We start from the raw sequence: 121,896 nt of genomic DNA, 5'->3' as shown, positions 1-121,896 counted from the left end.
GGGGCTCATTATTCGAGACGAGCACTCGAGCATCTGGAAAAGTTCGTCTCGAATAACGAGCACCCGAGCATTTTAGTGCTCGCTCATCTCTAGTTTCCAGCACTCAGCGAAATCCTTGAAATAGTTGAAGATAAAAGCAACTTTTATTTCATTTGAGTTAAAAAGATATTCCTATTGCCAAGACAAGAAAGTCACAAAACTGACTGTTTCGAATCTGAACGATACTTAATTGTAGTCCAAAAAAACGTATAGCTTATACAAGTGCACCACTGTGCTCTTAGTTCTTTGCATTGAGCTGCTCCGTATCCCATCCTTCTGCTTTAGCTGTTACATCTAACCAGGAACCTACTACAGCATGTTCACAGTCTCTTTTGGAAGAGTCTGTGGACCCTCTGGACCACCGGGGGAGATGATGGAGTTAGCTGCAGCCCAGGACCAGAATCTAAGTGGCACTTGGTCTCCGCCAGAGTCTGCTCTAAAGCGGGATAGTCGTTCCACGGGTGCGACTAGGCCTGCGGTGGCAGCCAAGGTGGTTCGGCAGGAAATGCTGGAAACAGTCCAAACCTTAGAAGACACACAGAGGAATATTGTTAACGCTGGCACACGGAGGAACACTGGTGATGCTGGCACGGACTGAAGATTCCGCTGGACAGGAACCCTGGAAGGCACAGCAGGACGGGAACCCTGGAAGGTACAGCAGGTCACAGGAATAGCAGGGACACGGAGGAACTCTGGTAACTCAGGAACACGGAGGTACACTGGAAACACAAGGAACGCAGGAGGGCTTTCACTTAGCAGGAAAAGATGCTGAAGATCTGCAAGGCAGGAAGGGAGGTGTGGCATTATAAGGGCGAGCCGGATAAATGAGCTCCAATCAGGTGGACACTGTCCCTTTAAGTCCAGGAGAGCCGGCATAGTTGGATCAGGAGAAAAGCCGGACCTAGGAACAGAACGGTCGGGACACAGCGGAGAGGGGAACGGGTGGATCTGTGACACAGCTTTTACTCAGAGCACACAATGTTCATATTCATACATCAACAAATATGTCGAAAATAGTCAAGAACTGAAACATCACAAAAATTAGAAAGTTGCCAAACTTTTATTTTTACAGCGCTTAACTTTTAATTATAAAGCATAAAAACACCCCTTTAAGGATACTTGGGCCTCTAAATGGTGTCTCCTGTGGTTTTATATAAGAAATGACATTTACTTTTACAATTTAATAAAGAAATAGCAATAAGATATCGTGACTGACGGCTTGAAAAACTCAGCCGGGGACTTTCACTTCCAGCTCAATTCATTGGATTTCTTGCGTTTAGTTCTGTATGATTCACATCTGAAGGACTCTCCACATCAGCATCTACTTTAATCCTGTCTTCAGCAGCATCTTATACCGAAAAAGGATTTTTAGATCTTTGATATAACCATTTAAATGGGCCGGTGGAGGGGAAGAACTGATTGATCCCTGAACTATTGTGCTGATCCGTTAATGTGCCATATAATGTCTGCGAGCAAAACCTGTGAATTTAGCAGATCAATAAACAGGCTGTAACGATGCAACGTGCTCCGGGCTCCACTTAAACTTATTCCAACACCTAAAGAAAGCCCTCCATGTGGTCCTTATCGCCTTCTTCCTTATCAACGCAGAAATGTGTCCTCCAGGGCTTTAAAAGCCTAATCCCGTTTTACAAGGCACAGAACGCACACAGGGAGGGCGAAATTATAGCCAGGCAACGATATTCTGTATGTCGACTGATATTTAAGCGACGCAAATCTTATAATAGATGAAGTGGCCGCCACTCGTTTCTAGCTGAGACACTTAGTCACAGTGTGAGAAAGATACATTGTAAATATAATGGAATCATATTCAGAGCTGTAACCAGGCCCTAATGCAAAAATCTAAAACAGGACCCCCGACTAGCAATCTTTATGCATAGTATTGATCAGAGAGTGACTTCTGCACCCCCATAGCTACAAAGCACTGCACCTGCTGGGAGGCATTGATAAAAGCTATGAAATTGGCCACTGCCATTCCCTGGCCACAGAAATTTACCTTTCCCCATTCCTGTACTCCTCTTTCCTAGGTAGCACTGTGGACAAAATCTGTCATAAGGACAAAACATCAACTGCAGGTTACCTGTCAAGATAAAGAAAGATTTACAGGCCCTAAGCTAGTCCGTAAGCCCTGTCCCTGCCTACTTGCCCTCAACTGGACAACAGTCCCAACTCTAGAGTATGTGCTCAGAACAGATGGTAAACAAACGAGAGAGAGAGACAAAAGGGAAATCAGGATAATTAAGTCGAAACCAAAATGGCAGCGAGGTACAGAATCGAGAGCCAAAGAGTGGTCAATAAAAATAGCAGGGATATAATAGAAGCAATAGCACGATAGAGGTGGTAGAACAAGAGACCAGGTTAACCAGAGTGAAGGGAAGGGGAAATATATGCAGAGTTCATGGATGCCGCCCCAGCTGCTGATTGGTTCTGCATCCATTACCCAAACCACACCTGACATACACACACTTGGCTCAGAAACAAGATGAAATCGCCCAGATTTTCTTTGTACATACACCCAGCTCAGCCAAAGGAATTAGCAATGCAGAGAAAGTTGTCAAAGCCTCAAGAATTTGGTTGTGGATCACAAGCTAAAAGCACTGCAGCAAGAACCCATTTAGAAAGTTCAGATTCTACAAGGAGAGAAAATGTTGGCAGTGGGGCTGTCTCTGTGATGGCAGGTGAAGGCTCTGACTCACTTCTACCCCTTCCTTTCCCGTAGACTTCTACATAATTTGACATCTCATTAAACTTCTGTCCTATTGCTAGCAAGACGGATTTCAGCATAGAATTCAATAGAAAAATAGATTAGAAAGGAAGGAAGGAGGGAGGAGGAGAAATGATATTTTTGCATTCAAGATAAGATATTTATTGACCATTTAAAGAAAAGTTCCTCCGGAATGATCATGGATTTATAGAACCAGACATGTGCGGAGCCATGATTGGACATCAACAAACTTTCTTCCATTAGCCAAGATACAGAATTATGAATGCAGCTCAGGACTGTATAAAGGGCTGTATAGGACTATATATACTGTGACTCTATATCAAGACATAATCCTGCAACTATACAGGTCTAAAATAGATTGAAAATCCCCCATATTCTGCATTTTTATACATCACATTGAAGGTTTTCTGTGAATTCTCTTCACCCTGCAGTGACCCCCTAAGCAATCATCACTAATATAAGATTCATGGACTGTCTAACACTGCTGCTTGTCATGCTTCCATTTCTTAGTCAATACTTTTTCACCCTTTACCTTCCTGGCTGCTCAGTGACCGGGCCATGAATTCATTATTCCCAGTATTTTATAGTTCACATTGAATAAACAAGTGGAGAGAGAAGCGAGAGAGAAGGGTCATGGATGAGTCACAGATTATATGATTATTACGTTCTGCATGGTCTGTATTTAATAATATTGTAATGTAGAAGCGCGGAGGAGGGGGGGGAGTTCAGTATAATATGAGATATGATAGATAGATAGGAGATAGATAGATAGATAGATAGATAGATAGATAGATAGATAGATAGGAGATAGATAGATAGATAGATAGATAGGAGATAGATAGGAGATAGATAGATAGATAGATAGATAGATAGATAGATAGGAGATAGATAGATAGATAGGAGATAGATAGATAGATAGGAGATAGATAGATAGGAGATAGATAGATAGATAGATAGGAGATAGATAGGAGATAGATAGATAGATAGATAGATAGATAGATAGATAGATAGATAGATAGATAGATAGGAGATAGATAGATAGATAGATAGGAGATAGATAGATAGATAGATAGATAGATAGATAGATAGATAGATAGGAGATAGATAGGAGATAGATAGATAGATAGATAGATAGATAGATAGATAGGAGATAGATAGATAGGAGATAGATAGATAGGAGATAGATAGATAGATAGATAGATAGATAGATAGATAGATAGATAGATAGATAGATAGGAGATAGATAGATAGATAGATAGATAGGAGATAGATAGGAGATAGATAGGAGATAGATAGATAGATAGATAGATAGATAGATAGATAGATAGATAGATAGATAGATAGATAGATAGATAGGAGATAGATAGATAGATAGGAGATAGATAGGAGATAGATAGATAGATAGATAGATAGATAGATAGATAGATAGATAGGAGATAGATAGATAGATAGATAGATAGATAGATAGATAGATAGAAGATAGATAGATAGATAGATAGATAGATAGAAGATAGATAGATAGATAGATAGATAGATAGAAGATAGATAGATAGATAGATAGATAGATAGATAGATAGATAGATAGGAGATAGATAAGAGACAGATAGATAGTTGGAGAGGAGATAGATAGATAGATAGATAGATAGATAGATAGATAGATAGATAGGAGATAGATAGATAGATAGATAGATAGATAGATAGATAGATAGGAGATAGATAAGAGACAGATAGATAGTTAGAGAGGAGATAGATAGATAGATAGATAGATAGATAGATAGATAGATAGATAGGAGATAGATAGATAGATAGATAGATAGATAGATAGATAGGAGATAGATAGATAGATAGATAGATAGATAGATAGATAGATAGATAGGAGATAGATAAGAGACAGATAGATAGATAGATAGATAGATAGATACAATATGAAGAAAGCGGGCAGCACTCCGTTGTAGGTAAAAATTACAAAAGTGTCTTTATTCCATAGTGAGTGACAATGACAGCGACGTTTCGGCTCTGCAAGAGCCTTTTTCAAGCCATTCAAACAGTGAAATGGTGGCCATATATATATACAACAAGTGATCACATGACTGATTGGGATACTCCCACCATTTTTGTAAAACTGTGATATAATACATATTACATAATAAAAATGTATACAGTGAATAGCAGGTATAGTGCACATTATACAATACATTTATGCATGTGTTATTGATTTTAAAAATGTGACATTTGTAGCAATTCTCTTTGTTAGTAACACAGAGCGATCTGTCCACTGACCTCATCTGTGTAAAAGTGCTCAAGTGCTTCTGTGCTAAAAGGTTAGATTTCTGACAATGCTTCCCAGTTGTTTCCACGTGTCCACCGTCCCTGATCGGTTCAAATTAACTCCGATATCAATTAAAAGAAAACGCTATAATGGAACGCACGGTGGAACGCACGCTCTGCGCCTAATTGTGCGTTATGCGCCTAATTGTGCGCATGCGCCTGATTGTGCGCACGCGCGGTCTAAACCGGCAACCACGTCTGATGCTATGGCAACCAAGGACAAATACAGAACAACCATTGGCAATGGAACATTGGTGAGTATCATTCCAATATATATAGAGGATCCACGGGGTGTCAGCCATAAATCAGGACCAATTGGCTGTGATGACAGCCATATTCCACATAGGGTGATTTCAAATACACCACTAGATAGATAGATAGATAGATAGATAGATAGATAGATAGAAGATAGATAGATAGATAGATAGATAGATAGATAGAAGATAGATAGATAGATAGGAGATAGATAGATAGATAGGAGATAGATAAATAAATAGGAGATAGATAGATAGATAGATAGATAGATAGATAGATAGATAGATAGATAGGAGATAGATAGATAGATAGATAGATAGATAGATAGATGATAGATAGATAGATAGATAGGAGATAGATAGATAGGAGATAGATAGATAGATAGATAGATAGATAGATAGATAGATAGGAGATAGATAGATAGATAGATAGATAGATGATAGATAGATAGATAGGAGATAGATAGATAGATAGGAGATAGATAGATAGATAGATAGATAGATAGATAGATAGACAGATAGATAGATAGATAGATAGATAGATAGATAGATAGATAGGAGATAGATAGATAGATAGATAGATAGATAGATAGATAGGAGATAGATAGATAGATAGATAGATAGATAGAAGATAGATAGAAGATAGATAGATAGATAAATAGGAGATAGATAGATAGATAGATAGATAGATAGATAGATAGATAGATAGATAGATAGGAGATAGATAGATAGGAGATAGATAGCTAGATAGATAGATAGATAGGAGATAGATAGATAGATAGATAGATAGGAGATGGATAGATAGATAGATAGATAGATAGATAGAAGATAGATAGATAGATAGATAGATAGATAGATAGATAGATAGATAGGAGATAGATAGATAGATAGATAGATAGATAGATAGGAGATAGATAGATAGATAGATAGATAGAAGATAGATAGATAGATAAATAGGAGATAGATAGATAGATAGATAGATAGGAGATAGATAGATAGGAGATAGATAGATAGATAGATAGATAGATAGATAGATAGGAGATAGATAGATAGATAGATAGATAGATAGATAGGAGATGGATAGATAGATAGATAGATAGATAGATAGATAGATAGATAGATAGAAGATAGATAGATAGATAGATAGATAGATAGATAGATAGATAGATAGGAGATAGATAGGAGATCAATAGGAGATAGATAGATAGATAGATAGATGGATAGATAGATAGATAGATAGATAGATAGATAGATAGATAGGAGATAGATAGATAGGAGATAGATAGATAGATAGATAGATAGATAGATAGATAGATAGATAGATAGATATAGATAGATAGAAATGAGATAGATGGAATATATTTTCGGATACATATGAGATAGATTCCTCAGTGTTTGTAAATTTACATTCTAAATTGTGAATATCCCTTCATCTCCAGTGGATCCTGCTGGTTAGTTACTTCCTCCACTACTCCCGCTGTATTTTAGATTCTAAAGATTTCTTGTAAATTTCCCCATGAAGTATGTGAGCTGAATCCTGGCCGTAGAACTGCTACATGAAATGGAACAAGGGGAAGCAACTCTACAGTCTGGACAATGACAAATTCTTCTGTCTGTAAATATATTGTGGCATTGATCTCTTCATTAGTCCGGGGTTGGAAAGTGAAGAGCTAGCGCCCCCTGCCTGCAGGACCAAAACTCGCTCTTCTGTCCCAGACTGTCCCATAGGTCAGCGGAGGAATCCCCAGCACTGGCCCAGTGTAACAGACCTGCAGCTCTGCACTGATCACTTATCTGAACATTGATCAGGCAGCAGTGTTCTCCTTGTAGGTAATGAATGACCTATTATGGAGGGATTAGCATACACATGGTCAATCTAGGGTGGGGATCATGTGTATACAGAATGTATGTTACATTATTCATTGCTTGTGCAGAGAAATGACCCGACACCTTCTCTAGAGACATGTAAGCCCTTGCACAGAACCCAACTTCCCTCTATGTGCTCAATCAGAGCCACCAATCCTGTATTGCAATGAGGCATAACTTGAAACTGACGATCCGCTGTGCAAAATCTATAACAGGATGCGTATGCTCAGCACTGGTGTCTTACATGGCAATAGTCCACAGGTATCGTAACCTCAGGCTCCTATCACAATAGGAGCTGACTGTGCACCTGTGTGACATCACATGACCCGGATATAATGAGCCGTACACCTGTGTGACATCACATGACTGGGGATTAAAAGAGCTGTGCACCTGTGTGACATCACATGACCATGGATATAACAAGACGTGCACCTGTGTGACATCACATGACCAGGGATATAATGAGGGGATATAATGAGCCATGCACCTGTGTGACATCACATGACCAGGGATATAACGAGCCGTGCACCTGTGTGACATCACACGACCGGGGATATAACGAGCCGTGCACCTGTGTGACATCACATGACCAGGGATATAATGAGCCATGCACCTGTGTGACATCACATGACCAGGGATATAACGAGCCGTGCACCTGTGTGACATCACATGACCAGACCCTGTGTGACATCACACACCACACATACAGAAGGCCAACTTGGTTCCTTGACGCTCAGTGACTTACACTACAAATGCTGAGAGTTGTCATACACCAGAAGGTTAGTCAGTGATTATAGTACATCAGACAGGGGCAGAAGTTGGATTTAGTACCTTACAGGTGACATTTCCTATCCTGTGGGTCGAAAAGTACTTGACGACTTCTCTTGTCCATCACTGCAGAATTTTCTACCAGATGTCTTCATCTACTGGCTGGTCATCTCCACACTGCGTCTCTAAAAATACCATAGTCACTTACAGTATAATGTCACCTGGATAACAGATGTGCCCTAAATTATATTTAATCACCGCAACACAATTGTGTCCCCACCAATAGCCTCACAACACAACCCACTTATATAGCTGTGCTCCCCACATATAAGAAATGTACCCCCTATGTTGTATATATGCATATATATGTAACCCCTCAAAATATTAGAATATGTAGCCCGTGCATAAATAATACTGTACCCCTAATAAATTATATGTATGGGCTCTACCAATTAATTATTTTATAATTATGCATCTCTAATTAATTACTTATATTACTTTATTACTTATTTATATAAGTATAATATGTTATTATTATTTTTTATTGCCCCTACTGGTCAATTATGTTTTATAAAAAAACCTTCTCTAACCAGTTTAATTTATATGTAGTGCCACTATAATAAATTATGTAAAATGTCTCAAATTTTATACATGATGCCTTGCTAACAATTAATTTACATATTGTGCCCCTGCTCTCTGTAGCAGGACTCAGGCTGGATGCTGACAGGAAGTGTGATGACATCATCACTCTGCCATGCTCCCTGCGTCAGAGTGTGACCCGGCCTTGTTGTAATGGCATCTGCGTCTTAAACTGTTCTAGCTATAGAAATAGTACTAAAGCGGCTGGTTCAGGCAATGTCGAATACTATTACAGGCTGAGACCTTCAATTAGGGCCCGAGCCATAGCGCAAAGGAGTCAAGGCTCACCGATGGTCCTGTCTGACCCTTATTAATCATATATATGTGACCTCCTAACACTAACACCTAGCCCGTTCATTCTCAACAATTATTAAGATCCCCTTGTTTGTAAGTCAGTGCTGGTCTGGCCCTCCAAAACACCAGAGGATCCTCGTGGGAGGGGCTTAGCTCTTTCCCAGAGGTCAAGCAGAAGACAACCAATATGAAAGGCTACTAAGCTTTAGGTGGGCCCCAGGATAACGTTAGGAATCCCAGTCCAACATGAGGCTTAGTGCCAAAGGTAATGTGAGCAGCAGATAGGGACCTAGTAGCTATAATATGGGAATCTAATGGCAGTGTCATTGTAATTCTGGTGCTTTTAATGACTGATACAAGATAATAATAATTTCCACAAAAAATATTCTAAAATTTTTTACTGTTTTTCTTTATTTTCAGAAACTGAAAAAAAAAATCCTGTGGATTATGATAAGAGAACAGTAAGAGGAATTCCTACTCGTGAGTTAAATATCTACATAACTCTTAACAATATAATCTCATTAAACTGTCAATTCCTCCGCAGCTCGGCCCCGGGAAATCAATTCCCATGAATTTCAGATGTTCAGGGGTTGATGCATGGACCTTAATAAATATCCTTCTAATGACATATTAAAGTAAACTCGCCACCCGCTTCTCCCGCTCGGAGGAGGAGGACGAGGAGGAGGAGGACGAGGAGGAGGAGGACGAGAGCATAAATAAAGCTCCAGAGCAAAGGTTAATAAACAGCATTTCACTGGAAGGAAAAAAAATCACTGGTAAAAAATTCTCGGAACTGTCCACAAACGTGGCCTAAATATATGGCCTCTTCAGGGTTGTCATTGGGTCCTTATGTCGTATCAAACCCCAATGGTTGGGGACCCCTAAACCTTTTTACCCAAAGTTTATGTATGAGTGACATTTTCTTAGCAGAGATAAGTGCCAAAGCTTATTAAAATCTCTTTATCTCAACCTCTTGTATGAGTGGATTAGGAGCGTACTCTTTATATCAGGGGCGGGCAATTAATTTCTTATGGGGCCACATGAGAAATTAGAATAGTTTTAAAGACTAATAAACTTACCTCAGTTCTACCCAATACCTAATTCCCTTCTCCTCACGCCCCTCTCATAAAACCCCCTCATTATGCCCCCTCTCATAATACCCCTCTTATTAAGCCCCATTCATAATGTCCCTCTCATGACCACATTTATAATGTCCCCTCTTCTTAATCCACCATTTATAACGCTCCCTCATTTACGCCCCTTTTATAATGTCCCCTCTCCTTATACCTCCTTGTATTATGTCCTCTTCTATAATGCTCCCTGTCACGTGGGCTGGTCAAATATACTTAGTGGGGCAGATGTGGCCCGCGGGTTGCATCATACCCGGCTCTGCATTAGATGATCGGTATTGAGAGCCTGCTGACTACATGATCAGTATTTCCCTACTCACACGATCTGGACTGAGAGTCTGATCTGCTGTATATTGTTGTCTATAGGATTAGACTGATGGTACTTATATGCTTGTCGTCTGTAAAGGGTCCTGGAAGTGTTCTTATTACGTGCGTAATATTCAAGAAAAAGTTTTTAAAAATATGCAGATTAGCTGGCACCACCGTATTTTAATTTATGCGCGACCACACTGTCATAGTCCCACCTGCTCCCGACCGAATAGCTTGGATAGACATCAGAGAAGATGGGGCACGGAGAGAGTCCTCTGCAAGGTCTTTGTGTGGGAGCAGGTGGGACTATGACGGACTATGAAGCACTATGACTAAGGACTTGGTTGGACTATGACGGACTATGAAGCACTATGACTAAGGACTAGGTGGGACTATGACGGACTATGAACACAGCGGTGCCAAGAGGAGCTCGGGTAATGTAAGCCTGAGCGCCAATCTGAAGATTTTTAAAAACTCCTTATTTTGAATATTGCGCCGTTCCTGAACAAAATAAAAACAGTTCCAGGACCTGCTAAAGAGGACGAGCATGTAAGTTCTACACATCTACCATTAGACAAAATGATGGTGGATGCCCTTTAAAGGACATCTACCAGAGGATTACTGGTGGAAGAGTGTCCTATTTAGAGTGCTCGTTCAGTCTAGGGGATGCGGGGACCATTTTTAACATGTTTTATGCCATCTCTATTAATGAAATAAAAACTTTGTAAAACAGCCTGAGGCACTCAGGCAGATGGCGCCCGAGCGCCTCTTGGCTAAACGGACTTTAATTTATACACGCCTCCTTTGCAAGCCGCCTCCTGCTCCCGGCCTGTGAGGTCAGAGCCGGGAGGCGGCTTGCAGTGGGGGGTGTGCATAAATTAAAAGCCAGGAAAGCCAAGAGGCGCTTGAGTACCATGAGCCTGAGCGCCTCCAAATGTTTTACAAAGTTATTATTTAATTAATAAAGGTGACAGCAAACGTGTTAAAAACGGTGGCTCCATCCCCTACACTGAACGAGCAGTCTAATGGGAGGCACGGTGGCTGAGTGCGTTGCACTTCTGTCTTGCAGCGCTGGGGTCCTGGGTCAACATCTGCAAAGTGTTTGTATGTTCTCTCCATGTTTGCGTGGGTTTCCTCCAGGTCCTCCGGTTTCCTCCCACACTCCAAAACATACTGGTAGGTTGTTTAGATTGTGAGCCCCATGGGGACAGGGACCGATTTGGCAAGCTCTGTACAGCGCTGCGTAATCTGTGTGCGCTATATAAATAAAGAATTATTATTATAAGGACACTCTACCACCTAATCTATCTCTACCTACTCTACCACTAGTTATCTGCAGGTAGATGTCCTTTAAGGAACTAGTTCATTATCTAAAGTGCCTGGAGGTTTCCAAACTCATACCCCAACAGAAAGAAGGATTGGACACATTGGGGCAGATTTACTTACCCGGTCCCTTCGCGATCCAGCGGTGCGTTCTCTGCGGTGGATTCGGGTCTGGCCGGGATTCACTAAGGTAGTTCCTCCGACGTCCACCAGGTGTTGCTGCTACACTGAGGTCCGCCGGAGTTCACGATCCTATAGTTGGTGAAGGTAAGCGCGAGTCCCGCAACCCTTTTTTTTTTTAATGCGGCGGTTTCTCCGAATCCGTCGGGTTTTCGTTCGGCCGCGCCCCCCGATTTCCGGCGCGTGCATGCCAGCGCCGATGCGCCACAATCCGGTCGCGTGCGCCAAAATCCCGGGGCAATAAAGGGAAAATCGTCACAAATCGGAAACACGTCGGGAAAACGTGAATCGGGCCCTTAGTAAATGACCCCCAATGTCTTTACTTTAAGATAACGGTGTCAGGCAGCCCCTTAATCCCTTCTCCTCCTTGAAAACACATCCATGGTCAGCTGAACCAAGCATGCATATATATGCAGAAGAGCTGTCATCCATCTGAGATGTATATGTAAGACTTTGAAGAACCCCCCCCCCCCCCTCCTGAGGTCGTCTCATTTACAGGCAATTTACAACCAACTGAAATTGATGTTTTCAGACAGAAAAACATCAATATTAAATAAATTGCACGATCTACTGTATGTGAAGTGCGTCCGGTGGTGACGGATCTATAAGAAATGGTGAAGTTCTGAGAAATGTTTGGACTCAAAGTACAAGTTACATGAGATACAGAAGAGTCAACTATAGAAGCTACTTGTAACTAAAGTATCTACAGTAACTAATTCCTAATGCAAATGTCATCTCTGAAATGATGTGGAAATTCTCTGCAATTTATCTGTTTGTACAAATTCTCTTTCCCAGATCGATCAAACTGAGATTTCCTATTGACTTCTCTGGGTGAGATCTGCCCCTTTAATAGATGAAGCAGCAGACAGGAGGCCAAAATGACGAAGGTGTCAATAGTAAAATGTGATCAGTCACGAAACAATTGATCGTTGTCATTAACTTGTGAAGAATCGGCGCAGAGATCTATGTGCCCCCTGTGAAATATATTTGGTTTCTGAGAAATAGTGAAGCGTAGATCAAGCCTTTCTTACCTGTGACTGATAATTAATCAATAGAAAGCATGAAATTAAAGGCGCGAGTGTGTGTGTAGGGGGCGTCATACAAAAAACTATGTTGAATATAAATTGAACATTTACCTTTAACAACAGGTCATTTTAGGTCAGACGTTGTGTGCGGAATAATTGCATAATATATCTTTATTAGAGATCAGAGCTGCCGTTACTGTCACACAGCTCCGAATCTTCTGCATAAGAAAATTCTAGCTCCCAGCCACCACCACTAGATGGCACTAAGAAGCTTATTACATTCTTATATGTTAAATATGAAACAGTATGCAGTAAATTCCCTCTATGGCTGGTTGCATGCAGTGGACTTAAAGGAAACCTAGCACTTCGGATAGGGCTTATAAGCAGCACATGCCGTGCACCAGCTCAGGGTGAGCTGGTGCCGGCGCTTATCTTCGTTATGTTTTTAAACTGTTTTAAATCGTTTTAACACTTTATTAATCTCTATATCCGAACTAGCTTCTCCGCAACGAGGTCCGCGCTCGGCGCACCATGCGCGCTACCACTTCCTATTCAGTTGCACACATGGCCGCGCGCATGGTGCGCCGAGCGCAGACCTCGGACCAATTTAAGGAAAGGACATAGCTTGAGGGGTCACAGCGCCACAAGGCACAACCTTTATAGTGTCTCCTCCACATATATGGTGAGTAGTACTTTAAATAATTAATTATACATTCAAAATTTCCATTGGGCTACAGCAGATTCAAGATACGATACCTTGTTTAACCTCACAATTTACCTCTCTTAAAGGGCATCTACCATCAGAATGAAGGACTGTATGCAAATGAGTCCTAGGGGCTCCAGGGTCCATTGGTGTTAATGGAGTCTTGAGCCCCTTAGGGTAATTTGCATACAGTCTTTCATCCTGGTGGTAATTGTCCTTTAAAGGGTCAGGAGCAGCTCTCCAGTCTCTTCAGTCTTGGGCGGAAAGTGATTACCTAATTCTTTATGTGATTTCTGGTCTTAAATTATGGAGCAGCAGCAAGTAGATATTATAGAACAGAACTGAACAGTATTAATGGAAATATCTCAGAATCTAATTTTGGGTTGAGAATGTTTCTTTGCTTATTTAGCTCCTTGGGCAGATTCAACAGAGATTTATTTCAAAGTTAAGCTGTTTAGGGGGGAAGAGAGGATGTTCACCAGTCTTGTTGGTCTAAGTCAAGTCAAGTTGGTCAACATCTGGAAATTATTTGTATGTTCTCTCCATGTTTACATGGGTTTCCTCCGGGTCCTCCGGTTTCCTCCCACACTCCAAAACATACTGGTAGGTTGATTAGATTCCATGGGCCAGGGACTGATTTGGCAAACTGTGCAGCGCTGCAGAATCTGTGTGCACTATATAAATATAGAATTATTATTATTATAAGACTTCTCACTGCTTATAACTACAATATAAATCATATTATAAAGCTACCTAATACAGTAGAGCTGCGTCATGTAAAGAAACATTGCAAAGACTATAGTCCTGTAAAAGATGTTACGGACAATCTTATTGGCTATGGAGTAGAGCTCACACCTGACCGCTCAGATATTTGCTATGATGACTTGTTCACTCTGTAGCACCCAGATATGACAATCCCGAGGCTTCTGATGATGATGTATCCAGATTCTCACTATACATGATGACATACACAAGAGAGATTTAGTCTGGAAAAGATATGACCATGATTAGTTCATGTAAATTTATGAATGGTCCATACAAAAAATAAGGTAGAAAGTTGTTTCAGATTAAATCAAATCAAAAGACAAGGGGGCACTGTCTCCGTCTGGAGAAAACAAGGTTTAATCACCGACAAGGCTTGTTTACTGTGAGAACTGTCAATCTGTGGAATAGCTGTGCTCAAGAGCAGAGCACAGCAGGGACAGCAGAGAGCTTCAAGAAGGGTCTAGATACCTATAAATCTATAAATCTAAATAACATTGACAGTTATTTTAAATATAATTGTTTCTCCTAAATCCTTTCCTAATCCAATCTCCTTCTTTCCTTGGTTAAACTTGATGGACATGTGTCTTTTTTCAACCGTGTAGACTATGTAACCCACAAAGTTCGGTATGAACCTGCATTTTGCTGTTTGGGTCCAATCAATACTATTTATATTGCATTAATATTACAAATAAGCTAAATACAATGTTATAATCCTAATGTCTCTGATTTGTACTGTGTGATTTGCTTTCCTGCTAATTCTTATTAGATATAAGAGAACTGAGCCTCCAGACCTGAGTAATGGCCCCTATAATATTATATTCCTCATCCTCCCCCTCCATATTAAGAACATATATAATTGTTAAATCCATTCTCTTAAATATTGCTCTTCATTTGTCTATTTTTGTTGCTCTCAATTAGCACGAGCTCCATGCAGTGAAATATGGCAGCCACTTTGGAAGCCAAATGACTTTCCCAGTCCTTCGAGAGACATATATATTGCAAGATCAACATTCAGCGGCGTAAACAATTTCTGATAATGCGTTTCAGCGTTCGCGGCCGCCAGCAAGCCTCCGAAAATGCAAAATCTCAACATTTACAATTTGATTCTGCTTAATGATATAAGATGATCCCTTCACGGCAATGACTGTTCTTCTTATCTAATTGCTGTCTCTTGGTGAAATGTACATAGCTTTAAATAAGTAACATGGAATTATTGATGTAATTAGCTCTGCCTTTTACAGAACTTCAACTGGAAAAAGCTGTGGTTTAGGAAACAGTACTGCACAAAATACCTCTCCAGATACTCCAAATACTACAGTACTGCACAAAATACCTCTCCAGATACTCCAAACACTACAGTACTGCTCAAAATACCTCCCCATATTCTCCAAATACTAAAGTGCTGCACAAAATACCTCCCCGTATTCTCCAAAAACTACAGTACTGCACAAAATACCTCCCCATATTCTCCAAATACTACAGTGCTGCACAAAATACCTCCCCATATTCTCCAAATACTACAGTACTGCACAAAATACCTCCCCATATTCTCCAAATGCAACAGTGCTGCACAAAATACCTCCCCATATTCTCCAAAAACTACAGTACTGCACAAAATACCTCCCCGTATTCTCCAAATACTACAGTACTGCACAAAATACCTCCCCCTATTCTCCAAATGCAACAGTGCTGCACAAAATACCTTCCCATATTCTCCAAATACTACAGTACTGCACAATATACCTCCCCCTATTCTCCAAATACTACAGTACTGTACAAAATACCTCCCCATATTCTCCAAATACTACAGTACTGCACAAAATGCCTCCCCATATTCTCCAAATAATACAGTACTGCACAAAATCCCTCCCCATATTCTCCAAATAATACAGTACTGCACAAAATACCTCCCCATATTCTCCAAATACTACAGTGCTGCACAAAATACCTCCCCATGTTCTCCAAATACTACAGTACTGCACAAAATACCTCCCCATATTCTCCAAATACTACAGTGCTGCACAAAATACCTCCCCATATTCTCCAAATACTACAGTGCTGCACAATATACCCCCCCCATTCTCCAAATACTACAGTACTGCACAAAATACCTCCCCATATTCTCCAAATGCTACAGTGCTGCACAAAATACCTCCCCATATTCTCCAAATACTACAGTACTGCACAAAATACCTCCCCCTATTCTCCAAATGCAACAGTACTGCACAAAATACCTTCCCATATTCTCCAAATACTACAGTGCTGCACAAAATACCTCCTCATATTCTCCAAATACTACAGTACTGCTCAAAATACCTCCCCATATTCTCCAAATACTAAAGTGCTGCACAAAATACCTCCCCGTATTCTCCAAAAACTACAGTACTGCACAAAATACCTCCCCATATTCTCCAAATACTACAGTGCTGCACAAAATACCTCCCCCTATTCTCCAAATGCAACAGTGCTGCACAAAATACCTCCCCATATTCTCCAAATGCAACAGTGCTGCACAAAATACCTCCCCATATTCTCCAAAAACTACTGTACTGCACAAAATACCTCCCCATATTCTCCAAATACTACAGTACTGCACAAAATACCTCCCCCTATTCTCCAAATGCAACAGTGCTGCACAAAATACCTTCCCATATTCTCCAAATACTACAGTACTGCACAAAATGCCTCCCCATATTCTCCAAATAATACAGTACTGCACAAAATACCTCCCCATATTCTCCAAATAATACAGTACTGCAAAAAATACCTCCCCATATTCTCCAAATACTACAGTGCTGCACAAAATACCTCCCCATGTTCTCCAAATACTACAGTACTGCACAAAATACCTCCCCATATTCTCCAAATACTACAGTGCTGCACAAAATACCTCCCCATATTCTCCAAATACTACAGTGCTGCACAATATACCCCCCCCCCTATTCTCCAAATACTACAGTACTGCACAAAATACCTCCCCATATTCTCCAAATGCTACAGTGCTGCACAAAATACCTCCCCATATTCTCCAAATACTACAGTACTGCACAAAATACCTCCCCCTATTCTCCAAATGCAACAGTGCTGCACAAAATACCTTCCCATATTCTCCAAATACTACAGTGCTGCACAAAATACCTCCTCATATTCTCCAAATACTACAGTACTGCACAAAATACCTCCCCATATTCTCCAAATGCAACAGTGCTGCACAAAATACCTCCCCATATTCTCCAAAAACTACAGTACTGCACAAAATACCTCCCCATATTCTCCAAATACTACAGTACTGCACAAAATACCTCCCCCTATTCTCCAAATGCAACAGTGCTGCACAAAATACCTTCCCATATTCTCCAAATACTACAGTGCTGCACAATATACCTCCCCCTATTCTCCAAATACTACAGTACTGTACAAAATACCTCCCCATATTCTCCAAATACTACAGTACTGCACAAAATGCCTCCCCATATTCTCCAAATAATACAGTACTGCACAAAATACCTCCCCATATTCTCCAAATAATACAGTACTGCACAAAATACCTCCCCATATTCTCCAAATACTACAGTGCTGCACAAAATACCTCCCCATGTTCTCCAAATACTACAGTACTGCACAAAATACCTCCCCATATTCTCCAAATACTACAGTGCTACACAAAATACCTCCCCCTATTCTCCAAATACTACAGTACTGCACAAAATACCTCCCCCTATTCTCCAAATGCAACAGTGCTGCACAAAATACCTCCCCCTAATCTCCAAATGCAACAGTGCTGCACAAAATACCTTCCCATATTCTCTAAATACTACAGTGCTGCACAATATACCTCCCCATATTCTCCAAATACTACAGTACTGCAAAAAATACCTCCCCATATTCTCCAAATACTACAGTACTGCACAAAATACCTCCCCATATTCTCCAAATACTACAGTACTGCAAAAAATACCTCCCCATATTCTCCAAATAATACAGTACTGCAAAAAATGCCTCCCCATATTCTCCAAATAATACAGTACTGCAAAAAATACCTCCCCAAATTCTCCAAATACTACAGTGCTGCACAAAATACCTCCCCATATTCTCCAAATGCAACAGTGCTGCACAAAATACCTTCCCATCTTCTCCAAATACTACTGTACTGCACAATATACCTCCCCCTATTCTCCAAATACTACAGTACTGCACAAAATACCTCCCCATATTCTACAAATACTACAGTACTGCACAAAATACCTCCCCATATTCTCCAAATACTACAGTACTGCAAAAAATACCTCCCCATATTCTCCAAATACTACAGTGCTGCACAAAATACCTCCCCCTATTCTCCAAATGCAACAGTGCTGCACAAAATACCTTCCCCTATTCTCCAAATACTACAGTGCTGCACAATATACCTCCCCCTATTCTCCAAATACTACAGTACTGCACAAAATACCTCCCCATATTCTCCAAATACTACAGTACTGCACAAAATACCTCCCCATATTCTCCAAATACTACAGTACTGCACAAAATGCCTCCCCATATTCTCCAAATAATACAGTACTGCAAAAAATACCTCCCCATATTCTCCAAATACTACAGTGCTGCACAAAATACCTCCCCATATTCTCCAAATACTACAGTACTGCACAAAATACCTCCCCATATTCTCCAAATACTACAGTGCTACACAAAATACCTCCCCATATTCTCCAAATACTACAGTGCTGCACAAAATACCTCCCCATATTCTCCAAATACTACAGTACTGCACAAAATACCTCCCCATATTCTCCAAATACTACAGTGCTGCACAAAATACCTCCCCATATTCTCCAAATGCAACAGTGCTGCACAAAATACCTCCCCATATTCTCCAAATACTGCAGTGCTACACAAAATACCTCCCCATATTCTCCAAAAACTACAGTACTGCACAAAATACCTCCCCATATTCTCCAAATACTACAGTACTGTACAAAATACCTCCCCCTATTCTCCAAATACTACAGTACTGCACAAAATACCTCCCCATATTCTCCAAATACTACAGTGCTACACAAAATACCTCCCCATATTCTCCAAATACTACAGTGCTGCACAATATACCCCCCCTATTCTCCAAATACTACAGTGCTGAACAAAATACCTCCCCATATTCTCCAAATACTACAGTACTGCACAAAATACCTCCCCATATTCTCCAAATACTACAGTACTGCACAAAATACCTCCCCATATTCTCCAAATACTACAGTGCTGAACAAAATACCTCCCTGGAAGCTCCAAATACTACAGTGCTGCACAAAATACCTCCCTGGAAGCTCCAAATACTACAGTGCTGCACAAAATACCTCCCCATATTCTCTAGTGCAAGATACTTCCAAAGATGCTCCAAATACCATATCACTTCAAAAAATACCCCCCAAGAAGATTCAAATATGGTTCTTCACTAAATACCTTGCCAGAGACAGAACCGGCTGTTCTGAAAAGTTTGAGGGGTGCAGTTTTAAAAATGGGGTGATGTGTGGGGAGTTTCTAATGAATAGAACTTTGAAAACCCTTACGAAGATGAATCGTCCTCTAAAAAACTTGAATCTGAAATGTACTTAAATATTCGAAAAATCGCAGTTTGAACTGTAAACGTCATAACGTCCTAATAAATAAATTAACATGTAAAAAAATATGTCAACATAAAGCAGACGTATGGTTAATGTTAGTTAGACTAACTGTATGGTGCCTTAGTGGTCCGGGAAGGGAGTGGGCAGGAAAGGGGGGTAAAATTAGGTACATTGTATGCTGCACTAATTTGTCTATGTTTATTATGATAATGTATGTAACTTTAGAAATTAATTAATAATTTTTTTTTTTTAAAAAGACTAACTATATGATGAGCATAACATTTAGGAAACCGAAAATCTGAAATTTTTCCAAATTTTTACCAAATTTCCATTTTTTTTAATAAGTGCAAAACATTTTAAACTAAAATCTAGCATTGATGTGAAGTACAACACGTCATGCAAAAAACGTCTGAAAATAAACTCGGTAAGATGAAGCAAAGTTATAACTGTTTGAGATTTGAGAAATCGGGCGTTGCCCTAAAGGTGAAAATGAGCCATGTCCTCAAAGGAAATCTACCATATGATATGAAGCATTATGAAGCAAACCTACCTTGAGACTGCTGTAGCTACACTGATGCAGGATCAGATCTTGGTTAATTCCTGAGTGATTTTGCTGAAAAAATAATTATACCATTCAGGACCTTGGGAAAGCTGGGTCAGACTGGCTTACATATTACACAGGAGCTTGGAATTACAAATGGCTGCTAGGTAAAGCATGACTAGTCAAGTACTAATCAACCTGAGCTGAATGACTCATACACAGCAGCTGAGGGATGGTGCAGCAATTGATTATTCTGTCTGGCAGGGAGAAGAGTGATTCCATAATCATCCTCTGCAGAGAGAAACTCTCCTGCTATGAGAAGCAACAAAGCAAGTGCCAGAGCAGACATAGAAGCCCCAGAGCTCCATTATCATAATGTTATAATTGTTTTATCAGCAAAACCCCTCAGCTCAGGGATTACCCAAGATATGATCCTGCATCAGTGTAGCTACAGCATTCTCAGGGTATGTTTGCTTCATAATGCATCAAAGCAAATGGTAGGTTTCCTTTAAGGGGTTAATGGCTCTACCTACCTCACAACGAACAATCCTGAAGATCTAAATGATTGGATCACTATAGAACGGGAGACGGGAGGGGAATTTTATTTATGATGTAATAATCAGATGCATACGAGTCCTTTGTTGCAGTTTGCGGTGACAAACAATTGTATAAAGATGAAGAATTATGTCTGGGAACTTTATTTTACTAAATAAGACATGAATATAGATGAAAAGACGAGCCGAGACCTCATTTTTCTTGCCAATTTTAATATTGGAACGCAGAATGGAGCCAGAAGAGGAATCACTTGTTTTCGGGAATTTATCCGGGAGACATCAAACAAAAAAAAAAAGAATGTTGTGTGTCACATAAAAAAGAAGTCAGTAATTGGATCCAGTGCGACGCCGCGAGAACATTACAGAGCCTTCTATATTCCGGTCTCTATAAAATTACCCACATCTGAGAAACACTCACAGTTCTGCAGCTAATGGCGCTCCAACACTTATTTATGGCTCAAGACTCAAGTCGCTCTTAAGTCAATTGTTTCCCTAATCAGATTCCAACAAGTCTTCACATTCTGCACCAATTCCATGTATTAGCAGTGTAACAGGGGATCCCGCATGGGATGAAGGGCATCTGTGCTCCCAATACTATATATATACTAATTCTATGCAGAATGCAAAGAACCAGGACAGTGTGGGCAGCACGGTGGCTCAGTGGTTAGCACTACAGCCTTGCAGGACGGTGGCTCAGTGGTTAGCACTACAGCCTTGAAGAATGGTGGCTCAGTGGTTAGTACTACAGCTTTGCAGAACGGTGGATCAGTGGTTAGCACTACAGCCTTGAAGCACGGTGACTCAGTGGTTAGCACTACAGCCTTGCAGCGCGGTGACTCAGTGGTTAGCACTACAGCCTTGCAGCATGGTAGTTCAGTGGTTAGCACTACAGCCTTGCAGTATGGTGGTCAGTGGTTAGGAATACAGCCTTGCAGTATGGTGGCTCAGTGGTTAGCACTACAGCCTTGCAGCACGGTGGCTCAGTGGTTAGTACTACAGCCTTAAAGCATTGGGGTCCTGGGATAAAGTCTCATTCAGGTCAACATCATTTGTATGTTCTCTACGTGTTTGGGTGTGTTTCCTCCGGGTCCTCCGCTTTCCTCCCACACTCCAAAACATACTGGTTGATTAGATTGTGAGCCCCATAAGGACAGGGACTGATCTATGCAGCCCAGCAGAGTCTGTGCACACTATATAAATAAAGGAATTATTATTATTAGAGCAGTTTTTACAGTAACATTTTTGTGCTCCAAAAGCCATAACATTTAGATTTTTCCATTTACATGCCCATTTGCTGAAAAAAACAATATCTTATATCTGCAAGTCAGTACAATATAATAATAATTCCTTTATTTATAATATAGCGCCTACAGATTACGCAGCGCTGCACAGAGAGGTCCCTGTCCCCAATGGGGCTCACAATCTAATTAATATAGTTTTTGTCACCTATTACCATAATAGCTCCAGAAATGAAGATATGCAAATCTTTCCGTAAAAAACATTTTGTTTGACTCTCCATATTTTGACACCACTGATGAATAGTTGATCTGCGAGGGCCGACAACCAGCTGCTTTATAAAGAACTTTTTGGTGCCATAGAATTACTGGAACACAGAGCCAGAAGTAGCTTATTCCATGTCGCTTTGGTGGCCAGAACTGTAACTGCAACTGAAAGTAAAGTGGAGCCACACCTATAGTTACAGTTTACAATTGTATTATGTATGACAAGGGATATAATGAGCTGGGCACTAGAGATGAGCGAGTATACTCTCGTTCGAGTATTAAGGTACTCGAAACGGCTCGTTGCTCGGACGAGTATTTCCCCTGCTCGAGATCGAGCATTTAATTAAAAAAACACAGTGAAGAACAATGAAGAATAGAATAAAAACAGTGAACACAGTGAACACAGGATCATTTAAGTGAAAAACACAGTGAAGAATAGATCACAGATGTTCGGCACATCTGCTTACATGTCGGAAGGGCGCGGAACGGTGCGAACAAAATGTGAAGAACAATATATAGCTCCTGGGCAGCTGCGGAGAGTAAAGGGAAGCAGAAATCTGGGGAGACCGAGGCTGCAGGAAGAGGGGTGTCCCGCTCCCCTGCAACCCTCCCCCAAGACGTGCACCCTGCATGGGCTCGACATGCGGCAGACAGCCCCGCGCCCCGCGCCCCGCACACGCCGCCACTGATGACTGAGCCGCTGCATGTAGCTGAATCTTCCTGCTCGCTGTGTTGTATGTGTCGGACTGGCGCTGACTGTTGGATGTGTACCGGTACCTTGTCATGCCCGGCGGAAGAAGGGGTCCAAGCCGGCAGCAACTGAGCCGATCCGCTTTGCCCTCACCGCAGACTCTGATTGGCGGGACGTGTAGCAATGGCACTGGGTTAAGAAACAGGAATGGCAGCGTTGTTGGCCTCTCCGCCCCTCCGATAACCGCACTGATCACCCCCGAGCCGGTACGTCACTGCCGCATCCCTGACCTGCCGCTGGACGGGAGTCTTCTTTTCAAGTTCCTCTTCTTCAACTATCTTCTGGTGTCGCTTTTCATCCAGTACATAAACATCTATAAGACGGCATCGGGGAGACTTCAGTGGAAGCAGAGCAGCGGATCCCGGGACAGCGTATCTCCCGACAAGTAAGCGGATGTGCCGAACATCTGCAATCTATTCTTCACTGCGTTTTTCACTTAAATGATCCTGTGTTCACTGTGTTCACTGTTTTTATTCTATTCTTCACTGTTCTTCACATCTGCTAACTTGTCGGGAGATAATATACGCGCGGAACAGTAATGAATAGATTGCAGATGTTTGCATACATCTGCTAACTTATCACAAGACATTCTTTTTCAATTAAATAACACATTTTATTCCTGAACCATGGTCCCTTTGAAAAATGCTCGAGTCTCCCGTAGACTTCAATGGGGCTCGTTATTCGAGACGAGCACTCGAGCATCTGGAAAAGTTCGTCTCGAATAACGAGCACCCGAGCATTTTAGTGCTCACTCAATCTCTACTGGGCACCTGTGTGACATCACATGACCAGGGATATAACGAGCCGTGCACCTGTGTGACATCACATGACCAGGGATATAACGAGCCGTGCACCTGTGTGACATCACATGACCAGGGATATAACGAGCCGTGCACCTGTGTGACATCACATGACCAGGAATATAACGAGCTGTGCGCCTGCGTGACATCACATGACCAGGGATATAACGAACCATGCACTTACTAACATATTCTAACATATATGTTACATTAAACCCAAAACTCTACTCACTATCCTCAGCCCTGCTCAGGATCAGGGATTATAATATTTTACTCATTTTTCATATTTTTGTTTCCCTTTTGCTGCATTTTGTTCTTCACAGATTATTAATAAAATTGCCACAAATCCAATATCACAAAAAGCTTCTATTATTGTTTTACTTGTTACTTGTTTCCTCTGGATGGAAAATGCGGGGACTTATAATTAAACAGGAATATATTTTACTCACGGATGTTGCTCCGATTTGCTGGCGCGCTGAGGGTTTCCCGTTGGTTTCTTATTGTGTTATGTCATCGAGTTGTCACCGGGAGACGTCTTGGCAAGAAGAAAGTAACCAGAATGGAAAAGGTTTAATTGATGTTTACAAGAAAGATGAATTAAACATACAATGTGATTTTATTACATAATGGCAGCGCACAAGGATCTATAGACACACAGGGACATATGGATGGATATAAGGGGTAAGTTCATGAGACAATGTTACTCCAGTTTATTTAGTAGATACATTACAATATACCTGCACATGTACATATAAGCTCCCTCTTGCTTGGTTTTTGCCCAACTAGATCCACAGAGCAATGGTCATGGATGAGTGATGTTGCTCCATTCAAATTCTATATGACTGAGCCCTATAGCTGTGGGATCCAGGGCCGATTCTAGCCTTTTTACTGCCCCAATCAAAAGTTTAAATACCGGGATAGATCGGGAATTTTCGGACGCGTCGATACCTAATGTGTTTATGATTTTTACTGTTTATTTATATTTATGTCAGTTCTAGGGAAAGGGGGCGATTTGAAATTTTAGGTTTTTTTATTATACTTTTTTTTTTTAACTTTTTTTTATTTCTATTTATACTATTTTTCAGACTCCCTAGGGTACTTTAACCCTAGGTTGTCTGATCGATCCTATCATATACTGCCATACTACAGTATGGCAATATATGGGGATTTTCCTCATTCATTAAAATGTGCTATCAGCACATTGTAATGAAGGGGTTAAAACGAAATGGCCTCGGGTCTTCGGAAGACCCGAGGCTACCATGGAGACGGATCGCCGCCCCCGATGACGTCACGGGGAGCGGCGATCCCAGGTAAGATGGTGGCGCCCATGCGCCGCTATCCTTTTGAGGCTGCCGGCAGCTTTGCCGGCAGCCATCGCTGTGAAAACACCCGCGATCGGTACTAGCACCGATCGCGGGTGTTACCGGTAAGCCTTTGCTGCAATATGCAGCAAAGACTTACCGGCTATGGAGAGGGCTCAGCCCGTGAGTCCTCTCCATGCAGCGCGACCCGACCGCCGCCGTGAATACACGGCGGGCGGTCGGGATTACCGGCGTATAAGATGACCCCAGAGAAGACAGAAGATTTTTCTGTCTTTAAAAGTCGTCTTATACGCCAGAATATACGGTAATAGTCAGTCAGGAAGAGGACTTCATTACGATTTCTTCAGACCACGACTTATCATTGCTTAGTTCACCACCAAATGTCTTAAACTCTGTGCAGCAATTCTCCCACACTGTGCACCTAAAAATACCACAGTCACTTACAGTATAATGTCACTTGGATAACAGTGATCCTAAATAATTTGTAGCCCCAACACCACAGCTAAAAGCGCAAATAAAACATCCTTAGTGTAGTTCTATGAATAAATTAAAGTACATACACCATCCACAATTTATTATATGGACCAGGCCCCACCTAATTGATATACAGACAGTATATACAGTAGGGACCCCCCCATGGACATTATATACAGGCAGACCATCCCATAGATAGTGTATACCCCTCTCATGGATAGTATATATAGCCAGACCCCTATTGACAGTTTATACAGGCAGGACGCCATAGACAGTATATAAAGGCAGGACCCCCCTTGATAGTATATACAGGCAGCCCCCAAACCCCATAGATAGGTATAAACAGGTGGAACACCATAGCTATTACATACTGGCCCTTTGTAAAAAAATAAATAAAGCTAATACTAACCTGCAGTCTCCAGGCCCAATGCTCCGTGGCTGCTGCTCTTGTCTCGTCCTCGTCAGACACACAAGTCTGTGCCGCACTGCTCTGCCTATCAATTACATTGGTGTCTTAAAGAGGCAGATGTCATAGATTTTTCTGATAGTACAGATTTGCCAGCATTTGGAAAGTCCACATTACCAATGATCCACTGCCCCCTTGGTAGGGTCCACAATCTAAAGCCTGAGGGTGATGCCACACTTGGCGTTTTTGAAAACACATCAGTTTTTGTCCGTTTTGGACCGTTTACCATGCGTTTGGCTGCTTACAACCAGTTTATCTATTAAGATAATTAGGAAAAACTGACAAAAAATGGTCAAAAATGGATGCGTTTTTAAACGGACTGAAAACGCATGCTTAAAAATGGACCAAAAAGATGCAGATGCAGATGCAGCCCTGGTGTGATCATTACACAACCAGGTGACCACAGTCATACACTCATAGCAAGCAGAGGTCCTAGGAGAAATTAGAATCCACATCCAACTTTTTTTTGACAATACACAATACATCCGAAGGCCCGATGTTGCCATCATCCTATTGACCAGCTTGGAAGAATTCCTCTAATCCTTATCTAGTTTCCTGAAGGTCACGTAAATTGCTCACCCTAAAAGCAAACTCCAGTCATTAACATTCAGAGCAGACAATGGCGATGTAATTAAATCAGGTAGACTGACATCTTACCAAAGTGGAAGCACAAGGTCAGGGCCGCGCTCACCCCTTCTCTTGAACATCCAGTAGGCTTCTGCCTTAACTACCAGCAGTAAATCTAAGAAGTTACTTGTTATCACTGACTTGTTCAGCAAATTACACAGACTCCATTATAACTTGCTGCTTGTTATTTGCAATGATTATGATATTGCCCGGCATTAAAAACCAGCCGAGTGTTTTTCCGAGAGCTGAATAAACAATAGTGAAGCCTTCTGCAAACACATCATTACGGGATCATCATCCTCTTCCTCACAGCCGCTATGGCGCAGCATCATAAACCTACTGTTCTAGTGCCGCCGCAGGTTGCGCTTTTTTTTTTTATATTTTATGTTTATTGAATTATTTTGTTGGACCGTGTAATTTTAAATGCCTGCAAAAATTGTATGACATTGTTATATTTATAGGTCCCCGAGAACCACATTTGATGACATAGACTCCGGGAGAGAATGTTGAACTCCTCGCTAAAGGCGATGCACAACATTTTTAGACACCACTTTAAAAGAGTCTTCAGGGAGGAAAAATAGATGTAAAAAAAATTATGAACATAAGGAAAAAAGTGGAAAATGCAAAAAAATTGATTTCTTCCTCAAGGCCAAACTTGTTCCTGTGCCTTAAGGAGAAACATTTTACAGTTAAAGAATTTACTTTATCAATTCATTTCAAAATGTCTTTTTTTTATTAATTTGTAACTTATTGCATCAGAATATCTAAGTGTCTTCCAACGCCCCAGGAAATGAAAGGAGAGGTCACTCAGCCAATCACTTCATGGTTCAGTGACCAACCTCAGCGAGTGATTAGTTGTGCCGTCTTGGTTTGTCAAGAAACGGGGACTGTAGCATCTCTAAAGGAAACCTACCGTCAGGAGTCGACCTATTAAGGTAGATCCAATTGTAGGTTCCTCTTAAAGGGAACCTACCACCCCGATTCTACCTATAAAGGTAGAATGGGTGGTAGGAGGATGAATGGGACGTGAGGATAGCCCGTTTTAGAACTTATCCTCACGTCCCGGCTATCTTTTAGAAAACTTTGTAGCACTGATATGTAAATTTTGCTAAGCCGCTACTGGGGCATGGAGTAGCTGGACAGGAGCCTATTTTCTCCTCCTACCATTTCATCTTCGGCGCGCAGCCTCGTCCGTGTAACCAGCGTTCTGTGCATGTGCAGAACGAAGGCCTGCGTATGCGTGGCCATAGCTCTGAGGCCGGAGCTACTGCGCATGCGCAGAACGCTACAGAACGCCGATTACTCGGACAAGGGCGCGCAGCTACGAGGAGCTGCGCGCGGAATATGAAATGGTAGGAGGAGAAAATAGGCTACTGGGGCATGGAGTAGCCACGACGTGTAGCCTCATGTCCGGCTACTCCACGCCCCAGTAGCCGCTTAGCAAAATTTACATATCAGCGCTAAAAAGTTTTCTAAAAGATAGCCGGGACGTGAGGATAAGCTCTAAAAACAGCTATCCTCACGTCCCTTACATCCACCTACCACCTGTTCTACCTTTATAGGTAGAATCGTGGTGGTAGGTTCCCTTTAATATTCTAAACCCTAAACTATTTTCCCCTAATCCTTTAATACTTCCTAACCTGATCTAAACTTTATCTTACTAATATGCACATTTTAAACAAGGGCTACTGGGGCTTGGAGTTGCCTCTCCGGGCGGTGGGAGCAAAGGCTACACCACACCCCATTAGGCTCTGCTGTCGCACCTCCTTTCAAATCCTCTGTGTGCTGCTGATATTCACTCTGCACATGCGCAGTAACCCCTTCAGTGCCGGTGGCTGCCACGATACATGCGCGTGCTCTGCTGCCGGCTCTGAGTGCCAGCTATTACAGCAGGGCATGATGAAGTCGGCAGCGTGAAGGTGAGTGTTGAGGATATGGCAGGAGACGGGACAGCATGGCCTGTAGCAGCCTATGCACCCACAGCCGGAAGAGGCAACCCCACACCCCAGTAGCCCCTGTTGAAAATTTGCAGGTAAGATATTATTAAAGGATTAGGGAACGATAGCCAAAGATGTTAGGAGCAACCTACTATCAGACCTACCTTAAAAAACCACTAAATTAATATTTGAACCTTTTAGAGCCCCTTTACCTATAATCCTGTTTAGCTACACAGACACTTTATGGGCTTCACAAGTTTCTATTTTTTTTCATATTGCATTCTGACATAGTCCTTTTTAATTTTATTATTTTATTTATTATAGTTAATGAGTGGTGCCGATCCTCCCTTCTGTAAATGCTCTCGGAGTGTTGATACAAGGTATCAGCATCACCACACTCCATCTATAGTCAGCATCAGGTCTTCTAAGGCTTAGTGAATTCTTTATACATTCCCTAAAACCTAGAGCAAGTTCATTCCTTCATACAATTATAGCACAAACATTTATTAGTAAATTCTGGGTATTTTACTTGGAATAGTTGCTTACCCCTATCACTGCAATGGGGGTACTCATCTCTCCGCTTTCACAGACTAAGAAGACATCTAAGGGCTATCAATATATGTCTTAGACCCCCGAGTCTAGATACATTGTATCCTTGTCCAGCTGATCCATTCTTAGACCTGATCTACTACTACTACTACCACCACTACTACTACTACCCCACCACCACCACCACCACTACTACTACTACTACTACTACTACTACTACTAATAGCCATAAAGTTTACATGCAAGTTACAAAACTTTCTGGCCAGGATCCATAAAGTATCCAAAGATGAGGGTCTACCAGTAACTTATAGGAAATTATGTCTCCAAAATCCCTTATCGGAAGATCCTGAATTATTCCCTTGTAGTCTTTCTCATACTCCCGACTGTAAATATATAATAAGTGAATGTTGTTGCATGCAAAAAGCGAGAATCTGAGTTTCTCATGTGGAAAACATGTTTGATAAATGCGACTTACACGTGGAAGCGACATCTTTTCATGGTCAGTTTGATCCAGGCGTTAGGAGATGACCTTGATACAAAGTGCTCGCAGCAGAGATGGATTCCAGTTTACAAAAACCATTTAGCTTTGTAAGTAACGCTCATTACTCAAAATATGCAAATGTCTTCACTTAAAAATGTGATTATAAGGAGACTTTTACGAGCAATTTTCTATCTAAAACTTAATTAATTTCTGATGAAGACAATGATGATAATGAGCATGGAGCCATTTGCTAATCTCGGCATAGCCAAATGGGATGATATTTGCAGTATGAAAAAGCAATTCATAAATTGTTTCCAGTAATTATAATGTATATTTCCCCTTCTTCTTGATTGATCATTTCCAAATCCAACCATCAGAAGATCACCAGTGAGTCAGATGTACACACATACAAGGGACCTGTGACTTCACCCATTGGCCTTGAAGGACATTTATAGTAATTCTATTCTGATGATAGATCCTAAGCCCTAAACTATCTTCTTTAATATCATTTAATACTTCCTAACCTGATCTAAACTTTATCTAACTAATATGTAAATTTTCGACAGAGGCTATTGGGGCTTGGGTGCAGTCATATTGGCTTTGGGTTTTGCGCCCCGTGACATCATCATCTCGATAACAGCTTCGGGTCTATGTAAGATCCAAGGTTGTTTGTTTTTCTTGCCATTTGTTACAATGGGGGTCATTTACTAGGGACCCGAATCGCATTTTTCCGTTGCGTTACCTGAATATTACCCGTTTTTCCCTGAATTGCCCAGGGATTTTGGCACACGCGATCGGATTGTGCCGCATCGAGGGGTGTGGTCGTAAGAAAACCCGACGGATTTGGAAAAACCGCAGCATTTAAAAAAAAAAAAAAAAGGGTTGCTTGACACGCTCTTACCTGCACCCAGGGTAGGACGGTGAACTTCAGTGAACTCCGACGGAATTCAGCCCAGCAGCGCCACCTGGTGGACATCGCGCGCACTACCATAGTGAATCGCTGGAAGACCCGAATCCTCCAATGAGAACGCGCCGCTGGATCGCAACAGGACCGGGTAAGTAAATCTACCCCAATGTATCAGTGGCTCATTGCAATTAAATGATTAGTAAAATTCCCATATACTACCCTACTGTAGTAAGGCAGCATATGGTAGGATCAATCAGACAACGTATGGTTAAAGGCAGAATTTTATTGGTGACAGTCTGATTAGGCCTTGCAGATTACATTATATGACACCCGGATTGATAGTTCTGCTCGCCTCCGATCCCGTAATACATCCCCTGATAAAGATTACCTGCCTCCCTTGCCAAGTCCTGGGGCTATGCCTCTTTTCATAGGGGGTCTGAAAAATAGAAAAAAAAATTAACAGTTAAAATAAATAAAAACTAAAAAATGTAATCACTCCCCCCCCCCCAGAACTGATATAAAAATATATAAAGACTGTAAAAATTGTAAGCATGTTAGATATCGCAGCATCCCAAAATGTCACAACTATCAAAATATAATAACGATTATTCCCAACATTTAACTGAAAATAGCGCCCAAATGTCTGAAATGCCACATTTTTGCCATTTTGCAATTGGGGGGGGCATGGTCGAACAAAAACCCGACGGATTCAGAGAAACCGCCGCATTTAAAAAAAAAAAAATGTTGCGGGACACGCGCTTACCTTCACCAGGTATAGGCTCGTGCATTCCGGTGGACCTCGGGGAACTTCAGCGCAGCAGCGACACCTGGTGGACGTCGGAGGAACTACCTTAGTGAATCGCCGGAAGACCCGAATCCACCGCAGAGAACGCGCCGCTGGTTCGCGAATGGACCGGGTAAGTAAATCTGCCCCTATATGTCACATTGCTCCGTAGACCAAAGTATCAAAAAGTTATCAGCACCAGAAGATGAGAAGATGGCAAAATGAAGGGGGTTTTCTTGTACATAAAATTTTTATTTTTTTAAAATGTGTTAAACCAATATTTATTTAGTTTCCCCGTAACTGCACCGACCCAAAGTACACAGTAGACATGTCACTTGGGGTGCACAGTGAAAGCCAAAAAAACCAAGGCCACAAAAAAATTGTGCAAATGCATTTTTTTCCCGCTTCCTATTACACGGCATGGAATATTAGATATTGTCGCTATAAAGTACAATTTGTTACACAAAAAACAAGCCCTCGTACATGGAAAATATAAAAAAGTTATAGAGTGAAACATGAAATTGCTAAATCGAAAAAAGGGCCTGGTCGTTAAGGGGTTAAAGTGGTGGAGAATACGGTCAACAATTGAACGTGTCCTTTAAAAAGGTTTTGTGATTTAGAGAACCCAAGTTTTATTGAGTAATTCGAAGTTTATCAAGGACAGTCCTTTATTACCCCGCGAGACCTTCGTGTTTGTATTGGTTTCTCTGCGCGGAGGACCCGGCATCTCCTCGTCTTACACAGACAGGTCATTGATTTCAATAGGCTGCGCTGTATTTAATGCTTCATTATCTCCGCGCTGCTGCTGTGGGAAAACTCAACACTTGCTTCAGGGTTACATATTACGGCATAACACTAAGGGCCTTGCAGTATTATATCCTGCAAATTTATTGTCAGAAGGCAGTTATTACTGAGGAAATAATGTACATAGTGAAATACCTGCAATCAACATGTTATAGAGCAGGAGCGCAAATATTGTCCTATCTTCAGGCAATAAGTCATAGAGCAAGAGCAGCTACTAAAATTGCATGCAGTGTCCTATCTGCAGGCAGCATGCTGTAGAGCAGGAGGAGCTGAGAAGATTGTACATAGTGTCCTATCTGCAGGCAGCATGTTATAGAGCAAAAGGAGCTGAGCATATTGTACATAGTGTCCGATCTGCAGGCAGCATGTTATGGAGCAGGATAGCTGAGCAGATTGTACATAGTGTCCTATCTGCAGGCAGCATGTTATAGAGCAGGAGGAGATGAGCAGATTGTACATAGTGTCCTATCTGCAGGCAGCATGTTATAGAGCAGGAAGAGCTGAGAATATTGTACATAGTGTCCTATCTGCAGGCAGCATGTTATAGAGTAGGAGGAGATGAGCAGATTGTACATAGTGTCCTATCTGCAGGCAGCATGTTATAGAGCAGGAGGAGATGAGCAGATTGTACATAGTGTCCTATCTGCAGGCAGCATGTTATAGAGCAAAAGGAGCTGAGCATATTGTACATAGTGTCCGATCTGCAGGCAGCATGTTATGGAGCAGGATAGCTGAGCAGATTGTACATAGTGTCCTATCTGCAGGCAGCATGTTATAGAGCAGGAGGAGATGAGCAGATTGTACATAGTGTCCTATCTGCAGGCAGCATGTTATAGAGCAGGAAGAGCTGAGAATATTGTACATAGTGTCCTATCTGCAGGCAGCATGTTATAGAGTAGGAGGAGATGAGCAGATTGTACATAGTGTCCTATCTGCAGGCAGCATGTTATAGAGCAGGAGGAGATGAGCAGATTGTACATAGTGTCCTATCTGCAGGCAGCATGTTATAGAGCAGGAGGAGCTGAGCAGAATGCACATAGTGTCCTATCTGCAGGCAGCATGTTATAGAGTAGGAGGAGCTGAGCAGATTGTACATAGTATCCTATCTGCAGGCAGCATGTTATAGAGCAGGTGGAGCTGAGTACATTGTACATAGTGTCCTATCTGCAGGCAGCATGTTATAGAGCAGGAAGAGCTGAGCAGATTGTACATAGTGTCCCATCTACAGGCAGCATGTTATAGAGTAGGAGGAGCTGAGCAGAATGCACATAGTGTCCTATCTGCAGGCAGCATGTTATAGAGCAGGAGGAGCTGAGCAGAATTCACATAGTGTCCTATCTGCAGGCAACATGTTATAGAGCAGGAGGAGCTGAGCACATTGTACATAGTGTCCTATCTGCAGGTGGTGTGTTACCATTTTCCATATAATAGACTCACTGCTCAATTAGGTCCTGGATCAAACAAGACAATATATAAAGAATGCAAAGCTTAATTATGTGGCAGACGTCTTATTGTGACCCTCACGTCACTTATCAGAGATGGAGCAGAGGCGATGAGATGCTGGATTGTTCTTTCTACATATGGAATCTGATATAACTCATTAAACAACATCGTTTATTAATGCTCCGCGTTTTATTCTTAGCTGTGGCCACGCGTGACGCTTCCTGTGCTCAGTAATTAGTTCTGCTATCACAGCTCAGGACCGTCATGGGGTCTGTGAATAAAACCTGACTGAACAGAGATACAAATGGTTCAAAGAGTTGGACGTGTAACTGCGGGAGGACTAGAAGGTTTTTATGTTGCAAATTATTTCATAGTAATAGTAACATCTTACATAGGATCTTATAGGAAGTCATGGAATGACAGAATGGGCATTCTTGCTGTTTGGGAATATATATCGGATTAGCCATGTACCTAATTTCTAATTTTTATGCCACTTTGTATGCCCTGAAATAAATCTGGTACAATTAGATTTCTCCATGCACCATAATCAGAATGTCAGGTATGATCCGGCGGATTTTCCTGTCCCAGGCTGCAGCGCTACCAACTGAGCTATGCAGCTCTCTGGACAGCTCCAGTGCTGATCCTCGGCCTAGTTCTTGATCTTCTAGTTCCTAGTTCCTGTTTCCCTGGCTTTGCTCCACCCCTTCCTTGATTGAACCTCCTATTTAAACCTAGCCTTGCTTATTTAGCCTTGCTTATACTTCCTTGAAAGATTATTGTGCGCACAGCCTATAATCTAGCTCAGTGATGGCAAACCTCTTAGACAATGAGTGTCCAAACTACAACCAAAACCCACATATTTTTCGCAAAGTGCCGTTGCAACAATTTAAGCAGTAATTTATTACTCCCTGCTCTGTCACATGATTAAATTGTATAGGCACCTGAGGACACCAATACAGTAGAAAGAAGGAGAAGAAGTTTTGATTGTCATTGTAGCTTCCTTCTAGGGTCGTGGGCTGCCTGGGACTGCAAGAGGCCCTGAGTCCTGTCTGGCGAACCCTGCCATGGGGAGATGGCAAGGGTGCCCATATAGAGGGCTCCGAGTGCCACCTCTGGCACGACCTCCGGCTTCCTCCTGGCAATGCTTCCTGCCTGCTCCTCTGCTGACCTCTGGCTTCACCGACTATGATTCCTGCCTGCAATTACCCAAGTAAGTTACAACACTTAGACCCCCAAACCAGACCTAGATCGTTACACATACATCCATAAATAGCTACAAGCTACTGTACAGTTTAACTACATTTAAAATTTTTTGAAAAGATTTTTTGGTCCTGCCCAATGTTATTCAGAGAGGCACGAGCTTCAAAGATTAAAAACATGGAAACACCAAATACCAAAAATGTACAAGAAGCAACATGAACCATTAATAGTTATAAATCTTATGAATACATCCCACCACCTCTTACTCTACTATGGGGCACATTATTTTTTTTTTATTTTATCGAGGAATTTGAGGGTTTATTAATTGCCACCTAGCGCCACAAAAATCAAATTTTTCTGAAACTCATATTGTTTTTTTTTTCTTTGTCGCTCAATTTGGGGGCAGTCTTTGAATCCCAACACTTCTACTGCACTTCTAGCTTCCCAAAACTTTTTTTGGTGCATAATAAGATGAACAAAAAGCTACCAACTTCTAAACCAATCATGAGTGTAGTTTCACAATTATGATGCCAATTTGTTCTTCTTAATGTGTGCCAAATACATTAAAGGATATCTATCATTTGTTTTCATGCATTGTGAACCAAACATACCTTTACAATGCTGTAGTGACACTGATGAAGAAACATATCTTGTTTAATACCTGATCTGAGTGATTTTGCTCAAAAAACAATTATAAAATTCAGGACCTTGGGAAAGCTGGGTGCATACTGGCTATCCAGAGCTTTCTTAACTGTCCATACAGGACTAATCAACCTGAGCTGTGCAGTGATTGATTACTTCTGCCTGTCAAGGACAACACAATTATTGGCTTATGCTGGGCAGGACAAGGCTGGAGCAGGGGATATTTAGAGTAAGAGGAGAAGCACTGGTGAAGCCACAGGAGCGACATAGCCTCAGTTCAGAGATTAAACAAGATATGTTTCTGCATCAGTGTCGCTACAGCATTCTCAAGCTAAGTTTGGTTCATAATGCACAAAAGCAAAAGGTAGATTTCCTTTAAGACTGTGTGTCACAATATATAATAACAGAGCAAAACACCAATAATGGATGCCAAAAAACAACACCTGGCGCACAAATAATACATGTCCCCTATTGACTCTGGAGTTGCCACTGGTTGGTTTTACACAATAATGTTAAGATGCCAGAACATAATCTAAATGTGGACCCATCTTTGCCCCAGTTTCTGCAAGTACATTGACTTCTTGGCTCTGAAAAAAACAATAGCTCCAATTACTTCTGGAGTCTCCAATGTCCATGTTCCTAGACGTCTATTATCACTCACTGGGTCTTAGCAATGAGGTCTATTTAGTTCTTGTTATCTGTAAAGATGCTTGTTTCTGATACTTCTGTTACTGATCCAGCTTGTATATTTGTCCAAGACTTGCCTTCCGTTTATAGGATTCAAGTCAACAAATTTTCAATAGATTTTGTTCAGGTCCCATCCAATGTTGTGCCTGGAAATTGTCCTCTAATATATAGAATTTTTATTTTAAAAAATCTTCCATCTTGTTTATTAAACTTTATGATTTTTTTTTCTATTTTCCCTTACCAATCCCCCACCCCCAAGCTTTGGGTTGAATGACAGTATTAGCTAACGGCTCATTTGAAAGATTCATCCAAAGCAAATGAGAAAAGATTTGGTTTAGATTTGGTGCCAAATACCGAATCTACGAAACAAAGAATAGTTTCGCTCATCCTGGTGTCTACTTCTCAACCAGGTACTGAAAATCTAGCAAGGTAGATATTCCCTGCAGGTCTATAACCCCTTGCGGGAGATATGTGTAAGCCAAAAAAATCCCAGTTTCCTCTGATTATAGTCATTTGTCTTAAAAATATTGTTGGGTAATAAAATTTAATCTGTGGTGTAGTCCTGTCCTATTTTGGGGGACACCGTGAATTGCAGTATTTACAGGTCCTTGCTGAACATGATTTTCTGAGATATCTCAAGTTGATCACCAATGGTGTTAGATCTGATGCCCCATAAAGGGAAACCCAATTTTTATCATGTGAAAAAATGTATAATTTTTGCTTTCCCATCTATGAAAGACCTCAGGTTTGATAGTTTGACTTTCGCTTGTTTCATAGACTAAATCTCGACTGATATTTAAAGACTTAAAAGATTGGTTAGAATAAAAACAAATTCTGCCTTTTTCTTAAAGAGGCGGCTTTTGATGTGCATCATGATCCCATTTCCCACATTACACATCTTTTATTTATGTCCTGCTCCGATCTCGAGATTATTTCTTGCGTTTGAAAACATGGATGCCTTGGATCTCAAGCGAAATGCACTTGGTATTGATGGTGTGTAGTTTATCTCTGGTGGCTACGTGTCCAGCAGTGCAAGCAACGGAAGCCTTTCAGAAATCTTTTAAAGCACAAGTAGAAGGGCGGATTTGTATTATGCTCTTCAAAAAGTAAATAAACTGTAGCAAATGATAAAAGTCATCTAATATAATAGAGAAGAAGAGGTCTGAGGGTATAATCACATATTGTGGATTCTCTCCAGACATGCACATGGATGACGCACCAAATCATCAGACATTCCCCTCCCAACGTTGAGGATTAGCGATTTGGTGATTGATGATTTTGTTGCCAATTTGCACTGGTGCAAATCCGGTTCCCCCAGAGGACCACCGGGAATATTAACACCCTTTTACTGTATAATTCTGTTTTTAAAAAAACAATAAAAAATGTATGTTAAAAAATAAATCTGTGACACTGAATGAAGTTTATTTGCAGCTTTCGAGCCAATTGTGCATGCACCAAATAAAATTACGTGTGCCTCTTCCTTCCGTCATTAACCACAAGCGTAAAACCCATTAGTAGACTCCAAATTGGGTTGCCTTCCTCAAGACCAATAATACCTTTTATTTTATTACCCTCTAGTACTTTGGTGGGGCCAGTCCCAACACGGCTTCACTAAGCCTTACTGGATGCAATCCAGATGATATTCGCCAAGCAAGTCTCAAGTTTCGGCCACGGATTACAACAGCTACTTTACAGCAGCTACAGCAAACTTGGAGGAAAATAATTCGCTTAAAAGTAGAAAACTAAAACTCTCATGAACGTCCCTTACATTCCAGTAATATCTCTCCGAGATTCAGCAGAAGAAGCGATGTTGTTACGTACCGTGCACTGCGTGCGTGCTACCTAGCACAAGGTCTTGTCAAAGGATGGTGTCAGGAACCAGGGAAGTGCTCAATGAGTAAAAATGATTGTCACAGTTCGTAGGGAAGAGTCAGTGGACCCTCTGGGCCAACGCGGGAGATGATGGTACTATCCGACACCCAGGACTGGAGTCTAGGTGGCACTGGTTTTCACCATAGCCCGCCACAAAGCAGGATGGTCTTGCTGCAGTGGGGTGCCACCAGTTTGTTCAATGGGTGCGACTAAGCCCAAAGGGCAGCCAAGGTAGTAATGCAGGATACAGTCCGAGCCTGGGGTGACAGCAGGAGACTAGCTTGGAGGATGAGCTGGAACTCACAGCAGGGACACAGAAGCACACGGTTGGCACACGGTACAGGCAGGAATGGACAGGCACACGGAACAGAAACGCAGGAACTGGCACACGGTACAGGCAGTCAGAAATGGATGACGGAAACACAGAGGGATACTGGTAACACAGGAAAACGGAGGAACACTGGAAACGCAGCAAAACAGGAGAGCTTTCACTTAGCAGGAAACAATGCTGAAGATCTGGCAAGGCAGGAATGGAGATGTCAGATTATAAGGCAGAGCCATATTAACCAGTGCCAATCAAGAGGACGCTGGCCCTTTAAGTCTTGAAGAGCCAGCGCGCTAGCCCTAAGAGAGGGGACGCGTGCGGCCTAGTCGGATGGGAAGTAGGCTCGTGGAGCGGTGAGTATAGGCCTTGGACCGGGGCAGCGGGGACTGCGGCACACAGGGAGGCACGGGTGTGTCCTCTATTTGCGACAATGATACAGCCCGTGGTGAATAAATCCAGAAACCATGAACACTACTCCCTGTCTTCTGCGAGTCAATGTTTTCCTTCTCGTCTCATGAGCCATGTTTAGGTACGGTAGCAGTCTGTCTACATCAATTTTACCTATCCACCTAGAAAATCACTAAAAATAAGTGCACTTTGTTTTCAATCAAAACCCTTTTACACAACCCCCTCCCTTATACCACCAACAAAAGAATACAGAGAAAAGATCTCCCCTATGGGATTATAACCCCAGGTTCTTATCATCTTGGGAAAATTGAGTGTATCTCTGATTGAAATTGCACTAGTTAGCAGGTTGCGAAGAGTTACAGCAATTTTCCCTTTTGAAAGTTCATAGAAGTGGCCAAATGGGTCTCCTACTGCCCTGTAAGACTATAAAAGCTTCCCTCGCGACGGCTGTAATGGTTTTACTTGATTGCCTTTGTGTTCTTTCCTATGTTGGTTATCCATTTGCGAACATCTCAGGGCACAGATAACAGGTTACCGCATAGCACTTGATGACGACTTCCCACTGCTCCTTCCTTCTCCCGGAGATATTCTTGCAATGCATCACTGACCAATGCTCCATTTTAATTGCATGGTAATAAAGCTGGGAGCAGGGAGCGTAGCCATTAGACTGGAATAGTAATCCTTATTTAAAGGGATATTAAAAGTAGGGCACGGATTGGAGCGGCTGCACATGTTACATGTAATTGTAGTGCGAGTGCTGTGTCATTTATCTGCAGACATTCATCTCCGAGGTTGACTGCCCATTTAGGATGTGAGAGACAAATGATGCACATGTCTGGTTGTTCGCTACACAGCGCTATCTCCTGCCTGTAACTGTGTGTCTAATGGGTTTACCTGGATCAGCAGCACAATGAAAATCATATGGAGTATTCATGCTCACAGCAAAGGCTGGTGTACACACAGAGCATACAGAACGCCTGGATCCTTTCCAAATGCTCATGTAGGTTTCATAATGGCAACCACAGGATGCAAATACAGTCATAACAACTCATACACAGATGTCATATGCCCCCAAATAAAGTCACATGCACAGTACCCTCAAATGCAACAACATCAGTTACCCCTCTTATTTTACCCCCCAGCAGCTCTACCATTAAATGCAACCCCCCAGCAGCTCCCCCTTTTATTTTGCCTCCCCAGGGGCTGCCCTTAATATTGTGTCCCCACACTAAAATAATAAACACATATACTCACCTTTCCCCGTTCCCCTACAGCAGCTCCTTTCTCCTCTCCTTCTGCTTTATGCCAAGCAGGGAAGACATCACACATCACCTACTAGCCCCGCTCCACATAGCAGAAGCAGCGTCCCAGTGAGAACCGCCAGATCTCTGCACATCACTGTAATCAGCTCTGTTGGCTTCCGGAGGATGCTGAAAGAGCTGATGTCCTCCCACTGGCGGGATATCGAGTCCAAAAATTGTGACTGTCCCGCGGGATCCCGGATGGTTGGGGATGTATCCAATCATAAGGACCATATATATGTCACTATTTATGGGCACATGCCTCCCCATTACAAGTCTCTTACACACAGTTCAGCCATATAACCTCTTGTACAAAGTACCTCCTATTTGCCCCTATTTGTGCCAAAAAACTCATCCTACCATAGGTGCTAGACTCTTATTAATGCTTTACAAATCTTGTATAAATGCCAAATAATTGCTAAAAAGAAATAACATGCCCCTTGTATACAGTAAAGCCATGTACCCCTATTAGTGTACAATCTACATGAAGGTGGTCATGGAGCATGCCAAGACCAGTGATGTCTCAAAAATCAATTTCCTTCATATTTCTAATATATTTTGTCGTGAAAAAGTTAACAAAGAAAGTTGCCACAACAACTGAGAATGGCAGCCCCCTTGTTCTAAGTTTAGGGAAGCAAAACCAGGTTCGGGAACATAAAATTGGACAACAATGCAGTAGAAAACCCTTTGAACTTTCCCATAATATTCCCCATCCCTCTTACTTTATATTGTTTGTGTAGATTGTGTAACTTTGTGTTACTATTAGACTTTTAGTTAACCCGGACATTTGGCGGACAATCTGACTCCCGGTGCTGTACAGACGTTACAATGTTGCAGAAACCAGAACAATTTGTTACACATAAAACTCCAGTCATTTTGTTCCACTTTTCCGTCCCACAAATATTTGTAGTTATTGAACGCCGTCCATTCCCCTCACCTCCATAGGTTTAATTATACAGCGCCACCTCTACAATGCGCCATTGCTGTGATTTACTAAGGGGTCAAGCAGGCGGAAAGTGTTACAACGTATGTACTTTTAATTCTGAAAGCTGAATCTCGGTCCTCGAGTGGGAATCTGGAGAGTGGAGGAATTTGAAATGAAATGTAAAGTAATCCAATTCTTTCATGTTGTGAATATTCAGAGGTTCGCAGTCACGGCGAGTACACAGCAGAGAATTGGAAGGTTTCCATGGTGACGACACGGTTATTTGACAGGACGTAAAATTAATTTGAAATCAAAAGGATAATGATATGAGTGATAAAAATACCGGGCCCATTATGAAATATGGATGTGATTTCATTACCTGACATACTTTTTGTACGATTTACAAGTTTGGTAATGTCTTTGTGAGTGCGGAGCCGGTGAGCGCCAATGCGCGGAGATCTGTCTAATACCTGGAAATTGGACGATCCTTCTGTCTGCTGCGGGAGGCTGATGGTTTTAGGTCTGTTAGATTGTGACAACCGGAAGAAAGTGAATGCGGTAAGGATCCTGTAGCAGGAAACACATGACTTATATGGTCACATATAGATGGTATAGTACAGGGGCCGCACGCTGTATAGATGGTATAGTACAGGGGCCACACGCTGTATAGATGGTATAGTACAGGGGCCGCAAGTTGTATAGATGGTATAGTACAGGGGCCACACGCTGTATAGATGGTATAGTACAGGGGCCACACGCTGTATAGATGGTATAGTACAGGGGCCGCACGCTGTATAGATGGTATAGTACAGGGGCCACACGCTGTATAGATGGTATAGTACAGGGGCCACACGCTGTATAGATGGTATAGTACAGGGGCCACACGCTGTATAGATGGTATAGTACAGGGGCCACACGCTGTATAGATGGTATAGTACAGGGGCCACACGCAGTATAGATGGTATAGTACAGGGGCCACACGCTGTATAGATGGTATAGTACAGGGGCCACACGCTGTATAGATGGTATAGTACAGGGGCCACACGCAGTATAGATGGTATAGTACAGGGGCCACACGCTGTATAGATGGTATAGTACAGGGGCCACACGCTGTATAGATTGTATAGTACAGGGGCCACACGCTGTATAGATGGTATAGTACAGGGGTCACACGCTGTATAGATGGTATAGTACAGGGGCCACACGCTGTATAGATGGTATAGTACAGGGCCACACGCTGTATAGATGGTATAGTACAGGGGCCACACGCTGTATAGATGGTATAGTACAGGGGCCACACGCTGTATAGATGGTATAGTACAGGGGCCACACGCTGTATAGATGGTATAGTACAGGGGCCACACGCTGTATAGATGGTATAGTACAGGGGCCGCACGCTGTATAGATGGTATAGTACAGGGGCCACACGCTGTATAGATGGTATAGTACAGGGGCCACACGCTGTATAGATGGTATAGTACAGGGCCACACGCTGTATAGATGGTATAGTACAGGGGCCGCACGCTGTATAGATGGTATAGTACAGGGGCCACACGCTGTATAGATGGTATAGTACAGGGGCCACACGCTGTATAGATGGTATAGTACAGGGGCCACACGCTGTATAGATGGTATAGTACAGGGGCCACACGCTGTATAGATGGTATAGTACAGGGGCCACACGCTGTATAGATGGTATAGTACTGTGGCTGAACCATGAACAAAGGTTCAAGCACCAGAAGCCGAACACCCACCGGTAACACCAGCGATCAACCTTTTAAATGTTGTCAGCAGGACTGCTCATCACTAATACCCGTGATTGGTGACTACCAGAATATTGTCAAGCAGCTGAACACCTTCCAGATTGTGCTCTTTCATGACCTAGGGTGGTGGCATCATCCAGAATATCAACTTTGAAGTGAGATGTAAATTGATTGTATAAAGTCAAGGAGGAGGAGAGTTTAACACTGAAGTCAAGCTCTCTCTTCCTCAGAAACCCCCTTTCACAGTAATTGATGGTCCTGCATCCAGAGACATCGCTAACCAGATCTCCTGAAGTCTGATGCATGATTTCAATCGCAGAGCAGGAGGCGTTCAGAGCTCCACACCTTGACTTCAGTGTTAAACACTCCTCCTCCTTGACTTCGTACAACCAATTTACATCTCACTTCAAAGTTGATTTTCGGGATGACGTCTCCACAATGAACCATGAAAGAAACAAAAACTAGAAGGTCTTGCGCTACCTGACAACATACTAGTAGTGGTTCATTAGGCCAATTTCTGATGACAGGTTCCCTTTAAATGCCCCTTCAGATTGTCGCTCCCCATGAGTCCATTGTGCTCACATTGAACCCAAACTTATACTTTAAGTCCAGATACTGGGACCTGAACCCATGCAATGTTCGTGGTCTGCTGATCCCTACTTAGGTCCTCAGGGTGCCAATAAATGTTACAAAAATGGACTTCTTGAGCTGCCATTCAGAAGGGAGCTAGGAATTAGTGGTCCATAGACAAAACATTGAGATTCTAAATCCACCCTTGACGATAAAAGACATAGAAAGTGGAGAAAGAGGCGACTTGCTCTAGTAAGATTTATTACAACATTTCTTTCATCCACTGCTACTATTGCTTTAGGCAGTTTTTCAAAAAGTCGGTGACAAAAGTTCAACCAAGAAACTGTCATTTTTAGGGCTCATTCAGATTGATGTTTTTGGCATCAGTATGTTATCCGTTTTTTTTTTCACAGATAGCATATGTTAGGCAGCCCCCTTAACATCGAACAGGACCTTCAGGATGCAGGATTAAAGCCAAACCAGTACATCTAGTCCAAAAGTAACAGATTCACAACTCCAAACAGCGCTGTATCAATGGGGGAGATTTACTTACCCCGTCCCTTCGCGATCCAGCGGCGCGTTCTCTGCGGTGGATTCGGGTCTTCCGGCAATTCACTAAGGCAGTTCCCCTGACGTCCACCAGGTGTCGCTGCTGCACTGAAGTTCCCCGAGGCCCGCCGGAATGTACTGAAGTTCACCGGCCTGTTCCTGCTGAAGGTAAGCGCGAGTCCTGCGACACTATTTTTCTTTTAAATGCGTTTTTCCGAATCCGTCGGGTTATCGTTCGGCCACGCCCCCCCCCCCCCCCCATTTCTGTCACGTGCGTGCCGGCGCCGATGCGGCACAATCCGATCGCGTGCGCCAAAATCCCAGGGCAATTCAGGGAAAATCGGTGCAAATCGGAAATATTCGGGTAACACGTCGGGAAAACGCAAATCGGGCCCTTAGTAAATGACCCCCAATGTGTTTGCATCTCATCAGCACAGCGTAGGGAACTGGTTTAGCAGTGTGAGAGGCTATTGACTAGGGTCAGAAAGTACTGTATTTTTCGGACTATAGGGCGCACCGGAGTAGAAGGCGCACCATGAATAAATGCCTGCTAAAACATCTAGGTTCATATATAAGGCGCACCGGATTATAAGGCGCACCTGATTATAAGGATGAATGACCAGCAGGTGGCAGACTTGAGCACAGTTCAAGGCAGCTGTTGTCTGTAAGTATGGTTCATATATAAGGCGCACTGGACTATAAGGCGCACCTTGGATTTCTGAGAAAATCAAAGGATTTTTTCTGTGCCTTATAGTCCGAAAAATACGGTAAGAGTTTTCCTTACAGACACTTTGCCAATTAAGTCCGCCTTGCAGTTATTGATGCTCCACTACGGGACCCTGGGAAATATGCAAATATGTTTTCCAGTGTGGATTAAAAAAAATCATTGCCTCCTACCTACCTTGTAAGTCAAAAATCAGAAGTAGTTGAGCCACAAGGGAACCTTTACCGGGAGTAAAGTACATTTTCTATTTGTTGCCACTGCTGCCTCAGCATCCAAGGGATTATCAGGAATTCCTAGAAAACCCCTTTAAGTACAGTAAATGTATCAGTAATGCAGTTTAGAATTGTAACATATACAATGTTTCTGCAGATTCCGGCTCCTTGCGGCTGCATCCATGTGCTTGTCTTCTGCATTGCAGTCACATGAGATCTGCACATCCTTTTATATTCAGAGACAGAGATGTCAGTGACGTATAACTACAGAGCCAGAGCCCGGACAGCATTTAAATATTTCAGTCGGGATCATTAGACAACCACAGGATTCAATCAGCGGACTCCTCCGACTTCTGCAGCGCCTCTAATGTGATTTATAATGTCTCACTAACGGCTTTAAAAATTCAACAATATCAGGAGATTTTTTTTTTTTTCCCATTTACTGACTTTACAAACTATTCACAGAAATAGCAGCACTGCAGAGCAGGACTTACCTAAGGCCGCACAATCCAGGTCCCGACCCCCATATGATGAACGGCATAAACATTAAAGAAAAAAAATAACCAAAATTATGATTTATACCTTATATCTTGCCCCATCAAATATGCAGTAAAAAGTGATGTAATGCAGAAAGATACTAGGGTAAAGTACAACATGTGCCACAAAAAACAAGCCCCCAACCAGTCTTCCAATATTTTTTTTTTTTATTATAATTGATTTTAAAGTGTCTTACATTTTTTGTTTTCTGTCAAAGGTAGAAACTTTATTGTATTGTATATGTGCACTTTTCTTCTCCTCTTATTGTACATTTTGCCATAAAAAATTTAACCCCTTACCGACATGTGACGTAATAGTACGTCACATGCCGGGTGCATGCAGAGGGCTCACGGGCTGAGCCCTCTCCATAGCCGGTAGGTCTTTGCTGCATATTGCAGCAAAGACTTACCAATATCACCCATGATCGTCACTATCACCGATAGCGGGTGTTAACCCGCTGATCGCCGCCGGCAAAGATTGGCAGCCCATGGGCGCCGCCATCTTGGCGAGGATCCTCACTCCCTGTGATATCATCGGGAAGTGGCGATCTGTTGGCATGAAAGCCTCAGGTCTCGTTCCTTCTCGTTTTAACCCTATGATTACAATGTGCAATCAGCACATTATAATGAATGAGGAGGAAAATCCCCATATACTGCCATACTGTAGTGTGGCAGTATATGGTAGGATCGATCAGACAACCTAGGGTTAAAGTGCCCTAGGGAGGCTGAAAAATTGTAAAAATAAAAATTACAAAAAGTTTTAAAAAAAATTATAATAAAAAAAATACTAAACATTTAAATCCCCCCTCTTCCTAGAACTAATATAAATAAACAGTAAAAATCACATTAGATATCACTGAATCCAAAAATGCCCGATCTATCAAACTATAATAACGTTTTTTCACTGCGTTCAACCCCGTAATGGAAAATAGCGCCGAAAGTCGAAAAAATGTCACTTTTTTGCCATTTTAAAAAATATTATAAATTCTATAAAAAGTGATCAAAAGGTTGTACAGTCCTAAAAATGGTAGCATTGAAAACGTCATCAAAAGTCGCGAAAAATGACACCACCCACAGCTCCGTGCAACGAAGTATAAAATATTATTAGCGCCAAAAGATGGCAAAATAAAAAAAAACATTTTTGTACAGGAGGTTTTCATTTTTGTTAATGTATGAAAACATTATAAAACCTATACACATGTGTTTTCCCCGTGATTGCACCGACCCAAAGAGTAAAGTAGACATGACATTTGGGGCGAACAGGGAAAGCTATAAAATCCAAGCCCACAAGAAAACGCAGATGCGTTTTTTCACCAATTTCACAGCATTTGGATTTTTTTTCCTGCTTCCCAGTACACGGCATGGAATATTCAATACAATCAATATGGAGTGCAATTTGTTACGCAGAAAATAAGCCGACACACGGCTCTTTACATGCAAAAATAAAAAAAAGTTATAGATTATTGAAGGTGGGGAGTGAAAAATGAAAACGCCAAACAACGAAAAAGGGCTGCGGCGGGAAGGGGTTAATAAAAGATGAAGATAAAGATATATACGACAAAAATGGTGCCTAAGTGTTAGAAACACCCCCTAGCACTAGCTCGGAGGCAAAGGGACAATTATATACCCCCCCCCCCCCACTGTTGCCCCCTGCAGGCAGTTGCAAACAACTAATCTCACATGCAGTGGAGACAACTATCAAAATGATTGAAACGATGAATTAAAGTCATTAGCAAATATACGGCCTCGTAACGGAATGTAGATTTCTCTCAGTACCCGATTAGATATTGATTAAATTAGGGGTATTTTTGTAAAAAAAAACTAAAACCATTAATGCATTTATGCTATAATTGCATAACACAGCTCAACCAAGCTTAGCTGACGAGAGCTGCGAGTCTTGCTAGTTCCTAGTCTCTAGGAACGAGCCAATTAGAAAAAAGGCGGGAAAATGTCTGAGGTAACTTCATGAGGGAGAGAAATACTGGGATCCTGAGGTAAAAGTCAGAGAATATGACGAGAGAGTAAGGTGAAGTGAGACCCATCTATCGGGAAGGAGACAAGTGTCTGTACTACTGACCCAGATGTGGTGAGGAGAAGACAGAATATATAAGGTCCTTTAGATTTATTGGTCAGATGGACCCACCATATAATTACTGGGATCCTTGGTTGTCAGGTAAAGACCATATTAGACCCTGCAATAATAGTTAAAAATTATAGTTAAAAAAAGTGAGAAAAAAACATTAAATGTAGAAAAAACTATTAAAATCACCCCGCGTTCCCTAGAAGGCATATACAGGCAGTCCCCGGTTTATGTACAAGGTTCTGTAGGTTTGTTCTTAAGTTGAATTTGTATGTAAGTCGGAATTGTATATTTTATAATTGTAGCCCCAACCAAATTTTTTTTGGTCTCTGTGACAATTGGATTTTAAAAATGTTGGATTGTCATAACCAGGATTCACAATAAATCTTAACTACAGACACCGGTGATAACTGTTACAGCTGTTAATTATAGCCTGGGACTAAAATACAGTAAATAACCAACATTCAGAGGTCCGTTTGTAACTAGGGGTTGTCTGTAAGTCGGGTGTTAAGTAGGGTTTATACAAATACTAATACTAATAATATTATAAATACATTAGGCATCTCAATGTCCTGATCTATTTACAAATAAAAATAAATATTCCCTATCATGATAGCGGTAACAAAAAAAAGGTCCGAAAAGTTTTCATTTATAACGGAAAAAATGTGTGCATTTTTTGGTCGATTCTGCTGCATGTGGAATTTTTTCCATAACAATTCCTATGGATAAGGGATACATGTTTTTTTATGAAACGCACCCTTTGACGGGACGGTGTCACCAGATTTTACTCTGTTACCCTACCTGAGGGGGCAATTTACCTATAACAACATCATCTCCAACATCATATAAAAATTAGCAGAGAAGAGTCAATCGCCTGAGATAAGTCACTTTTTGAAGCTGAAGGAGGGGCCTAATTTCCGATACACTTATCTTTGGTTTGATAGTAGCCATGCTTTTGGTATCCTATTATAGATAATATATTATTATCCAAAAAAAGAAAGCAGCACATGTGCAAATTCCTCACTTTTTCACTCTATTGGGGTTACATTCGGGTAGGGCTTAAAGGGCACCTACCACCACAAATCTACCTATAAAGGTAGATCGGGTGGTAGGTGAATCAATGGGACGTGAGGATAGCCCTTTTAAGGGCTAATCCTCACGTCCCCGCACTGTATTGTAAACTTTTATTATCCTAATATGTTAATTTACTTATGCGGCTACTGGGGCGTGGAGTAGCCGCATCTGAGGTTACACGAGGCGGCTACTCCACGCCCCGGTAGCCACATTACCCCTCCTACTCACCATGTTCGGCGCGCAGCTGCTCGTAGCTGCGCGCCCTCGTCCGCCGATCCTGCCGTCTGCGCATGCGCAGAACAGCAGGCCCGCGCCTGCGCGGTCACTGCTCTGAAGCCGGGGCTGCGCAGGCGCGGGCCTGCTGTTCTGCGCATGCGCAGACGGCAGGATCGGCGGACGAGGGCGCGCAGCTACGAGCAGCTGCGCGCCGAACATGGTGAGTAGGAGGGGTAATGTGGCTACCGGGGCGTGGAGTAGCCGCCTCGTGTAACCTCAGATGCGGCTACTCCACGCCCCAGTAGCCGCATAAGTAAATTAACATATTAGGATAATAAAAGTTTATAAAACAGTGCGGGGACGTGAGGATTAGCCCTTAAAAGGGCTATCCTCACGTCCCATTGATTCACCTACCACCCGATCTACCTTTATAGGTAGATTTGTGGTGGTAGGTTTCCTTTAAGGGTAGCACCCTATCACTTTGGGGGGGGGGGCTGTATTTTGATTGTGCTACTGTTGTTTATCATTTTTTAATATATTATAAGAATGAGCTGCAGATAAAGATCCAGTTTGCGCCTATTTCTTTAGCTGCAGTATCTCCGCTGCTGTAGTGCACAAAACTACTGACCTGATGTGATCTGATAGATGAGATTCTTATCCTTAAAATGACATAGTTCTAGGTTCTACAGAACTGAAGATAGGGGCATCCGCAGTGACAATCTCATTCCACACATTACTCTTCTTGCCTCATTTGGATATGGATTTGAAGGAGATTTTTATAGGTAAACTAACTGTAAATCCTGGAATTGCCCGGGATAGTAAATAACTGCTCCTTGCTATAACAAAATAGAAAGGGTTAACAAAAAAATGTATATGCATCTATCTCTCTCTGTCTCTGACTGTCTCTGTGTCTCTGACTATCTCTGTCTGTCTCTAACTGCTGTTTTCTCTCACTGTCTGTTACTGACCGTCTGTCTCTGACCATCTTTGTCTCTGTCTTTCTGACCATCTCTGTCCATTTCTGTCTCTGACTGTCTCCATTTCTGTGTGAGTGTCTCCAACTGTCTCTGTCTCCGACTGTCTCTGCCTGTGACTGTCTCTGTATTTGTCTCTGACTGTCTCTGACTTTCACTTTGTCTCTCAGAAGTGTCTGAGACCACAACTGTCCTAGTTGCGCACGGCAACCAATCACAGTTCAAGTTTAATTTTCCCACAGCTGTTTATAAAATTACAGCTGATCTCTGGTTTCCATGGGCAACTGGGACAGTTTTACCTCAGACATTTCTGATAAATCTCCCCCATCTCTGTATCCCTATCCATCTTACCTCACACATAAGTGTCCTATACTCATCGCCTGTAGTAACCAATCACAGCTCAGAGCTCATATTAAAGACCTGTGGTAGAACAGCAGCCAATCATGGTTCAGCTTCCAACTGCCAAGGCAGCAGACAATGTCTCCTGTATATGGTGGGTAATGAGTGGGATTTGGAAAGTGCAGGATGAAAATTTCGGCTCAAACCGAGTCTGTTACGTACATACACATAAACATACATACATATACATACATACACACACATACACATACATATACATACATACACACACATACATACATACATATACATACATACATACACACACACACACATACTTATACATACATACACACACATACATACACATACATATACATACATACATACACACACACACATATACATACATACACACACATACATACACACACACACGTACGTACATACATACACACACTTACACATACACACACATACATACATACACTACATACACACACATACATACTCACACACACACTCACACATACATACATACATACACACACACACACATACATACATACATACATACACACACATTACATACATACACACACACATACATACACACATTACATACAAATATACACACACACTCACACATACATACACACACATACATACACACACACACACATATACATACACATACATACATACACACACACACATATATACATACACATACATACATACACACACATACATACACACACACATATATACATACACATACACACATACACACACATACATACACACACATTACATACATACACACATTACATACATACATACACACACACACACACACACACATACATACACACACACACATACATACATACATACATACACACACACATACACACATACATACATACATACATACATACACACACATACACTCAGCTTTATATATTAGATGGTTGAGAATTTACATCAGAGGGAAATGCAAGAGAGGACATTTCATTTGCTACCTGAGGGGATCTGGGGACTTAGTGCCTTTACTTTATGAATGGGACACCACAAGGACTACAAGGCAACTTTGGCCACAGCTTCTTCCAGAGGGCGACAACCCAACCAGTATGCGTGGATTCTCTTACATTAGTTGTGGCAGTTACTTTCATAGATTGTAGCAAATCTAACAATGAGATCAATGTTCATGTTGTAGAATAATTTACTTTCTCTCTCCACATCTAAGGGACACATTTCAAAGAGAAGATGAGGAATGTACTAAAACCGCATTCCTGCCTCGCTCCACTCATGCGGACGAGAATAACCTTTAGAAAACCCTCATTATGGAGTTGACATATTTTTATAGTGATAATAATTACCTCGTTACATAAAAAAAACCTAATGAGATAAGAGAATGGGAATAAAAGGCGCCATTTATAGCGGCCTCGAAATAACGAAGGACGAGGCTCACAATGGAGGTGCGTGGTGTTTGATGAATGGTTGTTGATTCCAGACATAAACATTGTGAGAGAAATCAGAATAATCTCCTAAAACAATGGGCTATTTTCATGGCATAATAATGATATCTCTATAGTCGGATTTCGAGCAGTAAAGATGTAGAGAGGTAATATGATGGCGGATACACAAAAATGCGCTTAATGGGGCTCATTTACTAAGGGTCCGAATCGCGCACTTTCGTCGGGTTTCCAGACGGTTTCCGATTTGCGCCGAATCGCCCCGGGATTTTGGCGCACGAGATCGGATTTTGACGTACATCGGCGCCGGCTTTCATGCAACAGAAATCGGGGGCTGTGGCCTTTGGACAACCCGATGGATTCGGAAAAACCGCTGAATTTAAAAAAGATCAGCACTTACATGCACCGGGACGAAGAAGGTGAACTCCAGCAGACCTCAGTGCAGCAGCAACACCAGGTGGATATCAGACCCGGCAGACCCAAATCAGCGTCGGAGAACGCGCCGCTGGATCGCGACTGGACCGGGTAAGTAAATGTGCCCCAATGTGTCTGAGCACATACAATATTTAAGTAATGGGTAATAATTAAAGGTTCTCATAATGTAGCTGGACTTGATACACTGGGCATGTGTCCTCACACTGCTGTGCATTTATCTCTCTGCAATCAAACTGCTCCCCAGCCACCTCCTCTCTATTATGAGTTACTGTCATATGTATACAGAATCCTACTTTATCTTTTACTCAGGGTAGAGGGGGAAGAGGGGCGGGGTGCAGGTTATTTGAGAGAAGAAATAGAAGTGTCCAGGTACAATACTGGAATATAAACAAAGGTATGATGATATAGATTATATATATGCAGCAAGGGCCAACACTTAACATTTGCTTTGTATATTTAATACAGCCGATATAATCCCTTTAACTAATTCATGAAGAGATATGTTTTTCTGCAGAGTATTATCCAGATATGGCCAGTCATGCTGTGTGCAGTCTCTATATGGACTATATAGAAACCCATCTTTAAAAAGGGGACATGTAATCAGGATTTCACATTTGACCCAATGACAGGTTCCCACATTTTCTTTAATATAAAATACCCAATCTGCTTATAAAGTTAACATTAGTGGTTCCACTAACTTTAAAAAAAAGTTGATAAAGGTAGACCCGTCACGAGGACGTCTGTACACTCCACCAGCTCTTCCTCCTCCCCATCCCTCCTGTTGACATGAGCTGAGAGATTTGCTTACAGCACGGGGTCAACTTATATCAGCAGGAAGTGGAGGGAAGAGGAGGAAGAGTTAGGAGAGCAGTGGGAAGGTAATGATGATGATGCAGCAATCCCCTGTGTCATCATCATTATCTCCTCACTGCTCTTCCAAATGTGAGATGATAGGAGATAATGATGATGACACAGGGAATTGCTGCTGCATCATCATCATTATCTCCTCACTGCTGCAAGCAAATCTCTGTCATCTCACATTTGGAAGAGCAGTGAGGAGATAATGATGATGATGCAGCAATTCCCTGTGTCCTCATGAGGATGAGCCTTGCAACAGACATCCCCAATGACTCAATGCAGTTTGCTGGCAGGGAGCTATGTATTCATTTAGCAACTTTTAAAAGTGAGTGAAAGCAGTAATGTTAATTATAAAAGCCAATTGAAAATTAGTATTAAAGACTATGGGGACCTGTCATTAGGTTAAAATGTGAAATCCTGATGACGGGTTCCCTTTACATATCCTCAATCTTCTCTTTTGTCTTACAATCTGTTTTTCCTTCTTGCGGCTCTTCCTATCATCCCACCATATTTTATATCGTTAATTTATTCATCATAAAACATTGCTCTTTCCCTGCAAACTTCCTCGTTGCAATTCTGATTATATTTTTGCTGTAGTAGCAGTTTGTAAAGCAAATATATAGTTATAGCTATAAACTACTAAGTCTATAGCCGGATCACTAAACCACATGAAGGGGGCCCCCGCTCCGGGCACGATTATTCCATCCAGTAAACATGGCTGCTCTAGGATTTTTTTTTCATATATATATAAAATTGCTTTTTTTTTGACTTGCCGTTTAAAGGAGCAATTTAATCAAACTGGAATAGTCCCTTAATCCGTCTGCACCGCGATCAGTGCGTGGATAGTGCCAGTCGCTCATCACTTTTCTTTTGTTAATATTGGCTTCCCATCTGCATGGACCTTTTCCCAAGTACTAATAACATTGGCCCAAACTTCTTCAAAAATAGACTTGGAGATTTCACATTTCGTTCATTATATTTGGAGCTGATTAGGTTCCAGTTAAGTTACTGACTGTAGGAAGCAATCTAATTATATTGTTGCTCCGGGCGGCATGCCATTTCATATAAATGACTCTCCTCATTTAAAATTTAGACGAAAAATGCAAAAAAAAATAAAATAAACAATTTTCTAGAGTTGCAGCTTATTTATTTTACCATTTTGTCTCATTTTACAGAAATCAGCGGAGAAGAAACTTTTGCCTTCGTTTTGATTAGCCTCAAGGACTTGTATACTATGGAGGGGGCCTCACTGCTGCTGTGGGCCCCAAGGGGAAGGGGCGGGGGTCTATTTCAGGTAGGTCCCATCAACATTTTAACCTTCACAGGGATGGAGTATAGAATAATGGAGTAAATGGAGAACAGAATGAAGTTAGCAAGATAGTTATTAGTGTCAAGCAGCAGCTGAAAGCAACTGCTACATGGGGATATATACAGGCAGTCCCTGGGTTACGTACAAGATAGGGTCCATAGGTGGGTGTTCTTAAGTTGAATTTGAATGCAAATATATATTTTATAATTGTAGTGCTATACAAAATTATTTTTTTGTCCCAGTGACAATTGAAGTTTCAAAATTTTTTGCAGTAATGGGACTAAGGATTAGCAGTAAAGTTTCATTACAGACACCTTACAGCTGATCATTGCAATCTAGGACCATAATAACATCCAGAGAGGTCACAGGGGGCAGAGGGGTCTGTCTGTAACTAGGGGTCATCTGTAAGTCGGGTGTCCTTAAGTAGGAGACCACCTGTATATATATATATACCACTGCTTGCCTGTTGGTTAATATATTGAGGTATCAAGTGCATATTGAGAGAGTGTTGAGCATGTACAGGGAAAATGAGTTATTACACAATTCTGATTTAAAGGGGTTTTCCAGGCCCCAATGCCACTAATGACGTATCCATGGGGTAAGTTATTAGTGAGGGTGTGACACACGGCATCTCCACCAATCAGCTGACCTACATGTAGTGAGAACAGGAAGAACATTTCTGCATCCATCATCCTATGGAGAGGTCATAAAGGCAAGGTTTGGACACCCTTTTTATAGGGAGTGTACCGGGTCCCAAGTCATTGCACAAGTAAATACTGCACTGTGTAGGGTACTTTAAAAGCTTTCCAGAAATGTGCCGTTTTAGATTTAAAAAAAATGCTTTTTATCTTTATGCATCAAGTATGGAGTCATACTGGCTGGTGCACCTATTTTCCTCTTTCTACACCTTCTTTAAAGGACACCTGTCATCAGCTGTGTCACTTGTCCTCTCTCTACTACCCGTTGGAGCAGCTCACAAGGATCCCATCCCAGCCTTTATCTAGTTATTTCATACATTAATCATTATAAAATCATATTTTCTTTATTATGTAATAAAATAATCATTTCTTTATTATGTAAATGAGGCTGGTCACATGGTCAGAGGCAGTGATGTCACCCCTGTTACCCCTCCCCTCTCCTCCCCCTGCTCATGTCTGTGTGTAATGTATAGTAAAGCATTGCTGGTGTCTGTGCTTTATCTGCTGACATGTTCTCCATCCTAATACACAGACATCAGCTACACATGTACCTGACATGTTCTGCTATAACATGGCTGCATCCTGGAGCTGTTGTATCTCTCCTATACACACACAGGCTGCAGGGGGCGCCAGCACCAGGAAGCACATGGAGAAGCCATTACACCATTATACATCACATCATTATACAGGCTGTCCGTCATGTGTGCAGGAGTATCTCATACACACAGGCTTCAGGGGGCGCCAGCACCAGGAAGCACATGGAGGAGACATTACACCATTATACAGGCTGTCAGTCAAGTGTATAGGAGTATCTCATACACACCAACATGAGGAGAGAATAAAGAACTGGACTGCACATCCACACATCATACAATGATCTACTGCCGCTAGGCTAATTATATAACGAACTCGAGGTTCTTAGTTACATTTTGATCAAATTGTATAAGCCCACCAACCACTTCACGGTGACCTCTTTATGGTGGGTCCCTACGCTATTATGTGCGGCATCGTCCCTACGCTATTATGTGCGGCATCACATGGCGTCCACCACCGCTGCAGCACAGCGCCAGCAGGGACCAAGACCCGGTTGCCCCCCCAGCACCCGTTGTGATGCCGCACACAATAGCATAGGGACCCACCAAAAAAAGGTCACCATGAAGTGGTTGGTGGGCTTATACAATTTGATCAAAATGTAACTAAGAAACTCGAGTTCGTTATATAATTAGCCTAGCGGCAGTAGATCATTGTATGATGTGTGGATGTGCAGTCCAGTTCTTTGTTCTCTCCTCATGTATCTCATACACACAGGCTGCAGGGGTGCGAACACCAGGAAGCACATGGAGGAGCCATTACCACATTATACCTGACATCATTATACAGACTGTCAGTCATGTGTATAGGAGCACACAGGCTGCAGGGGGCGCCAGCACCAGGAAGCACATCATTATACAGCCTCACATCATTATTCAGGCTGTCAGTCATGCACTGGGGGTGTGGCTGTGCCTCCCACTCATGAATAAGCCGGACGGCTTGAATATGCTAATGAAGTTTAAGCACACCGTAGCAGGGGGAGTGTAAGAGCCTGCCAGCTTGGTTATGCCCGCCAGAGCCCCTTTGGTTCATTAGCATAATTTTAAGATGGAAGGAGACAGTGCCTGAATCTATAAGTAATGTACCTGGTTCATCAGGATGGATTTTGGTGGCAGGTTTAAAAAATTATTATAAATATAACAATGTGTGACGTTATTATTAGAGATGAGCGAACATACTCGTCCGAGCTTGATGCTCGTTCGAGCATTAGCGTACTCGAAACTGCTCGTTGCTCGGGCGAATACTTCGCCCGCTCGAGAAAATGGCATCTCCCGCCGTTTTGCTTTTTGGCGGCCAGAAACAGAGCCAATCACAAGCCAAGAGACTCTGCACTCCACCCAGCATGACGTGGTACCCTTACACGTCGATAGCAGTGGTTGGCTGGCCAGATCAGGTGACCCTGGGATAGACTAGCCGCTGCCCGCGCTGCTCGGATCATTCTGTGTCTGGATGCCGCAAGGGAGAGAGCTGCTGCTGGTCAGGGACAGCGTTAGGGTGTTCTATTAGAATAGTGTTAGGCAGGAGTGATTCTACAGTGATTGTGGCTGGGCTTGCTGGCACTAGTAGTGCAGCTAGTACCATATTGTGAGGAATTTGCAGGGGGACTTGCTACCGTTGTGTTTAGCTCTTAGTGACACACATATCCACCTCAAACACCAAAGTGGGACAATTTATTAGGGGTTTGAGTAGAATTAGGCAGAGTCTGCTGATTTTTTTTTTTTTTTAGCTGTATTTCATTTTATAGCTCAAACTCATCTTGCATAGCAGTGTGCTCTCATTGTAGGCTACAAAATAGCCATAGGAGAACCCCAACGGCTTACTTAGGCCTACAATAGCGTTATATATTTTATTTCTGGTTGATCTGCTGGTGGCTGGCCTTGCTGCAGTGCATCTACTACCATATTGTGAGGAATTTGCAGTGAGACTTGCTACCGTTGTGTTTAGCTCTTAGTGACACGCATATCCATCTCAAACACCAAAGTGGGACAATTTATTAGGGGTTTGATTTCAATTAGGCACAGTCTGCCAGTTTCTTTTTATTTTACGTTTATTTTTTGATAACTCAGCGTCATCTCATCTGGCATAGCAGTGTGCTTTCATACTTGGCTAGAAAATAGCCATAGGAGAATCCAAACGGCTTACTTACGCCTACAGTAGCGTTATATATATTTTATTTCTGGTTGATCTGCTGGTGGCTGTCCTTGCTGCAGTGCATCTACTACCATATTGTGAGGAATTTGCAGGGAGACTTGCGACCGTTGTGTTTAGCGCTTAGTGACGCACATATCCATCGCAAAGACCGAAGTGGGACAATTTATTAGGGGTCGGATTGAAATTAGGCACAGTCTGCCATTTACTTTTTATTTTACGTTTATTTTTTCATAACTCAGCGTCATCTCATCTGGCAAAGTAGTGTGCTTTCATAGTTGGCTAGAAAATAGCCATAGCAATAGGATAGCATCGTTTGGTTTTAAAAACTAAAAAACACAAAAAAAAACACAAAAAAAAAACAAAAAAAAAGTAAAAAAAAAATTAAAGTTATAACTTTCATTTTCAAAATGTTTAACCCGAGGGCTAGGGGTAGAGGACGAGGGCGGGGACGTGGGCGTCCAACTACTGCAGGGGTCAGAGGCCGTGGTCCTGGGCGGGGTGAGACACCAGCTGCTGATGAGGGAGCAGGGGAACGCCGCAGAGCTACACTCCCTAGGTTCATGTCTGAAGTTACTGGGACTCGTGGTAGAGCACTGTTGAGGCCAGAACAGTGCGAACAGGTGATGTCGTGGATTGCTGACAATGCTTCGAGCAATTTGTCCACCAGTCAGTCTTCCACGCAGTCCACCCATGTCACCGAAATCGGCACTCCTCCAGCTCTTGCACCTCAGCCTCCTCCCCCCCAGTCTGCCCCCTCCCAGGAAAATTTGGCATTTGAACCGGCATACTCTGAGGAACTGTTTTCTGGACCCTTCCCAGAGTCACAAACCACTTGTCCGGTTGCTGCTGAGCTCTTTTCCGATGCCCAGGTTTTACACCGGTCGCAGTCTGTGGGTGATGATGACCTTCTTGACGTAGTGGAAGAAGTGTGTAAAGAGGTGTCCGACGATGAGGAGACACGGTTGTCAGACAGTGGTGAAGTTGTTGTCTGGGCAGGAAGTCCGAGGGGGGAGCAGACTGAGGGATCGGAGGATGATGAGGTGACAGACCCAAGCTGGGTTGAGAGGCCGGGTGAACACAGTGCTTCTGAGACGGAGGAGAGTCCTCGACCAGAACAGGTTGAAAGAGGCAGTGGTGGGGCCAGACGGAGAGGCAGGGCCAGAGCTGGTGCATCAGCGCCAAATGTGTCACGTAGTGAAGCTCCCTGTTAGGATTGGGTACACAAAAGACAGGGGAGTGTGTGCCCTGAGCTTGCCCCAGCCTCTGTCCCTTCCTATAGCCCCCCCACGCTAAACCGTGGGGCGACTACTTGAAGACTCGGAATACACTGGATAAGTGTGGGAAGGAATAACAAACAGACTGACAAACATAAAACACAAAAGAATCGTAAACTAGCCGGAGTCACAACGGGAGGGTACGTCAATAGCAAAATCAGTAGGCAAAGAGTCAATGTCACAAAAAACTAGCCGAGGTAACAACAATACAGATACAGAGCAATACAACCTAGTGCAGCAAGCAAGTGGAGAAGAGATTTCAAACACTGGCTCAGGTTACAAGTGAAGCTGCAATTTATGCAGCCAGAACTCCACCTCCAGAACCTGATAGGAGCTGGACAGCATCTGGGAATTAACCCCTAACGGTGCAACAACAGGCACCAAGCAGAGGTAAAAAGTCTCAGCCACTCCTAGACAGCGCGAGATCTTAGCAGCCGCTGCTCAGGACGAGAGGTGGAGTTTGCACGGACACGCGCCGGGGTTCGGAGAACGCTGCTGGCACCACCAGAAGTCCCAGCATTCTCCCTAGCGAACCTGACACTCCCGTGGCGAGGGCTCCCGCGGCGAGGGCTAGCTTTTCAGAAGTCTGGAGGTTCTTTAAGAAAACACCGGATGACCGACGAACTGTGGTGTGCAACCTTTGCCAAACCAGGATCAGCAGGGGTTCCACCACTACTAGCTTAACTACCACCAGTATGCACAGGCATATGAATGCTAAACACCCCACTCAGTGGCACCAAGCCCGTTCACCTCCGGCCGTGCACACCACTGCTCCTTCCCCTGTGTCAGCTGATAGTCAACCCCCTGCCCAGGACCCTGGCCCAAAAACCGCATCGTCGCCTCCACGATCCTCCACAGCATCCACCAGCGTTCAGCTCTCCATACCCCAGACGCTGGAGCGGAAAAGGAAATATAGTGCAACCCACCCGCACGCCCAAGCCCTCAATGTCCACATCTCCAGATTGCTTAGCCTGGAGATGCTGCCCTATAGGCTGGTAGAGACCGAGGCCTTTCGCAACCTCATGGCGGCGGCCGCCCCTCGGTATTCGGTCCCCAGCCGCCACTACTTTTCCCGATGTGCCGTCCCAGCCCTGCACCAGCACGTGTCAGACAACATCATCCGTGCCCTGACCAACGCTGTTTCTGACAACGTCCACCTGACCACGGACACGTGGACGAGTGCTGCCGGGCAGGGCCACTATATATCGCTGACGGCACATTGGGTTAACTTGGTGGAGGCTGGGACCGAGTCTGACCCTGGGGCTGGTCATATACTGCCGACGCCGAGGATTGCGGGGCCTACCTCGGTCCAGGTCTCAAAGGCCTACTATGCCTCCTCCTCCTCCCACCCCTCCTCCACCTCCTCCTCCGAACTACCATCCGTGGGCATGGCGCCATCAGTCGCTAGCTCTAGGCACAGCAGCAGTGCCGTCGCTAAGCGACAGCAGGTGGTGCTCAAACTGCTGAGCCTAGGCGATAAAAGGCACACCGCCCAAGAACTATTACAGGGCATCACGGCGCAGACTGATCTGTGGCTGGCACCGCTGAACCTGAAGCCAGGCATGGTTGTGTGTGACAACGGCCGTAACCTGGTGGCGGCTCTGCAACTCGGCAGACTGACACATGTGCCATGCCTGGCCCATGTGTTAAATCTGATAGTTCAGCGTTTCCTCAAGACATACCCCAATCTGTCTGATTTGCTCACGAAGGTGCGCATTTCAGGAAGTCCAGCACAGATGCTGCCACTCTCAGGGCAGCGCAGCGCCGCCTCCAACTGCCCGCTCACCGACTGTTGTGCGACGTGCCCACGAGGTGGAATTCAACATTAACCATGTTATCCAGAGTTTACTAGCAGCGCAGAGCGATTGTAGACTGCCAGATGTCAACTTCCACCAGAACTGGTAGTCAGGTCAGTCAGCTTCCTCAAGTCTACAATGAGGAGTGGACGTGGATGTCTGATATCTGTCAGGTGCTGAGTAACTTCGAGGAGTCAACACAGATGGTCAGTGGCGATGCCGCCATCATCAGCCTCACCATCCCGCTGCTTGGCCTGTTGAAAAACTCTCTGATCAGCATGAAGTCGGAAGCTTTGCGCTCGTCACAAGAGACGGGGGAAGAAGATTCCCTTGTTGATAGCCAAAGCACCCTCAGGTCTGTTTCTCAGCGCATATCGGAGGAGGTGGAGGAGGATGAGGAGGAAGAGGAGGAGAATGTTGGCGAGACACAAGAGGGGACCATTGTTCAGGCCAGTGAGGGGAGTGAATTCTTGCGCGTTGGTACTCTGGCGCATATGGCAGATTTCATGCTAGGCTGCCTATCCCGTGACCCTCGCGTTCAAAGAATTTATTCCAGCACCGATTACTGGGTATTCACTCTCCTGGACCCACGGTACAAGCAAAATCTTTCCACTCTCATCCCTGGAGAGGAAAGGAGTGTGAGAATGCATGAATACCAGCAGGCCCTGGTGCACAAGCTGAAACAGTATTTCCCTTCTGACAGCGCTAGCGGCAGAGTGCGTAGTTCTGCGGGACAAGTAGCGAGGGAGAGTAGGCGAGCAGGCAGCTTGTCCAGCACTGGCAAGGGTACGCTTTACAAGGCTTTTGCCAGATTTATGTCACCCCAGCAAGACACTGTCACCTGTCCCCAGTCTCGGCAGAGTAGGGCTGATCTTTACAAAAAGATGGTGAGGGAGTACGTAGCTGACCATACCATCGTCCTAAATGATCACACAGCTCCCTACAACTACTGGGTTTCAAAGCTGGACATGTGGCACGAACTGGCGCTGTACGCCTTGGAGGTTCTTGCCTGCCCTGCCGCTAGCGTGTTGTCCGAGCGGGTTTTCAGTGCAGCTGGTGGCATCATCACCGATAAGCGTACACGCCTGTCGACTGACAGCGCTGACAGGCTGACGCTTATCAAGATGAATAAAGCCTGGATTTCTCATAATTTCCAATCTCCACCAGGTGAAGGAAGCTCAACCTGAATAATTTATGCACTCCTCCTCCTCCTCATTTTCCTCCTTCTCCTCCTCTTTGTACAGTAAAGCAGAGGAAACTGGCTATTTTTTGACAGGGCCCACTGGCTCTAGCTATAGTACTTTATGCATTTAATTTTTCTGGAGGACCACCTACCCGGTCCTCTGTTTTAAACAATTTTTGGGAGTGCCACATACAGGCACTCAATCTATTCAATTTTTCTGGAGGGCCACCTACCTGCTCCTCTGGTTTGAAAACTTTTTTGGACTGCCACATACAGGCACTCAATCTATTTCATTTTTCTGGAGGGCCACCTACCTGCTCCTCTGGTTTGAAAACTTTTTTGGACTGCCACATACAGGCACTATCCAAATTAAATTGTCTCCATAGCAGCCTCCACACGTTGTCTCCATTGCTACCTCCAAAAGTCGTCCATATAGCTGCCTCCATACATCGTCCCCTTATCAAACGAGGTGTGTCAGGCAGAAATTTGGGTTGTTTTCATGGATTCCACATCAAAGTTGTTAACTTTGTCGCCACCCTGCTGTGTTATCCACAAAATATACTGGCAAACTTTTATGATTAACCGATATTATTTCAGCGCTTCTTGCGCATCTGTTGATTACACTGCTGTGTAATCCACAAAATATACTGCCAAACTTTTACCATTTACCGATATTTTTTCAGCGCTTCTTGCGCATCTGTTTACATTCCCCTCACCCGCCATATCCCAAACTTATAAGAACGCTACTACACTTAACTTGGTGGAGGCTGGGACCGAGTCTGTCCCTGGGGCTGGTCATATACTGCCGACGCCGAGGATTGCGGGGCCTACCTCGGTCCAGGTCTCAAAGACCTACTATACCTCCCCCTTCTCCCACCCCTCCTCCACCTCCTCCTCCTCCGAATTACCATCCGTGGCCATGGCGCCATCAGTCGGTAGCTCTAGGCACAGCAGCAGTGCCGTCGCTAAGCGACAGCAGGCGGTGCTCAAACTGCTGAGCCTAGGCGATAAAAGGCACACCGCCCAAGAGCTATTACAGGGCATTCCACATCAAACTTGTTAACTTTGTCGCCACCCTGCTGTGTAATCCACAAAATATACTGGCAAACTTTTATCATTTACCGATATTATTTCAGCGCTTCTTGCGCATCTGTTTACATTCCCCTCACCCGCCATATCCCAAACTTATAAGAACGCTACTACACTTGATCTTATACAAAAGGTTCTTAGAAGTGCTGTTTGGGGAGTAGCCTAGAGACAGGGGCTTGGATTGGCGAAAGCTCGCCTGGCAGCGGAGCGCCAGCTCCATCCCAAGATCCAACTAACATAGTTTTAACTGCAGCACCTTTAATCTACTACTAGTTCACTGCCTCCATACATCGTCCCCTTATCAAACGAGCTGTGTCAGGCAGAATTTTCAGGTGTTTCACCAGATACATAGTGGAACGCGGCCCATCTGTCGCCGCCATGCTGGAGACCTGAAGTTGCAATCATAGGAGCGCAATATGGATGCCCCATACTGTCGCTCTTAATCATGGAACCATTTCCGTAAAAACAATTAAAAATAGAACCACTATGCTATTCCATTATTCCTAGGTGAAATATTCAAACGACCCCGTCTGCTTTGAAAATTATAATTTTTTCAAAGTAAACGCTTCTGGCCCCCAGGCCCATTTTGGGTGGGGAGGAGCCGAGAGACAGGGGCTTGGACAGGCGAAAGCTCGCCTGGCAGCGGACCGCCAGCTCCATCCCAAGATTAGGCAGCCTCAGAGGCATCCATGCATGCTGCCCCAGACGCTGGAGCATGAGAGGATATGCAGCACATCGTCCCCTTATCAAACGAGCTGTGTCAGGCAGAATTTTCAGGTGTTTCACCAGATACATAGTGGAACTCGGCGCGTCTGTCGCCGCCATGCTGGAGACCTGCAGTTGCAATCATAGAAGCGCAATATGGATGCTCCATACTGTCGCTCTTAATCATGGAAGTCCTCTCCATGGATGCCTCCAAATGTCGTCCCCTTATCAAACGAGCTGTGTCAGGCTAATTTTTCGGGTGTTTCACCAGATACGTTATGGAACTTGGTCACTATGTCGTCACCATGCTGTGTTATCAACTAAATATACCGTCAACCTTTTGTTCACAGAGGAAATCATTTGAGCGCTTCTTGCTCACCTCCTTTGGTTCCTCTCTGACACCCATTGGTTTGAAGCCTGAGTCCATTTAGGGTATGTCGCCATGCCACTCTCTAGCCTGCTGCCGCTGCCTCTGCATGCCATCCCCTATAGTGTCAGGGTCAATTATTGCATGTTTTAGATGCTATCTGGCTTCATTCTGTCACTCTGTCATGGCCATGCTGTTGCCCATAATTTTGGCATAATGGTGAGATTAAGCAGCCTCAGAGGCATCCATGCATGCTGCCCCTGCTGTTTCCTGTCCATTTCCGTGGTGTTTCCATCCTTTTCTGAGGTTCCCAGGTGTTTGGCCAAGCTTCCCTGTGCAGAGCCTTGGTCCCCTTGAAAAATGCTCGAGTCTCCCATTGACTTCAATGGGGCTCGTTATTCGAGACGAGCACTCGAGCATCGGGAAAAGTTCGTCTCGAATAACGAGTACCCGAGCATTTTAGTGCTCGCTCATCTCTAGTTATTATGTGTAAACAATGTAGAAAAGACAACATCCCCAAATATGTCAAAAACCCCCAGTATAATCACTACTTTTTCTGTACCATTCCTCAGAGAATATAACACTGGCACCGGATCATGTGCCTTGCGCTCAAATCAGTCGGATCGTCTGACGGCACCACTAACCACCGCCCACCCCCCCCCGCTCCCCCCGCTGATTTGTTGCACAATCCGATCGTGTGCGACACAATCCTCTGTTAGATACCTTTTACAGCAATGCAAAACCCAAAAACACTGGACAATCCGATGAAAGTGCAGCCGCGGACCCTTAGTAAATAAGCCCCACTGAGTTCTCCAATGACCCTTCAGCCCGGGCCTGTGTATGTGAGGCTGGATACAGCTACGTGCCGTGTCCTTTATACCCCAGATATACAAATCTCCTGTTATTATCTGGGAGACGCTGGATATTAGTCTGCTCAGAAGTGAATGACTGTAATTATCAAGCGCTGCATTTGGATATCATTCGTGACTAATATCCAGAATGATTGTCCTCCGCTGCAGTAACCAAGTAATGTGCAAGATGTCAGGATAAGGATATGAAGACATATGATGCAGCGCGGAGTCTTATTGTCCATCCTAGTTCTTATCATTTTCTATTACATTCCAGCCACATTTGGGATCAATATTTGGAATCAAAATTTAAGCATGTTGAAGGGGTTTTCCAGAATTCCAGGGCGGGGGCGACACAAAACACTGGCCCAAATTTACTAAAGCCCCTGCACCAGTTTTTGCACATTCTTCTTAGTGAAAACTGCTGCACGAGTATTTAAAAAGTGTCCGAAACACAAATGTGTGGCGGCTGCACTAAACCCGACGCAACACAAAATTTTGTACATTCGTTCAATGCACAATCGGAGTCCGACAGAAGAGTGTCGCACGCCCCATGGTAAAGGTGCACTCAGTCAGAGCAGTGCAGGGGGCACCGGATTCATGAAGAACGTGCACCACAAATCATGAATATGGCGCCCCCTGCACACTACACAGGCAAACTGCACCAAATGTGGGCCTGTGCGCTTACATTGATGGGCTCCCTGTGTTTAGGGTGTCCACAATGAGTCCGCGACCACGGGACATCACTCTCTGGAAAACCCCTGTAAGTCATGCCAATAGCTCTGCAGGCATAGAGCTCCTCCTCAGTATAATGCCCTCTAATTACCACCATGCAGCATAATACCTATGTTAATGCCACGCTGTATAATCCGCCATTGAGCCTCCATGGCCCAAACATTATATAATGCCTCATTCAAGCCTCTAAATAATTTTACGCTCCCTATTACTAGGCATGAGCGGACCCATTTGGGTTTGATTGCACAATATCAGTAGGCATGGACATACCGCAGCTGGTAACGCCCACTGGAGGGATGACACCGGACGAAATAATGCCCCAAAACTGCTATTTTATAGGGGATACAAAAATTAACTAAATCACATGTGTTAAGAGAGGCCATTTTTGTAACATTTTTTGTAACCTATAATCTTTAGGTTTTACGTTAGACAATGTAACTAAGTGGGGGTCATTTATCATCAGACCGGCTCCTTGCACTAGTTCAATGTCTGTCTTTGGACTTCTGCTGCAGGGGGGGGGGGGGGGGGGTAGTTTGTAAAGGGGGGATAAAATTTTCTGGGTAATAATGAAAGGTAAAATATAGACCCATAACACACAAAGGTCAGTTATTGAAATGATATTATTAAGTCTAAAATTTCTCAGTGTATTTGTATCAATTTTTTTTATTTAGTGGCGATGTCGATGTGATTTTATATTTGCGAGTCAATATTTTGTACTAATAACAAAAATAACAAAAAAAAAAATCTGCTTGCAGTGTCTTATGTTATGTGGGTAAACAGAATTGGGATTTGTGCTTATTAACCCCTACGGGACGCAGCCTCTTTTGGCCTTAAGGACGCGGCCCCATTCTTCAAATCTGACCTGTGTCACTATAAGTGGTTATAGTTTTGGAACGCTATGAGATATCCAGGGGATTTTGAGATTGTTTTCTCGTGACACATTGTACTTCAAATTAGTTTAAAAATTTGGATGAAATCTTTTGTGTTTAGTTATGAAAAAAAACAAAATTTGGCAAAAATTTGGAAAAATTCTTTATTTTCAACGTTCTAAATTCTCTACTTTTGATGCAGATAGTCATAGCTCCCAAATAAATTCATAACTTACATTTCCCAAGTGTCTGCTTTATGCTGGCATGGTTTTTTAAGATTCCACATATTTTACTAGAATGTTCTGAGGCTCAGAATTTAGGTATCATTTTTCACATTTTTTGTAAAATCACCAAAACCCGTACTTAGAGGGACCTGCTCAACTTCTAATTGACACTGAGAAGCCTAAATAATAGCGAGACTCATAAATTACCCCATTGTGGAAACTACACACCTCAACGTATGAAAAACCACTTTTAAGAAGTTTGTTAACGCTTTAGGTGTTTTATAGGGGTTAAAACAAAATGGAGGTGCAGTCTCCAAATTGTAATATTTTTTCACAATACACCCATTTTGGGTGGAAAATTAAACATTTACAATGGATTAAATGAATAAAGGCTCCACAAAGTTTGTTACCCAATTTCTCCCGAGTACACGGATACCCTATATGTGGTGGTAACCTGCTGTATGGGCGCACGGCCGGGCATAGAAGGGAAGGAGGCGCCATCCACATCAGATTTGCTATGTCACATTGTACAGGCTATAATTTTTTTCTTTTTTTTATTGTGGACCTATAGGGGCTTATTTCTTTTGCCACATGAGATGCACTTTTCTGGTACGTAATTTGGGGGAATCTATAGGCTAATTGGTGAGATTTTATTAACTCTTTGTTGGTGGAGGAAATGAAAATCATCACTTTTCAGGAAGATTTTTATGGTTTTTTTTTTTTGGCTGTTTACCATACCATAAAAATAGTATATTATTTTTATTCTATGGGTCGCCACGATTACAAAAAGACCTCATTTATATAGATTTTTTATTTTTTTCCCATTTTTATTGCATAAAAAGTAATTTGGCAAAAATGTTGTTAATTTTAGCATCACCGTCTTTCATATGCATAACTTTTTTATTTTTCGCCTCACAAATCTGTTTAAGGGCTTATTTTTTGCGAGAAGGATTGTTCTTTTTAGTAGTCTTATTTTAGAGTGCATAACATTTTTTAAATCCCTTTTTAGAGCATTTTTATAGGGTATTAATTGAAAATGATCTTTTTTCTGGAGCTTTTTTTTGTTTTGTTTTTTACGGGGTTCACTTTGCGGATCTAATAACAATTCTGTTTTATTATACAGATTGTTACGGACGCAGGGATACCAAATATGTGGGGGTTTTGTGTATTTTATTCAATTGTACTGAATAAAAACCAATTTGGAGAAAATCTTATTCATTTTAGCATCACCATCTTTTCATATGTATAACTTTTTTATTTTTCGGCTGACAAATCTGGTTAGGGGCTTATTTTTTGCGAGAAGAGTTGTTCTTTTTAGTGGGCTTATTTTGGAGTGCATAACATTTTTTAAATTACTTTTTAGAGCATTTTTTTATAGGGTATTAATTAAAAATTATCTTTTTTCGGAACGTTTTTGCGTTTTTTTTCTACGGCGTGTACCGTGCGGGTCCAGTAACGATTCTGTTTTATTATACAGATTGTTACGGACGCGGCAATACCAAATATGCGGGGTTTTTTGTGTTTTTGTGTTTTTTATACTTTATTAAGTGTTTTTATGGGAAAGTGACATTTTAGGGGCTTATATTTTTATGTATTTATTTTTTATTTATTATAATGTGTAGTGTTAAGTGTTTTTGCATATTTTTACTTATACATACTTGAACTTGAACCAGTGATGCTCTGATCACTGGTTTAAGTTCAATACACTGCTCTACAATACCATTTTATTGTAGAGCAGTGTAAACTGTCTGAGCAAGCTTGCGCATGCTCAGACAGTTTACAGTCAGACCCGGAAGGGGTCTGGCTGCCATGGAGACCGGGCAGCTCCGGGGCACATGCCAGTCCTCGGAGCTGCCCAGAAGTGGATCAGATCCCCCGGTAAGCGGCACGGGGGATCCGATCCACAGCGCAAACACCCTTACACGCCGCGGTCATGTTTGACCGCGGCGTGTAAGGGGTTAACACCCGCGATCGGAGCCGGCTCCGATCGCGGGTGTTAGCGCAGGCTGTCAGCTGTACTAGACAGCTGACAGCCGCTGCTTCTGGTACCGGCTCCGTTCGTGAGCCGGTGCCAGAAGCAGGACGTTATAGAACGTCCCCGTGCGCTAAGCATCTAGCCCCGGGGACGTACTATAACGTCCTGGTGCGCCTAGGGGTTAATTACACCCAATCTAGGGCTACACACATGCAAGCAAATCTGTACAAGAAGGACAAAAAAAGCATGTGTAGAGTAGCAAAATGCAAAATCACTTTATTAAACGAGATGGACAAAAGACAACATCAGCAAGACAATACAAAAATAAAACCATTTAAAAAGGAATGCACCCCAGTGCACCCATCAAATGCATGATCAAACGGAGCCCGACACCTGATAATGTCGGGTGATCCGAACCCGAATCTCACAACACCCACTCACAGCTCAAATGAAATGAAATAATCATGTAATAACTCCAATAGGGCGTGGGTACGCGGGAGATAGCTGAAAAACTCAGCCTGCATGTGATCCAGCCATGAAATGAGTGGGATAAAGCACAATTGTGCAGAATGATCCCCTAATGCTGGATAAGCAAAATGTAAAAAACAAGAACCCACGAGGCGCTGCGCCCAACAAATAATTACCGTGAGGTGTGAGATGTGAGTGAGAACTCGGGACTGGTGGCCCCACGCGTTCCGCCGCGGACTGCAGCTTCTTCAGGGGTGCCCCACTGATGTCGTACCCCAGCTATAAATACCTGTGTAATATGCCATGGATGTGCGGCCGGTGTGCGGGTGGTGGGCCACATCCGGGTGCGTTGCCAGGGAGGAGCCCGCCGCAGCGCGACGTCACTTCCGCAGACGCGGGCCGCCGCGCATGCGTGCAAGCTGTCACCCGTATCTAGGCAACGCTGCGATGTTACCGGATGTGAGGTGAGTGCTGCATCTTTCTGAGATATACGAATCGTATCTATATTAATGTATATGATAAACGTGGAAAACCACACGAAAAATTATATAAAAAGTGAAAAAACAAATGTGAAAAAAACTTTTTGAATAAGAAAGAGGCATGATATGTAAAGTGCATTGTGCATTTGTAGTGTCAGAACAGAATGCGTCATAAGAGCAGTGCCAAGTGATAAAACACCACACAATATTTATCCCGGATGAAATTCTCCGGGCACCATGACAAACACACTCAAGCAAAAACGCATGGGCCCATGCACATACATACCCCACACACACCACCACATACTAGCAGAAAATTTCCTGGTAAGCTCAGAGGTACTAAAAACAGTCATAATGACCATCAATATCTTAAATATAAGTCCTGTATACGGTCAGGCTACACATGGGGGTAGGACCGGAGGTTTACTGGAGGAGGCAGTCTTCGGTCAAGGCTGGTATGAAGCCATCAGAAATGAAGGAATATGAGCGATGGACCGCTGTATAGAATGAGGGAAAACTCCCATGGGATCAGGTGGCAGATCTGTAAATGCTGATGACAGAACAGAATTAAGGAATACCCAATAGCTGCTAGTCAAAAAATGTGGGCTACTGGAAAAGGATTTGAGTAGAGAAGGGGACACAAGAGAGGTGGGACATCAGCGCAGAGAAGATCGAAGTATAAGGAAAAGCCCTGGGTGAAGGAAGTGCTTGTGTGAGTGCTGTTGAGACAAAGAAGAAGTGTGGAGTGCCTGTGAAATGCGAGGAATGTGCCGGTGAAATGAAAGAGTGCACCAGGATGGTAATGCTAAGTAAAATGTGTGGTGAGTGTGTAAGAATGTAATGGGCATGTGGCCAAATGAGACAAGGAAGTGACTGACAAATGTGGCGGGGACCGTGAGTGGTGACAAAGTGCAAGTGTGTGCATGGGGAGGGGGTCACATATGCATAAGGTGACCCAAAGTGCAAAAGATGTGTGACAACAAACTGAACCGTGAGTGTATATAATGGCGTGAATGGACAGACGAAGGGAGGGCGGGGGGGGCATGAATGGAGGGCATGCTGATGAGATGGGAATGTGCTGGGCAAGATGCCTACCTTTTGTAGAAACCAGAGAAGAGCATTTCTTCATTCATCCCCGAGGGGGCCAGTGTTCCCAGTTCGAAAATCCACTTGGCTTCCAGACAAAGCAAGGCCGGCGTAATGTCTCCTCCCCTTATGTTAGATTGCACTTTATCCAGGCCAACAATTCTAAGGCTGGAGGGATCCCCTCTATGTACACTGAGAAAATGTTTTGCGACTGTAGATAGTTGTTTCCCATCCTTGCAGTCTCGTTCTGCATTGTTGATCGTAGAGATATGTTTCTGTGCCCTTTTTCGTAGCTCTTGGCCTGTCTGGCCCACATACAGTTTGGGGCAAGAACATAAGAGACCATAGATGACACATCGTGACCGGCAGTTCACATAGGACCGTAGTTTGATGAGCTTAGAATCAGCCGGATTCCGAAAACTATCGCCCCTTAAGACCAAGGGGCAGATCGTACAATCACCACATGGGTATGTGCCTAGTAATCGTTGACCATGTCCTATTGCCCTTGTTGGTCGTTGAAAATGGCTTTGGGTTAAGCTGTCACGCAAGTTTTTAGCCCGTCTGGCAACCATTTTAGGTACAGGGGGAATGTGTAACTCCAATCTAGGCTCGCTTTTTAGGATGCCCCAATTTTTGTGTAGTAGTTTGTAAATGTCCGTCCACTGATTGTGATATGACGTCACTAGGTGAGGTTTGTCATCCGATGTTTTGGTTCTAGGCACAAAAGTTTCTTGCCTGGGGGTTTTTTTGGCCCGAATAAAGGCCTTGGATATAACTTTTTTTGGGTAAGCCCGGTTCTTAAATCTATGTGTGAGATCCCTTGCTTGTTCCATGAACTCTGCTTGTGTGCTGCAATTCCTTCTAACCCGTAGGAACTGCCCTGTTGGGATACCGTCTTTGAGATGTCGAGGATGGAAACTCCGGTAGTGCAGAAGGCTATTCGTCGCGGTTTCTTTCCTATAAAGTGTTGTTCCAATAGTTTTGTTCTGGAGGAAGATCCGTAAATCCAAAAAATTCACCTCTGTGGGAGAAAATACTGGTGTTAGCCGTATTTGCCACTCATTATTGTTGAGACCTTCCACAAATGCGCGGCAGGTCTCGGGTGGACTCCTCCAGAGGACGAGCACATCGTCGATATAACGGTACCAACCGACGACCCGCCTCTGGAAGTCCAGGGATGGGTACACCCTGGTCTCCTCCCACCAACCAAGGAAGAGGTTGGCGTAGGAAGGAGCACAGCGTGCACCCATCGCTGTACCCGAGACCTGCCTGAAAAAGGTCCTGTCAAAGACAAAGTAGTTGTGTCTAAGTACGAACCCCAAAAGTTGCAAGAGGAACAAGCTGTGACGATCATCCCTCACCTGATCTTGTTGCATGAAGTAGGCCACTGCATTCAAACCTACTTCATGTAGAATATTAGTATAAAGGGACTCAACGTCCATGGAGATAATCCAGATTTCTTCCTCAATGGCCGAGAGGTCCAGTTTGTTGAGTTGGTCAATCAAATGTGAGGAATCCCTGATGTACGAGGTGAGTTTAGTGACTCGGTCCTGTAAAAAGAAGTCTAAATAAATGCAAGCTTTTTCGCATAGTCCGCCAATTCCTGCCACTATTGGTCTCCCGGGGGGGTTAACCACCGTCTTATGTACCTTTACTGTATCTTTACTGTAAGAAAATCCTTCTCCCGCCGTGTGATAGTGCCAGCCCTCCAGGCGAGGTCTATAAGGCGGTCCAATTTGTCCTTAAAGATGTTGGTAGGGTCTGCGGGCAAAACAGAATAATGTTGGCGGTTACGTAATTGCCTATTTGCTTCAGAGATGTATTGTTCTGTTGGCCATAATATGACGTTTCCGCCTTTATCGGCCTCTTTTATGACGAAGTCCTTATTCTTACGTAAATCCTGAATTGCCCGTCGTTCATCTCTTGAAAGGTTGTCAGATTTATATGGGTCCTCCTTTAGATCTCGTATATCACGGACCATGCAGTCGAAGAAAATCTGGATTGCATGCGACAGTCGCATAAAAAGTCACAAAATACTATGAAAAGTCGCAGCACATAGACCTAGCGTCAATTTGCACCAAATCGTGTGCAATTCATGAAATTCAGTCACAATGTGAAGACTAGACTAAGAAAATAACGAATTTGGTGCAAGTGACTTTGCACGGTCCTAAATTCATTTGACGCAACAGAAATTCACAAAACAGCATTTGCACCACATTTGCGCCAAAAGAACACCAAAGATAAGCAAAAACCAATCATACATCACCCCCAGTGTTTTCCAACCTGTAACTCCCGGGATTCTGTAAAATTGAAGTCCCTACAGGCCACTTATCAAAGTGAAATATCGAACATGAAGCCGATTTTCTGCAACAGCTGAAATGTAAATTCTGGTCAAAATCCAATATATTTACTCCCTAGTAAGACAAAAAAAAATCCGCACCCACAGGAATAGTTAAAGGAAAATATGCAAATTTCTTGCATGACCTTTTTGCATAAATATATTCAAAGCAAGTGCTGATATTTACAAATCCAAGACTTGAATTGTGATAAAGGGAAAGCGGCGAGACTATAAATCATGGCTATACTGCATCTATGCATATATTACTGCCACCATGTCACACATATATTATACCGCCATCATAGTACATACATTGTGCATATTATCATTATCTAATATTACATGTGAATAGATTCAGGCATCTAATATTAGAACACACAAGTGAAGTAATAGGCCTCCGATTTCTGACCAACTTTTGGGAAGAGGCGCACAAGCTTTGGTAACACAAGAACGAGGGCTTATTAAGGGCTACATAAATAGTATGGAGCTGTTAGCTGTGATTGATGCTTGGGGAAAGGCATCATGATGTTGATGAATGTGATCATTTAGAGTGAAAATCAGCCCCGTAAAATGAAAAGGAGACAATGTGGTGGATTATTATCAGATGCTGCACATTATCTTGTAGTTTTTCCTCTTTGGGTGGTCTATACTTCGAGCCAGGATAGTGAATAGAACAGATAACAGTGTAGAGGGGGTAGTTAGGGCGGAATATGCACCTGACAAGAGGCTGTAAGGATCATTGGTTTTAGTACCAGTATTACGATGTCCTTTCAGCCCAATAGATTTGGCTCGTGGTTTCGCAGAGAAACCTGTATTACGGTAACTTGTGGTGGTATCAAGGCTCGGTTGGGTCTCAGCGCTTGGCTCGGTTGGGTCTCAGCGTTTGGCTCGGTTTCACTCTTTTACAAGTAACTCAGTGGGGCCAATGTTTCACACCTTAGGGCTCTTTCACATTGACATAGTTTTGCTGTTTTGTCTCGATAGTGTCTCCGTTTTTCTTTCGTTTTGTCTCCGAGTCCGCAAAAAAAAAAACTGAAGGTCTATCATTGCTTTGCAAACATCACACATAGATAGCTCAGCAGGAGGGGGCACCGGTGTCCCCAATGACATCACTAGGGAAACACCCCTGTACATTGGCAGCAGCCAATCGGCAACTGCTGCCGCTGTACACTCCTTTCTCCGCATTCAGGGGGATGGGGGGGGGTCTCCAGGCAGCGTATTACACTATATAGGCATACGGTGGAATACGTCTGTGACATACAATGCAAGGACACGTCGGAATGCCCTCGACGTGTCCTTACAGCATATGGCAAAAAACATGATGTTAACTTAGCCTTAGCCTTATTATTTTTTTATTTTAATAAATTTTTATTGAGTTTCCAAAATATAACAAGGTACTGACATGACAAATTTGCAGCCAAATGGGCCCCCATACATTTATAACAAATGGGCAATGCTCGTAATACAGCAAGGATTTACAGATCACAATTTTCTTGCTAGATATTATTGTTCATTTGTTTCAGTCCTACTGGGAACCCTCTCAGGTACTTATGTCACGGGCCGGGGGCCGGTAAGACTCCAAGAACCTAGACGGCTTTTTCCTCAATTGGCCCTAGGGGGTGTATGAGGGTCTATGTTATAACATATAATGTAATATTCATAAACCATTTAAACCAATAAACATATAACAGGGCCTAAAGCATTTGTGTATTGGGTGTCATTCTTGGTAGTATGGGCTCTGTGTCCACTTATCCCATTACGTTTGGAACTTTTTAAAATTGTTTGAATAGCAATAGCTTTTTCATACCCACATATCTTATTAATTTGGTTAATCACCTCTCCTAACCCTGGGCATGTTGGTTCCTTCCAATGTCTTGTGAGTAGCATTTTAGTGGCAAGTAGTATGTGGGCAGACAAACTTAGCCTTATTTTTACAATCAGTTAAATTAATATTCTATTGAAAATATAATCTACTACATGGGCAAATATCATCCGGTAGAGCCACTGGATGGCTGGATGAGCTAAGTATCTCTTTAAAATGAACCTGTCATCAAGAATGACATTTCTGGCTGCTGACAGGTTCCAATAGCCAATGTTATGATGGTTAAAAAAATATCTTTATCAGAATTCTGAATCATTTCAGCACTTTATAAAACTTAAGTCTGTGAGTTTGTGTCACAGTCTCCTCATTGTCACCACAGTCACTTACCTTGCCGGTCTGTTGTGATTGTGCTTCACCAGTTTCCGAAAGTACTTAAAAGTACTGGGGTGCAGAGCCTAACAAGGCCCCCCCCCCCAGGTCTTCACCAGAGCCCGCTGCGAGGCAGGATGGATTTGGCTGCCAGGGACTTGTAGGTTGCTTAGCCAATAGGAAAGCAGCTAGTGGTGACGCAACTGGACACGTAGTGACTGGATCAAGTCGAGAACAGGAACTTTAGCAGTTAGTGGAACTAAGTACAGAGACAAAAGCTGAGGGCAGGGATTCAGGAATCAAAGCATGCAACAAACAGAAGGGCTGGAGCACACGGAAAAGACCTGATACTCAGGCACCAGTTTGGAGTTCAGGAAGTCGTTTTATAGACCTTCCCGTGGGGAAGATCGTGTGACCTCAGGAGGAGGTTCCCGGATAGTCTGTAATGCTAAGAACCAGCCACCAGAGGGAGTGGGAGTGTGAAACCTGCATTGTTGCCACTAGAGGGAGAGCAGGAAGTAATCTGCATTCTTGCCACCAGAAGGAGTTAGAATTTGTGACACTTGTGTATTCTTTCTATTCTCCACACCATCCCGATCCCTCCCATGCCTCCCAATGCACATGACCAGAAGTTAGGATGGGGAGTGAGCTAGTTGAGTGTGGAGGAGAGGAGACTGAGACACAGGCACATATGGGCTGCAGCTGCCCCCTTCCTCCCGGGACTCACCACACCCTGCTGGCAGGGAGCCAGGTGATGTGAAATAATGTTTTAGTACAGAAATAATTCAGAATGCAGAATTCACCTGTCAGCAGACAAAAGTTACATTCCTAGTGATAACTTTGCTTTAAATTTGTTTAGTGTAATGCTTATTGTCTCTTATGGGGGTACATTAAACAGTTGCACCAGAAATAAAAAATTAAAAACAGAAAACTCCCCAAAAAGAAATTTAATGACGGAACTCATTTGAATAATCTGTTGATTCTTGTACCCATTATGACTCCCAGAAGATTAATAGTTCAGAATTGTCAAGGGGGCGGTAACCTTTTATACAGACACAGCCTCATGAGAAATAAAATGTTACCGCCCCCTTGGCTAATTGGCATATAAAATTCCAGGTATTGTTAAAAAGCAAACATTACATTGATGAAGGGCACGGTGGTCATCATAGGACGCATGGGACCATGTGATATAATGCTAAAACTGTTATAATATTGCAACTTTCAGATGAGAACATCCGAACCGTTCACTATTCTCCAGCTGCTGCTTTGTTTTTCGGCGTTAATACACTTGTTTTAATTTGTAAGTCTGGACTTTTACAGCAATTCACATTATGCCAGTTCTGATTGCTCGACCCATGCCCTGAGGAGTTATATTTCCTGGCATATTGATGAAGACGCTCAAAATATGTTTATGGGAATCAATACGGTCCATTCCCTCGCTGTAAACCTGTCGTAGTCCTTCAATGTCTGATTGAGTGCGGTTTATTTACTACTGATTTCTGGGTTAAAATGAAAATGGACTAAAAAGCATAAATTCTGTTAGTCATTGCAATGTCAACAGGAAGCCATATATTGATGACCTCTCGAGTCGGATGCAGTACCGGAACCAGACACTAGGGGACATTTACTACGCCTTGTCCTCCAGTAATTTTATGAATAAGGAGTGAAAAAAGGTGCAATTCCAGGCCAGGTGCTTTTTGTTGGTTTCCCGATCCACATGCCACTTTCTCCTAAAGTGGACGGACCACGAAACAGGAGTGTGCCAGGCCACACCCACCATGTTTGCTACAGTCTCTGTTGGAAAACCGCAGAGACTTCATCTGAAATCAGAAGTCAGACGGTCAGGCGGTGGAGCACACCTCTGGATTTACTAAAGTGCCAGAACCTCTATTCTTAGTAAATAAGACCTCAGTCCATAAAGTACAACCCTATTAATTATACAGAATGCAGTGTTGATCCAGAGAAAGGCAATAAACCCTGCAAGACTGATGCCAATCGGCCCAATGAAGGGAAAAATTCCTTCCCAGCCCCTAATATGGAGGTCAAAACAACTCCCTGGATCAACAGAAACTACTACAACCAGGTTATTGCAGTATTTTTCGGACTATAAGGCGCACCGGAGTATAAGGCGAAACCAATAAGTGCCTCCTAAATGTCTAGGTTCATATATAAGTAGCACCGGATTATAAGGTGCACCTGATTATAAGGATGAATGACCAGCAGGTGGCAGACCTGTGCACAGTTCAAGGCGTGTTGTCTGTAAGTACGGTTCATATATAAGGCGCACCAGACTATAAGGCGCACCTGATTATAAAGATGAATGACCAGCAGGTTGCAGACCTGTGCACAGTTCAAGGCAGCTGTTGTCTGTAAGTACAGTTCATATATAAGGCGCACTGGACTATAAGGCGCACCTTTGATTTCTGAGAAAATCAAAAGATTTTTTGTGCCCCTTATAGTCAGAAAAATACGGTATAAGGGTTTTCACACAAACCAAGTTGCTGATCAGTGGGATCTCAATGCTGAGACCCCCACAGATCACGAAAACAAGGGGTCCGATGGGTTCCTGGAGGGCATGACCGTTCTGCTCCATTCATCTCTATGGAGCTGTCGGAGATCGCCGAGCACAGAGTGCAAATTCAGGGTCAGACTACATAGAATTGATTGTAGTCTGTTACCATGGAAACAAGTAGATCTATAAAGTTGTTGTACACAAAAAACAGTATCATATTTTTACTCAACAGTATTTTATTTTTTTTTTATGAACCTGAGAAAAAAAAAACATATGATTACAATGGTGTACATAGGCTTTGATATATAAGGAATCCTTGCTTCTCCTCTGCCTCTCCTCTCTGTCAGTCTCTCCATCCCCATTGTACAATTAATTCAGTGTAAAATACCAACCATGACATACAAAGCCTGCCACACCCTGTCCCCACCATATATCTATGACCTACTCAGTAGTCTCTGCTCCTCACAGGACCTTCAGCTTCACTCTATTACCATCCGCTCTTCTCACACATCCCCGGGACTTCTCCCCTGCTCCCCCCATACTCTGGAACTCTCTACCAAGATGTGTCAGACTGTCCCCACCTTCCAAACCTTCATATGTAACCTGCAAACCCGCCTGTTCCAGATCCATCACACACAATAACTGCTCTGCTCCCTCACCTCCTGCCTCCTTCTACCGTCCCATATAGATTGTGAGCTCTTGGGGCAGGGTACTCCCACTTGTTTCAGATTGATGTCATTTTAGTATTTTGTGCTTGCATTTGTTCTCGTCCCCTCTATTGATTGTACAGCTCCATGGAATTAATGGTGCTCTATAAACAAATTATGATAATACAAAAAGAAGAAAATTTCCTTATCATGACCTGCAGTCAGTGCCGGCTCAAGGTTTCAGAAGGCCCCTGGGCAACAGAACCTAAGTGGCCTTTGCCCACAAAAAATTCAGAAACTAAAACAGTCCACTGTTCCTTATAATGTTCCCTAGTTTATCATCCCAAACAGCCCCCTTGTGGTTATTTTATATACAGCCTCCCATTGTTATATTATATACAGCCTCCCATTGTTACATTATATACAGCCCCTCATGGTTATTTTATATACAGCCCCTCATGTGTTACATTATATACATCCCCTCATGTGTTACATTATATACATCCCCTCATGTGTTACATTATATACAGCCCCTCATGGTTATATTATATACAGCCCCCTCATGGTTATATTATATACAGCCTCTCATTGTTATATTATATACAGCCTCCCATTGTTATATTATATACAGCCTCCCATTGTTATATTATATACAGCCCCTCATGTGTTATATTATATACAGCTCCTCATGTGTTATATTATATACAGCCCCTCATGTGTTATATATATACAGCCCCTCATGGTTATATTATATACAGCCCCTCATGGTTATATTATATACAGCCCCTCATGTGTTATATTATATACAGCCCCCTCATGTGTTATATTATATACAGCCCCCTCATGTGTTATATTATATACAGCCCCTCATGTGTTACATTATATACAGCCCCTCATGGTTATATTATATACAGCCCCCTCATGTGTTATATTATATACAGTCCCTCATGTGTTATATTATATACAGCCCCTCATGGTTATTTTATATACAGCCCCTCATGTGTTACATTATATACATCCCCTCATGTGTTACATTATATACATCCCCTCATGTGTTACATTATATACAGCCCCTCATGGTTATATTATATACAGCCCCCTCATGGTTATATTATATACAGCCTCTCATTGTTATATTATATACAGCCTCCCATTGTTATATTATATACAGCCTCCCATTGTTATATTATATACAGCCCCTCATGTGTTATATTATATACAGCTCCTCATGTGTTATATTATATACAGCTCCTCATGTGTTATATTATATACATCCCCTCATGTGTTATATTATATACAGCCCCTCATGTGTTATATTATATACAGCCCCTCATGTGTTATATTATATACAGCCCCTCATGTGTTATATTATATACAGCCCCCTCATGGTTATTTTATATACAGCCCCCTCATGTGTTATATTATATACAGCCCCTCATGTGTTATATTATATACAGCCCCTCATGGTTATATTATATACAGCCCCTCATGTGTTATATTATATACAGTCCCTCATGTGTTATATTATATACAGCCCCTCATGTGTTATATTATATACAGCTCCTCATGGTTATATTATATACAGCCCCTCATGTGTTATATTATATACAGCCCCTCATGTGTTATATTATATACAGCCCCTCATGTGTTATATTATATACAGCCCCTCATGTGTTATATTATATACAGCCCCTCATGGTTATATTATATACAGCCCCTCATGTGTTATATTATATACAGTCCCTCATGTGTTATATTATATACAGCCCCTCATGGTTATATTATATACAGCCCCTCATGGTTATTTTATATAGAGCCTCCCATTGTTATATTATATGCAGCCTCCTCATTGTTATTTTATATACAGCCTCCCATTGTTATATTATATACAGCCTCCCTTTGTTATGTTATATACAGCCGCCTATTGTTATATTATATAAAGCCGCCTCATGGGTTATATTATAAACAGCCCCTCATGTGTTATATTATATACATCCCCTCATGGTTATATTATATACAGCCCCCTCATGGTTATATTATATACAGCCTCCCATTGTTATATTATATACAGCCTCCCATTGTTATATTATATACAGCCTCCCATTGTTATATTATATACAGCCCCCTCATGGTTATATTATATACAGCCCCCTCATGGTTATATTATATACAGCCTCCCATTGTTATATTATATACAGCCTCCCATTGTTATATTATATACAGCCCCCTCATGGTTATATTATATACAGCCTCCCATTGTTATATTATATACAGCCTCCCATTGTTATATTATATACAGCCTCCCTTTGTTATGTTATATACAGCCGCCTATTGTTATATTATATAAAGCCGCCTCATGTGTTATATTATATACATCCCCTCATGGGTTGTATTATAAACAGCCCTCTCATAGTTATCATATATACAGCCTACCCTTCCCCTCAACAGGCCCTGCCAGGCTGCTGGGGACTGAGATTTGTCCGTGTGGGCCCCCGCCCAGCAGCTCTGGGCCCTGGCATTAGCCCGGGTTTGCCAGTCGCTAGCGCCGGCCCTGCCTGCAGAATATCAGGAGCTGAAAGAAATCAAGAGCTGTAACTACTAAAGAAGTAGAATGTCTTTAGTCCAGGATGCACAGACAATTTCTTCTTTTTCTATGCAATGCAGAAAAAGATAGATGAATACAACGATGTGCACAGGATTTATAATATGAAGAAGAATATTACGCCTCTATAGTTCAATATACATCATTTCTATCATTTCTTGCATAGACACACAATACACGTCGTCCTTCCTATGGGTCCGGAATATAATTTAGCGGCACATTCCATCTGCTTTACAATAATGTTTTATCTCATCCGCAGGAAACATGACCTTCGACAAATGTCGTCATTTTCTATTGTCACCGTTTCGTATTCACTTCTACATCTATAATAACCTTTTATTCCGTATTAAATGTGAAAATCACTGAACTTTACCAGCCATACGTGGAAAAACTGAGAGCCGACCCCCTTCCCCCGCAACCATCCCTTTTACTAGTTTACTTGCAGAATGAAGCGATAAAAGACCTTGTATATTTATGGATTGGGCTCCCCTGTAAATATAGTTTTCGGTAAGTAATACTGTCACAGAGGAAATATAATCAGCGGCTCGGGAAGATCTTTCTTTTTTTTTTACGTTGCGCCGCTGAAGAGTTTGTACTTTATACAGAAAATGTAAATATGTCACCGCGTCTTGTGTGCCGGGTGTTTTCCGATTGTGTTTGGTTTGATTTTAGCAGCGCATGTTAGAGACAGAGGAGGAATAGATTGATTGCCTCATTTTCTGTTGAGTCCTCCGTGGTCGGCAACGTGTAAATCAGACAGCCGGGCTCACGCTGTGTTCTTACACCTTCCCAAATTTACATCAAATTATGAAAACAAATACCGCACATTCCGAATACTAAGCGCTGTGAAGTCGGAGCGATCTGCCCGCCGCCGATGTCTTGGGTGACGCCGCTTAAGGAACATTTTCACAATTATTCTCTAAACCCAGGCAATTAGCATTCCCATATAAATACATTACACAAATAGAAACACATTATTTCATGTCTCTATATATTCAGGTTGCAATTACACAAAGCGTCGAGTATAAACATCTCCTGGCCCTCTGCTTCCATTAGAAGACCTTCATACACCATAACATGACAATTGTTTTAACCCTTTCTCAGCTTATGCTGTCATAGACACGTGCCAGTATACACCCAAATAAAGGCCCATTTACACTTTGCAATTCTTTGCTGTACCTGTGGACACCCCCACTGGTCCTCGAAGCCCCATTTAAGGCCCACTCATACTTGATTATTTCCATCTCCTGAGAACACTCCCTCTGTAACTTGAAACCCTGGGTCAGCGGTGGCAAATGGATGGCATGGGTGCCACTTAGAGCCCTCTCTGTGGACACCCAGGCGACCCATCCCCCCCCCCCCCCAGACAAGATGAGTGACTCAAGGCCTTCTTCTGCAGTCCTGGATAGCCCGGGATGTGCTGCATTCAGCGCTATTTTAAAGGTGTTATCCGGGTTTAGGGCCGGGCTGGGGCAGGCTATAAACGTGTACTTACCTCCTCTAGCGCCGCCTCCTGCGCAGTGGTCCATCTGGCAAACTATGCACAGGACAAAGCTTTTTCGATGGCATATAGCATGAAGATCCAGCAGGGAATGCTGGGAGACGCAGGGCTTTATCCATTTCCTGAATTAGCGGTGCACTGGCCCTTTAAATCTGCTGAAGCCGGTGTGCGTGCACCTTAGGAGACGGGAACGCTTGCGCTCGGCTGCCGAACAGGAATCAGGAACGAGTTCAGGTAAGACGAGTGGAGGGGCACTGGGGCAAACCAAGGATCACGGGTGAGCCCGCGACCCACCCGTGACACCTCCCATATTATAATCCACTACTGCTCAGGACACTCATTTGTTATAAAGCTTTTTGTTTTAAAGGGTTTTGGGTCTATTTACGCCACTGAGTCTCTAAAAGGTTTGCCATCACAAATATAAGTGTTGAAAAAGTGGCTTAAAAAAACAAAATCTGACCATGGATTTGAAATTTTTTGCCTTCTCCATTCTCATTGTCAGTGTTTTGGTCTCATTTCTCAAAACTTTTTCCAAAGTTTTCTAAGTTACTTTTTGCCGCAGTTAATTGCGGCCTCCGCTAATGATATTCTGGCACCGATTCCTGATAATTAAACAAGAGAGAATGACAAATACCCTCATTTCCATAATTATTTATGTATCACATGAAAGCCTTTTATGCAGAAATGTGCTGGAAACTGAAGCCGGGAAGGAGGAAAACAAAAGTAATATCAGATATCTGACTTTATTACTCCTTCCTGCCTTACGATTAGTATCAGAAAATCTGGATGGATTCCGAATACGACTTCATTTTATTTTTTATATTTTTTTTAGGTTTTTCTTTTTAGGTTTCATCATGGTAGAATTCCTTAGGTAATATAAGAATCCGTAGCCAGTATATTTTGTGTACACCCCTTCCATTATGATAAAGAGATGTTTTTCAAAGCCTGTAATTGAATTTCACACATAAGTGCTTGCTCACTGGACCCTGGCCTTATACAGGTGCTCAGCTGCACCACAATCATCCTGCTAGATCCTGGCAATCTGCACTTGCAGGAAAATTTGGGTGTCACTCAGTATCGACCTGAAAAAATTCAACTATTCTCTAGTTAAGATTTCATGGTCATGGCTATACGGAATTCATTGACTCAAGTGTCCCTGCAGTATTTTTCCTCCCTTCTATGTTTGACCTGAACAGTCACTACATCAGTCGTTTTTGATCCGATTTTTAACTGGGTGAACATTGGCTTCAAATGTATAAAAGTCACATTTATTATTGGTTTTGCGCCTATTTTCGTTGGCCAATCCTAAGGTTTTCTCTTTGACACCTGTTCTGACTTACCTACAGAGACGGCACCACAAAAACCTCACTTTTCACGACACTCACAACCTTTTTTTTTTTTGTGCTTAGTTTGGAAATAGCTTTGGAATTTTTCCTGCACTTTTAGCTTCCCGCATTTTTTTTGCTCATAACTAGACCAACAAAAAGCAAGTCTAGCGACTTCTAAACCCCTTCATGAATGTGGTTTGTCATGTTTAATCCCACAGTTTACCAAATACATTAAAGGAAATCTACCATTTGATTTTTTTGCATTATGAACAAAACATACCTTGAGAATGCTCTAGCGACATTGATGCAGAAACATATCTTGTTTAATCCCTCAAAAAACAATTATAAAATTCAGGACTTTGGGAAAGCTGGGTGCAGGCTGACTGGCTACATAAACACATTGGGGCTTATTTACTAAGGGTCCCGCGGCCGCATTTTAGTCGGGTTTCCTGACTTTTTGGGGATTGCGACAAAAATTGGGGGGCCGCCCGTCGGACACCGCACAGGATTTAACATTTAAAATTGTGTCGCAAGCCAGGCACTTACATACAACGGGAGGAAGATGGTGAACTCCGGCGGACCTGATCGGGAAGTGACACATACAGCCACGCTGTAGTGAATCGTGGCAGACTTCATCCTCGTCGGACATTCCAGATTGTGGATCGCGTAGGGACGGGGTAAGTAAATGTGCCCCATTACTACCACATACACAGGAGCTGCCTGAACTGTCCAGACAGGACTAATCAACCTGAGCTGGATGACTCATATGCAGCAGCTGGGGGATGGTGCAGCGGTTGATTACTTCTGCCTGTCAGGAACAACACAGTGATGACATCATTCTCTGGAGCAGTGCTGCAGATCTGCTGGAGGCACACTGTCACAGATCAAGAGCAAAAGCCACATACTACAATACAAATTTTTAAAAAACAAATAAAATCTCTCAAAATATAAAACTGGTTATTCCTGGCGGTAAACCATGTAACTGATAATGGGTCCCAAGTGCAGGAGCACTTCCTCCCTTCCAAAATGTGAGATTACAGCAGGAAGAGGAAAGGTGCTGAGGTAGCAGGAGGGAGGATGGGAGACATGTTCCTGCACAATGTAATAGCCGGCGAAGCTACAGCATTGAGGGGCCCTGGTAATGCCAGTCCCCCAGGCATGGCCCGTCTGGCTCATTAGCATCATTTTTAAAGTTGATTTTCGAAGGAAGGAAACCATGGATAACAAATATAAGCAGATCCCACAGTCCCGGAGCCTGGATCTATGAGTAATGTCCCTGGTTTATCAGCATGGATTGTGATTGTGGATTTCCTTTAAATAAGGAAATAAAGGTAAGCAGCAATGCCAGACATGTCTCACGGAGAAAGAGTATTTTTTATAATTATTATTATTAGATACAACACTTTGAAACACAAAAGTTTCTTAAAGGTTATTTATGCTGAGAAGGATTTCTAAACTTGCACCAGGTTGCTGAAAAACTTGAAGTTTATATTAATAAATGCAATCGTGGCGTGATGATAATCTGCAGAGAATGTGCTGTTTTTCCACTGTCTGAACAATTTGACTTCCAGCGGGAGTTGTATGGTTGCTACGTAACTACAATGTGAATCAGGAGATCAGATTTGAAATCTAATGGGAGAACTGGAGAATATGTACAGTGTTTACAAACGTGCTAGAAAATAAGCAGGAGCCCCCCGCACTGCACGCTATAGGGGGCACTCATCAGTGATTAGACCCTACATCCTCAGCTGTATTCTATAGAGACGAGTATTCATTCACAAAGAAAGGAATCTAATAATATTTTGTTTGCTGTGACCATCGTTATTATTATTTTTATACAATTAAGAATAATATTCATAAATCCATACAATTCAATGGTCTTGTAATACTCATTCAAACCTGCGGGGGCAGTGTCAGAATTTAGCCTGAACAGGGCACATTTACTTACCCGGTCCAGTCGCGATCCCGCGGTGCTTTATCCGACGCTGATTCCGGGATTCACTAAGGTCATGCGCCCGAGTTCCTGCATCCGTCGCTTCTGTGCTGAGGTCCGGCGGAGTTCACCTTCTTCTTCCCGATGCAAGTAAGTGCGTGATCTTGCGACACATTTAGTTTTTTAAATTCCATGGTTTCTCCGAATCCGTCGGATTGTCCGAAGGCCACGCCCCCCGATTTCTGTCGCGTGAAAGCCAGCGCTGATGCGCCACAATCCGATCGCGTGCGCCAAAATCCCGGGACAATTTGGCGCAAAACGGAAATTTGCGGGAAACCCAACGAAAGTGTGGCGTTCGGACCCATAGTAAATGAGCCCCAAAGTCTTACATAAGAATCCATTGCACAAGGTACCACAACAAATACTGTATCACCATCCGAAAATATTAGTATTTAAAATAGACTTTGATAAACTGCGCCATTCTTATCTATGGGTTGTATCCAGTAGTACAACGTATTATTCTTATTTATTTAAATAAATGTGATAGGCTGCAATGCCGCATACAGCCTAATGATAAGAATGGCGCTGTAGCAGGACAATTTGGTTTCAAATTCCTTAAAATCCTAACTTAGTAATCCAATTATAATCATATCCTAATTAGTTTGATATGTTTGTTTATTCATAAATGCATTCAAGCACTTGTTAAAGGGGTGTTCAATATTACTATACCCCCCTTTGTAGGGGTTGTGCTTGGTATTGCATCTAAGTAGAAAAATAACCTTATCTTTCATACTAAGCTCATCCCACCCCTTAGGTTTCCTTACTTAAGAGAATGACATTTAGGAAAGATGTGTCTATAATGTCATTAACAAGCATATCACGCTGACTAGAATTGCTCTTTAAAGGTTATGTATACTTTTCCAAACTGTTTGAATTGCTTCAGTATATAAAAAGCTGAAAAATTAAGCAACACTGAAGCAAATATTCTAACCAAAATAGAAAAATGTTTTGTGTTTACAGCTCCTATGTAATGTATTATGTGTCTCCATGACAACAGACTACAAAGTAACTTTGGTAGTCTGATTTTATAGTCAATGTTAGATAAAAATCAGACAAAACACAATAGATTAACATCAGCCAAACTCACTAATTTCCGGGGGAGAACTGACTATGATGTGCATGGTAGCGTCGCACCACTCCTCTGACAGATGACAACTCAACATGATCAATGTTGATCATCGGGATCAATCGGGAGAAATGGCTTGTGCATGCATTGTCAACTTAAAGGGGTTTTCCCACCAAACAAGTTAGGCCATATCATGTGGATAGAGCCTTACTTGCTGATTGGTGGGAGTCTCGGTGATGAGATTCCCCCCACAGATCACGAGAAGAGGGGTCCAATAAGGTTTGAAGTATCCCCGTTGGACCCTTTGTCGCCTGAGATGAGTGGAGGAGCCGGTTGGGCATCTCTATGGAGCTGATGGAGATGACTGAGCACCATATACCCCCATCTTGCGCCACCGGCTTCTCCGCTCATCTCGGGGGAGTGACGAGGGGTCCAACAGGGGTACATCGAACCCCATTTACCCCCCTTTTCGTGATCTGTGGGGGTCTCATCACCAAGACCCTCATCGATCAGCAAGTTAGGCAATATCCTGTGGGTAGAGCATAACTTGTTTTGTGGTAAAAACCCCTTTAAGTGCAGACTTTTACAATTAAACATGTTTTAATGAGTCCCTTTAAGGCTTCAGCTCTCTCCTTCACCTCCGTTTCCTGAGACAGATAACATGATGGATGCACACCTGAGTCTATACACGCCATGTGCTGGGTATATGGAAAGAGATGGAAGACTTTGTGCACCTGATTTATCCGAGCTTTCAGAACACAATGAGAAGTGACCTAGAAATAATATCCAATAAGTAAAGTGATGCTTATTTTAGGCTGCTGTCTGCACCAATTTCACAATGATTTTAAAAGACAGTGATTGAATGTACCGAGAAATGAAACCTGTAACCTCCCAGATGCTCATCCATCACAAATAGAGGAACCGGCCCGGAAACACTTGTGTATTCCTGGAGGATGGCGCATTCCGGTAGGACGATACCCATAAAGCGCAGTCATTGTTATTGTCTTATCCACCAGTAACATCAATCACCTCGTGTCTCCTGAGTAGAACCTTAGTATAAAGTTTCATAGGACTAGACTTTTATAGAGGATCCTTAAAATATGGGGGATCTAAAGGGGGTCCAAAGTAAAAGGGGTTGTCCACTTTCTGCAAGTTATTGATATTGTTTGTGTATTTTAAAGTTATAACATTTTCCAATAAATGTTCTTTATTAGAGATGAGCGAACATGCTCGTCCGAGCTTGATGCTCGGTCGAGCATTAGGGTACTCGAAACTGCTCGTTGCTCGGACGAATACTTCGCCCGCTCGAGAAAATGGCAGCTCCCGCCGTTTTGCTTTTTGGCGGCCAGAAACAGAGCCAATCACAAGCCAGGAGACTCTGCACTCCACCCAGCATGACGTGGTACCCTTACACGTCGATAGCAGTGGTTGGCTGGCCAGATCAGGTGACCCTGGGATAGACTAGCCGCTGCCCGCGCTGCTCGGATCACTCTGTGTCTGGATGCCGCTAGGGAGAGAGCTGCTGCTGGTCAGGGAAAGCGTTAGGGTGTTCTATTAGCTTACTGTTAGGCAGGAGTGATTCTCAAAGAACCCAACAGCCCTTCTTAGGGCTACAATAACGTTCTACTTTTTTTATTTTAATTTGCATCTAGTACCATTTTGTGAGGAATTAGCAGGGGGACTTGCGACCGTTGTGTTTAGCTCTTAGTGGCACACATATCCATAGCAAAGACCGAAGTGGGAAAATTTAGTAGGGGTTGGATTTCAATTAGGCACTAACTCAGTGTCATCTCATCTGGCATAGTAGTGTGCTTTGATACTTGGCTAGAAAATAGCCATAGGAGAATACAAAGAGCTTACTTACGCATACAGTAGCGTTCTATATATTTGATTTCTGGTTGATCTGCTGGTGGCTGTACTTTCTGCAGTGCATGTACTAGCCAATTCTGAGCAATTTGTAGTGAGACTTGCGACCGCTGTGTTCTGCGCTTAGTGACGCACATATCCATAGCAAAGACCGAAGTGGGAAAATTTAGTAGGGGTTGGATTTCAATTAGGCACTAACTCAGTGTCATCTCATCTGGCATAGTAGTGTGCTTTGATACTTGGCTAGAAAATAGCCATAGGAGAATACAAAGAGCTTACTTACGCATACAGTAGCGTTCTATATATTTGATTTCTGGTTGATCTGCTGGTGGCTGTACTTTCTGCAGTGCATGTACTAGCCAATTCTGAGCAATTTGTAGTGAGACTTGCGACCGCTGTGTTCTGCGCTTAGTGACGCACATATCCATAGCAAAGACCGAAGTGGGAAAATTTAGTAGGGGTTGGATTTCAATTAGGCACTAACTCAGTGTCATCTCATCTGGCATAGTAGTGTGCTTTGATACTTGGCTAGAAAATAGCCATAGGAGAATACAAAGAGCTTACTTACGCATACAGTAGCGTTCTATATATTTGATTTCTGGTTGATCTGCTGGTGGCTGTACTTTCTGCAGTGCATGTACTAGCCAATTCTGAGCAATTTGTAGTGAGACTTGCGACCGCTGTGTTCTGCGCTTAGTGACGCACATATCCATAGCAAAGACCGAAGTGGGAAAATTTAGTAGGGGTTGGATTTCAATTAGGCACTAACTCAGTGTCATCTCATCTGGCATAGTAGTGTGCTTTGATACTTGGCTAGAAAATAGCCATAGGAGAATACAAAGAGCTTACTTACGCCTACAGTAGCGTTCTATATATTTGATTTCTGGTTGATCTGCTGGTGGCTGTACTTTCTGCAGTGCATGTACTAGCCAATTCTGAGCAATTTGTAGTGAGACTTGCGACCGCTGTGTTCTGCGCTTAGTGACGCACATATCCATAGCATAGACCGAAGTGGGAAAATTTAGTAGGGGTTGGATTTCAATTAGGCACTAACTCAGTGTCATCTCATCTGGCATAGTAGTGTGCTTTGATACTTGGCTAGAAAATAGCCATAGCAATAGGATAGCATTGTTTGGTTTTAAAAACTCAAAAAAAAACAAAAAACACAAAAAAAAACAAAAAACACAAAAAAAAACAAAAAAAAGTTAAAAAAAAAATAAAGTTATAACTCTCATTTTAAAAATGTTTAACCCGAGGGCTAGGGGTAGAGGACGAGGGCGGGGACGTGGGCGTCCAACTACTGCAGGGGTCAGAGGCCGTGGTCCTGGGCGGGGTGAGACACCACCCGCTGATGAGGGAGCAGGGGAACGCCGCAGAGCTACACTCCCTAGGTTCATGTCTGAAGTTACTGGGACTCGTGGTAGAGCACTGTTGAGGCCAGAACAGTGCGAACAGGTGATGTCGTGGATTGCTGACAATGCTTCGAGCAATTTGTCCACCGCCAGTCAGTCTTCCACACAGTCCACCCATGTCACCGAAATCGCCACTCCTCCAGCTCCTGCACCTCAGCCTCCTCCCCCCCAGTCTGCCCCCTCCCAGGAAAATTTGGCATTTGAACCGGCATACTCTGAGGAACTGTTTTCTGGACCCTTCCCACAGTCACAAACCACTTGTCCGGTTGCTGCTGAGCTATTTTCCGATGCCCAGGTTTTCCACCAGTCACAGTCTGTGGGTGATGATGACCTTCTTGACGTAGTGGAAGTGTGTAAAGAGGTGTCCGACGATGAGGAGACACGGTTGTCAGACAGTGGGGAAGTTGTTGTCAGGGCAGGAAGTCCGAGGGGGGAGCAGACTGAGGGATCGGAGGATGATGAGGTGACAGACCCAAGCTGGGTTGAGAGGCCGGGTGAACACAGTGCTTCTGAGACGGAGGAGAGTCCTCGACCAGAACAGGTTGGAAGAGGCAGTGGTGGGGCCAGACGGAGAGGCAGGGCCAGAGCTGGTGCATCAGCGCCAAATGTGTCAACTAGTGAAGCTCCCGTGGCGAGGGCTCTTGCGGCGAGGGCTAGATCTTCAGAAGTCTGGAGGTTCTTTAAGGAAACACCTGATGACCGACGGACTGTGGTGTGCAACATTTGCCAAACCAGGCTCAGCAGGGGTTCCACCACTACTAGCTTAACTACCACCAGTATGCGCAGGCATATGAATGCTAAACACCCCACTCAGTGGCAACAAGCCCGTTCACCTCCGGCCGTGCACACCACTGCTCCTTCCCCTGTGTCAGCTGCTAGTCAGCCCCCTGCCCAGGACCCTGCCACAAAAACCCCATCGTCGCCTCCACGATCCTCCACAGCATCCACCAGCGTTCAGCTCTCCATACCCCAGACGCTGGAGCGGAAACGCAAATATAGTGCAACCCACCCGCACGCCCAAGCCCTTAATGTGCACATTTCCAGATTGCTAAGCCTGGAGATGCTGCCCTATAGGCTAGTAGAGACCGAGGCCTTTCGCAGCCTCATGGCGGCGGCCGCCCCTCGGTATTCGGTCCCCAGCCGCCACTACTTTTCCCGATGTGCCGTCCCAGCCCTGCACCAGCACGTGTCAGACAACATAATCCGTGCCCTGACCAACGCCGTTTCTGACAAGGTCCACCTGACCACGGACACGTGGACGAGTGCTGCCGGGCAGGGCCACTATATATCTCTGACGGCACATTGGGTTAACTTGGTGGAGGCTGGGACCGAGTCTGACCCTGGGGCTGCTCATATACTGCCGACGCCGAGGATTGCGGGGCCTACCTCGGTCCAGGTGTTTCAGGCCTACTATGCCTCCTCCTCCTCCCACCCCTCCTCCACCTCCTCCTCCGAACTACCATCCGTGGGCACGGCGCCATCAGTCGGTAGCTCTAGGCACAGCAGCAGTGCCGTCGCTAAGCGACAGCAGGCGGTGCTCAAACTGCTGAGCCTAGGCGACAAAAGGCACACCGCCCAAGAGCTATTACAGGGCATCACGGCGCAGACTGATCTGTGGCTGGCACCGCTGAACCTCAAGCCGGGAATGGTTGTGTGTGACAACGGCCGTAACCTGGTGGCGGCTCTGCAACTCGGCAGACTGACACATGTGCCATGCCTGGCCCATGTGTTAAATCTGATAGTTCAGCGTTTCCTCAAGACATACCCCAATCTGTCTGATTTGCTCACGAAGGTGCGCCGCATCTGTGCGCATTTCAGGAAGTCCAGCCCAGATGCTGCCACTCTCAGGGCAGCGCAGCGCCGCCTCCAACTGCCCGCTCACCGACTGTTGTGCGACGTGCCCACGAGGTGGAATTCAACACTGACCATGTTATCCAGAGTTTACCAGCAGCGCAGAGCGATTGTAGACTGCCAGATGTCAACTTCCACCAGAACTGGTAGTCAGGTCAGTCAGCTTCCTCAAGTCTACAATGAGGAGTGGACGTGGATGTCTGATATCTGTCAGGTGCTGAGTAACTTTGAGGAGTCAACACAGATGGTCAGTGGCGATGCCGCCATCATCAGCCTCACCATCCCGCTGCTTGGCCTGTTGAAAAACTCTCTGGTCAGCATGAAGTCGGAAGCTTTGCGCTCGTCACAAGAGACAGGGGAAGAATATTCCCTTGTTGATAGCCAAAGCACCCTCAGGTCTGTTTCTCAGCGCATATCGGAGGAGGTGGAGGTGGAGGAGGATGAGGAGGAAGAGGAGGAGAATGTTGGCGAGACACAAGAGGGGACCATTGTTGAGTCCTTTACTGTTCAGCGTGTATGGGCAGAAGAAGAGGAGTTGGAGGAGGAGGAAATGGACAGTCAGGCCAGTGAGGGGAGTGAATTCTTACGCGTTGGTACTCTGGCGCATATGGCAGATTTCATGCTAGGCTGCCTATCCCGTGACCCTCGCGTTCAAAGAATTTATTCCAGCACCGATTACTGGGTGTTCACTCTCCTGGACCCACGGTACAAGCAAAATCTTTCCACTCTCATCCCTGCAGAGGAAAGGAGTGTGAGAATGCATGAATACCAGCAGGCCCTGGTGCACAAGCTGAAACAGTATTTCCCTTCTGACAGCGCTAGCGGCAGAGTGCGTAGTTCTGCGGGACAAGTAGCGAGGGAGAGTAGGCGAGCAGGCAGCTTGTCCAGCACTGGCAAGGGTACGCTTTACAAGGCTTTTGCCAGCTTTATGTCACCCCAGCAAGACACTGTCACCTGTCCCCAGTCTCGGCAGAGTAGGGCTGATCTTTACAGAAAGATGGTGAGGGAGTACGTAGCTGACCATACCATCGTCCTAAATGATCACACAGCTCCCTACAACTACTGGGTTTCAAAGCTGGACATGTGGCACGAACTGGCGCTGTACGCCTTGGAGGTTCTTGCCTGCCCTGCCGCTAGCGTCTTGTCCGAGCGGGTTTTCAGTGCAGCTGGTGGCATCATCACCGATAAGCGTACACGCCTGTCGACTGACAGCGCTGACAGGCTGACGCTTATTAAAATGAATAAAGGCTGGATTTCTCAGAATTTCCAATCTCCACCAGGTGAAGGAAGCTCAACCTGAATAATTGATCCACTCCTCCTCCTCCTCATTTTCCTCCTTCTCCTCCTCTTTGTACAGTAAAGCAGAGGAAAATGGCTATTTTTTGACAGGGCCCACTGGCTCTTGCTATAGTACTTCATGCATTTAATTTTTCTGGAGGGCCACCTACCCGGTCCTCTGTTTGAAACAATTTTTGTGAGTGCCACATACAGGCACTCAATCTATTCCATTTTACTGCAGGGCCACCTACCTGCTCCTCTGGTTTGAAACATTTTTGGGACTGCCACATACAGGCACTCAATCTATTCCATTTTACTGGAGGGCCACCTACCTGCTCCTCTGGTTTGACACATACAGGCACTCAATCTATTCCATTTTACTGCAGGGCCACCTACCTGCTCCTCTGGTTTGAAACATTTTTGGGACTGCCACATACAGGCACTCAATCTATTCCATTTTACTGGAGGGCCACCTACCTGCTCCTCTGGTTTGAAAAATGTTTGGGACTGCCACATACAGGCACTCAATCTATTCCATTTTACTGCAGGGCCACCTACCTGCTCCTCTGGTTTGAAACATTTTTGGGACTGCCACATACAGGCACTCAATCTATTCCATTTTACTGGAGGGCCACCTACCTGCTCCTCTGGTTTGAAAAATTTTTGGGACTGCCACATACAGGCACTCAATCTATTCCATTTTACTGCAGGGCCACCTACCTGCTCCTCTGGTTTGAAACATTTTTGGGACTGCCACATACAGGCACTCAATCTATTCCATTTTACTGGAGGGCCACCTACCTGCTCCTCTGGTTTGAAACATTTTTGGGACTGCCACATACAGGCACTCAATCTATTCCATTTTACTGCAGGGCCACCTACCTGCTCCTCTGGTTTGAAACATTTTTGGGACTGCCACATACAGGCACTCAATCTATTCCATTTTACTGGAGGGCCACCTACCTGCTCCTCTGGTTTGAAACATTTTTGGGACTGCCACATACAGGCACTCAATCTATTCCATTTTACTGCAGGGCCACCTACCTGCTCCTCTGGTTTGAAACATTTTTGGGACTGCCACATACAGGCACTCAATCTATTCCATTTTACTGCAGGGCCACCTACCTGCTCCTCTGGTTTGAAACATTTTTGGGACTGCCACATACAGGCACTCAATCTATTCCATTTTACTGGAGGGCCACCTACCTGCTCCTCTGGTTTGAAACATTTTTGGGACTGCCACATACAGGCACTCAATCTATTCCATTTTACTGCAGGGCCACCTACCTGCTCCTCTGGTTTGAAACATTTTTGGGACTGCCACATACAGGCACTCAATCTATTCCATTTTACTGGAGGGCCACCTACCTGCTCCTCTGGTTTGAAAAATTTTTGGGACTGCCACATACAGGCACTCAATCTATTCCATTTTACTGCAGGGCCACCTACCTGCTCCTCTGGTTTGAAACATTTTTGGGACTGCCACATACAGGCACTCAATCTATTCCATTTTACTGGAGGGCCACCTACCTGCTCCTCTGGTTTGAAACATTTTTGGGACTGCCACATACAGGCACTCAATCTATTCCATTTTACTGCAGGGCCACCTACCTGCTCCTCTGGTTTGAAACATTTTTGGGACTGCCACATACAGGCACTCAATCTATTCCATTTTACTGGAGGGCCACCTACCTGCTCCTCTGGTTTGAAACATTTTTGGGACTGCCACATACAGGCACTCAATCTATTCCATTTTACTGCAGGGCCACCTACCTGCTCCTCTGGTTTGAAAAATGTTTGGGACTGCCACATACAGGCACTATCCAAATTAAATTGTCTCCATAGCAGCCTCCACACGTTGTCTCCATTGCTACCTCCAAAAGTCGTCCATATAGCTGCCTCCATACATCGTCCCTTTATCAAACGAGGTGTGTCAGGCAGAAATTTGGGTTGTTTTCATGGATTCCACATCAAAGTTGTTAACTTTGTCGCCACCCTGCTGTGTTATCCACAAAATATACTGGCAAACTTTTACCATTTAGGGATATTATTTCAGCGCTTCTTGCGCATCTGTTTACATTCCCCTCACCCGCCATATCCTAAACTTATAAGAACGCTACTACACTTGATCTTATACAAAAGGTTCTTAGAAGTGCTGTTTGGGGAGTAGCCTAGAGACAGGGGCTTGAATTGGCGAAAGCTCGCCTGGCAGCGGAACGCCAGCTCCATGCGCATCATGCGCTTCTTGCGCATCTGTTTACATTCCCCTCACCCGCCATATCCCAAACTTATAAGAACGCTACTACACTTAACTTGGTGCAGGCTGGGACCGAGTCTGACCCTGGGGCTGGTCATATACTGCCGACGCAGAGAATTGCGGGGCCTACCTCGGTCCAGGTCTCAAAGGCCTACTATACCTCCTCCCACCCCTCCTCCACCTCCTCCTCCTCCGAATTACCATCCGTGGGCATGGCGCCATCAGTCGGTAGCTCTAGGCACAGCAGCAGTGCCGTCGCTAAGCGACAGCAGGCGGTGCTGAAACTGCTGAGCCTAGGCGATAAAAGGCACACCGCCCAAGAGCTATTACAGGGCATTCCACATCAAAGTTGTTAACTTTGTCGCCACCCTGCTGTGTAATCCACAAAATATACTGGCAAACTTTTATCATTTACCGATATTATTTCAGCGCTTCTTGTGCATCTGTTTACATTCCCCTCACCCGCCATATCCTAAACTTATAAGAACGCTACTACACTTGATCTTATACAAAAGGTTCTTAGAAGTGCTGTTTGGGGAGTAGCCTAGAGACAGGGGCTTGGATTGGCGAAAGCTCGCCTGGCTGCAGAGCGCCAGCTCCATCCCAAGATCCAACTAACATAGTTGCAGCACCTTTAATCTACTACTAGTTCACTGCCTCCATAATAATAATAATAATAATCTTTATTTATATAGCGTCATCATATTCTGTAGCGCTTTACAAATCATAGGAAACAAATACAAATGTAATGTAACAGAGCACAACATTTGTATGGAACAACAGGAGTGAGGTCCCTGCTCGCCAGAGCTTACGGTTTATGAAGATGATGGGGTAACACGAGGTAAAAGAATATTTAATGGTCAAGCCATTCTTCTTAGGGAATAGAAAAAAATATAATAAATGGAATTGCTGTCGCTTGAACCACTCAGCCGTCATCTTATATACCAGGTCCAGGGTGAATGGGACTGCAGAGAAGTCTGGTGCCTGTTGGTTGCTGGATAACAGATGGGAGGACGACACAGGACGGGTTAGTAGAAGAGTTAAAACTTCATGCAGTTAATGAGTGTTATAGGCTTGCCTAAAGAAATGGGTTTTAAGAGCACGTTTGAAACTTTGGAGGTTAGGTATTAGTCTGATAGTCCAGGGCAGAGCATTCCATAGAATTGGTGCAGCTCTAGAGAAGTCTTGGAGAAGCGAGTGGGAGGTCCGCACTAGGGTAGAGGTTAATCTAAGATCACTGGCGGATCTAAGAGCACGGGTTGGGCGATAGACTGAGATAAGAGAGGAGAGGTAGGGGGGTGCAGCATTATACAGAGCTTTATGGATGAGGGTTATTATTATTTTAAACTGTATTCGAAAGGAGACTGGCAGCCAGTGCAGCGACTGGCATGAACTGTAAGCATACATGGTCCCCTTATCAAACGAGCTGTGTCAGGCAGAATTTTGGGTTGTTTTCATGGCTTCCATGTTAACTTTGTCGCCACCCTGCTGTGTAATCCACAAAATATACTGGCAAACTTTTATCATGTACCGATATTATTTGAGCGCTTCTTGCTCACCTCCTTTGGTTCCTCTCTGACACCCATTGGTTTGAAGCCTGAGTCCAATTAGGGTATGTCGCCATGCCACTCTCTAGCCTGCCGCTGCTGCCGCTGCCTCTGCATGCCGTCCCCTATAGTGTCAGGGTCAATTATTGGATGTTTTACATGCTATCTAGCTTCATTCTGTCACTCTGTCATGGCCATGCTGTTGCCCATAATTTTGGCATAATGGTGCGATTAAGCAGCCTCAGAGGCATCCATGCATGCTGCCCCTGCTGTTTCCTGTCCATTTCCGTGGTGTTTCCATCCTTTTCTGAGGTTCCCAGGTGTTTGGCCAAGCTTCCCTGTGCAGAGCCTTGGTCCCCTTGAAAAATGCTCGAGTCTCCCATTGACTTCAATGGGGTTCGTTATTCGAGACGAGCACTCGAGCATCGGGAAAAGTTCGTCTCGAATAACGAGTACCCGAGCATTTTAGTGTTCGCTCATCTCTATTCTTTATCAATTCCTCACAGTTTTCTAGATCTCTGCTTGCTGACTTTAAATGGGAAGCTTCATTACTTACTTCCTGTGGATAAAAACTGGTCCCTGGTCATGTGATGTTACACAGGTGCACGGCTTCTTATATCCCTGGTCATGTGGTGTCACACAGGTGCAAGGCTTGTTATATCCCTGGTCATATAATGTCACACAGGTGCACGGCTCGTTATATCCCTGGTCATGTGATGTCACACAGGTGCACGGCTCGTTATATATCCCTGGTCATGTGATGTCACAGAGGTGCACGGCTCGTTATATATCCCCGGTCATGTGATGTCCCACAGGTGCACGGCTCGTTATATATCCCCAGTCATGTGATGTCCCACAGGTGCACGGCTCGTTATATATCCCCGGTCATGTGATGTCACAGAGGTGCACGGCTCGTTATATATCCCCGGTCATGTGATGTCCCACAGGTGCACGGCTTGTTATATCCCATGTCATATGATGTCACACAGGTGCACGGCTTGTTATATCCCTGGTCATGTGATGTCACACAGGTGCACGGCTTGTTATATCCCTGGTCATGTGAGGTCACACAGGTGCACGGCTCATTATATCCCTGGTCATGTGATGTCACACAGGTGCTCTGCTCATTATATCTCTGGTCATGTGATGTCACACAGGTGCACGGCTCCATATATCCCTGGTCATGTGATGTCACACAGGTGCACGGCTCATTATATCCCTGGTCGTGTGATGTCACACAGGTGCAGGGCTCGTTATATCCCTGGCCATGTGATGTCACACGGGTCCAGGGCTTATTACAGTAATTAGATCAATGCTCCTGTATTACATATCATGACCATGCACTGATTTATATCCACAGGAAGTAAACAATGGAGCTTCCTGCTGTATAACAGCAAACAGAGAAGCAAAGATTTGATGCGGAAATCGTATAACTTTCAATTACACAAACAATATCAATCATTTTGTGAATGTGGACAACCCCTTTAAGTGTCATGAATTTGCCATGGAGAATCTGAAGCATCTAACAAAAGGCCCAGAAGTATAAAACATAAACTACGGCCTAAAGTGTTACATAAAGTTGTACAAATGGTCATCGCTTTGTCTCCACTGTTCTACTGTCACACTTGGAGGCTTCTTAGAACAAACTATACATTAGCTATTCCTAGGATAGGTCATCAGATTGACACGCCCATTGATCAGCTGTTTGAAGAGTCCGCACTGCAATCTGACAAGCAATGACTGCTCATCAAGCAAACGCCGTAATATTACAGCAGCTAAACTATAAAGTTATCAGTTCACCTATGGATACTGCGTCACAAGCAAAGGAGCAGCTGATCAGTGGGTTTGGACACCTAACAATGTGATATGGATAAGCTTCTCCTGGAAAAAACGTTTTTAATATTAGTAAACAAATACAAGTATATTGAATATAAGTAAAGATGACGCCAAGGCACAATCCGAGGTTATGTCCTATATGACACAGGTAGGCAGGCGGATGAAATGGAACCAAAACAAGATGTCTCCACTCATGTTGGAAGAAAAATGCAGTGACCTTCCACTAAAAGGAAACCTACCACATATTAAGGTAGATCCAGTGGTAGGTGCATCTAACGAATGTAAGGATAGCCCTAATTCTTTAGTCCCCACAATCTTTTAGACATTTTAATGGCCTTGATATGCAAATTTTCTAAAGAGGCTACTGGGGCGTGGATTAGCCGGAGCTGAGGCTACACGGTGCGGCTACTACACGCCACAGTAGCCTCTCTGATCCTCCTACCAGATATCTTAAGTGGCAGCTACAAGGAGCTGCACACACTTGTCCGTGAAGCCGGAGTTCTGCGCATGTGCAGAACTCCAGCTTTGCAGACGAGTGCGCGCAGCTCCTTGTAGCTGCCGCTGAAGATATCTGGTAGGAGGATCAGAGAGGCTACTGGGGCGTGTAGTCTCAGCTCCGGCTACTCCACGCCCCAGTAGCCTCTTTAGAAAATTTGCATATCAAGCCCATTAAACTGTCAAAAAGATTGTGGGGACTGAAGGATTAGCTCTAAAAAGGGTTATCCTTACATTAATTAGATGCATCTACCACCGGATCTACCTTGTGGTAGGTGGTAGGATTCCTTTAACTGCCCCACAATAGCTGCAATATAGTGAAATGAAGAGTAATACTTAACAAACATGCAATTTTATAAAACAATATCAGTTGATCTTATAAAGCTCCATCTATGCGTTGGCCATTCCCGCAGAAAGCCGGTATAATTGATTCCCTCTCTTCCCTCCTCGCACTCCTTCTGTCTCTCTCCTGAATATGAAATATACTGCAACACTATTTGCTTCTCTGGCATCCGTGGCGGATCCATAAATTAGGCTGCAGCTCACCTCCCCTTTAAACAGGCAGCAGCAGCACATGATGTCTAATGGCTTGTCCTTGTTATCACTGTCGGGCTGGAGTGAAATGCGTGGTGTATCTGCTGCGATCATTTCTGCTGGTCTGCACTGACGTCGTAATGAGTTGCGTCGATGCTCGGATTTTTCTGCTGATCCGTGATACTTTTGTTGACACGTGGCCCGGATCCAACTTTCTAGGGTTTGTCTTTTATAAGCGCAAGCTGCTTTGTTATGTATGCAGAATACTCTCCGTAGCAGAGCTGCAGTGCAGTCAGCGCTTCCAAGTGGATCTTTCATTGCCTGGAAAGAATTATATTTCTCCTGGGCTGTGTGCAGCCAATACGAATCCTGAGAAAAATACAAATATTACTAAAAAAATGTTATATTAGATACTTAATGTCAAAGCCAAAATTTCCTGGCCATCTCCACCCATTAGTCAAGCAGTCATATGACTTTGCAATGCCTTTGCAGTAAGTAAATTGGCCAGATTTCCACTCATAGAAGCATATTGGGGGGGGGGGGGTCTTAAGCGTTAATAGTGAATATAGATATGGGTTGTCTGTGTTGTGTAATGCAGTGCTATTTCCAATAGGATGGTTAGTTACAGGGGTATAAAGGATACATTTCTACCCTTTGACCATAACTAGTCAAGAAACTTTACAAAAAAAACCACAAAGTAGAGGTCAATTAGGAAATTTTGTAATACATGTTATCAGGGATGGGGAGATCTATGGGGATAGGTGAAGGGAAAGCGAAGGAGAATTAAATGAGAACATATAGACACAAGCAGAAAAAACTGCAGCAGATACAAGTAAGTTTTCTCTGCATCTCCAGTTCTTTACTCACATTGGTATAATAATAATAATTCCTTTATTTATATAGCACCAACAGATTCAGCGGTGCTACACAGAGCTTGCCAGATCAGTCCCTGTCCAGTATGTTTTGAAGTGTGGGAGGAAACTGGAGGACCCGGAGGAAACCCACGCATTGGTCAGTACTTCTGTATTATACACTTCACGAAATGAGTGATTCACAATAAACCTTAACTTTATAAAAAAATCTATAAACCAGTGAATAAACAAACACTTTATTGGGAGTAATTGACTTATATTCTGCATTTCATAGCAGTTTTACCCTTTGTGAGTCCCAGTTTGGTGCAAACAGATTATCCAGTCAGATGCCGTAGAAAACCTATAGAGAAAGTAAAAGATTCTGCTTTATAACTCTTGTCCAAGTTGCAGCAGGGTTACATATGGAGTGTAGAGATATGTAATGAATAAAGCATCTGCAGTGACTTCTATAGTCAGCTGCTATTACAGATCTGGAATCTTCTTTAATTTTTGATGAAGAAAAATGTAATCCAGAAGAAATGTCATAGTCAGAAGGAGGGAGCAGGAAACAAGCCCAATAAGTAGAGAAAGAAGCATTTTTTCAGATAAGATTAAAAAGTTTCTTATATTTGCTTGTTCTATTGACCATTTAAAGAGGTTATCCAGTAATTCGGGATCATCCTCTTGGGGCCAGGGCAGAGGTTATCAAAATAAAAAAAAACAAAGAGTACTTACCCAGTTCCAGAATTGCGTCAGTCTTCAGTCGCCAGAGGCGGAACTAAGATCGTGCGCCCGATATCCTGCATGTGTCGCTTCCCCGCTCAGGTTCCCGGAGTTCACCTTCTTCTTCCTGGTGCATGTAAGTACATTGTTCGTGTATAATGCGCTGTGCGGGGAGTCACTAAGATCGTGCGCCCGATATCCTGCATGTGTCGCTTCCCCGCTCAGGTCCCTGGAGTTCACCTTCTTCTTCCTGGTGCATGTAAGTGCATTGTCCTGTATAATGTGCTGTGCGGGGAGTCACTAAGATCCTGCGCCTGATATCCTGCATGTGTCGCTTCCCCGCTCAGGTCCCCGGAGTTCACCTTCTTCTTCCTTGTGCATGTAAGTGCATTGTCCGTGTATAATGCTCTGTGCAGGGAGTCACTAAGATCGAGCCCCCGATATCCAGCATGTGTCACTTCCCCGCTCAGGTCCCCGGAGATCACCTTCTTCTTCCTGGTGCATGTAAGTGCATTGTCCGTGTGTAATGCACTGTGCGGGGAGTCACTAAGATCCTGCTCCCAATATCCTGCATGTGTCCCTCCCTCCCTCAGGTCCCCGGAGATCACCTTCTTCTTCCTGGTAAATGTAAGTGCATTGTCCGTGTATGATGCGCTGTGCGGGGAGTCACTAAGATCCTGCACCCAATATCCTGCATGTGTCGCTTCCCCGCTCAGGTCCCCGGAGTTCACCTTCTTCTTCCTGGTGCATGTAAGTGCATTGTCTGTGTATAATGCACTGTGCGGGGAGTCACTAAGATCGTGCACCCGATATCCTGCATGTGTCGCTTCCCTGTTCAGGTCCCCGGAGTTCACCTTCTTCTTCCTGGTGCATGTAAGTGCATTGTCCGTGTATAATGTACTGTGCAGGGAGTCACTAAGATCGTGCACCCGATATCCTGCATGTGTTGCTTCCCCGCTCAGGTCCACGGAGTTCACCTTCTTTTTCCTGGTGCATGTAAGTGCATTGTCCGTGTATAATGCGCTGTGCGGGGAGTCACTAAGATCCTGCACCCGATATCCTGCATGTGTCGCTTCCCCGCTCAGGTTCCCGGAGTTCACCTTCTTCTTCCTGGTGCATGTAAGTACATTGTTCGTGTATAATGCGCTGTGCGGGGAGTCACTAAGATCGTGCGCCCGATATCCTGCATGTGTCGCTTCCCCGCTCAGGTCCCTGGAGTTCACCTTCTTCTTCCTGGTGCATGTAAGTGCATTGTCCTGTATAATGTGCTGTGCGGGGAGTCACTAAGATCCTGCGCCTGATATCCTGCATGTGTCGCTTCCCCGCTCAGGTCCCCGGAGTTCACCTTCTTCTTCCTTGTGCATGTAAGTGCATTGTCCGTGTATAATGCTCTGTGCAGGGAGTCACTAAGATCGAGCCCCCGATATCCAGCATGTGTCACTTCCCCGCTCAGGTCCCCGGAGATCACCTTCTTCTTCCTGGTGCATGTAAGTGCATTGTCCGTGTGTAATGCACTGTGCGGGGAGTCACTAAGATCCTGCTCCCAATATCCTGCATGTGTCCCTCCCTCCCTCAGGTCCCCGGAGATCACCTTCTTCTTCCTGGTAAATGTAAGTGCATTGTCCGTGTATGATGCGCTGTGCGGGGAGTCACTAAGATCCTGCACCCAATATCCTGCATGTGTCGCTTCCCCGCTCAGGTCCCCGGAGTTCACCTTCTTCTTCCTGGTGCATGTAAGTGCATTGTCTGTGTATAATGCACTGTGCGGGGAGTCACTAAGATCGTGCACCCGATATCCTGCATGTGTCGCTTCCCTGTTCAGGTCCCCGGAGTTCACCTTCTTCTTCCTGGTGCATGTAAGTGCATTGTCCGTGTATAATGTACTGTGCAGGGAGTCACTAAGATCGTGCACCCGATATCCTGCATGTGTTGCTTCCCCGCTCAGGTCCACGGAGTTCACCTTCTTTTTCCTGGTGCATGTAAGTGCATTGTCCGTGTATAATGCGCTGTGCGGGGAGTCACTAAGATCCTGCACCCGATATCCTGCATGTGTCGCTTCCCCGCTCAGGTCCCTGGAGTTCACCTTCTTCTTCCTGGTGCATGTAAGTGCATTGTCCGTGTATAATGTGCTGTGCGGGGAGTCACTAAGATCGTGCGCCTGATATCCTGCATGTGTCACTTCCCCGCTCAGGTCCCCGGAGTTCACCTTCTTCTTCCTGGTGCATGTAAGTGCATTGTCTGTGTATAATGCGCTGTGTGGGGAGTCACTAAGATCGTGCGCCTGATATCCTGCATGTGTCACTTCCCCGCTCAGGTCCCCGGAGTTCACCTTCTTCTTCCTGGTGCATGTAAGTGCATTGTCCGTTTATAATGCGCTGTGCGGGGAGTCACTAAGATCCTGCGCCCGATATCCTGCATGTGTCGCTTCCCCGCTCAGGTCCCCGGAGTTCACCTTCTTCTTCCTGGTGCATGTAAGTGCATTGTCTTGCGACACAATTTGAATCTTAAATCCGTGCTCAGTCCGAATCAGTTGGAACGGCTGGCAGCCCGCACCTGCACCAAAAACCGATCGTGTGCGACACAATCCCAGTGCAGACCCCCGTTATATACCTGTCAAAGCTGCACAAATCCCGAAACCGGCAAACAGTCAGACGAAAGTACAATCCGCCACCCTTAGTAAATAAGCCCCAGTATAGCAGCTGGTCTCCCACCACCAGCTAATTAGAATTACAGAGAAACAAAGCAGAATACAAATGAATAGATAAGGTGTACGCGCACTCATGGGCACCCGCTGTACCGGTGATACATTCGGTTTGTTCAAAACGTATTGACAATTCAGATAAGTTTTTCTATGGAATTTCTATGCTACGAATTACTGTCTTGCCATATTCATCTCAATTACACCTTGTGCTTCTAGTGTTTTATCACACATGACAGCCCCCTCCCCACTCCCAGCTTGTTCCTCTAACCAGTCTCCGTGGACCCGTGGTGAGCACATCAGCACTTTCAGGCCATTACTGTATACAGGATTACAGTGTATATAACTCTCCTGCTTATTCCTGATCATCTAAAATAACAGAATGAAAGGGATGAAAGGTAACATCTCCCACTTACCCAGCGCCGCGCATTATATCACAGCCACTTACGTTATTAAAATGGAAAGAGTTTCCGCAACTTCAGGATAAGGATAAGTGTAATGGAGGAAGTCAATGCTTCAGCCAAGTTATGTTAATTATTCGGGAAATAAAGAGCACGGTCAGTGCAGAAATTGCAATAAAGAGAAGAAACTGTGGACAAGTTTTTGCCCTATTTACTGAGAAAAGAGATCGAATATTGTTGCTCTAAATTCTAGGGACCAATAATTGTGGGCACTTCTAGAACAAAGCATGAAGGTGGTGGTCTTCGTGGTCTTCCAGTTCTGTGCATGTAAAACTATCTACAAATTATTAAAGGGGTATTAATAGTTATGACGTATCCTAAATACACGATAGATGGTGGGACCTGCTCGCTGTCAGACTGGTAAAATATTTAGAAGTTGTTAAAAAGATGGTATCACCTTGGTGCACCTTTAAAATAGGGCGTGCGACAGACTTTACACGATAAATCCGGCGCTCAGGCCGGCTGAGCACCGGAACGCCCCCTAATTTGTGTTGCATGGTGGCCAACGCTGCTGCACCGCAAAAGCGGGGCGTGCAACACAATAGACACTTCTTAAATATCTGTGCAAGCAGTTTACACCTAAAAGAACGTGCAAAGTCTGTCCGAAAACTGACGCAAAGCCCTTAGTATATCTGCCCCATACTGGGTACTGGGCCATATTAGCACGGAGTAGCCTGGTAATATTCACTTCACAACATGCAGCCTGCCATATCATATAGTAAAATGGATTATCGCTTGTTATCCTTGTATCGCTCTGTCATATTTGAAACAGTAGGTGGCAGTGTTCACAATGGTGAATGCTAATGAGAACTATTGTTATTATGTCTCATTTTCATTAAGTCTTCAAATTTAGCTGAAACGGACTTAATTCTGACGATGATCCTGTATGGGGGGAGAATAATGCGGATACCTAGTGCTGCTGAACAATGATAGGATCAGTTTCAGGTTCAGTCATTATACACAGGCAAATCATACTTAGTGCAGTCTGCACCATTCTTAGTAAATGTTCCCCACATTTTTTTCAATGATCATTTGCCATGAAAAAGTTAGAAAATGCATTGAAAACATAAAAAAAGGATGTGAAAAAAGCAACGCTAATGAATTCTAGCAAAAACTGACCAAAAACGCATGCAAAAACTCCCACATTACACTCTGAAGTGATCAAGTGTGAAAAAAGCCTCAATCAGATTACATGTGTACTGAATTGTCCCTGTGCTAAGGAAAAAGGGAACAAAGAGGTTTCCAAATTAATTGTGTATTACTGCCTCTAAGAACATCTCTATTACACTGCATGCCCCTCTAATACAATAACAATACTAGACTGGTATTCCACAATGTATGGATAGATCAGGATCCAACCTCTGGGCTTTACAATCCCAAAAATGAAGGGGAAACAAATGCACTAGTAAAAATTGATGGTCTGTAAGCAGCCAATCGGTGTGCACTAAGGAAACTGAAAATTGTAACCTAACTCACTGCTATGTAACTTGAAGGGGCCTATTTACTAAGAGTCGCGGAGTGCACTTTTGTACCTGTATTTAACAGGGGATTGTGGCGCACACGATGGGATTTTGGTGCAGCTGTGCTGCTTTCATGCAACAGAAATCGGGGGCGGCCATCGGGCGATCAGACTAAGCACGGGATTTAACTTTCAAATTGTGTCAAAAGACAATGCACTTACATGCACCAGGAAGAAGAAGGTGAACTCCGGGGACCTGAGCGGGGAAGTGACACATGCAGGATATCGGGCGCAGGATCTTAGTGACTCCCCGCACAGCGCATTATACACGGACAATGCACTTACATGCACCAGGAAGAAGAAGGTGAACTCCGGGGACCTGAGCGGGGAAGCGACACATGCAGGGTATCGGGCACACGATCTTAGTGACTCCCCGCACAGCGCATTATACACGGACAATGCACTTACATGCACCAGGAAGAAGAAGGTGAACTCCGGGGATCTGAGCGGGGGAAGCGACACATGCAGGATATCGGGCACACGATCTTAGTGACTCCCCACACAGCGCATTATACACGGACAATGCACTTACATGCACCAGGAAGAAGAAGGTGAACTCCAGGGACCTAAGCGGGGAAGCGACACATGCAGGATATCGGGTGCACGATCTTAGTGACTCCCCGCACAGCGCATTATACACGGACAATGCACTTACATGCACCAGGAAGAAGAAGGTGAACTCCGGGGATCTGAGCGGGGGAAGCGACACATGCAGGATATCGGGCACACGATCTTAGTGACTCCCCGCACAGCGCATTATACACGGACAATGCACTTACATGCACCAGGAAGAAGAAGGTGAACTCCGGGGACCTGAGCGGGGAAGCGACACATGCAGGATATCGGGTGCACGATCTTAGTGACTCCCCGCACAGCGCATTATACACGGACAATGCACTTACATGCACCAGGAAGAAGAAGGTGAACTCCGGGGACCTGAGCGGGGAAGTGACACATGCAGGATATCGGGCGCACGATTTTAGTGACTCCCCACACAGCACATTATACACGGACGATGCACTTACATGTACCAGGAAGAAGAAGGTGAACTCCGGGGACCTGAGCAGGGAAGCGACACATGCAGGATATCGGGTGCACGATCTTAGTGACTCCCCGCACAGCGCATTATACACGGACAATGCACTTACATGCACCAGGAAGAAGAAGGTGAACTCCGGGGACCTGAACAGGGAAGCGACACATGCTGGATATCGGGCACAGGATCTTAGTGACTCCCCGCACAGTGCATTATACACGGACAATGCACTTACATGCACCAGGAAGAAGAAGGTGAACTCCTGGGACCTGAGCGGGGAAGCGGCACATGCAGGATATCGGGTGCACGATCTTAGTGAATCGTGGCACAGGGCATTATACACGGACAATGCACTTACATGCACCAGGAAGAAGAAGGTGAACTCCTGGGACCTGAGCGGGGAAGCGAGACATGCAGGATATCGGGCGCACGATCTTAGTGAATTGTGGCACAGGGCATTATATACGGACAATGCACTTTCTGTGACTCCTCCAGATAGGTAGGTAAATGTGCCCCACTATGTTATTACAGGTAAAACTTCCCCTGACTACTTTTCTACATTTTAGTAGTACTTAAAGGAAACCTACCACCACGGATCTACCTATTAAGTTAGATTTAGTCCCCCAAATCTTTTATAACTATACAAAACCTTAAAGAACTCATGAGTGGTATCCGGTCCACATAAACTAGATTACAACATTTAGAATTAAAAACTTCTTTTAATAATCCATAACTTTAAAAACATCAGTGTGACAGTATGACTACAGTATATTGTCCTCGGGATTCCACTATTGCATCCACGCAACACAAATCAGCAATTTAAGCACTGTAAACCCAGGCATCTTGATGTGTATACATTGATAGAAAAATCTTATAAAGTGCCTGTGCAAAGGAAGTTATTAGTGATCCAACCTAACATAGAATTGTAAAGTTATGGTAAAGTGCTAAGTGCTTTATTCTAACAGGATGATAGCAGGATCAGCTTACCCATGCTGTGTGTGGCGGGGACGCCAGTACCCCGACGCGCGTTTCGCGTTACCGCTTCCTCAGGGGGCCTGTGTATGTCTGTGTGTGGTCTCTTAGTATTTAAGCGTAACAGCGTGTCACGTGGGGAGCAGGGGAACACGCCCACATCCTGGCCGTAAACAGACACAGCAAGAAGCCACGCCTACGACCGCGTCATCGCGGGAGTGGCTCATGTCGCGTCATGTGGACCGCCCAGGTGCTGACGTCACCTCTATCTCGCCTCTGCCTCCCTGGTCCCAGTTCCCCAGTGTCAGACGGAGAACACAACCTCGGCTCTGGGAACATGTTACCCAGAGACCGAGGCGCCCCTCCACCACACGGAGTATCCAGGCATCCAGGGAGAGCAGTTTTTGGACACGCAAGAGTGAAGACTGATGTCTGGTAAGTAAAATGGCTGAGAAATATTGAGTGCAGAAGACATCATAATTAATATGATGTGATAATGTATATGGAGAACATTTAAATGAATATTGCTTTGTGTACTAAAAGGTGGAAAATTAAGAGACTAAATGTGAAAGTTGATAAATAATTCATAACTATATAGTGTGATAGTGTATTAAAGTATAAGTGTAACAAAGTGATGGTGTAGAATAAAGTGAAATTGATGTGAAAGTTCAAGATTGGATGCATAAATGTGTTGTACAGCATTATAGTGTATTGTATTATTCTGTAAATTCACGTGTTCAAAAATTTGATTATGTTTGTGATGATGTGAATATCAGTGCATGGTGATACCCCACCTCCCTCCCACCCCCATACTTATCCCTCCAGACAAAACACCAACCCATCACGTGCCCGCACTCTTCAATGTCAACCACACCCACCATGAACCCCCCACACCACCCCGTTCCCACCCCGCACCCCCCCACACACACACACCACACCCTGCCATCACCCCCCCCCCATCACTCAAAATAGCAAGCGTACCCCAAATCTGTCATAGTGCCTCCCCCCAAAAAAAAAATTCTTCCCACCTCCCACCTACCCCCCCCTCCCGCACCCCCCCAACAAGTTGAAAGCCAGATAGTGATATGATTAAGTCAATTGGACTTCGGATCTTACTCAAAATCCAGATATATGTATAGTCTTATCAAGCTCCAGACTTATATATAGTCCTATCAAAGTCCTGTAGGAGGGGACCCAAAAAGGATCCTACTTCTGCGTTTTAATGTGTATCTCCATCTCTTATATCATTTCTCTTGTTTTTTCTTCTTTTCTTCTTCTTAGATCTTTTTTCTTTCGCTTTTTTTGGGCGTCAAGCATTTTCATCACGTCCAATTCCATCTCAGGGACCACCAGACAGCGCATCACAGGAAGGTATATTAAGCATCGTGTTTGTGTATTCTACAATAAATTCCACAGTAACTTATCCAAGGTGGAACGAAAAGCGTTGGAGGAACTGCAAACCTGGGATGATGTGGTATTCAAAGCGGCAGACAAGGGGGGGAACGTAGTGATCTGGCCAAAAGTAAAATATGAAAAGGAGGTAAATAGACAATTGAGAGATAAACAAACATACTCCAAACTATCATACAATCCGATACATACCTTTAATCAACAATTGATCTCCATCCTAGACACGGCACTGGAACATGGGGTGATCCCTAAGAAGGTATTTAATGGCTTGAAAGTTGAGGAACCAAAAGTGCCTACCTTATACTTACTCCCTAAAATACACAAAGATCCCATTGATCCACCAGGGCGTCCCATTGTCTCCGGTCTGGGAGGCATTTGTGACCCCTGCTGCAAATTCATAGATTTCCACTTGAAACCACTAGTGGAATGTCTCCCCTCTTATGTGCGGGACACAATGGACGTCCTGGCAAGGATCAATGGGATCTCCCTGGACTCAGACTTGTGGCTGGTCACAGCAGATGTAGAATCTTTATATACATGCATCGAACACCGAGATGGGCTAAATGCCGTACAATATTTTCTAAATTCAAGCTCTATGGATCGACCTTTGGCAAACTTAATTTTGGAGCTGTTATCTTTTGCCCTGACACACAATTTTTTTGTTTTTAAGGACGTGTTTTATTTGCAGCAGCGCGGCACTGCCATGGGGGCGGCCTGCGCCCCGTCGTACGCCAACCTTTTCCTTGGACTATGGGAGAGGGGAGTTTTTGCCGACGACGGGGTGCAGCTCGCCCACCAGGTGCAGTGCTGGCTGCGATACATCGACGACGTCCTATTTATCTGGCAGGGAACAGAGGAAGAATTGATGCGGTTCATGCAACAACTGAACCGAAACAAATTTAATATAAAGCTTACATATAAGTACAGCCAAAGCATGATTGACTTTCTGGACATTCAGATTGTAGTGGGGCCGCAGGGCCTACTGCAGACTGATATGTACAGAAAATCCACCTCTGTAAATTCGTTATTACATGCCTCCTCGGCGCATCCCCCGTCTACCATCAGGGCCATACCCATAGGCCAATTTGTACGTGCCCGCCGCTTATGCTCATCAGAAACAAATTTTAGACATCAATGCGAGGACCTTAGAGGGAGATTTCGAGATAGGGGGTACAGCAATAGAAGCATAAAAAGAGGCTTAGACAGGGCCAGAAAACAATTAAGAGCCGATTTGTTGACCACCGGACCCACTCACAACAAAAAAAGAACAACTGAAGACAATTGTGTCAGGTTCATTGCGACATACAATGACAAATGGCCTGAAATGAGAGCAATTTTAACGAAGTATTGGCCCATTCTACAGACAGATGGCACATTAAAAGATGTTCTACAAGATAGACCAGCTTTAACCGCTTGACGCAGTAAAAACTTAAAAGATCTCCTGGTTAGTAGCCACTATGTACCCAAAATTGTGAGACCATTTGGGGAGGGAAGCAGGAAGCTGGGATGTTTCCCATGCGGTGATTGTGTAGCCTGCCAAAACATCTTGAGGACGCGAGAATTTGACTCCTCTGACGGAAGTAGGACATTTAAAATAATGGAATACATTTCCTGCAGCAGCGCCAATGTTATATACTATGCAACTTGTGGTTGCTCTTTGGTGTATATAGGGATGACAATCAGAGAATTGCGGGTCCGGACAAGGGAACACGTAAGGGACATAATGAAGGCCCAACAAGCGAGGACGCCTTTAGAATTGAGCCAATTGAAAACAATTCCCAGACATTTTAGGACACATCACAACTGTGATCCTAGGACCTTTAAGGTCCGTGGAATTGAAAGACTCCATTTGGGCATTAGAGGTGGCAATATAAAGAAATTATTGGCACAGAGGGAGTGCAAATGGATTGTACTTTTAGATACGAAGGTTCCAAAAGGTCTTAACGAAGCATTAAGCTTCTCTCCATTCTTGTAAGACTCACAATAATGCTTTTCCTGAAATTGCCCTGTTTCAACCACACTGTCCACTATATATCTATAGACTAGAGTGGCTCAAGAAATTTACACCTTTCTGATGTTCCCATACTTTTCCCTCCTTCTATGTTTTGTTCCCCCTCCCCCCCACCTGTTTTTATCTTGTTTGTTTTGAAAACAGAATGACTAAGAGATATTTTTCTATACAACAATTTATTGTAGAATACACAAACACGATGCTTAATATACCTTCCTGTGATGCGCTGTCTGGTGGTCCCTGAGATGGAATTGGACGTGATGAAAATGCTTGACGCCCAAAAAAAGCGAAAGAAAAAAAGATCTAAGAAGAAGAAAAGAAGAAAAAACAAGAGAAATGATATAAGAGATGGAGATACACATTAAAACGCAGAAGTAGGATCCTTTTTGGGTCCCCTCCTACAGGACTTTGATAGGACTATATATAAGTCTGGAGCTTGATAAGACTATACATATATCTGGATTTTGAGTAAGATCCGAAGTCCAATTGACTTAATCATATCACTATCTGGCTTTCAACTTGTTGGGGGGGTGCGGGAGGGGGGGTAGGTGGGAGGTGGGAAGAATTTTTTTTTTTTTTGGGGGGAGGCACTATGACAGATTTGGGGTACGCTTGCTATTTTGAGTGATGGGGGGGGGTGATGGCAGGGTGTGGTGTGTGTGTGTGGGGGGGGTGCGGGGTGGGACCGGGGTGGTGTGGGGGGTTCATGGTGGGTGTGGTTGACATTGAAGAGTGCGGGCACGTGATGGGTTGGTGTTTTGTCTGGAGGGATAAGTATGGGGGTGGGAGGGAGGTGGGGTATCACCATGCACTGATATTCACATCATCACAAACATAATCAAATTTTTGAACACGTGAATTTACAGAATAATACAATACACTATAATGCTGTACAACACATTTATGCATCCAATCTTGAACTTTCACATCAATTTCACTTTATTCTACACCATCACTTTGTTACACTTATACTTTAATACACTATCACACTATATAGTTATGAATTATTTATCAACTTTCACATTTAGTCTCTTAATTTTCCACCTTTTAGTACACAAAGCAATATTCATTTAAATGTTCTCCATATACATTATCACATCATATTAATTATGATGTCTTCTGCACTCAATATTTCTCAGCCATTTTACTTACCAGACATCAGTCTTCACTCTTGCGTGTCCAAAAACTGCTCTCCCTGGATGCCTGGATACTCCGTGTGGTGGAGGGGCGCCTCGGTCTCTGGGTAACATGTTCCCAGAGCCGAGGTTGTGTTCTCCGTCTGACACTGGGGAACTGGGACCAGGGAGGCAGAGGCGAGATAGAGGTGACGTCAGCACCTGGGCGGTCCACATGACGCGACATGAGCCACTCCCGCGATGACGCGGTCGTAGGCGTGGCTTCTTGCTGTGTCTGTTTACGGCCAGGATGTGGGCGTGTTCCCCTGCTCCCCACGTGACACGCTGTTACGCTTAAATACTAAGAGACCACACACAGACATACACAGGCCCCCTGAGGAAGCGGTAACGCGAAACGCGCGTCGGGGTACTGGCGTCCCCGCCACACACAGCATGGGTAAGCTGATCCTGCTATCATCCTGTTAGAATAAAGCACTTAGCACTTTACCATAACTTTACAATTCTATGTTAGGTTGGATCACTAATAACTTCCTTTGCACAGGCACTTTATAAGATTTTTCTATCAATGTATACACATCAAGATGCCTGGGTTTACAGTGCTTAAATTGCTGATTTGTGTTGCGTGGATGCAATAGTGGAATCCCGAGGACAATATACTGTAGTCATACTGTCACACTGATGTTTTTAATGTTATGGATTATTAAAAGAAGTTTTTAATTCTAAATGGTGTAATCTAGTTTATGTGGACCGGATACCACTCATGAGTTCTTTAAGATTTTGTTTAGTTAGAGATGGAGTGGGTTCGTACAAAAGAATATATGAACAAATGTCTTTTCATTATTTGGTGCTAATCTTTTGGTTTAGTCTTTTATAACTATGCAGATTTCTAAAGAGGCTACTGGTGCTTGGAGTACCAATACATCTGCAGCACTTGTCCACGAAGCTGTGTTCTGCACATGCGAAAAACCTGGCTTTGGGGATGAGTAGCTGCTTCTTGTGGCTGTGTGCTGAAGATGTATTGGTAGGCGGTTCGCAAGAGACTACTGGGGCGTGGAGTAGCCGCGCCGTGTGGCCTCAGCTCCAGCTATTTCACGCCCCAGTAGTCTCTTTACTAAATTTGCACAAAAGGGCCATGAAAAATTCTAAAAAATAATCCTAAAAAGGGCTGTCGTGCTACAGATCATAGGAACCTGCCATCAGATCTACCCTAATAGGTAGGTCCATGGTGGTAGGTTTCCTTTAAAGGAGTTGTTTCAAAATAACAATTTAAATTGATGAATGTCTGATCATTGGGAGTCTCGCTCCTTGGAATCCAACCATATAACGCTTCTCCGAAGTTATAGTAACATTTTAGCTTCATTCAGTTTTTGTGGACTGATTATATGGCTGAGCATAACATTACTGACACAGGAGTCCTGCTCTCATTTCAATGGTTGGAACACCAGCAATTAAAGATAATAATCGCCCATGTTTCTCTCGGCTGTCTACTGACAAATAGCGCTTTACCTGTCTGCAGGTACATGAATCTGTACATCTTGCCCTAACCTGAGCCTGGATATCTGATAGTATATACAATCTCTGCCTGCCCTAACCTTGGACTGTAGCTACACTATACTGCTGTTTGTTACCTCAGTGGAACACACCAGTGACCTTCTCTCAACCCACCTGGGTATAAATAGCAAAAGGCGTAAAAGCCCTGAAATAATCACAACTACTTGCGATCCACCAGCAATTGTCATTATTTTCCCCAGGAGAGGCATGAAGGTGGCAAAGCTGTTTTTGGGGTGCGCTGGCACAGGGCGTTCCTGTCTGGGGTCTGCGCACTGGTTATAGCTTGCAAATGCTCAGGGCTGTACATTTGTAGGTTATATAATGCAATTCTACGCCGGGGTAGTGGGGCCTTTATCATACTCATACATTGTAAATTTGCAGTGTTCAGAGCACTGGTGTAAGATTAATGACCCCCAAATTAGTTCATTATGAGGTAGCAACCTGGTAGTCACCAAACTGTGAAGTCCATAGCCCTGGATGTGACTTAAAGGGGTAAGAGAAAGTTGTTATGTTCTGGGAAGACAGATGAATCCGTATACAGGGTTGCAAATAGCAAGCACTTTGGGGAGTGCAGTAGCTATAGGGCAGTGATGGTGAACCTTTTAGAGACAGAGTGCACAAGCTACAACCAAAACCCACATATATATTTCGCAAAGTGCCAACATGACAATTTTAGCAGTAACTTATTGCTTCTTGTTGTAGTGCAGGTTTTAATCTTATTGGTCTCCTGAATTCACCAATACAATAGAAAGATGGAGAAATTTGGATTGTAGCTTCCCTCCAGGGTCCTCCGAAGAGGAAGAATCAGGGGACCCAGAGCAGGAACGCCAATGACAATCCATCTCTATCCACAACTTCTTGCTCCTCCTGTATCACAGGAGGAAGCCTTGAGTCCTTTCTGGCAAACTCTGTGCTGGGGTGAAGGCCTGGGTGCCCACAGAAAGGTGCTACCTTTGGCACCCGTGCCATGGGTTTGCCACCACTGCTATAGGGGGTGAAAATATAGTAATTGCACTTGAGACTGGGGAGGAGGGCTTAAGACGTGGTGCTCGGAAATCTCCATCAGTTCCATAGAGATGAATGGGGCAGAACGGACATGTGCATCTGTCTGCTCTGCTCATCTCGGGGGGCGATGAGGGGTCCGACGGAGGTACCTCTGATCCCATTGAAACCCCCCGTTCCCGCGATCTGTGGGGGTCTCATCACCCTGTGGAGGGGGTGATACTTGTCCCGGGAAAACCCTTTTAAGGAGTAAAAACTTGGGAGACCACTTCAATGCCCAAAGAGTGTAAAGTATAACATTTGCAACATGACCATCATCTACCATGGGTCATCTATATATTCTTTGACTTCCTGTGTGACACAGGGGGTCTATGCCCCCCCCCCCCAGTCTCAAGTGCAATTACTACATTTTCACCCCCTACAGCTACTGCACTCCCCAAAGTGCAGGCTCTTTACAGCCCTGTACACAAAATCATCTGTCTTCCCAGAACATAACATCTACCAGAATTTAATTCAGACAAATCATCCATCATGGCAGCAATATAGTAACTACATTGCGGAAGTAAATTAGTGAACATTGTTGTTTGGTTTGTGTCTTTTTTTTTTTTTCTTCTCATCATTATCAAACCAATCTCTGATCCCGCGTCGTGGAAACATTTGGCAATCCATCTTACTGTGAAGCTCATTTAGATAAATTCAGTCTCCTATATTTGTGTTCTACCCCTCCAGCAATTCTCTTGTATTTTCCATTTCAAACAGCACAACTGCGACTTCCTAAACACAAGAAATTACAATGACAGAGGATTGCTTACAGTTATGTCACGTCCCACATCTCAGTGACCTACAGCAGCCGCTCCGCAATGGTGAAACATTGTATCACTCTGGTCAAGATTCATTTATTGTATCAGAGCCTTGTGTTTAACCCCCCTGCGCTCCACTTAAAGGTTCACCATAAATATTTCAGCTCCGCACAAGGACAGAGGCCTCTGTAGATCTGGGAATTTTCACATTACTGGACATCTTCATTTTTCATGCCAGCTATATTGCCTGAAGTGCATGAGCGGTCCTTGGAGTAATATAGATTGTGACACGTGATAATACATCCCCCAGTAGTGGCGTGCCAACATAAAATGTGAAGTATACATTGCTCTCTACATTATATTATTGCTTTTATACACTTAAATTTCTATCTTAATCTTATGTTATTGGATCATGGTACAAAATTAAAGTTTTTGTCCCTCCCCTTGCTGTGAAACTACTTAAAGGGGTTTTCCTCCCACAAAGACAAGTTTCCTGAATATATACTCAGGATAACAAAATAACACATTGGGGGTCCGATTCGCGTTTTCCCGACGTGTTACCCGAATATTTCCGATTTGCGACGATTTCCCCTGAATTGCCCTGGGATTTTGGCGCACGTGATCGGATTGTGGTGCATCGGCGCCGGCATGCACGCGACAGAAACCGGGGGGCGTGGCCGAACGAAAACCCAACGGATTCGGAAAAACCGCGGCATTTAAAAAAAAAAATGTGTAGCGAAAATTGCACTTACCTTCACTCGGCCCAGCTCGGTGTATTCCAGTGCGTTCCGATGCTCTTCAGCGCAGCAGCGCCACCGCTGGATCGCGAAAGGCCGGGTAAGTAAATCTGCCCTATTCTCTAATTCAATGTTAATAACAAATATATAATTTCAACCTGTCTCTATCAGTCGTGGTGTACTCAATTTTGGTTTCCCCTATGGTCGGCAAACATCTTGTTCTTCTGTCTGACTCTGCATTGAGCTCCTCTCTGCCTCCACCCTTGCGTTCCAGGACAAGCTCACACAGACACTGACTTCCTGCCAGCATGCAACACATCGTGAGGATAGTAAAGCTACAAGCTACAGACAGATAAGATCTTTATCCAGGGGAGGGAGAGGGAGGTATATTGCAGAACTTTGTGTGTTATAGGTGAGTTAGGAGAGCTGAGAGTGTCATTGTGTTTTATATCCATCTCATGGATCTCATCATCTCTGATCATCTCTCTTTTTATGTGTCAGATACTAGTAGAATATTCAGAAGATTAATGAAAGTGTATATAACCCTGTACCCTGATAATCTAAGCACATTGTCAGCACACAGCATCTCATAGCACAGAGGGATCATGAAGTGTCTGCTTAGAGAGTCCCGCTCACATATTACACTGACCATCACTGAGAGAAAGGAGCTAAAACAGCAATAAGAATTGTAAAGTAAGGGGTTAAAATGATCATTATTGTGTAAACATCACTAGGGGATTAAACATTTTTTAATTTTCTTTTATGGACAAACCGCTTTAACACACTTAATACCCAGATATAATTTTCCACTACATCCCTGTGAAAAGGAAACTTACCATGAGGAATCTATTATCAGAAGTAGATCTGATGGTAAATTCCTCCTACCTCTGCCTTATTCTGTAATTTAATATTCCTCGAAACTAATTTGTTAACTTTATTTTAATAATATGTAAAGTAACTTAGCCTTAGCCTTATCCTTAGCTCCCGACGCCCAGCCAGACTACTACACGCCCCAGTAGCCTCTGCAGTTAATTTACATATTACTGTACTAAAATAAAGTTTGTAACAAGTTAGGTCCCAGGATAATTAAATTACAGATTCTTTTTTTAGGTCATATGTTCCAACATTTCTAAATTGCAGATTCTGATGGTAGATTCCTCATGGTAGGTTTCCTTTAAAAGAAAACTATCACCAGGATGAAGGATTGTAAACCAAGAACACTGACATACTGATGTGTGCCCTCACTGTCAGGATCTGATCTTCTTTTAGCTTCTTATTTTTTTTACAAAAAAAGGTATTTTAAAATCATGCAAATGAGCCTGCAGGGCTCTAGGCTCCATAGGTGTTAATGGAGCCTGGAGCCCCTCAAGCTCATTTGCATAATATTTAAAGCCTTTTATTCTTAAAAACAAGGGCATAGGAGGCTTACAGAAGAGCGGATCCTGCCAGAGGGGGCACAGACCACTATGTCTGTGTGCTTGGCTTACAATCCTTCATCCTGGTGGTAGATGTCCTTAAATGCTCTAAGCTTCGGTATCCAGACTACTGCAGTGAGTGGGTTAACTCAATATAATCTAAGGCTGATTAATATACTGGGTGGTCTAGTATTATGAAGGAGTTAATTTTAGTATATTTGGTGGTTGTGGGTGCTGAGGTTGTTAATGTGAGAATCCACAACAGTCTAGGAAACTAAAAGCACTTGATTTTAGTATACCTAATGGTCTACAGCAATGAAAGGGTCAATTTAAGTATAGCATACAGTCTATTGCAGTGAAGAGGTTAATTCCAGAATTCCAGGTGCCCGGGGAAGTGACATGGTACATGCCAATACACACATTGGGGCACATTTACTAAGGGTCCGCGGAGCGCATTTTTGTTGGGTTTCCCAACGATTTCTGTTTTGCACCAAATTTCCCCGGGATTATGGCGCATCGGCGCCGGCTTGCACAGGGCATGGCTGTCGGACAACCCCACGGATTCGGACAACATGCAGGATTTAACATTTCAAATTGTGACGCAAGACACGCACTTACAAGCACCGGGAAGAAGAAGGTGAACTCCGGCGGACCTCGGCACAGCAGCGACACATGCAGGAAATCGGGAGCCCGATCTTAGTGAATCCCGGCAGACCCGGTATGTCGTACAATGCGCCGCAGGATCGCGACAGGACCGGGTAAGTAAATGTGCCCCATTGAGTAGTATTCTTTGTAGCCTGGTGTTGGTGTAACGACCCCTGGTGGTCTAATATAGGCAGGGCCTGAATGTCTGTATATCTGGTGATTTAGGGCAATGAGGGGGTTTATTTCTAATACCTTTGGTAGTCTTGGGCAGTGAAGGGGTTTATAAAGTGATCACGAGGGGTCATTACATTCAATATAATTATTTATACAGGAACGACTTTAGGTTTTATTGAGAAACCACATTACATAATGTAGTAACTACTCGTTATCTTATCTCATCGGGGCATTGATAGGTCACCGGAAGATGCAGTCATGTCAGTAATGAGCCAAACACAACATAAATCTTCACAAGTAGAAGATCACTGCAAGTAGTACTGACCCACCATAGAGCCGCTCCTCACACTGGCCATCTGCAGGAGGCAATATGTAGGTGGGGTATGAAAAATCTCCCCCAAAGTCATGCAAATCTGACTTCTCTCGCCCCATTTTCACATGAGATGAGTAAACTTAAAGGCGTTTTCCCATGAAAGAAAGTTCTCAAATAGTGATGTTTACACAATAAAGATCATTTTTAACCCCCTTACAATTTTACTCCGTTTTATTGGTGTTTTAGCTCCTATCACTCAGTGATTGTTGATGTGAGATCCCAAAGTATGAGCTGGGACTCTATGAGCAGACACTTCATGATCCATCTAGTGCTATGAGATTCTGTGTGCTGACAATGTGCTTAGATTATCAGGGTCCAGGGTTTAGCTACACTTTCATTTATCTTCTAAACATTCTACTAGTATGTGACACAGAGAGAAAGAGAGATAAAACAGATCAGACATGATGAGATCCATGAGATGAATGTAAAACACAATGATACTCTCAGCTCTGCTACATATCAGCTATAACAAACTCTGGCAGCTCTGCTATATGCCTCCCTCACCCTCCCCTGGATAAAGATTATATCTGTCTGTAGCTTGTAAAGTAAGTCTCTGCACACTGCTGCTTGCCAGTAGGAGATGCCTGTGTCTGAGCTGGTCAAGTAATGCAGGGGGAGGAGCAGGAGGCAGAGAGCACTGCAGTGTGCAGATAGGAGAAGCTATTCATGAAAAGAATCTTCCCTGCCCGACCATGGTCAGAAGATTTACAGGACTGACTGACAGGTTGGAATGATATCTGTGAAATGCTGTATTTTTGTTCAGAAAAGTGAATTAGAGAATGTGTAATTTTTATTAAGCTGAGTATATTTAAGAATCTTGTCTTTGTGGTAATACCCCTTTAAGTGGTTATAGGAGCGGTGTCACTTCAGAAGCCTCTATCTTGGGTTCTATAGAACCTAAAAACAGGCCTTTTGTGTCATATTATGGATCAGGCTTGTGTTTCTGTGAGTTACAGAACTGGACAGACAGGCAGGAGCTGGATCTTCATCTCCAGGTTGCATTTCCAACTATGTATTTACCAGCCTGTATCTCTGGTTCTGTAGCTCATATGCCTCATGTAATCTGAAAGATGAGATCCTTACCTTTAATATGACACATGTTTCTAGGTGCTACAGAACAGAAGATAAGGCTTTACGAAGTGAGATATGAGTGAGATGCCATATAAAAGAGGGTATTCAAGAAAGGAGATTTCATACCTTACCGGAGGGGGCAAATAGTTTAATGGGGTAAAATCTAGTGACAGGTTCTCGTTAAGATTGATGAATTTCACCAAGCCAGCTTATGATTTCTTAACCCTTTCTTCTTCTGTAAGTTCCCAATGTGCCCTAAGGACAGCGTCCACCAATAGGGACCATTCATTTATTTGAATAGGACACCATGTAATCCCATACTTTGCCTGTAGTGGCCACTGCAGCCTCCGGTAGCTTCTCCCTACTATATCTAGCAATCATTTGATCCATAGGTCCTCAGATGAAGGAAGAATAATTCAGATTTTAGTGGGATGGAAATATTTTTGTGAAAAACATATTTTCGACAAAAAAGATACAAAATTGACAAATATTTACAAATGGCCACGGATCACTGAAAAAGTAAGAAAGTCTCTTGTTCTGCCAGCTGACAGCCAGTTTCTCTTATGCGGTGGAGGGAAGCTGATGGGATTTTGACGGATGTGTGTGGGAGCTGTCATAGTTATGAGACATTATTACCTCGTACTGACCTGCGCTGTAATCTCCAACATGAGTCATTTTCTTCTCTCCGCTCCTGGCGGCCAGAAGTTCACATCTTCTGTTTGTTAAATGCATAATGTTCCTATTTTGCCACCATTTCTTTGTTTCTTTCTGTTATGGGATATGACATTTCTACAAACATTACATAATAGAAACATGTTTAGACAGACATGGTCCCTGCACTAAATGTAGAAACAGATGAAACCGCCGACCATCTGCAGGCGCGGTGAGCGCTGCCCCCCCAAGATCTTTTAAGGTCAAACGCAGAACAGTTGCGGTATTTATGGGATCTAGATGGTATTAGAGAATTATCAAGACTTTAGTGTGATTTCTGCATGTGATGGGATAATTTTCTATTATAGGAAGATTAAATAATTTGTTACAAAGTGAAAAACCACAAACATACACAAAATAATAATTCTTTATTTATATAGCGCACATAGATTACGCAGCGCTGCA

The 121,896-nt window shown here is 43.6% G+C and overlaps 2 long non-coding RNA genes across 5 annotated transcripts; one reads left to right on the top strand and one right to left on the bottom strand.

Moving 5' to 3' along the window:
* Positions 1-8,120: 8,120 nt before the first annotated feature.
* LOC140105924 (uncharacterized) lies at positions 8,121-100,344 on the bottom strand. Of its 4 annotated transcripts, XR_011850676.1 has the most exons (6): positions 50,336-50,383; positions 49,639-49,846; positions 31,284-31,331; positions 24,582-24,667; positions 14,457-14,587; positions 8,121-8,183 (listed from the first exon to the last, which is right to left on the bottom strand). It is a non-coding gene; the product is annotated as an uncharacterized lncRNA (long non-coding RNA). The 4 variants fall into 4 exon arrangements; XR_011850678.1 differs by lacking the exons at positions 49,639-49,846; positions 50,336-50,383 and adding an exon at positions 45,599-45,651; XR_011850675.1 differs by lacking the exons at positions 49,639-49,846; positions 50,336-50,383 and adding an exon at positions 41,666-41,873.
* LOC140105925 (uncharacterized) lies at positions 47,603-64,868 on the top strand. Its single transcript, XR_011850679.1, has 3 exons — positions 47,603-47,813; positions 54,270-54,388; positions 64,830-64,868. It is a non-coding gene; the product is annotated as an uncharacterized lncRNA (long non-coding RNA).
* Positions 100,345-121,896: the final 21,552 nt, after the last annotated feature.

The sequence above is a fragment of the Engystomops pustulosus genome, chromosome 11, assembly GCF_040894005.1.
Source record: "Engystomops pustulosus chromosome 11, aEngPut4.maternal, whole genome shotgun sequence".
NCBI lineage: Eukaryota > Metazoa > Chordata > Amphibia > Anura > Leptodactylidae > Engystomops > Engystomops pustulosus.
This window is presented reverse-complemented; position numbering and strand designations above follow the sequence as displayed.